This window comes from Hemitrygon akajei, chromosome 17 (genome assembly GCF_048418815.1).
Source record: "Hemitrygon akajei chromosome 17, sHemAka1.3, whole genome shotgun sequence".
Taxonomy (NCBI): Eukaryota; Metazoa; Chordata; class Chondrichthyes; order Myliobatiformes; family Dasyatidae; genus Hemitrygon; species Hemitrygon akajei.
In genome coordinates, this window is record NC_133140.1 from 21,125,810 (window position 1) to 21,269,988 (window position 144,179).

The window sequence follows — 144,179 nt, forward strand, 5'->3', positions numbered from 1 at the left end:
TTAAGAGCTCTATCTAACTCTTTCCTGAAAGCATCCGGAGAATTGGCCTTCACTGCCTTCTGAGGCAGAGCATTCCACAGATCCACAACTCTCTGGGTGAAAAAGTTTTTCCTGATCTCTGTTCTAAATGGCATACACTGTGGCCTCCAGTTCTGGACTCCCCCAACATCGGGAATGTTTCCTGCCTCTAGCGTGTCCAATTCCTTAATAATCTTATATGTTTCAATCAGATCCCCTCTCATCCTTTTAAATTCCAGTGTATACAAGCCCACTCCCGGCATTCCAGGAATCAACATTGTGAACCTACGCTGCACTCCCTCAATAGCAAGAATGTCCTTCCTCAAATTTGGAGACCGAAACTGAACATAATACTCCAGGTGTGGTCTCACCAGGGCCCTGTACAACTGCAGAAGGACCTCTTTGCTCCTATACTCAACTCCCCTTGTTATGAAGGCCAACAAGCCATTAGATTTCTTCTCTGCCTGCTGTACATGCATGCTTACTTTCTGTGTCTGATGAACAAGGACACTAGATCTCGTTGAACTTCCCCTTTTCATAACGACACCATTCAGATAGTAATCTGCCTTCCTGTTCTTGCCACTAAAGTGAATAACCTCACATTTATCACATTAAACTGCATCTGCCATGCACCTGGCCACTCACCCAACCTGTCCAAGTCACCCCGCATCCTCCTAACATCCTCCTCATATTTCACACTGCCACCCAGCTTTGTGTCATCTGCAAATTTGCTGATGTTACTTTTAATCCCTTCGTCTAAATCATTAATGTATATTGTAAATAGCTGCGGTCCCAGCACCGAGCCTTGCGGTACCCCACTAGTCACCGCCTGCCATTCTGAAAGGTACCCATTAATCCCTACTCTTTGTTTTCTGTCTGCCAACCAATTTGCTATTCATGTCAGTACCCTACCCCCAATACCATGTGCTCTAATTTTGCCCACTAATCTCCTGTGTCGGTCCTTATTAAAGGCTTTCTGAAAGTCCAGGTACACTACATCCACTGGCTCTCCCTTGTCCATTTTCATAGTTACATCCTCAAAAAATTCCAGAAGATTAGTCAAGCATGATTTTCCCCTTCGTAAGTCCATGCTGACTCAGACCGATCCTGTTACTGCTATCCAAATGTGCCGTTATTTCATCTTTTATAATTGACTCCAGCATCTTCCCCACCACTGATGTCAGGCTAACTGGTCTATAATTCCCTGTTATCTCTCTCCCTCCTTTCTTAAAAAGTGGGATAACATTAGCTACCCTCCAATCCTCAGGAACTGATCCTGAATCTATAGAACATTGGAAAATGATTACCAATGTGTCCACGATTCCTCCAGTAAACGCTCCACATCATAAGACATGGGGACAGTAGCCCATTCAGCCCATCGAGTCTGTTCAGACTAACAGCATATGTTCAAAGCATTATGTTGTGATACAGTGGTCTGGGAAAGAGCACTGTCAAGTATAAGATATCAATACAAAAACTATTATGAGGTACTAGAGGTGTAGAAAGTGGACAGATCACTTCAAAATCTCTACTACTCCACAGTCCTCCCTGCGTCTTTCCTGACTCTTTATACGGTTTCATCATAAACAAGAGAAAATCTTCAGTTGCTATCTTCTAGGAAGAACCAGTGCTTTTATCAGGTTTGCTGAGGAAAGGTGAATAATATTTGATAATGTCTATGCAAATTCATTTATACTTGTTTATAAATCTAGAATATTGGTAATTTGACATGTTTTACACGTGGATACTTTAGATTTTTGCGAGTAAATTTATCCGCGCTGGAATAACATGGTTGTGCAAAGTTCCTTATCGGCCTATTAGGTCATTTTGCAAAGTTCCTTATCGGCCAGAAAGGGGTTGCATATGCTACGAGCAGTAGACCTAAGTTTCAGCCTAGATTCACAAAGCACGGGCAACCAATATGTTTCAAGTGTCAGGTGGGAAGGTATGTGGCCAGGAATTGCCCAGAGAAGTGATGCAAGGGAAGTAGAGTCCAAATCCTCCAGCCCTCATGCTGTGAGTCGGGCAATTTGGGGGAACCTCATAGTCTCAGATAATGTACAGTCCTCCTGGGTGCAGTTGCTGTGACATGGCGTGTCCTGTCATTGAGTTTAAGATATCAGGTGTCACTGTCCATTGTCTATTAGACACAGGTAGTCAAGTGACTGAGCAGTTCTTTCGACAACACTTGAATGGAGAAGATGATGATATGTTGTCCACTGCTGGCTGGCTTAGGTTAACAGCCTCTAACGGTCTTGATATTCCTTACCTTTGGTATCTAGGGCTAGAGGTTCAAGCGAATGGCATGACGATATCAAACTGTGGCTTTCTAGTAGTCAGAGATCCTGTTGGCACCAAACAACTCGTCCCATGTGTTGTAGGCATTAACGTTATAAGCCAACATATAGAACTTGTCTACGCCGAATTTGACCCGACCTTAGAAGGTAAATTGGATTCTGATTGGAGATGTTTTCCAGAAAGTGCAGATGTGTACTACTGAATAGTGTTATGACCCCAGCCCCCTCCTTTGTGAGATTCGCAAGAGCCCTAGACAAGGGGGGGTCAAATGACCCAAGAGAGAGAGGGAGACGTGCTGAAGACCACGTTCCCCCGGGAAGCAGAATAAAGCGACTCTTTGACTATTGTCTCATGAAGACCACGTGTAAAGCCCTCAGGCAAAGTAGACTGGTCGCTCAACAAGACAAAAACCTCGGACATAGCCATTGTCTTGGGAGACACCTTTGTGAGATAAGGAACTGGCCTACGTGCAAAATCTCAGGGCAATGTGAGATGGGTGATGGGGGAAGGATTGCCTTGTCCCCCACCCTGATGGACATCTACAACCCTGCCAGTCCAGATAAAAGGTGGGCTGCCAAGGCGGGGCGCGAGACACACCAGAAGATACGCGAGAATTCCTGCGACTGCATTTAGAGAGTGACAGCCGGTGGTGGGGTTCGTGTGTGTCCTTCCCTTGCCTGGGATTGGCAACATCACCACGGAAGAACGGCCTAGCTACAGGGGAAGCCACAGATGAGAGTCCATTCCCCAACGAGACTTCCGACTACCTCCTACAGGTTGGAAAACCTGTCGGGTAAATGTTTCATTCTCTCTCTCTCTTTCTAACAAAAGTGCACCAACGCGACATCATGACAACGGCAGCGGGTGGAACTGCAGTGACCGCAAAAAGACTTTTGAACATCCTGTAAACAATATATATCTACATTACCCCTAGACAACTGTAGAGCTTATTTCTGATTGATTATTACTATGCCTGTGCTTTAGATTGAGTTGTGACGACGTATATGATCTGAATGTTTTGTATTAACCATACGTTTGTGCCCCTTTATAAATAAAAACGTTTGAAAATATTAGCATCAGGCTTCGGTGGCTCCATCTATCTTTGCTGGAAAACTACCCGGTTACTGGGGAACGTAACAAGTGGGTTGCTCGTCCCGGATTTGAAACCAAAGGGGAGGGTCAGTGAATCGGGCTGTAAGTCCAAACTTAAATCTGGTTACGCATGTAGCCAGACAGGAAACCAGCAAAGATGGATGTGGGTGAATTTATGAGAAATCCGACTGTAGAGACGCTAGGGACGGCTACCAAATCAGACTTGGTAAATCTGGCAAAGGGGTTAGGCCTCGCAGAGGTGAGGTCATCAATGAAAAAGCAGGAAGTGCGAGGGGTCATAAATCAGTATTACATTGAAAAGGAGGTGTTTGCAGCTGAGGATTTGGAAAATATCCCCGAAAAGAGATTAGCGAGTGGGACAGATCAGGTAGAGTTGGAGAAAATAAGGTTGGACCATAATCTTAAAGTAAAGCAGCTAGAAGCAGCTGCAAAGGAAAAGGAACGGGCTGAGGAACGGGCTGAAAAGGAAAAGGAAAAGGCTGAGGAAAGGGAGCAGGTGTTCAAACTAAAGGAATTAGAGATGAAACGGGGTCATGAGCTCCAGCTAAAGCAGCTAGAAGCAGAAGCAGAAGAGAAAGAGAAACAAAGGAGCCATGAATTGGAGCTGGACAGGCTAAAGCAAGAGCGAAGAGCTCAAGGGCAAGAGAGAGAGGAGGGGTTTGATGTTAGTCGGGCGTTGAGGTTGGTCCCCCCGTTCGAGGAGACGGATGTTGATAGTTATTTCTTGCTTTTTGAAAAGGTGGCAGTGAATCAGAAGTGGCCCAGAGAGCAGTGGGTGGCGTTGTTACAAAGTGTGTTACGAGGGAAAGCACAGCGGGCATATGCCGCGTTGCCCCCAGAAGAGGAAGCCGAAATTTAAATGCGGCCGGAGGAAAAGGTTCGCACTGAAACACATCAGCCTGTATGGTCTTGGAAAGAGGGTTAACTACCTGGGTGGCCTTAAAGACGTGGGTGGAAATTCCCCTGATGGACTAGGTTGGGGACGGGGAGTTAAGAGAATAACCCTTGTGGGAAGGAAAGGCGGGAGAGTACCTCGCCAAATTACTCATGTTCCCCACGGGGGGACTCACCTGGAAAAGGCGATGGGTAATAGAAATGCCATTTTTAAACAGCAACGCCGGTTGTACGGATTCACGCCAAAGCCTGTGAAAAATAAAGGCAACCCCTTTGGAGACCTGCTGGTGAAATACCACGACCAAAACGACTAGTATTTGTATAAACTTTTGTAGATGCACCTAAACTAAGATCACACCTCCTTAGTTATGTTGCTGAAGAAAATAAATAAATAAGGTGGTTATTGAGCTGAAGTTTGATGCTACCAGACTTTAGTACGGCACGTGAGGTTAAGATATTAAAGAAAGGGGCACTGTACTTGTTACCTGTTTAGATACTGACTTGAATGTATAACGGTAGTACTCTGTGAAGAGAGGAGCTTGTGAATTGTGTTAGAAAAAAAAATCCTATAAGACTCTTACCAACTTGTTTTTAACCGCTGGTAAAAAACTTTTAAGAGGGGAGATGTTATGACCCCAGCCCCCTCCTTTGTGAGATTCGCAAGAGCCCTAGTCAAGGGAGGGGTCAAATGACCCAAGAGAGAGAGGGAGACGTGCTGAAGACCACGTTCCCCCGGGAAGCAGAATAAAGTGACTCTTTGACTATTGTCTCATGAAGACCACGTGTAAAGCCCTCGGGCAAAGACAAAACAACAAGACAAAAGCCTCGGACATAGCCATTGTCTTGGGAGACACCTTTGTGAGATAAGGAACTGGCCTATGTGCAAAATCTCAGGGCAATGTGAGATGGGTGATGGGGGAAGGATTGCCTCACCCCCACCCTGATGGACATCTACAACCCTGCTAGTCCAGATAAAAGGTGGGCTGCCGAGGCGGGGCGCGAGACGCACCAGAAGATACGCGAGAATTCCTGCGACTGCATTTAGAGAGCGACAGCCGGTGGTGGGGTTCGTGTGCGTCCTTCCCTTGCCTGGGATTGGCAACATCACCACGGAAGAACGGCCTAGCTACAGGGGAAGCCACAGATGAGAGTCCATTCCCCAACGAGACTTCCGACTACCTCCTACAGGTTGGAAAACCTGTCGGGTAAATGTTTCATTCTCTCTCTCTCTTTCTAACAAAAGTGCACCAACGCGACATCATGACAACGGCAGCGGGTGGAACTGCAGTGACCGCAAAAAGACTTTTGAACATCCTGTAAACAATATATATCTACATTACCCCTAGACAACTGTAGAGCTTATTTCTGATTGATTATTACTATGCCTGTGCTTTAGATTGAGTTGTGACGACGTATATGATCTGAATGTTTTGTATTAACCATACGTTTGTGCCCCTTTATAAATAAAAACGTTTGAAAATATTAGCATCAGGCTTCGGTGGCTCCATCTATCTTTGCTGGAAAACTACCCGGTTACTGGGGAACGTAACAATAGAAAGCTGTAGTCCGAGCATTGAGAAGAGATACCGAGCATATGCCTACTCTATCTGTAGTTGCTATTGTTGCTAGGAAGGCCACTGGAGATGCTGGGACTGACCGTAAGATGTTACTGAGCCACTTAACACCGCTCTACTGGGTGGTCTTGTGGTTATTCCCATGCTTGTTGACTCTCGTTGTCGTACACTGCCAGCACAGGCTTAAAACTCCTCAAGGGGATGTATGGCTCTCACCTAGGACATATACTGTCAAAGGTAGAGTGCGTAGATAGTGATCAGGGATGTGCTGTAAGGTTTCAGCAGATCTCAACTGGCATTGAACAAGTGACTGTTGGTGTAAGGGAGGAGGGTAGTAACCTCAAGTTAAAGTCAATTCTAAACAAACTCAACATTGGGGTAGTGAAGAGCAACAAGCTCAGCCAAGAGCTTTACTGGCTAAGTACTTGGATATCTTTGCAGTCGAAGGTGAAGACCTTGGGTACACTGACAAGGTCAAACATGAAATTCAGCTAATGGATGGTGAGCCCGTTTCACAACCACACTGTCACATTCCGCGCAATCAGTACAGTGAAGTGAAAGAGCACTTCTCAAAGTTGCTGCTGAAGGGCGTGACTCAGGAGAGCAGTAGTGCGTACGCCTCACCGCTGGTGTTGGTCCGGAAGGCTGATGGCAGCATCAGACTCTGTGTGAATTATCGGAGACTGAAAAGGACACGTTCCCACTCCCGCGTATTGTTGAGAGTTGTGATGCTCTGCGGGGAGTGCAGTTTTTCCAATGATAGACCTTGCAAGTGGTTACCACCAAGTGGCATTAGAAGAGTGTGATAGGCACAAGACTGCTTTTTTGACCCCATTTGGTCTATTTGAATATCTTTGTATGTCAGTTGGTGTCTGCAGTGGGCTGGCGACTTTTCAAAGACTTATACAGGCAACCGTGAATGATTTACTCTTCCAAATTATGCTGGTGTACCTGGATGAGATTCTGGTGTGTTCGCAACCAAGGGGATAGGCACAGATCCCAAGAACATCTCGGCTGTTCAGCAGTGGTCAGTACCATCTACAGTCAAAGACTTCAGATCATTTCTTGGCTTTTGTAGTTGTTGTAGACGGTTCATTCAGGGATTCTCAAAGATTGCAGGTCCGCTGCATGGTGTAGTGAATTTGTGTCTTGGTGTGGGGAGTCCTGTAAAACAAATCAGCTGTTAAAACAGTCTTGGATGGGAGACTTTGATATGGTCAAAGAGAAACTGACCAGTTCACCTATCCACAGCTTTGCCGATGCAAGCAGACACGGATTAGGAGCTGTTTTATACCAGCAACAGGGAGAGACAAAGAGGGTTATTGCATATGCAAGCCAATGATTGAGACATAGAACATAGAACATAGAATTGTACAGCACATTACAGGCCCTTCGGCCCACAATGTTGTGCCGACCTTCAAACCCTGCCTCCCATATATCCCCCACCTTAAATTCCTCCATATACCTGTCTAGTAGTTTCTGAAACTTCACCAGTGTATCTGCCTCCACCACTGACTCAGGCAGTGCATTCCACACACCAACCACTCTCTGAGTGAAAAACCTTCCTCTAATATCGCCCTTGAACTTCCCTCCCCTTACCTTAAAGCCATGTCCTCTTGTACTGAGCAGTGGTTCCCTGGGGAAGAGGCACTGGCTGTCCATTCTGTCTATTCCTCTTAATATCTTGTACACCTCTATCATGTCTCCTCTCATCCTTCTCTCCAAAGAGTAAAGCCCTAGCTCCCTTAATTTCTGATCATAATCCATACTTTCTAAACCAGGCAGCATCCTGGTAAATCTCCTCTGTACCCTTTCCAATGCTTCCACATCCTTCCTATAGTGAGGCGACCAGAACTGGACACAGTACTCTAAATGTGGCCTAACTAGAGTTTAATACAGCTGCATCATTACATTGCGACTCTTAAACTCTATCCCTTGACTTATGAAAACTAACTCCCCATAAGCTTTCTTAACTACCCTATCTACCTGTGAGGCAACTTTCAGGGATCTTTGGACATGTACCCCCAGATCCCTCTGCTCCTCCATACTACCAAGTATCCTGCCATTTACTTTGTACTCTGCCTTGGAGTTTGTCCTTCCAAAGTGTACCACCTCACACTTATCTGGGTTGAACTCCATCTGCCACTTCTCAGCCCACTTCTGCATCCTATCAATGTCTCTCTGCAATCTTCGACAATCCTCTACACTATCTACAACACCACCAACCTGCTGAGAACAATGCTGAGAAGAATGATGGGAATTATAGCAGCATGAAATTAGAGCTGCTTGAAGTGTAGAAAAGTTTCGTGGTTACTTTTTGGGTTTGAAATTCACCGTAATTATTGGTGATAATCTGTTGTCCCACTTGAAAACTGCCAGATTGGGAGCAATTGAGCAGAGACGGATCTGACAGCTGTCAGTGTTTGACTGTGGTGTGCAGTATCTCCCAGGTCGGAGTGATACTGTGGCTGATGCTCTCTTTAGGTGAGCCTGAGCCTATGTCAGAGGATGCTGAGTTTGATGGGTCTGTGGCGATCTGTAGTCTGGTCAATCACGGCACTGCTCTTGACCCGGCACTAGTAACAGCTGGTCTTAAAAGCTGTAAGGTTAAACAGATTCAAGCTGTTGAAGCCAGTACTATCAATGTAAGTGGTCTGATGTAAGGAAACACTCCAATTCTCCTGGGACTTGCACGTTTTTCAGCAGCAAGACCCTGTGTTAAGCGTCTTCAGAAACTTATGGGACAGAAAAAGAAAGTCGAAAGGCAGGAACATGGAGCTCTGCCTAAAGCAGTTTTGTCTCTGTTAAAACACTGGGATGGTATCAGAGAGTGCAAGGGGTTTGGTATCGTGTAGTTGTGGATGGGAACCTCGGCCTCAGCTTGAGGGTGAAGTGCCGGCCGGGGTATGTACATGACTCGATGGGCCATCAAGGCGTTGAGCGTACTCTGCTCTTGTTGAGAAACAGATTTTTTTGGGTGGACATGCACGAGGATGTGGCACAGTGGATCAAAAGTAGTCCATATTGTGTGTTAACTGAAAAGCCACACCCTAAGATCTGTCCCCCCCATGAAACGATGTCTTGCTCAAAGTTGTCGCTGTAGATTTCACTGTGCTTGAGCCAGCAGCTGATGCACATGAGGATGTCTTGGTAGTCACAGATGTTTTTACAAAATTCACCCAAGCATTCCCAGCTCGGGATCAAAGGCAGATACCACAGCAAAGGTGCTCTTGAGTGAACGGTTTATGGAGTACGGTGTTCCTGAGAGATTGCATTCTGACCAAGGCCGTAACTTTGAAAGTGAGGTCATAGCTGAGCTTTGCAAGCTGTACGGGGTAAAGAAAAGCCGTACTACACCCCATCACCCTACTGGCAACGTTCAGTGTGAGCGTACGATGCATGATTAGTTGTGTCTGTTCTCTCCGGAAGAGAAACGCAGGAGGCCACACCATCTACTCGAGTTAGTGTACGCGTATGATGTGACACCTCATGCAACCACCGGATATTCCCATTATTACCTGCTGCTTGGCATTGATCCCCACTTGCCAGTGGATGCTGTGCTGGGGCGGGAACAGTCTGTGGACAGGAGATATGACTGGTTAGCCGTACACCAGAAACAACTGAGTGCTGCTCATGCCACAGTGAAAGAATACTCTGAACAGAAGGCTGCAGAACGCATTACCTTACAGGAGGATAAAATTCATTGTCCCCAGATTGATGTCTACCTACAGAACAGACCATTAAGACATAGTAAGATCCAGGATGCTTGGAAATCAGCTGTCTTACAGGGTGGTAGAGGTACTAGACAACACGTACACAGTGGAGCCTTTGGAGGGAGGGGCTATAAAAAGGGTGATCAGGCCCTGTGAGAAAGTTCTCCCCCCAGTTCCTCAGAGGAGAATGCAAACTCCTGTAATTCAGGCTAGCCCTCCCTGGGACATGAATCAGATTTTGAGGGTTCAGAGAATGGTGTGATATTGGGAGAAGATGTGTCAGAGCAGGGCGTACCTAACCTCGACCCTAGCCTTGACAGCAAAACTTCCAGAACATAGACTGTAGTGCCTGTGACAGCTGATACAGGGTCAGAAGCTGGTAGTCTTCCTGTCGCAGCACCCTGCAGGAGTAAAAGAGTAAATGCTGGGCAGCACTCTAACCCACATCACAAACCAAGGTTAGTTTTAGATGTGGCCTTCATACGTCCAGCAGCAGTGTCACAGATAAGTCAGGGAACAGCTGTGGAAATGAACAGTCAGCAGGTCGGGCTGCCTGACCTGCTGAGTTCCTCCAGTGTGTTGTGCGTGTTGCTTTGACGCCTCCATCTGCAGAGTATTTTGTGTTTAGTGTCGCAGATACTGGCCAGTCTAGGTTCAATTCCATTCAGAGAAGCAGTTGAAGAGGTTAAAAGTACTTTTGCAGTGAAAGGGTAATCAAGGACGCTGTACCTGTATGCAGGGGAGAATGTCACCAGGTGACCGCTGAATATCGTATTTATTGTTAAAGTACCCTTGTGTAACGCTAAAAATAGTTGCCTGTGCCTTTAAGAGAAAACGGTGATGTAATTTTGCACGGGTGGAGTGGAATGAAGAGTTGCCATGTTCTAGGGCAGGGCCAACTTGGCATGCCCGCACCCCCAGGGGGTGCGAGATGGAATTTCAGTGGGTGCGACAAATAATGGCTTGTGTCCTTGAGTGACAAGTCACGAGTAGCAGGGGCTCTGACAGAAATAGTTCAAATGTTATCAGAAAAGGGGATGGTGCCAGAGGATTGGTATATTCCTCATGTGGTTCCATTGTTTAAAAAGGGTTCTAAGAGTAAACCTAGCAATTATAGGCCTGTAAGTTTGACGTCAGTGGTGGGTAAATTAATGGAAAGTATTCTTAGAGATGGTATATATAATTATATGGATAGACAGGGTCTGATTAGGAACAGTCAACATGGATTTGTGCGTGGAAGGTCATGTTTCAGAAATTTTACTGAATTTTTTGAAGCCGTTACTAGGAAAGTTGACGAGGGTAAAGCAGTGGATGTTGTCTATATGGACTTCAGTAAGGCCTTTGACAAGGTTCCACACAGAAGGTCAGTTAGGAAGGTTCAATCGTTAGGTATTAATATTGAAGTAGTAAAATGGATTCAACAGTGGCTGGATGGGAGATGCCAGAGAGTAGTAGTGGATAACTGTTTGTCAGGTTGGAGGCCGGTGACTAGTGGTGTGCCTCACGGATCTGTACTGGGTCCAATGTTGTTTGTCATATACATTAATGATCTGGATGATGGGGTGATAAATTGGATTAGTAAGTATACAGATGATACTAAGATAGGTGGCGTTGTGGATAATGAAGTAGGTTTTCAAAGCTTGCAGGGAGATTTAGGCCAGTTAGAAGAGTGGGCTGGGCGATGGCAGATGGAGTTTAATGCTGATAAGTGTGAGGTGCTACATTTTGGTAGGAATAATCCAAATAGGACATACATGGTAAATGGTAGGGCATTGAGGAATGCAGTAGAACAGAGTGATCTAGGAATAATGGTGCATCTTTTCCTGAAGGTGGAATCTCATGTGGATAGGGTGGTGAAGAAAGCTTTTGGTACGCTGGCCTTTATAAATCAAAGCATTGAGTATAGGAGTTGGGATGTAATGTTAAAATTGTACAAGGCATTGGTGAGGCCAAATTTGGAGTATTGTGTACAGTTCTGGTCACCGAATTATAGGAAAAATGTCAACAAAATAGAGAAAGTACAGAGGAGATTTACTAGAATGTTACCTGGGTTTCAGCACCCAAGATACAGGGAAAGGTTGTATAAGTTAGGTCTTTATTCTTTGGAGCGTAGAAGGTTGAGGGGGGACGATAGAGGTATTTAAAATTATGAGGGGGATAGATAGAGTTGACGTGGATATGTTTTTTTCATTGAGAGTAGGGGAGATTCAAACAAGAGGACATGAGAGTTAGGGGGCAAAAGTTTAGGGGTAACATGAGGGGGAATCTCTTTACTCAGAGAGTGGTAGCTGTGTGGAATGAGCTTCCAGTAGAAGTGGTAGAGGCAGGTTCCGTATTGTCATTTAAAGTAAAATTGGATTGGTATATGGACAGGAAAGGAACGGAGGCTTATGGGCTGAGTGCAGGTAGGTGGGACTAGGTGAGAGTAAGCGTTTGGCATGGACTAGAAAGGCTGAGATGGCCTGTTTCCGTGCTGTAATTGTTACATGGTTATACAAAAGGTTAACACCCCAAAGGCTTCTAAATATGTTAAAACTTTGAAATTCATATTTTCCATTTTATTTCAGACTTCCGGCAGCTGCCGATATTTTGCTTTGTGTTTAATGTCTTCACCGTATCAGAGGCATTGTCCTGGTCATTTCTATCTGTACTCACACACTAACAAATTTAAAGCAGTCCATTCTCTGAATATTCCCAGTTTAGGGGAAGCATCATCAACCTGAACTGCTAATGCATAGATTCTGTTTGGCCTCAGCGATTCAGTGTTTGTCTCAGTGTCTCAGCCTCAGTGTTTGTAGTGTTGCATGCTGTTGGAGAAGTGGCGTCCATTGGGCACAGATGGTTTGGAGGGAGAGGCGTGGGATGGTGTGGTTTTGTATTGTAGAAAAGCACCAGCTACTTAGATTTCCAGACAGACGTAAACAAAAACACTAAGTAGTTGTGAAAACCATCATTATCACCAGAAAAAATGTACTAATAAGGCTAAAGAGTGACACATCCCTTGGACTTGATGGCCTGTATCCAATGTCTTAAAGAAGTGATTGCAGAGATGGTGGCAGCAATGACTGTGACTTCCAAAATGTCCTCACTTTGGGGGGGAAAGAACAAATCTATTGCCCTGTCTAAATAAGGGGAAAGTGAAAAATTATAAACCAGGTTAGAATGAGGTGGGTTTTACGGGTGTCTTATTCACTTAGAATATCATTAAAAACAATTGAACTGAATCAGCATGGCTGTAGAAAAGGAAAATAATGTTTGATAAATCTGTTAGTTCTCTTGAGGACTTCACTAACCAGGTGAATAAAAGCAGCTAGTTGATGAAGTATATCTGACTGTAATCAACAGGCAGGAGACTGCGCACCCTGACACCTTCACGTTCATTTTGGGAGATTATAACCAGACCAGCATGAGAAAGTCACTAAATAATTATCATCACCAAATCACTTGCTATCACACCGGACCATTGTTACACCACCTTCAGAAGTGCTTACCGTGCTATCCCACGCCCACATCAGGAGGTCTGATCACCTGGCTTACTTCTACTCCCTGAATACAGGCAGAGACTGAAGACTGGAGCACCAATTGTGATGATCAAGAAGATATGGACAAGAGAAGCACAGGAGCACCTGCAGGATTGCTTTGCATCGGTGGACTGTATTCAGGGATTCATTTTTGAACCTGGATGAGTATGCTGCAGTTGTTACCAACTTCATTAAAACCTGTGTGGATGAGTGTGTGTCTACAACAACTTGCTGCACATTCCCAAACCAAAAGCTGTGAATGAACCAGGGGGTTCGTCGTCAGCTGTTGGCTAGATCTGTGGCATTTAAGACTGGTGACCCAGGTCTGGACCAGAAAACCAGGTATGACTTGTGGAGGGCCTTTTCAAGAATGAAGAGACAATTTCAAATGAAGTTGGAGGCAACATCGGATGTACGACAACCCTGGCAGGGTTTGCAGGTCATTACTTCCTACAAAGCGAAACCCAATAGCATGAATGGCAGCAATGCTTCACTACCAAATAGGTTCAATCCTTATCAGCCCATTTTGAAAGGGAAAATGTAACTACAGCTGTGAAGATCACTGCTGCACCCGGTGACCCTGGGATCTGTCTTGGAGGCTGATGGAGGGAGAGCCCTTGCAAGATGGTAGGCTCTGAAAACTTGTCCCAACCAACTGGCAAGAGTATTCAAGGACATTTTCAAACTTTCATTGCTACGGTTGGAAGTTCCCACCTGCTTAAAAAGGGCAAAAATTATACCACTGGCCAAGAAGAGTAGTGTAAGCTGCCTTTTGACTATTGTCCAGTAGTACTCACATCTACAGTCATGAAATGCTTTGTGAGGTTGGTCATAGATAGAATCAACTCCTGCCTCAGCAAGGACCTTAACCTACTGCAATTTACCCATGACCACAGTAGGTCTATGGTAGATGCAATCTCAATGGCTTTCCTCAGGGCCTTAGATCACCTGGACAATACAAACACCTATGTCAGGATGTTGTTTGTTAACTATAGCTCAGCATTTAACACCATCATTTTCACAGTCCTGATCGATAAGCTATAGAACCTGGGCCTCTGTGCTTCCCTCTGCAATTGGATCCTCAACTTCCTAACCGGAAGGCCACATTCTGTGCAGATTGATGATAATATCTCCTCCTTGCCGATGATCAACATTGGCACACCTCGGGTGTGTGCTTAGCCCACTGCTCTACCCTCTATATACCCATGACTGTGTGGCTAGGCATAGCTCAAATACCATCTATAAACTTGCTGATGATACAACCATTGTTGGTAGAATCTCAGATGGTGATGAGAGGGCATACAGGAGCGAGATATGCCAACTATTGAAGTGGTGTCACAGCAACAACCTTGCACTCAATGTCAGCAAGACCAAAGAACTGGTTGTGGACTTCAAGAAGGGTAAGACAAGGGAGCATAAACTAATCCTCATAGAGGAGTCAGATGTGGAGAGAGTGAGCAATTGCAAGTTTCTGGGTGTCAAGATCTCTGAGAATCTAACCTGCAGCAATAAAAAATGCAAGACAGTGTCTATATTTCATTAGGAGTTTGAGGAGATTTGTTTTGTCACCTAAAACACTCAAACTTCTACAGATGTACCACGGAGAGCATTCTGACAGGCTGCATCACTGTCTGGTATGGGAGGGGCTACTGCACAGGATCAAAAACAGCTACAGAAAGTTGTAAAACTAGTCAGCTCCATCTTGGGCACTAGCCTCCGTAGTATCCAAGATATTTTAAAGGAGTGGTGCCTCAGAAAGGTGGCGTCCATTATTAACTCAACACCCAGGGCATGCCCTTTGTCATTGTTCAGAAGCCTGAAGCTTCTTCCCCCCGCCATCCGATTCCTAAATGGACATTGAACCCATAAACACTAAATCACTTCTTCAATATTATTTCTGTTTTTACACTCTTTTATACGTGTGTATGTTACTGTAATTGATTTGTTTTTTCTATATTATCATGTATTGCATTGTACTGCTGCAGCTAAGTTAACAAATTTCACAGCATATGCCAGTGATATTAAACCTGATTCTGATATAGAAACATAGAAACCCTACAGCACAATGCAGCCCTTAGGCCCACAATGCTGTGCCGAATATGTACTTACTTTAGAAATTATGTAGGGTTACCCATAGCCCTCTATTTTCCTAAGCACCATGTACCTATCCAGGAGTCTCTTAAATGATCCTATAGTATCCAGGTTCACCACCGTCACCAGCAGCCCAATCCACGCATTCACCACTCTCTGCGTTTTAAAAAAAAACTTAACCCTGACATCTCCTCTGTACCCACTTCCAAGCACCTTAAAACTGGGATTCCAGAAAAGATTTGATAAGCTGCCAAACATGAGAGCTGGTGATGTTGGGATTAATATTGGAATGGATAAACGATCAGTTAACTAACAAAACAAGCATGGAGAGTCCAGATAAATGAACTATTATTCAGAGTGTTCACCTAGAATTCATGGGGTGCTACAGGTTTATGGGTTTCAATTAATTACAGTCTGTTGCAATGACATAAGGATCAAGATACTTGGCCAAATTTGCTGTACAAAAATAAGAGGCAGGGAACATATAATGAAGAGAGCGTAACAGGCATGCAAAGAGCTACATGTAAATCAATTGAGTGTGCAAACAAGACCAGAAAATGTGGGAGGAGTAGGCCATTCAGCTCATTGAGCCTGCTCCGCCATTCCATCATGGCTGATTTATTATCCCTGTCAACCCCACCTTCTCCCACCTTCCTTCTTCCCACAAACGCTGACACCCTGACTAATCAAGAACCTGTCAACTTCCGCTTTAAATATACTCAATGGCTTGCCCTCCACAGCCTTTTGTGATTCACTGCCCTCTGGCTAAAGAAATTCCACCTCATCTCTATTCTAAATGGACGTCCTTTTATTCTGAGGTTGTGCCCTCTGGTCCTGGACACTCCCACCATAGCAAACAGCACACAAAATGCTGGAGCAACTTGGTAGGGCAGACAGCATCTATAGAGGAAATGAGCAGTCAATGTTTCAGGGTGAGCCACCGCTATATCCACGCCAGTTGCTTTCCTGTAACGCCATAGGATATTATCTTGTTAAGCAGCCTCGTGTGTGATACCTGATCAAATGCCTTCTGAAAATGTCTTGAAGCTTATTGATAAGTTTTGAGGGGATGTTAGTATTGAATGCCAAACTGTATTCATAGAAACATAAAACTTATAGCACAATACAGGCCCTTCGGCCCACAAAGCTGTGCCGAACATGTCCTTACCTTAGAACTACCTAGGCTTACCCATAACCCTCTATTTTTCTAAGTTCCATGTATCCATCCAGGAGTCTCTTAAAAGACCCTATCATATCCGCCTCCACCACTGTCGCTGGCAGCCCATTCCACGCACTCACCACTCGCTGCGTAAAATAACTCACCCCTGACATCTCCTCTGTACCTACTTCCAAGCACCTTGAAACTGTGCCCTCTCATGCTAGCCACTTCAGCCCTGGGAAAAAGCCTCTGACTATCCACACGATCAATACCTCTCATTATCTTGTACACCTCTATCAGGTCACCTCTCATCCTCCATTGCTCCAAGGAGAAAAGGCCGAGTTCACTCAACCTGTTTTCATAAGGCATGCTCCCCAAACCAGGCAACATCCTTGTAAATCTCTTTTGCACCCTTTCTATGGTTTCCACAATAAAGAACATCCTGATGTATGCATCTTCACTGTCCAGATGTTCCAGAATTGAGTGAAGAGCCAATGAAATGGCATCTGCTGTTGACTTGTTTTGACAGTGGACATATTGGAGGAGATCCAAGTCACTTCTCAGACAGGAGTTGATAGGTTTCATCACCAACTTCTCAAAACACTTCATCACCTTGGATGTAAGTGTTAATAGTCATGAGGCCGGTTGCCACGTTCTTCATAGTCAGTGGTATAATTGAAGCCTGACTGAAGCAGATGAGTACCTCAGACTTCCGACTTGAGAGGTTAAAGATACTGGTGAAGACTTCATCCTGTTGATAAGCACAGATCTTTAGTCCTTGGCCACATTTCCTGTGGGCCAGATGCTTTTCGTGGGTTCACACTCTTGAAGGATGCTCCCACATTGACCTCAGTGACTGAAGTCATAGGATAATTGAGAGCTTTGGGAGTTTGTGAAGGTCCCTCCGTGATTTGGCAGTCAAAGCAAGCATGAAAGGCATTGAGCTCATCTGGGACAGAACCTGTTGTCACCAATATCACTTGGTTTCACTTGGTAGGAGGTGATGGCATTCAAGCTCTGCCACAGCTGTTGAGCATCCTTCAGTGATTCAAGTTTGGTCCAGCATTTACACTTCACATGTGAACTGGCCTTCTGGAGATCAGACCTGGATCTTTTGTATTTTAGTTGGTCACCAGACCTGCATGCCACTGATCTACCCCTCTGCAGATTGTGGTTCTTACAGTTCATCTAGTGCTTCCGGATGGGGAAGACAGATTTTTGTGGGGATACACTAGTCTATGATTGTTTTCATAAGATCTGTGTCAACTGTGGAGAGTTTATTCAGAAAGAACGAATACACGGTTGTAATGGATTTTCAAAAGCAGTGCTGGAGGCCCTCAGTTTCTCAAGAACATCAGCGAGCACAGTCAAGGACCCTTCCTCAGATCTGAAAAAGTGAGGTCAACTCTGTTTTAAGTTGTAGAAATGGGAGGGTGAACAGAACTAATGTTACCAGGATAATTTGTCTTTCTAAAATATTACCTGGTAGAAACCAAAGAGAAAAAATTAAAGTTGCAGTAGAAGGGGGTTGACAGAAATGGTTAAATTTGGCATTAAGCTGAACGGCCCAAATAGAAAATGAGGTGCTGTAGCTTGAGCTTCATTGGAGCTGACGTCCGAGAGGTCAGAGTGGGAGTGGGATGGAGCAGTGATTTGGAACTGGAAGTTCAGGGTCATTCTTGAGTTTCATTGGAGCTGACGTCCGAGAGGTCAGAGTGAGAGTGGGATGGAGCAGTGATTTGGAACTGGAAGTTCAGGGTCATTCTTGAGTTTCATTGGAGCTGACGTCCGAGAGGTCAGAGTGAGAGTGGGATGGAGCAGTGATTTGGAACTGGGTCATTCCTATGGACAGAATGGAGGGGATCAGCAAACTGCTCACATGATCTGTGTTTAGTTTCATAACGCAGAGATGACACAGTCTGCTGGACACTACACTGAACTGTAAAACTGTAAATCACAGCAATAATGTGGTTAGTCGGTGACTCAGGATGCTGCATTCGTGGCTTGAAAGCTGCCTGTGTTTGCTCCCATGCAGGTAATTTGCTGAAGAGTTGTGGATGGAATTGGACATGGTGTGAATATCACCAAACATCTCCATTTCTGGTGGAAGGATGGTCAATGATGAAAGACGGTGCATTGTCCTGCAGTGACATAGAAAGATAGAAAACCTACAGCACAATACAGGCTCTTTTGCCCACAGAGTTGTGCCGAACATGTCCCTACCTTAGAAATTAGTAGGCTTACCCATAGCCCTCTATTTTTCTAAGCTCCATGTACCTATCTAAAAGTCTCTTAACCTCCACCAGCATTGCTGGCAGCCCATTCCACGCACTCAACACTCTCTGCGTTTTTAAAAAAAAAATCATCCCTGACATCTCCTCTGTACCCACTCCCCAGCACCTTAAACCTGTGTGCTCTTGTGGCAGCCATTTCAGCCCTGGGAAAAAGCCTCTGACATCCTGAAGCTGATTTGAGAAGCTGCCACTCTGGATACTAAGGGGCTGGGTCTAATGATGACAGGACTCTAGACTGTTGACTTTCCAGGCAGGTGCTTTGCAATTACTCCAGTGCATCCCTCTCTATGTACCTCCTGCAGCTCAGGATGTGGCAAGATTTCCCTGCGATCAAACCTCACCTCCTGTGTGTTGGGTGGAGTATGCACATTTCCCCACAACCACTGGGGGGGAGGTCCCCAGGTGCTCTAGTTTCTGCCCACATCCCAAAAACATGCTGTTTGGTAAGTCAACCAGGTATGATAGACTGCCCCGAAAAGGTGTCCGAAGAATGGTGCAGGTGGAGTGGGGAGCTCCTGGGATGCATGTGGTGGGGGGAGGGGAAGGGAGGGGAGGATGGAATTAGTATAGAGATGTAGCATGGAAATCATACAGCATAGAAGCAGACCCTTTGGCCCACCAAGCACCCATTTACCCCTGAAATGTAGCAGTTTCAGAGTGTCTGTTGAGTTCAGAGTGGGGCATCATTTTAAGGTTATTAGAAGAAAGTACAGGGGTGATGTCAGAGGCATATTCTTTACACAGGGGCTGGCGAGTGCCTGGAATGCCTGCCAGGGATGGTGGCAGGGGCAGTTACATTAGGGGCATTAAAGAAACTCTCATATAGGGACAAGGATGATAGAAAAATGAAGGGCTACGTAGGACAGAGGGATTGATTGATTTTAGAGTAGGTTATAATGTCAGCACAACGTCGTGGGCCACAAGGCTTGTACTGTGTTGCAAGGTTCTATGTATGCAAGTCCTATTTTATTCATCACATCTACTCCATCCCCCAGATTCTACTGCTCACCTACACCCGAGAGGCAATCTATGGTGTGACATTCACCTACCAATCCATATGGTTTTGGAATGCAGGAATAAACCGGAGCACCCTTGGAAATCGATTTGGTCAAAGGGAGAGCATACAAAGAGCACTAGAAGTCAGGGTTGAACCTGGTTCTCTGGAACTGTGAGGCATTAACTCTTCAAGCTGCACCACTGTGTTTGATATTCTCATGCCAGAAGGCCTTTATCCATGCTCTTTAACTGATTTAATGCCCCATCATCAGTAATGGTGTTATAATCTAGCCTCTCATAATTTCTCCCCATCCCTCCTTCCCTCGTTTCCATTCCTTGTTCTGACTATTCTTTCATCCCTTTTCTCACCTGCCCATCACCTCTCTCTGGCTGCCCTCTCCTCTGTTCCGTGGTCCACTGTCCACTCCTATTAGAATCATCCTATCGCCCTTTACCTCAACCCCTCTCCCCTCGCAGCTTCTTACCTCATCCCCTCTGCCCTCGCATCTTACCTCATCCCCTCTGCCCTCGCATCTTATCTCATCCCCTTTCCCCTCACATCTTATCTCATCCCCTCTCCCCTCGCTTCTTACCTCTTCCACTTCTCCCCTCGCATCTTACCTCGTCCCCTCCCCTCACATCTTCTTACCTCATCCCCTCTGCCCTCGCATCTTACCTCATCCCCTTTCCCCTCACATCTTATCTCATCCCCTCTCCCCTCGCTTCTTGCCTCGTCCCCTCTCCCCTCACATCTTCTGACCTTGTCCCCTCTCCCCTCGCAGCTTCTGACCTCGTCCCCTCTCAAATTCATCCAAATTCCCCCTCACCTGGCCTCGGCTATAACCTGCTTGTATGTACCTCCCCTCCCCCAACCTTTTTATTCTGGCTCTCCCCACCCTCCATTACAGTAAGGATGAAGGGTGTTGGCCTGAAACATTAACTGTTTATTCTCCTCCATAGACATGTTGCTCAAGATTTACAGCATCTGCAGAATCTCTTGTGCATACATGGTATACATCTCTCTGACTTTAAATGTACCTATTGAACCTCTGGATTTGCTGTGTCGGGTGCTGACTTCAGGTTTTGAAACTGTATGTACATTGGACATGAGATTGAGGCTTGGAACAATTCACTGGATTTGCTCGATTTTACTTTGTTTAAATAACAAATCTAATTGATAATTAAGTTCTGGCTGTTTTGATGCTTAGAATTTAAAACAATATTCAAAGCAGCCAGATGAATATTAGAAGCTTGAGGGTGTCAGTTTGAGTGAGTCTAATTTAGTAGGAATGTGGTAATGCTGGCTGACAGTCATTGCATCCGAAGTTCTCTGCTCCCAGCCTATTGTTGAGATTCCACAGTTGGTTGGGTGAAGCTGAAACGCAGCATTTGCATGTAATCCTTTGTGGAACTGTTGTCCTATGAAATCTCTGCCGTGTTGGAGCCATTGTTCGGGCTGGATGACTGTGCAGGAGTGGGGCTGCTGGCTCGCTGGGGTCAGGTGGTGTGCAGTGGGTCAGTGGCGGGTGCCATTGTGTTTGGGAGCAGTGTTATTATCCTAAAGTCAGTGTCAGATGATATACTGTTGCGGTTGGGGCCAGTATCAGATGCTGATGCATTGGGGGAGTTTTAGAGCCAGCTGATAGTCAGTGTGATGAACCCAGCTGTGTCTTTGGAACATGGATGGATACAGCAGCAGTGTGCCTGCCTTCCTCAACAAGCTGTGGACTTTAGTGGAAGACCCCGAGACCAATGACCTGATATGCTGGAGTGTGGTGAGTCGTTGGCATCAGAGAACTTGCCAATTGGGGAAGGAGCTCACAATAGTGTAGGGCGAACATCCGGCTACAGATCAAACTAATGATGGGTCACTTCACTTTGTAAATGGACTACCAACAGATCGATTTTTAAAAAGTTATTATAAATTTCAAACCTTTGTTGTTGAATGAGGCCAAGGACAAGAAGTCTTTTATCTCGCTCTGTCAAATTATTTGCGGATGAAATGAGATATCCTTGTTGGTTTTGGGATCTCTGACTGAGGTTATGATAATGTTAGGTTCAGTGAGGCAGCACAAGTGTGTAATGAATGATACGTGTGGGCACTGCCTTCTGTACGGTATCCTGGCATTGTGGCTGTGCCCACTTCCTTTCCAGGCTCGACCAAGGGTTTTGATCAGCTGTTTATTCCCCTCCATAGATGCCACCTGACCTGATTTCCTCCAGCATTTTGTGTATTGCTAAAGATTTACAGCATCTGCAGAATCTCGTGTGTTTAGTTTGCTAGATTACTTTGCTATAGTCTGCTCTGCTGGGTGCTGACTCCAGGATTTGAAAATGTACTTACATTGGACATGAAACGGAGGCTTGGAACAATTCATTGGATTGCTCAACATTGCTTTTGCTTTGTTTGAATGGTAAATTTAATGTGTAACCCTCGATCAATTGGTTCCAAGAAAAAAGAAGCGATGGATTTCACTATATTATGCCACTGGGGGACAACCAGATCCCAGGAGTTCCTAATCTTGTGCCCAGTGAAAAAGACACTAACAGGGTGGGGGGGGGGGGGGGGAAGAGGGGGATATCTAGTTAATTTAGCCTTGGTAAAACTACCTCATTAATTACATAGTAAAGGCAGAAACATCTTGCCTGTTTCAAAAATTTTTTTAAAAAACCCACAGGCGATGCATTCATCTTAATAATTGATAATTTTTTGGTCCGTCTCATCATATCTAAGTAATTTTGTTCCTGGGTACATCCTCGGCACCAAACCTGGTTTAAACGGCTCTCAAAAATTTTCTACACAATTCCCTTCCTGCCTTTGTTACCAGCGGTTTCCTCGTTATGACGGTCACTACACTTCACTCAGTGACACACACTAAATGCTGGTGGGACTCAGCAGGTCAGGCAGCATCTATGGAGAGGAGTAAATAGTCGATGTTTCAGACCAAGACCCTTCATCAGGGTCACAAAGGTATTCGTTTGACTGTGGAGTATTCTGGGTGATTCAGAGCATGTGAAAGTATGAATGCGTTCTTTTCAAGTTCCTCACTTTCTCCAGCATGACAGAACACCAGCTGCTCTTCTAAGTTTTTGAATGTGGCTTCCGACACTTTGGCTTTAAGATTCCATCGGTGGCAGTGTTGCACCCTCCTCTCCCCACAACATGCTTGACAAGTCGCAGATAATTCCTGACCTTGCTCCCTTCTCTGCAGCACAACTAACATAACAGTGAACTTGGAGACCTGGCGATGATGAGGGCCATTCCTTGGGTGTAGGCTTGAAAGAAAATGATCAGTTACTGAAACACTAGTGTAAACAGAAAAAACCGAGACAGATCCACAACTAAAGCAGTGGGACTAACTTTGTTCTTGCTCTAATACTCTCTGGCACTGAGCTTTATGCGTTTATGAATTAGTTTGTGAGTTGTGGACATTAGTCTATTATTGTCCCCTGTATCTGAAATGTTACTGTGTGGTCAGACGTAAACGTACCTTCACTGATGTTACAACAGAATCTGTCGGGGTGGTGGTAAAATCCAGTGTTAGCGGAACTGAAGAGGCGCGCATTTGTTTTTAAAGCTATGTATCGTACATAATCATGTCTGGTATCAGCCACTGACAATTATTTAAAAGGCTTTTCCTTCCTGTCTTTAGAAGATAGACCATTTGGCCCATATGTTGCCCTGATATGACTCCCTCATTTGCATTCCTCTCTCTACATCGTTGTGGTGCAGGCTCTCTCATTGCCTCTGTTATTTTTGTTTCAATGTTTCTAACAACTTCTCATTATCTTGGCATGCTTGTTTAACATTTCCAGATGCTTTTGCCATTTTTTTAACTTCAGTTTTAAAATTCCCTTTCACAGGGTATGTTCTTAAATATGTGAAGAGCTTGGTTGAATCTCAAACACATTTTAAAATGCTGCAAAAGTGATTTAAAAGAAAGGTGTGATTTCTTGTGCAGTGATGAAGAAGAGCTAGGTTGAGAAAAGTTCTTTATTCCAAATGCCACATGCTGAAGCCCCTCATCTACCTATTCAGATAACAAAGTTAGGATTCCCAGCTTCAGCCAACTTTCTTCTAAACACAAAATGAACAAAGAAGAACAGAAATTGCTGGTACAGGTTTCTCCTGCTATCCGAAAGTAGAGCGTTCCTATGAAACCTTTCGTAAGCCGAAATGGCGTAAAACGAAGAAGCAATTACTGTTAATTTATATGGGAAAATTTTTTGAGCATTCCCAGACCCAAAAAATAACCTACCAAATTGAGGATTATAAAGAATGTAAGAAGAATCTTAAGAAAGAAATTAGAAAAGCTAAAAGAAGATACGAGGTTGTTTTGGCAAGTAAGGTGAAAATAAATCCAAAGGGTTTCTACAGTTATATTAATAGCAAAAGGATAGTGAGGGATAAAATTGGTCCCTTAGAGAATCAGAGTGGACAGCTATGTGTGGAGCTGAAAGAGATGGGGGAGATTTTGAACAATTTCTTTTCTTTGGTATTCACTAAGGAGAAGGATATTGAATTGAGTAAGGTAAGGGAAACAAGTAGGGAAGTTATGGAAACTATGATGATTAAAGAGGAGGAAGTACTGGTGCTTTTAAGGAATATAAAAGTGGATAAATCTCTGGATCCTGACAGGATATTCCCTAGGACCTTGAGGGAAGTTAGTGTGGAAATAGCAGGGGCTCTGACAGAAATATTTCAAATGTCATTAGAAACAGGGATGGTGCCGGAGGATTGGCGTATTGCTCATGTGGTTCCATTGTTTAAAAAGGATTCTAAGAGTAAACCTAGCAATTATAGGCCTGTCAGTTTGATGTCAGTGGTGGGTAAGTTAATGGAACGTATTCTTAGAGATGGTAAATATAATTATCTGGATAGACAGGTTCTGATTAGGAAGTCAACATGGATTTGTGCGTGGAAGTTCAAACAACACACACAAAATGCTGGTGGAACACAGCAGGCCAGGCAGCATAGAAACATAGAAAATAGGTGCAGGAGTAGGCAATTCGGCCCTTCGAGCCTGCACCGCCATTCAGTATGATCATGGCTGATCATCCAACTCAGAACCCTGTACCTGCTTTCTCTCCATACCCCCTGATCCCTTTAGCCACAAGGGCCATATCTAACTTCCTATTAAATATAGCCAATGAACCGGCCTCAACTGTTTCCTATGGCAGAAAATTCCACAGATTCACCACTCTCCGTGTGAAGAAATTTTTCCTCATCTCGGTCCTAAAAGGCTTCCCCATTATCCTTAAACTGTGACCCCTCATTCTGGACTTCTCCAACATCGGAAACAATCTTCCTGCATCTAGCCTGTCCAATCCCTTTAGAAATTTATACGTTTCAATAAGATCCCCCCTCAATCTTCTAGCATCTATAGGAAGAAGCACTGTCGACGTTTCGGACTGAGACCCTTTGTCAGGACTAACTGAAAGGAGAGATACTAATAGATTTGAAAGTAGTGGGGGGAGGGGGAAATGCGCAATGATAGGAGAAGACCGGAGGGGGAGGGGTGTAGCTAAGAGCTGGAAAGGTGATTGGCAAAAGTGATACAGAGATGGAGAAGGGAAAGGATCATCTTATTGAATTTTTTGAAGAGGTTACGAGGAAAGTTGACAAGGGTAAAGCAGTGGGTGTTGTCTATATGGACTTCAGTAAGGCCTTTGACAAGGTTCCGCACGGAAGGTTAGTTAGGAAGGTTCAATCGTTAGGTATTAAAATTGAAGTAGTAAAATGGATTCAACAGTGGCTAGATGGGAGATGCCAGAGAGTAGTGGTGGATAACTGTTTGTCAGGTTGGAGGCCGGTGACTAGTGGTGTGCCTGAGGGATCTGTATTGGGTCCAATGTTGTTTGTCATATACATTAATGATCTGGATGATGCGGTGGTAAATTGGATTAGTAAGTATGCAGATGATACTAAGGTAGGTGGCGTTGTGGATAATGAAGTAGGTTTTCAAAGCTTGCAGAGAGATTTAGGCCAGTTAGAAGAGCTGAACGATGGCAGATGGAGTTTAATGCTGATAAGTGTGAGGTGCTACATTTTGGTAGGACTAATCCAATTAGGACATACATGGTAAATGGTAGGGCATTGAAGAATGCAGTAGAACAGAGTGATCTAGGAATAATGGTGCATAGTTCCCTAAAGATGGAATCTCATGTGAAGAAAGCTTTTGGTATGTTGGCCTTTATAAATCAGAGAATTGAGTATTGGAGTTGGGATGTAATGTTAAAATTGTACAAGGCATTGATAAGGCCAAATTTGGAGTATTGTGTACAGTTCTGGTCACCAAATTATAGGAAAGATGTCAACAAAATAGAGAGAGTACAGAGGAGATTTACTAGAATGTTACCTGGGTTTCAGCACCTAAGATACAGGGGAAGGTTGTACAAGTTAGGTCTTTATTCTTTGGAGCATAGAAGGTTGAGGGGGGACTTGATAGAGGTATTTAAAATTATGAGGGGGATAGACAGAGTTGATGTGGATAGGCTTTTTCCATTGAGAGTAGGGGAGATTCAAACAAGAGGACATGAGCTGAGTGTTAGGGGCAAAAGTTTAAGGGTAACATGAGGGGGAATTTCTTTACTCAGAGTGGTAGCTGTGTGGAATGAGCTTCCAGTAGAAGTGGTAGAGACAGGTTCGGTATTGTCATTTAAAGTAAAATTGGATAGGTATATGGACAGGAAAGGAATGAAGGGTTATGGGCTGAGTGCGGGTCAGTGGGACTTGGTGAGAGTAAGTGTTCGGCACGGACTAAAGGGACCAAGATGGCCTGTTTCCGTGCTGTAATTGTTATATAGTTATTTGGTTATTGGAGTTGGAGGTCATAGTTGTTGTTCTTGGGGAAAGTTTAGCTGTGCACAAACTTCAAGGATATGTTTTGTATCTGAATGTTCCGAGATCCTTGCCAATGTTCCTGCTAGGAGTACAGCACATCTGAGAACAGGAGGAGAAGGGCCAATGATGGAGAGGGTGAAGGGCTGGGAGCAGTCTCCTTCGCTGACCGCCTTCGGAGAGGCACATCGGAGTTGCAATCATTCTGGAGGCATTGGTGATCAAATTTAAGGCAGAACACCAGTGAGGCATCTGCAGTAGATATAGAGATGAAATCAGACTCCTGGGCCACGATTACTGCAGGCCATGGTAACTGACAATGCATCCCTTACCAAGGGGCAGGGTTTCATCTTCTGCTATTAGCACAGAATCAGCACTCAATTACTGCAGCTATCAATAAAGATAGAAAGAGAACAGAATCAAGCAGGCACTGAGAGCGTGAATTTACTAGGTTTGTGGTGCCCCAAAGGTTATGGAATGAGAGAGGGTGTAAGGATCATAACAAGCAGAAGTATCACTGCTTGAATGTACAGGTAACCTGTAACCAACAAACAAAATCATGCTTGATGTGTTCACCCTGAGGCTGTAGCCAGTGAATTTCAGCTACTATGCCGAGCGGATGGATCCTTTCATAGACTCTAAGTTGTGTGGAAGGTTCACATACTGCCTCAGCCGTTGGTCAATAGGGTCTATGTGTGGAGAGTCAGTGGGAGCTGAGGTGATCTTTCACTGTTTGGACGTTTTGAGTTCTCTGTTGTCTGCTGCATCCTCACTGCACAGCGACAGGAAGATGACCCACCCAGCCAACACACTTTTTGCCCCTCTTCCCTCCGGGAGAAGGTTCAGGAGGTTGAAGAATCGTACGGCCAGATTTGGGAACAGCTTCTTTCTAACTGTGATAAGACTACTGAACGGATCCTGACCCAGATCTGGGCTGAACCTTCCAAATATCCGGACCTGACTTGCACTACCTTATTTTCCCTTTTCTATTTTCTAATTATAATTTATAATTTAAATTTTTATTATATTTACTTGGATTTGTACTTCGGAGAGCGCGAAGCGCAGAATCAAATATCGCTGTGATGATTGTATGCTCTAGTATCAATTGTTTGGTGACAATAAAGTAAAGCTCAGGAAGGAAGATGGCGGATGGATCGATTCCTTGTGGACGTGCAGCTACAGTGTGCTCGATAATTTAATGATCAGGTACAAAGAGACACTTTGAGCCTGAATGCAGAAAGACTCTGCCATATTTGGACTGTGGCACTGAAGTCTAAGTCTCAGCAGTCCTTCTTGCTACTCAACAAGATTACCATAAGGCTTCTCTCTAGCAAGGACATCCTGGGCATTCCCAGCAAAATACTAGAACTGGGCACTTACTGCATCTATCTCTAAGATTGACAAAGAACAATGAAAACTTACAGGATGTTATTGAGACTTGAGAACCCGAGTTATAGGGAGAGGTTGAATAGGCTAAGACTTTATATCCTGGAGTGTAGGAGATTGAGGGGAGATTTGATCGAAGTATACAAGATTATGAGGGGCATGGATAGGGTAAGTGCCAGAGGACTTCTTCCTCTGGGTGAGACCAAAGCCAGAGGTCATATGTTAAGGGTGAAAGATGAAGTATTTAAGTGGAACTGGAGGAGGACCTTCTTCACAGAGAAGATGGTGTGAGCATGGATTGAGCTGGCAGTGGAAGTGGATTTAATTGCAATATTTAAAAAGTTCAGATAAATACATGAATGGGAGGGTTATGGAGTGCTATGGTCCAGATGGGATGTGGCAGAATAACAGTTCAATGTAGATTACATGGGCCATCATCCTGACATTAGCCAGTACTGTCTGGTGTGGTGTAGCATGCTCTCGTGATGTACCACCTTCAGTGAATTGTCAGTAATGCTGAAAAGGTCATTGGCTGCAGTCTGCCATCACTCCAAGACTTGTATGTGTCCAAAACAAAGAAGTAGGCAGGAAAATCATTGCAGGCACTACCCATTCTGCAAGGTGCCTTTTCCAAAAAATTCCTCCTGGAAAACGTGATAAGGCTATTAAATCAAAAACATCTTGTCATCTCAAAAGTTTCTTACCCCAGGCAGTTAATCTGATCAACCATTCTAGTTGCCCCCTCCCCCCGTCTATTTATTACACCCTACCCACCACAGCACTCCCCTCATTACACTGCACTGTAGACACTAAGCTACTTGCTACAATGCTGTTTACATTGCAAATACATTCTGGTATTTGTGTGTTTATGCACATATTATTCCATATCTGTATTTTAATCTCTAGTTTTAATGTTTATATAATTGTTTATAATTGTTGGATGCTCTTTTTGTTGCATGTTGTACCAACACACCACAGCAAATCCCTAATTCATGTAAATGTATCTGGTGAATGAAGTTGATCCTTGATTGTCTTTTGAGCTTCAAAGTCTTTGGAGACTGGGATACAGTGTTGCATATAAACCATATAACAATTACAGCATGGAAACAGGCCATCTCAGCCCTTCTAGTCCGTGCCGAACGCTTACTCTCACCTAGTCCCACCGACCCGCACTCAGCCCATAACCCTCCATTCCTTTCCTGTCCATATACCTATCCAATTTTACTTTAAATGACAATACCGAACCTGCCTCTACCACTTGCAGTTGCAGTTCGAGCGGATGAGGCAGCAAGCTGAGCTTTGAATGCAGCACTTGGATGTTGGGAGTCAGCTGCCTCTGGCACAATGGAGGTGCTGATATCTGATAGCAGGCACTGCCCCGTGGTTGGGTTCCTGAGTGTTGATGCCTTCTTGCTGCTGGAAAGGATCGGCCCTAGGTTCTGCCTACTGTGCTCAGACCTCCCACACGTTACCAGGCATGTGTCTGTGGCTTCTCCTCAGCTTTCATTAATAGACTGCCCATTGTCATTCATATCAGAGTACAGACAGTCCCCAGATTATGTAAGGGTTCTGATCGTGAGAACTGCCCTTTGTGAGTTTTCTCTGTAAGTCAGAAACATTCCTTTTCTGTAATAACCCTTATCGTATCACTCCATGTGCACCTGTTATAACTTTACTTTGAATAGTCACCCTCTCACTTGCCAGAACTAACCTAATGGAATATATGCGGTCTCCAGTCATTAACAAATGCCTTGAAATATTTTATTGTTATTAGCTTGAAAAATGTCTTAATACTGATATGGGAGAAAGTGAAATCATCCGTAAGCTTCTGTATGGTGAAGCAGAACTGGTGGGCAACCTTTCCAGCTTACACAAGAGATTCTGCAGATGCTGGAAATCCTGAGTAACACACATCAGTATCAGGTTTATTATCACCGGCATGTGTCATGAAATCTGTTAATTTAGCAGCAGCAGTTCAATGCAATACATAATCTAGAAGAAGAAAAAAATAATAATAATGAATAAACAAGTAAATCGGTAGCTCAGATGTAACACACAGGAAATGTGAGAGGAACAGTGGTGAGGAATAAACAGTCGACTTTCTGATCTGAGACACTTCACCAGGACTGGAAAGGAAGGGGGAAGAAGCCAGGATAAGAGGTTGGGATGTGGGGAGGGGGAAAGGGGAAGGAGTTCAAGCTGGAAGGTGATTGGTGAGGTCAGGTGACATGAACATCAGGTTCTCTAACTTCCTTCCCCTCTCTCGTTTCCATGCCCCATTCAGGCTCCCTTCTTATTCCTTCTCTTCTCCTCACCTCCCTCTGGTGCCCTTCCTCCTTTCCGTTCTTTCATAGTCCACTCTCCTCTCCTCCTGATTCCTCCTCCTTCAGTGCTTTAACTTTTCCACCTCCCAGTTCAACCCCCCCTCACCTGACCTCACCAATCTGTCTAAGTCCTTCTGTAGCCTAAATCCTCAAAACTACCTGCCCCACCACCCATCTTTGTATGGTCAGCAAGCCTTCCAACAAAGCCATCGATTCCATCATCCAAATCATTGACATATAATGTAAAAGGAATCAGTCCCTGGGGAACTTGTAGCCAACCAGAAAAGGCTCCTTTCATTCCCACTCTTTGCACCCACCGCTTCATCCATGCTCATGCCCACTCCATGGGCTCATAGCTTGTTAGGCAGCCTCATGCGTGGCACCTTTTCATAAGCCTTCTGAAAATCCAAGTGCACAGCATCAATCGATTCTCTTTGTCTACCCTGCTTGTTATTTCTTCAAAGAATTCCCACAGGTTCAGTGCTGACTACAAGTTCCCTGATCCTTACTAATTGACTCCAACATCTTCCCAACCAGTGAAGTCAGACTTTCTTCTTCTTCTACCCCTTCTTGAGAAGTGGTGTGACATTTGCCATTTTCCAGTCTTCCGGAAGCATTCCAGATTTCTAGTGATTTTTGAAAGAATGCCTCCATGGTCTCTTCAGCCATCCCATTCGGAATCCTGGGATGTAGACCGTCTGGTCCAGGTGAGTAATTCATCATCAGGCCTTTCGGTTTTCCAAGAGTCTTCTCTCTGGTAACTTCACACACTTCATGACCCCTGACACCTGGAGCTCCCACCAAAATGTGAGTGTCTTCCACAGGGAAGACTGATGCAGAATACTAATTCAGTTCCTGTGCCATTTCCTCGTCCCCCATCACTATCTCTCCAGCATTGTTTCCCAGCAATCCAATATCCACTCTTGCCTTTCTTTTACACTTTATGTATCCGAAGAAACTTTTGGCATCCTCTTTAATATTATTGTCATATTCCATCTTTACCTTAATGACATTTTTAGTTGCCCTTGGTTAGTTTTTAAAAGCTTACCAATCTTCTAACTTCCACTAATTTTTGCTCTAACTCCCTAAGAATCAGAATTTTTTACCTTTGCAGTTCCTTACCTCTACCTTCCAACCCTGTGTCACCTCTTTGACATGATCTGATTTCATTTTTTATCAACAGAGCCACTCCACTCCTTCTGTCTGCTGTGTCCCCTTTCAATACAATGTGTATCTTTGGACGTTAAACTCCAGCTGCAATCTTCTTTCAGCCACAAGGCAGTGCTGCCCACGATGTTATACCTGTAACATCGTAACACTTGTAACTGTGCTACAAGTTCATCTACCTTAATCTGTATACTGCACTCATTCAAACACAGCACCATCAGTCCTGTATTCACCCTTTTCAATTTTGTCCGCCTTTTACGTTGCAACTCTCCTGTGGACTGCAATTTTGCCCCAGCATCAGCCCCTCCTTGCTGGGAGTCTCACTACACGCGGCCTATGTTTGTAAACTAACTACCTCATCCTCAACACTATCACTCCGGTTCCCATCGCTCTGCCAAATTAGTTGAAACCCTCTGGAACAACATGATCAAACCTGCCCGCAGGGACATTTTAACCATTAAGACACCTGATCCAGGAGGAAGGGTGGAGTGTTAGTGCATGAGGGGCTTGCCTCGTGTTCCAGGGATGAGTGCTGCTTGGTAGATGTTAGCAGATCGGATGAGCTTTTGTTCCTTCAGCCTTGACCACAGTTGACCTCACTGGATGGCTTGCAACAGAGGACCATGTCTTCAGATCGGCTTCACTCACTGACACCTCACTTTTGCCCTTGGTGTCATGCTGGATTCTGTGGAGCAGACATTGTCCCTCCCAATGTCCGCCTCTTCCACTAACAGGCTGCCTCTGTGAAGTGGGGTGTGCCAGCCTGGGCATTTCCTGCTTGGGATTGCTCCCAGGCTCAGCAGTGACTGCTTCAGAAGTCACCACCATCTTAAGAACTACAGGTAGTGCTATTCGCAGGGTGCACAGGACTTTTCAAAGGACCCTCAGCTGCCGATGTAATCCTTCTAGGCACTTTCGTTAAAAACTCCACTAAAGAAGTACTTGGGCTCCCGCTTTTAGAGAGGCAAATAGTGAGAGGTTGGCATACTAATGCCCTGCATTTCTCCCATTGCAGGCAAATGGGATTAAGTTAGTTAGATACATTCGGCAGCATGGGCTTGGTGGGTAGAAGGGCCTGCTCCTGTGTATGCAAAAATCATGTGTCAAATACTAAAAGGGCAAACTTATATTATTGTCACATGTACCAAGATACAGTGAAAAGATTGTCTTGCATACTGTTGATACATAAAGCATTACAGAGTGATCTGAGGTGGAACAGGGTAAACAATAACAATGCAGAATAGAGAGTAAAGACTACAGAGAAAGTGCAGGTAAATGATAAATAGCAAGATCATAAGATAGCTTGTGAGGTGAAGGATCCATCTTACTGTTTGAGAGGTACATTCAAATGTCTGACAGCGGGATAGAAGCTGCCCTTCAGCCTGGTGGTATGTGCTTTCAGGCTTATTTATCTTCTGCCGAATGGGAGAGAGATGGATGGGGTCTTTGATCATGCCAACTGCTTTACTGATGCAGTGAGAACCATACAGAGAGTCAATAGAGGGGCGACTTGTTTCCATGATGTGCTGAACAGTGTCCACAACCCTCTGCAGTTTCTTGTGGTCACATGCAGCGCAGTTGCCATACTAAGACGTCATGCATCCAAATAGAAGGCATTCTACGGTGCATTATTAAAAAATGGGAAGGGCCAACAGGAACATGTCAAATTTCATTAGCCTCCTGACAAAGTGGAGACATCGAGTTTTTAGCCGTGACGTCAGCATGGTTGACCAGCACAGGCTACAGGTGATATTCACCCCTAGGAAACTTGAAACTTTCAACCTCAACATCATTGATGTAGATAGGAGCATATGCACCGCCCCCTTTCCTGAAGTCAATGGCCAAACCTATGCTGATTCTAAGGAAAACTATGCCATGTTTCCCACTTGGCACCATGTTCTTAAGGCTGTTGTATTCCTGACTGGCTATGTGGAACAAAATTGAAGACATCTCGATACGCAAAGTAACAGAAGTAAAAAGCATTTGCCTTCGTTTTATATTCCAGCTGCTTCCACAGTGACAGGCCAGTAATACAAGCTATGCAGGATTATTGAACTCACCATGTAACAGTATGACTATCTAGTGGTAATGCTCATTTATGTGAATAGCTGCCAAATAGACAGATGGAAGGGAATTAAGTAAAAATATTTGAGTTTAAGAAGCCAACATTGGCTAAGAGATGGTGCCCTGTCTCAGTCCCAGTACAGTCTGATCCTGCAGTGTTCAAATGTTGTGGAGTCCTCTTTTGATCAGAAAACAATAAATTCTGATGGTGAGGAATAAATTATAATTATTTTCAGATTTGTCATAAATTTGTATTACAGCATTACAACTAAATTTGGCAATTATTAGGGCCTCTTCTTAACACTCTTATAAGGCTACTTTCCTTGTTTATTATGGTGTGAGCTTAATTTTAAGTGTTAGATTTTAAGGAGCAAGACTGAGAATCTCAACAAATCATTGGGTAATATATTTTTAATTCATATCTGCCGTAAAAGGTTTATTTTCAGAATTATAAATGGCTGAAAGTCTTGGGACAGAATTAAGTCATTAAAGGAATTGTAAAGAATTTAAAATGAGCAATTTTTATCTAATGATGAAGCCTGCCTTAACCAGTATGAAAATCTTTTACTGTTGAAGCAGTAAGAAAATATTTTTACTGATTCAGTTTGGTTCCAGCTGTTCTGGGAAACCTGGGATGAAGTAATTGTCTGGCCATTAAGTTTTCTTCCATTTGAACTCAGTTAACCTTCACAGTAACACTTGTAGTGGTTTATAAAGCAGAGACAAATGCACTGTAATCCTGGCAAGGGCTCCAGCAATTCAGTCCAAAAACAAGAATACTTAAGACACCCAATGTAAGAGAAGAATGTTATGTGATTACAGTTGAATCTACTGGATAGAGGCCAAACTCAGATAACAGTTGAGCATGGATAAAACTGGCTACAATTTTGGCCACTTGTGAATATAGTTCTGTTGTTTTGGTGATATTCAACATTACAACTTTAAACCATGCTTTTCTCCTCTCCACCCATCTTGCAGTTTTCCAACTAGACCGCTAATTGCACTGTTGGCAGGTACTCGGAGATTAACAGAGGCACTGGTGCAGTTCAAATTAAAGAGCTGGGACACTGGGCAGAGTGCAGACATACACTGCATTTCACCAATGCTTTAAACTGCACTCATAAAACAACAAAGTGCAGAAACTGACCTTCAGCACATCTAATCTGTCATGATCTCCCTGGTCCTATCAACCTGTAATTGAGTACTCATATTAGCAAGGCCATTTCATTTTGAACCTTATGCAGTGATGGTAATGGGAAAAATCACATAAGCTAGTGAAAATTATTGCACTTTAAAAACAGCCTGGTCTAAAAGCCTTGGACACAAGAATCTGCAGAAGCTGGAATCTGGAACAGCAAACAATCTGCTGGAGATAACTCAGCAGGTCGAGCAGTATCTTTGGAGGGACAAAAGACTGAAGTTGCTGGAATCTGGATCAACAGCCAATCTACTGGAGAGTCCTGATGCAGGGTTTCAACATGAGACGTTGATAATTCTGTCTCCTCACCACACAGATGCTGCTTCAGCAGATTGTTGGCTGATGGGTCAAAAGTTTGTTGCACAGTGGTAAAATAACACCGCATGATGCAGTGGAAACATCACATTAATGCAGGGTGATTCAGGCTTGCCAATATTTCAGACTGTCGTAGTGTCAGTTACAGATACCCTCGTTCCATCATTGGTGTGGTTTTCCTTTACATCAGTCTGATAAATGACAGATGCAGCTCACTCAGGGAAGAGACAGGAGCAACGTTATTTAAAGGGACAGTCCCTGTCAACCTGTTTGCCATACTGCATCCTCCATACAGACAGACAGCTTACCATCCTCCGTGGAGTCCTGGGAAGAGGACGGATGGGACACCATTGGACATCACGTCACAACCTCAGTAGCAACACAAAGGCTCAGCACCCAACCCTTTTCCCACAGAACAACGTCCTTGATTCCATCTCTCTCAGAACGAGTGTTGGTGTCAGCTTCATTTCCACCTGACAGTCTCATTGACCAGTCCACATGACCTCGTGCACCAGCCTGGACATCCCCCATGGTCACACCCACTCGACCTTCGGATCATACTGAGCTGCGGCTGCCAACGGACTCCACGGTTTGCCTCTCACCAGAGAGATCGTGGATTCTCTTTGCCCATGTTCCCCGACCTTGCCTGCTCCTCCTCCAATGCACAGGAGCAGGCATGCGGCCATGGATTTTGTACCCGTTGCCCAGATGTTTACTACCATTGAAGGTGTAACGTATACAGCATTTGTAACAACGGCTGTCAGTCACTTTATGGAGATCATTCTGTGACTAGCTGTTCTCTGTACGTTACAACAATACATCATGTAGAATCTTCCTTTGTGGAGTAAGCACATGGTATAAGCGTTATCTTGTCCAAGTCCTTTGAAGTGTTTTGTTAGCTTTCTGGCTATTCTCTACCATCTCGGAGGGGTTGCAAAGAGCACTAGCTGAGCAGTTGATGAAATTTAGATGCCATGCCTGAACTGGGCACCAAACAGCAGGCATGAGCCTTATCAAATGAGAAGACAAGCAGGCATGAGCCCGCAGGCAGTGTAATCCTGTTGCAGTAAAACGTACTGGAACAAATAAGGAAACTGACCAATGGACTTCAGGCAAGTGGCATCTCTGAAGAATGTGAATATTACGGCTTTGAATGTAAACCAGAGCACCCCGTTGGTCACAAGGTGAAAGTTACTTGCAACATCCGTTAATGTTGCTTTCAGCTCCTATTCTGCCTTTTGGCTCCTCCTTCATGTCATACATTTCCTTCAGTGGGGCATCTGAAAACTCTAAATGAGACTTGGAGAATCTAACTACATTGCAGCCCACTTGACAGTGAAAACTAATTGACCATTACAGGTTCTTTACACGACCTGGAGCAGGGAGAACCCTCTTATACTTCAAAAAGCACCAACATTTTGGGTTGATAATGCCTGTTTTACAGATTTGAAGGATTTAGTCACCAAAGAACAAATTATTTATGAAATCTAGATGACCAGCTTGAGGGAATGGCTACAATGGGAGACCAAGGTACATAAGACATAGAAACAATACTGCATGGGAACAGGCCCTTAAGCCCACAATGTCTGTGCTAACCGTGATACCAAATTCAATCAAACCCAGCTGCCTTCATGTCTGCCTATCTAAATGCCTCAAACACCGCTTTTGTGTCTACTTCCACCACCAACCCTCCACATCAAAAACAAAAATATCCTGCACACCTCTCTCAGTCTAAAGCCACATCCTCTGGTATTAGACATTTCCACAATGGAACGAAGACTCTATCTATGGTTTTCATAAGTTTATAAAACTCTGTTCTCAACCTCTGACACTCCAGGGAAAACATTCCAAGTTTGTCCAACCACTCATATAGCTCATACCCTCTAATCAAGGCAATACCTTAGTGAACCTCTTCTGCACTTTCTCCAAAGTCTCCACGCCCTTCCCACAATGGGAAAACCAGAACTACAAAAGTACATCCAGACGTGTAAAGCTGAGGAACTGTCCTAAGCTAGACCAGAGTTGCTGGATGTCCCACTGAAGGAAATATATGCTGTAAAGGAGGAGTTAAAAGGCAGAATAGGGGCTGCAGCCAACATTAATGGATGCATCAAGTAATGTAGAAGGCAACATGAGTTGCTGAAAACAATTGCCATGCTGTGGGCAGGACTGTGAATGATATGGACTGGAAAACATGTCTACAAAGCATAGAGTGAAGAGGACATCCCATCCCATCGATCAGATGAAGTAGGGACATGATCAAATTCAGGCCTTGAGTTGGAAACAAACAAGGTCAGTTATGCAGAAAGGACATATGCATCGACAATGGACACCCAATGCAATTGAGACCCAGAGCAGCAGGCAACTCCAAAGTGTGTTCTCGTGACTGCTAAGGAGAAACTTGAATCCATATTGGGCAGACTAACTGAGCTGAGGATAATGGCCTGAGTGTTCAGTTTGGTGCGTGCTGAGAAATCAAGTGGCAAGCTGAGAACGTGAAAATGATTGACTATGTTGAAGATATTTCGGTAAAGCAATAACTAAAATTGTTGGAAATACTCCACAGGTCAGTAGCATCAAGGGAAAGAGAAAACATTGAAGTTTTAGATGAAGGGTTATTGACCTATTTCTCTCCCCGTAATGCTATCTAACTTATTGATTTAATTCCAGCATCTTTTATTTAGAAACATCGAAACATAGAATACCTACAGCGCAATACAGGCCCTTCGGCCCACAATGCTGTGCTGAACATGTACTTTAGAAATTGAGTTGCCTATGGACTCGGACCCCAAGATCCCTCTGATCCTCCACACTGCCAAGAGTCTTACCATTAACACTATATTCTGTCATCATATTTGACCTACCAAAATGAACCACATCACACTTGTCTGGGTTGAACTCCATCCGCCACTTCTCAACCTAATTTTGCATCCTATCAATATCCCACAGTAACCTTTGACACCCCTCCACACTATTCACAACTCCACCAACCTTCATATTATCAGCAAATTTACTAACCCATCCCTCCACTTCTTCATACAGGTCATTTATAAAAATCACGAGGAGTAGGGGTCCCAGAACAGATCCCTGAGGCACACCACTGGTCACTGACCTCCATGCAGAATATGACCTGTCTACAACCAATCTTTGCCTTCTGTGGGCAAGCCAATTCTAGATCCACAAAGCAAGGTTCCCTTGGATCCCATGCCTCCTTACTTTCTCAATAAGCCTTGCATGGGGTACCTTATCAAATGCCTCACTGAAATCCATATACACTATATCTACGGCTCTACCTTCATCAATGTGTTCAGTCACATCCTCACAAAATTCTATCAGGCTCTTAAAGCATGACCTGCCTTTGACAAAGCTATACTGACTATTCCTAATCATACTATACCTCTCCAAATGTTCATAAATCCTGCCGCTCAGGATCTTCTCCATCAACTTACCAACCACTGAGGTAAGACTCACTGGTCTATAATTTCCAGGGCTATCTCTACTCCTTTTCTTGAATAAGGGAACAACATCTGTAACTCTCCAATCCATCGTAACCTCTCCCGTCCTCATTGATGATGCAGAGTTCATTGCCAGAGGCTCCTCCCTCGCCTCCCACAGTAACCTGGAGTATATCTCATCCAGTCCCAGTGACTTATCCAACTCGATGCTTTCCAAAAGCTCCAGCGCATCCTTTTTCTTAATGTCTCTATGGTCAAGCTTTTCAGTCCGTTCTAAGTTGCCAAGATCCTTTACCATAGTGAATACTGAAGCAAAGTACTCATTAAGTACCTCCTCTTCTTCCTCCGGTTCCATACACACTTTTCCACCGTCACACTTGATGAGTCCTATTATCTCACGTTTCATCTTCCTGCTCTTCACATACTTGTAGAATGCCTTGGGGTTTTCCTAAATCCTGCTCACCAAGGCTCCCCTTCTGGCTCTCTTAACTTCATTCTTAACTTGCTTCCTGCTAGCCTTATAATTTTCTAGATCTCTATCATTACCTAATTTTCTGAACCTTTCGTAAGCTTTTCTTTTCTTCTTGACTAGATCTTCAACAGTCTTTGTACACCATGGTTCCTGTACCCTACCATCCTTTCCTTGTCTCACTGGAATGTACCTATGCAGAACCCCACAAAAATATCCCCTGAACATTTGCCTCATTTCTTCCGTAAATTTCCCTGAGTACATCTGTTCCCAATTTATGCTTCCAAGTTCTTGCCTGATAGCTTCATATTTCCCCTTACTCCAATTAAATGATTTCCTAACTTGTTTGTATCTATCCCTCTCCAATGCTATGGTAAAGGAGATAGAATTGTGATCACTATCTCCAAAATGCTCTCCCACTGAGAGACCTGACACCTGACCAGGTTCGTTTCCCAATACCAGATCAAGCACAGCCTCTCTTCTTGTAGGCTTATCTACATATTGTGTCAAGAAACCTTCCTGAACACACCTAACAAACTCCACCCCATCTAAAGCCCTCACTCTAGGGAGATGCCAATCAATATTGAGGAAATTAAAATCTCCCACCACAACAGCCCTGTTATTATTACACCTTTGCAGAATCTGCAAGTACTGCTCATCCACTTTGTTCATGATGCTTCTTGCATTAAAATAGACACATCTCAAACCATTGAGCGTATCCCTTCTCTATCACCTGCCTATCCTCCCTCTCATGCTCTCTACAAGCTTTATCTATTTGTGAGCCCCTTCCTCCATCTCATCAGTTCGGTTCCCCCCCACCCCCCCCAGCAATTCTAGTTTAAACTCTCCCCAATATCCTTAGCAAACCTCCCTGCCAGGATATTGGTCCCCCTCAGATTCAAGTGCAACCCATCCTTATTGTCCAGGTTACGCCTGCCCCAAAGGAGGTCCCAATGATCCAGAAATCTGAATCCCTGCCCCCCTGCTCCAAACCCTCAGTCAAGACTCTTATCCTCCACCTCACTCTATTCCTATGCTCACTGCCATGTGGCACAGGCAGTAATCCCGAGATTACTACCCTTGTGGTCCTGCTTCTCAGCTTCCTTCCTAACTCGCTGTATTCTGTTTTCAGGACCTCCTCCTGAATTTAGTTTTGAGTCGCAGATCAGATGCAGGCCCTTCCAGGCAGTCCATGCCAACCACCTCAGAGGATGTTTTTGTAAATTTATTTAGGTTTGCAGCTTGATAGCAGGCCCTCCTGGCCCAATGAGTCTGTGCCACCCAACTAAACACGTAACAAATTAACCTACTAAATCGTACATATTTCAAATGTGGGAGGAAACCCAGGCAGTCACAGGGAGAACATTCAAGTTCCTTACAGACAACGGTGGAATTGAACCTGGGTCACTGACACTGCAGTAGCATTGCGTGATTCTCTACACTACAGTTTTGTTAGATCTGGACATCAAAAGCTTTCATCGAGCAGGATTTGAAGAATGGTTATAGAGCATGATGAGGAGAGCTTATTTCACAGGTTTCAATGCATCATTTGATGGACGCTGTTGGGCAACAATGCCACTCACAACAATCACAGCACCAGAGGAACTGGCTGTACATTTGAAGGTCAGTATTGGGTATAGTGGACAGCATGTGAATGTTAGTTTTTGGTGAAGGAGAAACAATGGGAGAAGTAATCTTAAACCAAGATTGGAAGTTGAGATTCCTGTTAAGAAGATGAGGAAACTCAAAACTGGTTCAGCAAAAATTTGAAGTTTGCAATAAAGAAGCTGCTTGCTTGGGTCACATTTGCCAGAGGAGCCTGAAACCAGATGAGGTGAGGCAGTAATGGAGATCCAAGTCCATCTGATGTCGATAAAGTCCAAGGTCATCTGGAGTTTGTCAACTACCCAAGGAAGTTCCTGTCCCACGTAAATGAGATGTAGAAGTCAGTCCGTGTCCTTATCAACAAGCAGGTGGAACGATGTTGGTTCAACTCTTGAGTATCCAGACGAACGAATGACTTACGGTCAAGTATCTAAAAGAAGATTTCCAGAGAGAACAAATTAAAGTGTCACGGCTGCTCAACATGATCAGAGGACACTAGTAATCTCCTCTAAATCCAGCATAAAACTGCAAGTCCCATCAGTTCACTTGATCAGAATGTAAGCTCGGTTGCTCCATGATTTCATTTGAAATTGGAGTAAATCTGAAATAGTGTAGCCCATTTGATGTATCAGTCTCTTCAACTATAGATCCCCCTTCACAGTCCGAGAGCCACCTTCAGACTTGCATCTCCCTCAAGGCATCTGTAAAGCAAACACAGCACTGCAGTTGTGCAGCGTTGAGCTTGACGCATATCTATTCATCTGTCATTCATCAGTTTTTCATGATCATTACTGAAATGAACAGGTACCTTCTCATCCTTTCTATAATCCACTGACCTTTCCTCACCTACTGCGTTAAAGGTTCTAATCCTGAACCACATCTCTCTGCAGTTTCATAGTAAGTTACTCTCCTGATTCGACAAGTACTCTAGTTAAGTAGGGATTATCCCTTTTCCCGCTGATCAACCGACAACCCTTCAGTCCGCAACTCCTACCCTGCTGAACAAACAGAATTTCTCTGTGTGCAGAGAATAGCTATCGACCCATTGAATCAACCTCATCAAATCATTCTTTCTCAGCTCTCTAGCCTCCTTCACACCCCCTTACCCCACTCCATGTGTACTGCTTTTCCCAAGTTGACAGCTTTCGGTTTATTCCCTCGAACTTCCTGTCTGAACTTTCCTAGCTTTAAAAACTTATCACCAGCAATCTTTCACCCATGTCCCCTAATCTTGCTCTTCCTTGCTTTGCATCTGTTTCCTTTCGCCTCTGGAAAGCACCTTCAGATGGTTCTCTCCACCTAAGTCCCACATTAATAAATGTGTTCTTGAGATTTGCATACTGCACTTTTCCCTTTCAGTAGTTGTTCCAAATGAATTCATAGTCAGCCATGAAATGTGAGTTGAGTCAAACACAACCTAGAGCAGGAAACTGTTGCCAGTTTTCCTTCCTAGCTGGACATCCATAAACCACTTATTTTTACAGGCAACTCAATAAGCTTTCTTTATGCCAGCCCGTAAATAACCAGTTTTGTTGAATTAGAAATGGAGAAAGAATCATACTCAATGGAGGTGCCTTTTGGGAAAGGCTGCTTTTTAATTTGGATATTATTTACACATTATTTCTTTTATAACCATATAACAATTACAGCACGGAAACAGGCCATCTCGGCCCTTCTAGTCCTTGCCAAACGCTTGCTCTCACCTAGTTCCACTGGCCCGCACTCAGCCCATAACCCTCCATTCCTTTCCTGTCCATATACCTATCCAATTTTTTTTTAAATGACAAAATCGAACCTGCCTCTACCACTTCTACTGGAAGCTCATTCCAAACAGCTACCACTCTCTGAGTAAAGAAGTTCCCCCTCGTGTTAACCTTAAACCTTTGACCCCTAACTCTCAACTCATGTCCTCTTGTTTGAATCTACCCTACTCTCAATGGAAAAAGCCTATCCACGTCAACTCTATCGATCCCCCTCATAATTTTAAATACCTCTATCAAGTCCCCCCTCAACGTTCTATGCTCCAAAGAGTAAAGACCTAACTTGTTCAACCTTTCTCTGTAATTTAGGTGCTGAAACCCAGGTAACACTCTAGTAAATCTCCTCTGTACTCTCTCTATTTGGTTGACATTTTTCCTATAATTCGGTGACCAGAACTGTACACAATACTCCAAATTTGGCCTCACCAATGCTTTGTATAATTTTAACATTACATCCAACTCCTATACTCAATGCTCTGATTTAAAGGCCAGCATACCAAAAGCTTTCTTCACCACCCTATCCACATGAGATTCCACCTTCAGGAAACTATGCACTATTATTCCTAGATCACTCTGTTCTACTGCATTCCTCAATGCCCTACCATTTACCATGTATGTCCTATTTGGATTATTCCTACCAAAATGTAGCACCTCACACTTACCAGCATTAAACTCCATCTGCCATCGCCCAGCCCACTCTTCTAACTGGCCTAAATCTCTCTGCAAGCTTTGAAAACCTACTTCATTTTTCACAACACCACCTATTTTAGTATCATCTGCATACTTACTAATCCAATTTGCCACCCCATCATCCAGATCATTAATGTATATGACAAACAACATTGGACCCAGTAGTGATCCGTGAGGCAGACCACTAGTCACCGGCCTCCAACCTGACAAACGGTTATCCACCATTACTCTCTGGCATCTCCCATCCAGCCACTGTTGAATCCATTTTACTACTTCCATATTAATACCTAACGATTGAACCTTCCTAACTAACTTTATGTGTGGAACCTTGTCAAAGGCCTTACTGAAATCCATATAGACAACCTTCACTGCTTTACCCTCGTCAACTTTCCTAGGAACCTCTTCAAAAAATTCAATAAGATTTGTCAAACATGACTTTCCATGCACAAATCCATGTTGACTGTTCCTAATCAGATCCTGTCTATCCAGATAATTATATATATCATCTCTAAGAATACTTTCCATTAATTTACCCACCACTGATGTCAAATTTACAGGCCGATAATTGCTAGGTTTACTCTTAGAACCCCTTTTAAACAATGGAACCACATGAGCAATATGCCAATCCTCCGGCACCATATTTTATGTAATATGTTCTATTTACTGACCTTGTGTATTGGCAATACTGACAATATACTTACGAATGCATCAACAAGGACACAAGTATTATAGCGTGGAACCTTGGAAGGATTCTTCTGCTGAAGTGGAATGCCTGGGAAATGGACTATGTGCCATTAGGTCACAAGGTCTGTTTGCCACAAATTACATTATGACAGACCTGCTCGGTCAAAGCTGGAGGTGCTCGACAATTCAGCCAGCAAAAGGAAGTGTCCTTTTGAATTCCTTTCCACAAGTGTCGGGATGTTCTGGTAGGATTTTACCAAGTGTTTTAATGATACATGGGCAATAACATCAACCTGTACTGCAAATGGACTCTCTTCCGAAAGCAAGGCAGGTTGGGCACATGCTGATAGATTGTTAGAAAACTGGGCAGGGAGCATGATAAAATTCTAATGATCATCCTCAGTGCTTCACTCTTCAACTCACTGCCATAGTAGAGCATTAAAATGTGCCTGTAAATTAGTTAGAGGCTGGTTAATTATCATGCATCATTTGAGAGGGTAACAGTTGATAGATTTTTACTTGGCTTTGTTTATCATTTCTCTTGACCCTGTAAATTAGACTTTCGGTTAAGTGACAAGTGTGTTTTCTCTTTTTAAATGTTGTTTCTAGAATGGGACGAGTTTCCATGTCTTTGATCAGGGCAGGTTTGCTAAGGAAGTGCTGCCTAAATACTTCAAACACAACAACATGGCCAGCTTCGTGAGGCAGCTAAACATGTGTAAGTGATACCACCAGTTGTCCTAGATGGTTGTTTTGGACAGGTTGAGGTGCACTGCAAATACTGTGTATCTGAGTCTAATGTCATTATGCGTTACCACCTACCTTCTTGTATTCCATCTCTCCTTGAAATAAAGGTTAATGCTCCTTATAATTTTTCTAATTAATCAACCTTTTAATTGTTAACTTAATTACCCCTTTTCATGTTTTTTAGATTGATGCTAGTTTGCTGTTCCAAAATCTCTTTGCTAAGAGGCCCAATATTTAGTAAGCAATCACATGAGTAATTCTTACACCCAAAGTGGATGACTTTTTACACCCTGGCATTCAATTCCATCTTCCATTTTTCCCCACTCATTAAATGCATCATTATTCCTTTGCAATTCCAACTTAATGTCCCTTCTAAATTAATGATTGCACTGTTGTACAGCAAAGGAATGCCAGATAATATAGAACATCAACTTTTCACTATCCTCAACATTGCCAGTTAATAGTGTAGTGGTTTGGTTCCTGGAATAGCAGCCTATGTTCTGGACCACTGGCCAAGGGACATGAGTTCAAGTCCCACCATAGCAGCTGGGGAATGTAAATTAATCTCATTAAATAAATCTGGAATTAATAAAAAAACTGAAACAATTGATCCATCATTAAAAAGTCAATTGGTTCATTAATGTCCTTCAGGAAAGAAAACCTGTTGGCCTGGCCTACCAATGAGGTTCTTGATTACTTCCTCACTTCAGGAGAAATTAGAGGTGTACATATTGACACAGTCAGTGAACCACATTCTGTGAATGAATAAAGAAAAATGAGAAATGGAAGCTCTGTGTGTCCCTCTGTAGATTCAGAGAACATAGAAAAGAGTTTGTTAGCCAACCATCACGGATGCTAAACCCAATAAATAGAACATGCTTTAGCCATTTGATGTTTGTGCTCATTGATATTTGTTTTAAATTGTCTGAATCTTTGCCTCTTTCAATGATTGTTTATAAACAGTTGACTAGAAAAATGAATTTTGAAAATAAGAATGGCAACTAAAACCTGATTTAGGTTCCAGAGGAACTGCTGCTACTGTGTTGGGAGTTGCTAACACACAGACCTATTCAATTGTAGCTATCCCAAAATGGAGCAGGAGGGGTGAGAATTAGAACTGAAGAGTGAGCTAGCAGAATCTGAAGTGGGAATGGTGAAATGCAATCTTCTGATTAGGCTTTTGTGGTATCTTTCCTTTCAGTTAGTCCTAACGAAGGGTCTCGGCCCTAAACGTCGACAGCGCTTCTCCCTATAGATGTTGCCTGGCCTGCTGTGTTCCACCAGCATTTTGTGTGTGTTGTTTGAATTTCCAGCATCTTTAGATTTCCTCGTGTTTGCTAGACAAAAGAGAGTCAGTGGATGTTGTTTACTTGGATTTTCAGAAGGCCTTTGACAAGGTGCCACACGAGGTTGCTAAACAAGATAAGAGCCCGTGGTATTACAGGTATGATACAGAAGATTAGCTGACTGGCATAAGGCAAAGAGTGGGAATAAAGGGGGCCTTTACCGTTTGGCTGCTGGGGGCTAGTGGTATTCCACAGATGTTGGTCTATGGTCTGTTACTTTTCACATTATATTTTAATGGTCTAGATGATGAAATTCAGTGTAGGGAAATGTGTGATCATGCACTTTGGTTGAAGGTATAAAGGTGTAGACTATTTCCTAAATGAGGAGCAAATTCAGGCCTTATTTAGAGTGTTGTGAGCAGTTTTGGGCCCCATATGTAAGAAAAGATATGCTGGTAGTGGAGAAGGTTCAGAGATTTACGAGAATGATCCCAGGAATGAAAGGGTTAATTGTTGAGGAGCATTTGATGCTTCTGGGATTGCACTCACTGGAGTTTAGAAGAATGAGGGGGATCGCATTAAAATCTACTGAATATTGAAAAGCATTAATGGAATGGATGTGGAGAGGATATTTCCAATAGTGAGAGTGTAGAACCGGAGGGGACAGTCTCAAAAGAGAAGGACGTTTCTTTCGAATAGAGATGAGAAGGAATTTCTTTAGCCAGAGAGTGGTGATCTGTGGAATTCATTGCCACAATGGAGGCAAAGTCATTAGGTATATTTGGGTGGTTGATAGGTTCTTGATTAGTTAGGGCTTTGGGGGCTATGGGGAAAAAGCAAAAGAATAGGCTTGTGAGGGAAAATAAATCAGCCATGATAGACTGGCAGAGCAGACTCAGTGGGCTGTATAGCTTAATTCTGATTCTGATCCTATGTCCAGTCTTATGGTCTAAGTTTATGAAGTAATGTCTTTGAGAAAAACAAAAGCAAATAAACTCATTGAGTCAGAAGGGGATCGATGAGTAGAGAACTGAAAATGGTATAGTATTATCATGGAATAGTTGACTATTTGCCTTGACCTCACTCACATTCCTATAATTTCTGTTTCCTAATCTTTGTACTTCAAGTTATTGGTCATTGATTATCATTGGGATTAATGTTCTAAACTCACGTGTGTAGGATGGGATCCTTGCTACCCCTCTGCTCAGAAACTGGAAGACATTACATGAATCTTTTATCTACTTCAAGCCAATCCCTAACGTACTGAAACGTCTTGCAGGAACTGAAGCGGCTTCATAGTAAATTAATTTTGCTTTCCGAAAGATAACTTCTGAATTGCATTATGGACATAAATTATCTTTTGAGAAATTTCAAAATGTTCATATCCTATCAAGTCAATCAACTGTTGGGTTAGAGAGAGGAGAAAGTTTGCACCTGATACAGGAGTTGAGCTGGAAGTCCTTCAGCTGTGTTTCTGGTTCTGCTTCACCTGCTCAATCAACCCTATAGGCCAAAAGATTGGAAGGACCCATTCTTCCAACTGACGAATTTTGGTGGCTAAATCTAAGACCGTTTCTTTCTACGAGTTAAAAACATAAGTTCTGTGATACGAGATTCTGAATGGAAAAATGGAAAAGAGGATTGGATACAGCATCACAAATATGTTTCCTGATTTGGATTTGCTGTAAGCATAAACCATATCATTTATTGATCACACCTTCTCATGTCCTGTCTTTCCATTCTTCTGTTTCCAGGTGTAAAGGAAATGGTTTGTTATTAATAACATACAGATAATTCAGTGTATCCTATTTGGTGCTGGCGTTACCTCCAGGTGGATGTTGGCAGAAATCATCAGTTCTGTCCTCAGTCACTTTATGGTAAAACTCTTGGAATCAGTCATCCTGTTGTTTGGAAATTCCAATGGATTGGCATCTGTATCATGAGTGCCAATTCCAACCGAACCATGGTTCCCATGTTCCTTTTGACACACTAAGGCTCTTGCTTCTGCACTCACTTCAAATCCACTGGGTTCAGTTTCCCTTTAAGCTCACCTGGGTCCTATTCCCCACACTTCCTTTAAACTTCCATAATATCAGATGGTCTAGAAAATCTGTCAGACCAGCATCACCAAATTCCCTAGGGCCCTGGTTAAAGGGAGTTTTCTGCAATTGTTAATTCTGCATGAGACCATAAGATGGCCATTGAGCCCATCGAGTCTGTTTTGCTATTCCATCATGGCTGCCTTATTATGCCTTTCAACCCCATTCTTTTGCCTTCTCCCCATAACCATTGGAACTCCTAACCAATCTAGAACTTATCAACCTCTGCTTTAAATACACTCAGTGACTTGGCGCCTACAGCTATCTGTGACAATCAGTTTCACATATTCACTATCTTCTGGCTAATAAAAATTCCTTATCATCTATTTTCTAAATGGACATCTTTCTTTTCTGAAGTTGTGCCCTCTGGTCAGAAACTCATCCAGTATAAGAGACATCTTCTCCATGTCCATTCTATCTAGGCCATTCAATGTTCAAAAGCTTTAATGATAGTCCCCCTCATTCTTCCACACTCCAGTGAGTACAGGTTCGGAGCCATCTAGTGTGCCTCATGCATTAACCCGTTCATTCCCGGAATCCTTCTCATGAACTTCCACGGGGTCCCTCTCCGATGCCAGGATATCTTTTCTTAAATAAGGGGCCCAAAACTGCTCACAATACTCCAAGTGCAGTCTGATCAATGCCTTACAAAACCTCAGCATTATATCCTTGCTCTTATATTCTAGTCCTCTTGAAATGAATACTAACATTGCATTTTCCTTCCTTACCACCGACTCAACCTCCAAAGTAACCTTTAGGGAGCTCCAAAGTCCATTTTGCACCTCTGATTTTTTAAAATTTTCTCCCCATTTAGAAAATAGTCTACACTTTTATTTCCTCCACCAAAGTGCATGACCATGCACTTCCCTACATGGTATTCCATCTGCCACTTCTTTGCCCATTCTCCCAATCTATTTCAGTCCTCCTTCAAACGTCCTGCTTTCTCATCTGTACCTGCCCTCTGCCAGTCTTCATATCATCTGCAACTTGGCCACAAAGCCATCAATTCAGTCCTCCAAATCATTGACATATAACATGAAAAGAAGCAGTTCCAATACCAACGGCTGCGGAATCAGTAGTGGAAAGAGGGAGCAGTTTCAGGTTCCCCGGGGTTAGCATTTCTGAGGATCTATCCTGGGCCCAACGTAACACAAAAGTCACAACAGTGACTTGAAAGTAGGATTTTGAGGTTTTTTTTGATGTTTTCAGTAGGATTCTGAGGTTAGGTATGTCACTTGCAAATTTATACAGAAGTATCAATTATACAGCTTCTATCACCCAAGACAACTCCGCCTTCATGTAGGACTTGGGTCCGGGTGCACCTGTCCCGCTGAAGGAGCTCTGTCTATGACGAGTGTTTGGCGCCAGAAAAATAACCAGACCGGTGGTGGTGTCACCTAAAATCACTGAAGTCTCCGGCAGCAGGGAGATGGATTCCAAGCTTTGGTGGAGGATTGTCTTTGTACAACAACAGCAAAGGCTGGGCAATGTCCAGTTAGGAACACCAGTAGAGGTCAAATGCTCTCATTGGATGAGCACTGTGGCAACAGAAGGCAACGGCAAACCACTGTTGAAATTTCTGCCTAGTCAATCATGGAGAGAAACAAAAGGATGAAACCAGACAACAGCGTGAATGGAGTTGATTCTAATCAACAGAACAACACCTCACTCGGGAGGGGTAATCATGTGCTGCAGGTGACATCAGACCGTCATCCAGATACTGTAAGCAATGGGGAAAGGCTAAGGGTAGCAACATGGAACATCCGTACACTTCACCAGAAGGGAAAGTTGGACAACACATTAAATGAAATGAAAAGGTTGGAAGTTGATATCTTAGGCCTGTCAGAAATTAGATGGACCAACAGTGGCAAATTCACTAAGAATAGTCCTCCGATAATGTATTCTGGAGGTCAACAGCATATGTATGGATTTGGAATTATTTTAAACAAACAAGTATCAAAATGTCTTATGCGATGCTGGATGATATCCGACCGGCTGCTTTTAGTTAAATTAAGGGGTAACCCTTCTAACATTAGCGTAATCCAAGCCTATGCACCAACAAATGATGTGGATGAAGAGGATATCATTAAGTTTTATGAAGATCTCAACAGTGCTTATGAGCAATGTAAATCTCAGGATATAAAACTGGTCACGGGAGATTTTAACTCCAGAATTGGACAGGAAAGGGTTGATAACATCATAGGACCTTTTGGATTAGGGGAGAAGAATGAAAGTGGAGAAAGGTTTACTGTGCCACGTAGATTGTGTACTTGGATTAGCCCTAGAGATAGAACAAGGAATCAAATAGATTTCATTACTATCAATGAATGCTTTAGAAATAATATCACATATTCTAAAGCCTACCCAGGGGTGGACTGTGGTTCAGATCACCATCCAGTAATAGCTACCATCAAAACAAGATTAAAGAAACTGAAACGTGGAAAAAAGAGAAAGAAGTATATGTTGGGAGAACTTAAAAAAGATAGCCTACTTAAGCAAGAATTCAAAACAGCTGTAAAAGAGCACCTCTATGAAAACATAACACCTATTTGGGACAGATTTAAATATGCTATACAGCAATCAGCAGAGGAGATAATCCCAGCACAAGAAATCCAACCAACAAGGGATGGATAACCCAAGAAATTGTAGATCTGATGGAACAAAGAAGGTTGGTGAAGAATTATGAAGAACAATACAGAGAGCTAGACAGACAGACCAGACAATTGTGCAATATTGCAAAGGAAGAATGGCTGAATCAAAAATGAATGAAGTAGAAGGCCATATTAACAACAGCAAAGAAATGCACAAGAAAATTAAGGAAATTACTGGAATTAAGAAAACCTCCTTTACAGGATGCATAAGATCAGCAGATGGATCCATACTAACAGATCCAGATAAAGTATGTAAAAGGTGGATTCAGTATATAGAGCAGCTGTTTGAAGATAATAGAGGGGAACCCCCAGATATTAAGCACCCTAATTCTGGCCCACCTATTACCAAAGAAAAAATAACTAAAGCAACGAAAAGCATGTAACATGGTAAAGCCACTGGACCTGATGAAATTTCAGTGGAAATGATACAAGCCCTAGAAGATCTGGGCATAGATATTCTTTTTGAACTGTTTAATGGCATATATGAGTCTGGTGTATTGCCTGATGATCTCTTGAAATCAGTATTTATAATTCTGCCAAAAATTCCTAGAACTGTTGACTGTGAAAATTATAGAACAATCAGTCTTATGAGTTACATAATAAAGATTTTGTTGAGAATTGTTCTGAGTCAAATTAAAAATAAGGCCAGAAACTTCTAAACTGCAATATGGGTTTACTGAGGATAGAGGAACTAGGAACGCAATTTTCATACTATGAATGCTTTCAGGAAGAGCAATTGAATATCAAAATGATGTCTTTTTATGTTTTATTGCTTTCACTAAAGCATTCGACAAAGTGCAACATGAAAAATTATTTCAAATTCTAGCTAAACTAAACATTGACAGAAGGAACCAACAACTGCTTCAAAATTTATATTGGAACCAAATGGAGGCGGTAAAATTGATGATAATATAAGCAGTTGGACTAAAATTCAAAGAGGAGTTAGACAGGGATGCATTGCCTCTCTGGAATTATTTAATATCTATAGTGAAATGATTCTCAGAGAAATAGAAGACCTAGATGGGATAAAAATTGGAGGTGTCAACATCAACAATATTAGATATGCAGATGATACCACCCTAATAGCAAGTGCTGCAGAAGACCTACAAATCCTCCTAGACAAAGTAGTACAAACAAGTGCAGATTTTGGTCTAACCATCAACTGTAAAAAAAAACCAAATGTATTGTAATATCAAAACAGCAAGATAATCGCAGCTGCCAATTGTACATTGGTAACCAAGAGATTGAACAAAAGACCAGCTTTAATTACCTTGGTAGCTTTATATCACAAGATGCTAGAAGTAAAGTAGAAATAAAAAGAATTGCCTTCGCCAAAACCAAATGAAACCCATTTTTACCAACAGACACATTTCTATGACAACAAGGCTTAGGCTACTAAAATGCTACATCTGGTCAATCTTGCTGTATGCTTCCGAAACGTGGACTATAACACCAGAACTCCAAAGAAACTTAGAAGCAACAGAAATGTGGTTTCTTAGAAGAATGCTGAAAATATCATATAGAGATAGAGACAGTACTCCAACGTGCCCATACAAAAATATCTTTAATGAGAACATTAAATGAGAGGAAACTTAAATTCCTGGGCCATGTCATCAGAAAGGGAGAAATAGAATGCCTTACATTACAAGGCCATATGCCTGGGAAATGCTGAAGAGGAAGGCAAAGAAGAAAATATATGGACACTGAAAGAACTAACAGATCTAAGTATGCGAGATATCATTGATGCCGTGTGGGATTGTTCGATGTGGAAAACCATGATCGCCCAAGCATGTAACGTGCAAGGCACATGAAGAAGTAGTAGTAGTACTGTGGAGAGCATTATAACTGGCTGCATCACCATCTGGGATGGGGGGGGGGGGCGGGTTGCAGCGTGGGCACTGCACAGGATTGAAATAATCAGCAGAAAGTTGTGAACTTAGTAAACTCCATCATGGGAATGAATCTACTCAGCATCTAGGACATCTTCAAGGAGCGATGCCTCGAAAAGGGGGCATCCATCATTAAAGGCCCCCATCACCCTGGACATGTCCTCGTCCAGGCGAATCTTTCATGTCCACAGAATCTCCTGTCTGCTCCACTTATCATTACTGCACTTCTCTTCACTCCACTTCCTTTCTGAGCCACAGTGCCAACGTGGTCACTGTGTCTTCCCACCACCCTCCCCCCCCAGCAGTATCTAAAGCGGTATACTTAACATGTTGTCATTATTGAATGTACTTATTATGTTCTTCTCTGTAGGTACTGAACTCTAGAATTCCCTTACTAAATTCCTCCACCTCTCTAAGCCACTACCTAAAACCTACCTCTGTGATTATGATTTTGGTCATTTGTCCCATATCTCATATGGTTTGTTAAATTTTGTTTGATGTGTGAAATGGCTGGAGAAGTTTTACTTAACTGCCAGAGTTGTGAGTGCATACATTATGGATGGAGCATTAAAACCCCTTTTGAGGTGGTTCTGAAATATTAGCATGAGCTGGGAACCTTGCAATAAATCAAAACAGAAAATGCTAGCGATGGTCAATAGATCATACGCATCTGTGAGTGGGAATCTAAGGTAACTTGTCAAGTTAGTGCCCCTTTGACAGAAATTATGGATATTAGAAAATCTTGAGAATTATGAAAATGAGTGATTCCTAGCTGCTAATATGTTAATTTCTCCAGAATAGGTCATTAGTATTGCGTGCTCCCAAATGCTTTTCGTTATTTGCTCTAAGCATCTTATTAGGTAATCTAACTGCTTTATTGGGCCAATAACCCATAAAGTTAGTACAGTGTGGCAAGTTGAAAATCATTTTCAATATTGCCATCAAGCAATCAGGAACTGGTTGTGTCTATTCCAGAGAGTAAGTAGTTTCAGCAGCACACGATGTGACTGGATCGTAATTGTGGAATAATATTATGTGCCTAATGATGTCTGCTCATTACCTACCTGGAGACCAGACCAAGAAAACCTGATAACCGCTCAGGTATACTGTGCTGGCTTAATCATTCACTGAACTTGTCTTTGGCACGTTTGCCATGGTAAATGCACAGTTACTGTGATGAAGGCAATGTTGCACTGGAAAAAAGTTTGAGCATGAAGCTTTTATTCATTTGTTTTCAAAAGTAGTAAAATAAATAAGAAATGTATTCAAAATTGTATTTTAAAAGAATAAACAATTTATGGGAATAATGATGTTGGGTCGAAAAGTAACAGCATTATAATTGTCACATATCCATATTTCATTCATCTTTATTCTGATACCATCTATGCACAAGTTAATTTGCGTACAGTTTTTTTTGTAATTTATTTTTTTTATTGAAGTTCATCATCAAACAAACATTTCCATAAGATGTATTTCAGACATTGTACATATGTATCATATAATCATATATATCACAAATCTCCACAAAGTATTTATCTGAGGTATACACTTATAGAAAAGAGTGGAGAGAAAAATCAAGCAAAAGGAAAAAAACTATGTACAAGTAGGGAGTGATCTTTTTTTTTACAATAGATTCATTGATTTGTGAGAATAAAATCAGGCCTATGAGACATTATGTAGTTAAACCATTTTTCCCAGTATGAATCAAATTGTTCCAGTTTATGATTAACAGGTGCTGTTATCTTCTCCATTTTGTAAATGTCCATTGTAATTTCCATCCATGCATTTAAAGTTGGGCTCTCCTGTGATAACCATTTCGTAGTAAGAGTCTTTTTACCAGCCACCAACAGTATATTCATTAAATATTTATCTCTTTTCAACCATTCTTGAGGTGTATATCCAAAATATATAGTCTTACTCTCCAAGGGTATTTCACACTTAAAGATGTCTTGTAAGGCATTGTGTATCCCCCTCCAATAGTTTTTGATAACAGGGCAGTCCCAAAAAATATGATAATGATTTGCATTTTGATTTCCACAATTTCTCCAGCAAACAGGGAGGTTACTAACATAATGGGATTTCTGAGAGGGTGTAATAAAATATCTTATTAAGTTTTTCCATCCAAACTCCCTCCATTTCTGTACACTTCCATTGATATCTCCATATTGTTGTCCATTCTTCCTCAGATATAATTATCCCTCCTTCCTTCTCCCATTTTGTTTTAATGTTATATCATTTGTTGCAGTTACATATTTACCACAATGACACCATTCTGCTGCAGAGTTTTGCTGTGCGTGCATGGTTACATTTCGTACTGAATGTGTGTCTCAACTTGAGCTCAAAGCAGAAAGTGACAAAGCAGGAGAAGGCAACTCAATTCACTGAGCAAACACGAGGAAATCTGCAGATGCTGGAAATTCAAACAACACACACAAAATGCTGGTAGAACACAGCAGGCCAGGCAGCATCTATAGGGAGAAGCGCTGTCGACGTTTCGGGCTGAGACCCTTCGTCAGGACTAACCGAAAGGAAAGATAGTAAGAGATTTGAAAGTAGTGGGGGGAGGGGGAAATGCGAAATGATAGGAGAAGACCGGAAGGGGTGGGATGAAGCTAAGAGCTGGAAAGGTGATTGGCAAAAGTGATACAGAGCTGGAGAAGGGAAAGGATCATGGGACGGGAGGCCTCAGGAGAAAGAAAGGAAGGGGGGGAAGGGAGATGGAGAACAGGCAAACAACTAAATATGTCAGGGATGGGGTTACTTCTCTAACTTCCGTTAATGCCCCTCCTCCCCTTCTTACCCCATCCCTGACATATTTAATTGTTTGCCTGTTCTCCATCTCCCTCTGGTGCTTCCCCCCCCCCCTTTCTCCCGAGGCCTCCCGTCCCATGATCCTTTCCCTTCTCCAGCTCTGTATCACTTTCGCCAATCACCTTTCCAGCTCTTAGCTTCATCCCACCCCCTCCAGTCTTCTCCTATCATTTTGCATTTCTCCCTCCCCCCACTACTTTCAAATCTCTTACTATCTTTCCTTTCGGTTAGTCCTGATGAAGGGTCTCGGCCCGAAACGTCGACTGCGCTTCTCCCTATAGATGCTGCCTGGCCTGCTGTGTTCCACCAGCATTTTGTGTGTGTTGTTGTTTAACTCAATTCACTGCTCCTTTGTCAATCCACCTAAGTTCCTGTTCACAGGCTCTGCCTCTGTAACCCTGTATTTTTTCTCTCACTCAGTACTTGTCCATTTCTCTTTTGAAAGTTACCGCTTGCACGGCTTTTTCTGATCACAACTTGCTGTGTAATCTAAAAGTCAAAAAACTGCAGAAGCTGTAAATCCAAAATAAATGCATAAAATGCTGGGAATGCTCAGCAAGTCAGCCTGTGTCTGTGGAAAGAGAATTAAGTTAACACTTCAAGTTGATGCTCTGACGTAGAAGCAGGTAAAATAAGCTTGTAGGGAGGCTAGGGAAGGGGAGGATGTGTCTCCAATAGGGTAAAACTGGGATGACCATGGCGGCAAGCTGTAAGCAAGGTTATCTGGACAATAAGTGAATGGAAACAGATACAGAGCAAGGAAATGGAACATAAACAAAAGAACATTGGTTTCTGGTTTAAGATGGCGCTGGTGAATCTCAGTGACGCTAGTGGCTAATAAAACAAAGAAAACAACTAAATACTTTATTAATCACACCTTTTCTGGTAAATGATCACTGCAAACAATAGCCTGTAACTTCTCTGTCAGAGTTGAGCTTTTGAATCGCCTGTACAGCCTTCCATTTCTGCAGTGTGTACTGAAATCTCAAAGGCAGTAGGGAATGAGCAAATGTTTGGCCATTGCTGGAGCGGATTTGGAGGGAGAACTGAGGTGAGGCACAGTTAAGGCGGAGCCTGGGCCTGAGAGTGAAGAAAGACCTGAGGTTTGATTGATTTAAGCGCTGAGCCAAATTGGAAAGGCTGGGTATGGGCCAAATTGAGGTGGTGGGGATCGAGCCCGAGAGCATATGAAAGCTGCAGGGCCTAGGTCCTGGTCTAAGAGCAAGAAAAGAACCAAACAAGAAAAAATCTGCAGATGCTGGAAAGACCCGAAGTTTGGATGATTTAAGTGCTGGGCCAAATTGAAAAGGTCAGGGTGTCAGGGCTGGGCCAGTTCAGCTTGCTGCTCTGTAAGGTTTACCCATCTCTACACTGAACTGAGGCTGTGGCCTGTAACTATCAGGCTTTTGAATCTGCTGCAGTGATTGCTGACTCACTTTCGTGAATGTTATTTGCTTGCTTTTATTTTTGCACGATTTGTGTTTTTTCTCTGCATATAGGGTGTTCGATGTCTTGTATTCTTATGGCTGCTATTGAGTTTCTTTATTTTGTTGCTGCCTACAGGGAGATGAATCTCAAGGTTACATAAAGTATACACACTTTGATAATAAATGTACTTTGGAATACAAAATATATACAGGAAGATGTGCCCAGGTCTGAGCAAATAACCGTGCATCCCCACAACCAGCTTATCCCCATCTACCAAGCTACCCTCTACCACTTTTCAGCTGCTGTAGATCCTGCTGTCACCTTAAGCAACTTCCTCACTATCCACAACATCACCAATTTTTGTGTCATCTACAAACTTGCTGATCATTCTTCCTAAATGCTCAATCAATTCGTTAATATGTATCACACATAGCAAAGGTCCTAGCAACGATCCCTCGGGTAGACCATCAGTCACAGATGTCCAGTTAGAAAAACATCCTTCCACCACTACCCATGGTCTCTAATCACCAAGCCAATTTTGGATCCAAGTAGGTTTCATGTGTTATTTCCTGTCAGATACTCCTGCACCTAGCATCACTCTATGTACAGTCAGTCTTTGTATATAAGCTAATCTGTATAATGTGTATGTATACAGCCGCACTATACAGTTACTTGTACATTTGTTTTATAGGATCGATTTTATATTTAATGTGTTTTTTTATCCTGCATTGAATTTAGAATAACAATCATTTATTTCTCCTTTGCACTTATGTACTGAAGAATGACAAACAATCATGAATTTGGAATTTGAGATCAGCACACAACATGGGGTCTTATTACATACCTTACCAGTCTATGTAGACAACATTGACTTCCCTGCCTTTATTAGTCTCCTTGGCTACCTCTTCTAAAAACTCAAATTACTGAAACAAGAAATCCAGATTGACTCTCTCTAAGCAATCCATGTCTTTCTGAATTAACATAAATGCTGCACTGAATTTTCACCAGTATTTCATCTACCACTGCTGTAAGGCTAGCTGGCCTGTAATTATTTGTCTCGTCTGCTGCCTTTCTGAAATATGTAAAAAAATATTAGTTATACATAAACATTATTCTTCAAGTTCAAGCTAATGTTCATTAATTGAACTCATTTTTCTGAAAGCCAATCAGTTTTGCCAAGATTGTTACCTCCAGAAGTTTCCCAACCTCTGACCTTGGATCGGCTTGTCTGTGATTGCGAGATTAATTCCTTGTCCCAATTTACTGTATATTGTTTTCAATCCTTTGGTAGTGCTCTCTTATCTGGTGAAAGCAGCTGCAGCTACAGTCTCTGCAATATTCATCCTTCTCTTAGGTAAAAGATTTATCCCATCCGGTTGGTGATCTTTCTATGAGGGGTGCCACGCCTAACACACTTTCTCATCAACCTTGAGATTTCCCTGCTTACAGGCAGCCACAAAGCAAGAAACCAGAAAGAACCCAATTTAAAAAAAAGACCAACACCCAATGCACAGAGAAAGAGGAAAAACCCCCCCACAAATCTTCCAAACAATCAAGCAACAGCATTTCAAACCAAATTGAGTCCGTAGACCCGGAGCCCACAGCAGCCAGGGTAGGCCCATAGCCTCGGTCTCAGTTCATCACACAGCAGGGCAAATCGCTGTGAAGCTCGCGGGTACCAAGTGTATAGCAGCTGGAGTAGTCTCACAGCTTTGGCACCACAGAGAGAGGAGTGAATCTCGCGGAAGAGCGAGCAGAATTGGCTCGACCCTCACCTCCGGTCCCAATCGCTATCTTTTCAGTCTGTCTGAGCCGGCATTTAAATCGTCCAAACACCGGATCGTGCCCTGCTCTAGGACCTGGGCCCCAGGTAGGCTCTGGATAGGCTCTGGACCCGTATCCTGCCACCCAGCCCAAGGCAGTACTCGACCTTTTCAAATCAGCTCGGCCCTTAGGTTGACCTAGCCTTGCTCCTGGATTAAGTGGACAGGCTCCACATTGGCTCCTCTCCGATTCACTTGCTCCAACTCTGTCTCCATATCCTGTCCAATATTAACACTGTGTCCTTTTATAGAGTGATATTTGTAGCATTCTGTTCCTGGGTAGCAATCAGTGTCATCTCTCTCATTTGGAATTTCTGTCCCTTCTTCTCTACAAAACCATACATTTTTTGATTCTTAATCAGCCCTACTCTACCTCCGACATAAACAGGAATGAAATGTTGTTTATGGCAGTATCACTCTGAAATCTTGATTACACCCTGTCATGGTTTAATGTTGAATGTTTAAAAATGGTGAGATTCATGTATTTTCAGTCATTTTGTACGCATGCTAGTTACATTATAATATCAGTGTTTCTGAGAATTAACACACAAATATTAGATTTTAAGTTAGTTGTTCTCGCTGTCAGGTTTCACTTCCATATTATTATCAGGCTCCACTATTCTCTCAGTCTCACCACTGTCATCTGTGGAGTTGATTAGTCCAAAGTGCTGAAGGCTGGTGTCCCACGTTCCATGCCCTGGTGCCTCTTCGTGCCCCTGCACCAAATCTGGCTCGTGCATCAGAACTTCCTTGCTGATCAACCTTAACTCCTGGTTCTTCAGTGCTTCTCATCTTTACAGTTCCATACGTGTGTTAGGTCCTTGTGCCCTCTTCCTTCTCTTTGTGGTTCTCTCCAGGCCTACAAGCTGAGCCTTCCCCTAAAGGCAGATGCCTACCCATTGCAGAGACAGCTGTGTGTAGTAGAGCTCAGTATCCATTAGCAACAGACGCACTGATGTGCAGGAGATGTGTTCTTCTGTTACATAGGCAGCTGCATTGGAGAAATCTATCAATCATTAATAACTCTGCGAGGGCCGGATCACAGCTCTCAGTTGTACCAGACCCGACCTATTCAGCACTTTGTCTGGTGCCTGCAGCTGAGAACAGTTCTGGGCAGGATCAAATTAAATCAGGGTTTAGCAACCTGATATTTGTTAGAGCTTTGATGCTGACTTGCTGCCAATCTCTGCTTAAATTTTATTTGAGGTAAAGTACTTTAAAACAAGTGCAGAGCTGCTCACTGGAGAGGGAGGGAGGACTGCAATAGCCCACGAGGAGGGGGTATAACAGGTGGAGGGTATAAAATGTAAAAATGAATTATACTGTTGAAAAACATTTAACAGATAGCTGGAAAAATTGTACTGTACTAAACAGTTCAAGTATAACCCTTCCCTTGGGTTTACCATTACCAAAGCTGGAATATTCCACCCAATGAGTATGGCACTGAAAGCAAAGCTGGAAATTAGTGATTATGTTTCCACATCAGAAAATATTGACTATATTTATCATCTTTAAACTGCCACTCCAACTCTGTGTATTTCTACAATCAAGCTTTCAATTTACTTTCTGCCAGTTTCAAGTCTTATTGGAGCAGTTGGTCCATCCTCATTACTTCATCCACCTGTTGTACCTCGTCCTCGGGCACTGTTGCAATCCTTTCCACACTTCATCAAGCAGCTTTGGCATCAAGTTTGGGGTGGCACAATAATATAGCAGTGAGTGTTCAATTGCCGCTGCTGTCTATAAGCAGTTTGTGACCTTGTGACTCTATGGTTTCCTCCAGTTTCTTCCCATTCCAAACACGTAGACCTTAGTAGGTTTATTGCTCTCATGGGTGTAATGGGACAGTACAGGCTCATTGGGCTGGAAGGGCCTGGTGTCCTGTTGTTTTTCTAAATCTAAAATCTAAAGTCACTGTCAAAGTTCTGAGAAATCTCAACTTGCTAACCTCCAATTTAATTTGGAGGCACCACGGCGGGTGGATGGGCACCAACCATTCACTGGTCCTTCTCACGACTCAAGTGCCCCATGGGCACTGTTGCCCATTTTATCCATGATGTTAGGGCCTAATGCACATTCCTCAGTTGTTGGTGGAATTGGAAATGGTGAGCAGCCAGCTCCACGCTCTGTCTTCTATTCCATGTTATGACTATGCACTTTTAGATGGCCATTAGCACTGTTCAGACAGGAGCAGCTGGAATGATTTAATACCAAAAAAAAAATCCCTTTTTGTATTGGTTCATGTGTTAACAAATGTTGTGTTTCATTTACTATATTACAGCATTAAATTGCATTTTGTAATGCTTTAATGAAATATTGTTAGGTGAAATAGACTGAGATATTAGGATAGAAGACCAGTGACATTGTCAAAGAAGAATGTTTTAGGCTCCATCTTAGATAAGGGAGAAGCAAGGTTTAAGGAAGGAGTTGGAAGATTTGAGGGCTAGAGTTGAAAGTGGTGGGGAAATTCAATGTGCCGGAGTTGAAGAAACAAGTGTTTGGAGCTTTACAGGACAGATGAGGAAGGGTGATTGTTTCTGTGGATAACACAGTGGTACAGCTAATAGAGCTACTGGTTCACAGTGCCAGAGACAGCAGTTCAATCCCTGTGTGGGGTTTCTACGTTTTTCCCTTTGACTGTGTAGGATTCCCCTGGGTGCCCCAGGTTCATCTCCCATTCCAAAGGGGTGTGTGTGTGTGTGTGTGTGTGTGTGTGTGTGTGTAAGTGAGTGTTGGAATGTGGGGAGACTGAAAGAAAATAAATAAAATTAATGTAGTATTGGTGTTAAATGGGTGAGTAATAGCTGACATGATCTAATGGGCCGAAGGGTCTGTTTCTGTGCTGTATCTCCCCGTGATTCCATGACTCTGGCATTGTTGGTGTGCCCTTCCGACTGTATCTTACTTCAGGCAGCTGCCAGCTGTGCTTCAGACCAGCTATGATATACACCATGGGCAAGTGTCCACTCATCACTCTATATACCCGGTTACCATCCGCTGGTCCCTGGGATATGATAGATGCAAACGCTAAATAAACGTAAATAGCAGTTGGCATTAGTTTATAATATTGAATGACAAATAGTTGATGGATTCATTACCAAGAAGCTAACTGCTTAGCACCACAGTTGACAATTAACAGGTTAACTATGGAGGGTCTCCACACAGCGTTGTGGTTTGAGATTCAGACAGGCTTACATTGAAGCCGAGTGTTTCCTAACTGTTAGTCGGCAAAAAGTTCTGGGAACGTTGCAGTTCACTGGATTAACATGTTTACAAGCCCGCAGAACCTGGAGGAAAGCGGCTGGCAGTGAATGTTGGAAAGAGCAGGCAGCTTCTGTGGAGAGAGAGAGGCAGAGTTATCATTTCAGGTTATTGACTTTGTAACAGAACTGGGAAATGTACAAATTTTCTCTTCTTATTTCAGAAGTTTGCTGCTGGGCTGGTGAAGATTTTCAACCTTACTTCAGCTTTCCACCATCAGACCTTTCCTCTCTCCCTCTTCTCGCTTTCTCTGTAGCTGAAACTTGCTTTATCTCTAATGTTTTGCAGTTCTGGACTGTTATTGATCTGAAACATTCTTTCTCTCTCTCTCTTTCCCCTCTCCTCTCTCTTTCCCTCCTCCTCTCTCTCCTCTCTGCTGTCTCTCCCCACACCCCTCCCCCACCTCCCAAGATGCTGCCTGGCCTGCTGAGCATTCGCTGCACTTTCTGCTTTTATTAGAAACTACTGCTTGCTCACAGAAGCTGTATTTCTCTCTGATATGTTGATTCAGACGGCTTCCGGAAGGTGGTGAATATTGAACAGAGTGGATTGGTGAAACCGGAACGGGACGACACGGAATTCCAGCACGTGTACTTCCTCCATGGCCAGGAGCACTTGTTGGAACACATCAGGAGAAAGGTGAGGACTTCAGCTTGTTCTGTAACGAAACACCAACGCCCTTCACTCCAAGCCAGATTCTCGTCAGCTCCATAAAAGGGCGGCATCGAGCAACACCGCTAGTTGTGCTGTTGCCTCGCGTCTCCAATGACCCGCACTCACTCCTGAGCACGGCTGCAGCCTGTGTGGAGATTTCCCATTCTCTCTGTGACCACACGCGTCTCCCCTATGGGCTCCAGTTTACCTAAAAGCGCTTGAGTCTGTAGTTTTATTGGATGCAGTAAATGGCCCCTGGTATGCAGGGGAGAGTTATTGTGAATGTGGCGAATAGATTACAGGGATAATTATTGAGAATGAATTGTTCTATGAGCTGCTGTTTACTCAATGGCTTCCCGCGTCAGGGAATATCCACTTGCACTGTAACAAGACGGGTATTCATGAAGAGACTTTATAAATAACAGGTGAAACCTGAGCCTGGGTTTGAGATGAAGGCGAAGAGAGGAAATATTTTGAGCATTTTGAATCCAATGTCAGTCCATAAGCGAAGATTCTTGATAATCTAGCATCTGTAGATTACCTTACCCTTGAACCGTGAGTTTAGCAGGCAAAGCAAATGGAAGTCACAGGTACTGCTAATACTCCTGTGTATACATTCATAACGGAAGGAGATGCTAAATTTCAGTTAGAGGTGAGTTAAAATAAAGGTGGAAATTAACTCCTGCTCTAGGGACGAGTGACCTTCAAAGAGTATTTATTGCTATGATGATTCCTAATCCCCAGAACCTGCTACAAATTTCTGCCACCCATTCCTTATCAATGTTCTCTTTCACCAGGATGTCAGATATTTGCACCTCCTGATTATACTGAATATTAGATGTATCAGAGTGTAGAATGAGAAATTCTCCATTGATTTAATACAGGTTGATAATGCATTCATTTTACCGGTTAACATTGACAGCTACTCCCAGTGGCCACTTTCTTACCTTCTACAGTGACCACTGAGTGTTTGTTTGTGGTCTTCTGCTGCTGTAGCCCAACCACTTCAAGATTCAACATCTTGTTTTTATCAGAGGTGTTCTTCTGCACACCGCGGCGTGGTTATTTGAGTTATTGTCGCCTTCCTGTCAGCTTGAACCAGTCTGACCATTCTTCTCTGACATCTCTTATCGACAAAGCGTTTTTGCCAGTAGAACTGCCCCTCACTGGATACATTTTGTTTGGTCTATCATTCTCTGTTGTGTGCAAAAATCCCAGGAGATCAGCAGCTTCTGAGATACTCAAACCACCCCTTCTGGCACCAACAATCATTCCATGGTCAAGTCACTCAGAACACATTTTTTCCCTATTCTGATGTTTGGTCTGAACAACAACTGAACCTCTTGACTACATCTGCATGTTTTAGGCATTGAGTTGCTGCCACATGATTGGCTGATTAGTTATTTGCATAAACAAGTATGCCTAATAAAGTGGCCACTGAATGTGTTATAGCAAATATTTACATTTGTAGCAGAGTATTCCAAGCTTCTAAGGCTTTGTGCTTAGAAAATTTCTTGACCATTGGAAAGCTTACCTTTAACTTCTCAATTGATTCCTCAACACGAGATTCTACTGATGCTGGAAATCCAGATCAGTGCTGGAGGAACTCAGCAGGACAGGCAGCATCTATACAAATGAATATTTCATTTCATTTCAGACCAAGTCCTTTCATCAATTGAGTGCTCGTCCTAGATTGTCCAAACAACAGAAATTGTTTCTTTCAATCTACTATCGGTGCCAACTTGATTGAAAAGTTTGATTAGATAAGCTGTTCACAATCTAAGTTCCTTAGAAAGCAACAAGCTAAGATTGTATTCCCAGGAATTGAGACAAACTATGTAATGTCTTATCGTAATTTAACCCTTGGAGTTCAGGTGTTACAGTGATAACTCAACGCTGCACATCCTCCATGTCCTTCCCCACTGTGCACCAAAGGGTCTTTATATTTATACGTAACATTTCTTCCGCCTTCATTTCAGGAAAAAGATTTAGTACAGCATTTGAATTCTTGATGATTTTCATGACTTATCCAAGGCACTTTAATAATCCTTGTAGAACAGAGGTTCCCAACCTGGGGTCCACGACCCCCTTGCCAATGCATAAAAAAGGTTTGGAACCCCTGCTGTAGAGGATCGCAGTAAGTTTATTTAGACAACCCCTATGGCAAACAATTTTTTCTCTGTTTAGAATGTGTCTTGTTCTATACTTTGTAATTCAGAAGTGGATAATCTCATATTTCTCTGCTTTGAAATCCATTTGCTACTCTTTCAAGGATTAACATCCTCGTGGTTGCCATTCATCTCTGTGTGATGTTTGTGCCTTTTTATCCCATCATCTAGGCAACTTATCAAATGCAATGAATAGTTACTGTTCAGCATTATGTAATTTGTGGAACATCCTGCCAAATTGATGTACCGTACTTACCCACTTCGTTTCCTGCTGCTTAGCCTATTTCATCATTAGATCAATAAGTAGTCTTCAGCTTTCCAAATTTTAACTTCTGCTAGCACTTTGTTATAATGGACATTATTGAGTATATCTGGGTAGCTGTATTAACTATCTATAAACAACCCATTCTCTGTTGCAGAAGGCTTCACTTTAAACATTTTAATCAGGTTCATTAGACAAGATTTGCATTGTGAAATGGCCCTCTGAGCTGCTGCTTAAGATGGTGTTCATTTACTCTGTCCTTCATTACAGACTCCATAATTTCCAAACATATGTCAGGGAATCTTAACTATTATTTTGTCATTTCATCTTCTCAGGTTCCTTAAATTGGCAAATGGGGTATGCAGATATCTAGTCTATAGGACCAGTTGCTGAATTAGGGAAACTTTGGAAAGTTATGGGCAAGATATCTTGTATGTTATACTCTGAATCAGAATCAGGTTTAATAATTCTGCATCTTGCTAAGGTCTGTGTTAGTTTTTAACTTTATCATTAAATATTTTGTTGTTCCTTTACTCTTTACCTTTGTGGATTTTATTTTGCCATGTAGAGTGCTTGTCTTTTTGGGATATAAAGTGGTTTAGTACAACATTAAATTCTTCTCAGAATATTGGACTTCTGTTGGTTTCCACAATATAGTTTTATCATGCAATCTCTATTTCATTGCATGCATGGAATTCAACCCTCTATACTTGGGTTCAGGGAGGAAGTTAGTTGAGAGTAGGTCCCATGGAATTCAAACCCTGCTAGCCTCAGGCTCTGGGAGGAGGTAATTCAGAGTACGTCCCCTGGGAGATGCTGATGGAATGTATAATTTGCTTTCCCCCAAATGGCCTTACTTGCTGTCACAGATGGATGTGAATGATTTCATTACATGGAAATTTTTTGGTGTCCCAAGTAAAGATAAAATTAGCTTTATCTTTCACATTAACATTGAAATATTGTCATTTACATCAAAACGTTGTCACAGAAAAGCATCATCCATCATCAGGGACCCCCTTCCATCCAGGTCATGCTGACTTCTAGCTGCTGCCATCAGGAAGAAGGTAAAGGAGCCTTGGGGCTCATGCTACCAGTTTCAGGAACAACTACTACCCCTCAGCCATCAGGTTCTTGAACCAGAGGCAATAATTTCACACAATTTCACTTGTCTCATCACTATGGATTCACTTTTAAGAATTATTAATCACATGTTCTCAATATTTATTGCTTGTTTATTTATTATTATTCATTTTTTCTTACTTTATATTTGCACAGTTTGTTATCTTTTGTTCATTGGTTGTTTGTCCATCCTGTTTGGTGCTGTCTTTCATTGTGTTTCGTGGATTTATTGAGCATGCCCTCAGGGAAACAAGTCTCAGGGTTGTATATGGTGATATATGTACTTTGATAACAAATTCAGTTTGAACTTTGAAACATTGAAACTTACCGTGAAGTCCATTGTTCCCACCAATTATCAGTGTCAGTCCGAGGAAGTTTTGCCAACTTTTGGTGCCAACATCACATGCCCACAGCTTACTAACCCTAACCCATACATCCTTGGAATGTGAGAGAAAAGTGGAGCAGTCAGAGGGAAACTTTACTGTCACAGGGAGAAAGTGCAAACTTCTTACAGACAGAGGTGGGAATTGGACCTTGATCTTACAGCTGGTGCTGTAAAGCGTTGTGTGAACCATTATGATGCAGTGCTGTCCCACAGCGTATTTCACAACACAGGTTAAATATAACCCACACAAGCAGCGAAACCGGATGAAGTAACCATTCATTCCATTGTTGTGAAGCAGTAGTGGTGTCAAAATTCAGAATTTTATCTGCAAAGCATCTTGTGATCTCCTAAATGCTTGAAGTGTGCCGTGAATAAGCGATTTGTTCCTGGTTTTGATTATATTTCAGGCCAAGTTACCTACCACAGAAGGAGAGAGGAAAAGCACAAAAGTGAAAGAAAAAACTAGACTGAAGAATTTAGATTGAGGATTTTTAATCCTGCCCAAATGAGTAGAGATCAGGAATAGTAAATAGAAGTTATCTTTAGGCCACCAAATAATAACAGAGTGGCAAGATCATAAACCAAGAAATATATGATGCATGTAAGAATGGAATGGGGACTTTAATTTGCACATAGATTGGCTGAATCACATTGATCAAGGCAATCATCAGGAGGACTTCATAGAATGCATCCATGATAGCTTTCTGGAACAGCTTGTTAGTGAATCTACAAGAGGTAATGCTATCTTAGTTCTCATCCTGTGCAATGAGACTTGTAGCTAGGGATCCTTTTGGAAAGAGTGATCACAGTATGGTTGAATTGTTCATATAAATGTGATCTAAAACCAACGTATTACACCTGAACAAGAGAGACTACAATGGAATGAAGGACTAGCTGGTGTAGACTGGGAATGCAGGCTATATGATGGGACAGTCTTTCAAAGAGGTTTTTCACGGTGCTCAACAAAAGTATATTCCAGTTAAAAGCAAGAACAGTAAGGGTGGAGAGAGCCAGCCTTGGATAACTAAGGAAATAAAAGAATGCATCAAATTGAAAGCTGACACATAAGAAGACACCAAGAGAAATGGGAAGTTGGAAGATTGGGAAATCTTTGAAAAGCAACAAAGAACCAATTAAGCAAGTAATAAAGGAAAGGGAAGATAGATTATGAAAGTAAACCAGACAAAATGTGAAAACAGTAGAAGTTTTTATAACAGTATAAAGCAAAAGCAGGTATCTAAAGTGAATATAGGTCCTTTGGAAGGTGAGGAGGGGGAATTAATATTGGGTATTCTGAAAATTTTGAGTCAGTCTTTACGTTGGAGGACATGTCACATACCAAAAAAAGATGATGGTGAGGAGGAACTCGATATAAATCACTGTTACTAAAGAGGTGGTGATGAGCAAACTAGTGGCCCTAAAGCCCCTAGTCCTGATGAAATGCATCCAAGAGTATTGAAAGAAACGGAAGTTATAGTTGGTGTGTGTGTGTGTGTAATAATTTACCAAAATTCTGGACTCTAAGCAAGTCCAGGTGGATTGGATGACACAACGCTGTTTAAACAAGGATGTTGGCAAAACGTTGGCCAGTTAGCTTAGCATCTGTTGTTGGGGAAATGCTTGAAGCTATCATTAAGGAAGAAATTACAAGACATCAGTGAAGAACTATTTTCATCAGGCAGACACAGCATGGATTCATTAAGGGAAGATCCCATTTGACAAACTTACTGGAGGATATAGAAGAGAACAAATGGATTTTGTATACTTGGATTTTCAGAGGCGTATCAATCAGAAAGGATGTATGGAGCTATGAGTAACATATTAGCAATGAATAAAACATTGAGTAGCCAAAAGAAAGCAGAGAGTAGTCAGTGGTGAGGCACAGGATTTGGTGCTGTTCACAATATGCATTAACAATGTATAAGAGGGGTCTGAGTGTAGCATATCTAAGCTTGCTGATGAACTAAACTGAGTGGAAAAGCAAATTGTGCAGAGAACGTGGAGATGCTGCAGAGAGTTATGAATAGGTTAAGTGAGTGGGCAAGGGTCTGGTAGATGGAGTACAATGTTGGCAAATGCATCCACTTTGGAAGGAAAATAAAATATCAGATTATTATTTAAATAGTGGAAGACTGCTGTTGTCCAGAGGGACTTAAGTGGACTTGTGCATGAATCATAAAAGGTTGGTTTGCAGGTGTAACAGGTTATCAAGAAGGCAATTGTTTATTGCTGGAGGGATTGAATTTAAGAGAAGGGAGCTTATGCTGCAATTACACAGAGCACCTGGAGTACTGGTCTCCTTCCTTGAGGTGGAAGGTGGCTTTGGAGGTGGCACACAGGAGGTTCACTAGGTTACCTCCAGATGAGGGGATTGGCCTATAAGGAGGTAAATGCCCTCATCCTTTTGGAAAGAGTAAGGGGAGATTGAGTTGCCTTGGACTATACTCACAGGAATTTAGAAGAATGAGAGGGGATCTTATAAAAACAAACAATTATGAAAGGGAGAGATAAGAAAGAGGCAGGAAAGCTGTTTCCACTGGAAAGTGAGACAAGAACTAGGGGACGGCTTCAAGATTCAGGGGAATAGATTTAGGACAGATAAAGACAAACTGCTTTTCTTAGGAAGTTGTGAATCTGTGGAATTCTCTGCCTACGGAAACAGTAGAGGCTACCTCATTAAATAAATTGAAGTCACAGTGAGATATATTCTTACATAACAGGGGAATTAAGGATTATGGGGAAAAGGCAACTAGCTGGACCTGAGTCCACGGCCAGATCAGCTATGATCTTATTGAGTGGTGGAGCAGGCCCAATGGGCCAGATGGCTAACTCCTGCTCCTGTTTCTTCTGTAAAGTGAAATGAATGTTTAATAATCCTACTCCTTCATTCATTTGATATTACTGCTACTCATTTAAAAAAAAATTGGATAGGTTTATGGACAGGAAAGGAATGGAGGTTTATGGCTGAGTGCAGGTCGGTGGGACTTGGTGAGAGTAAGCGTTCGGCACGGACTAGAAGGGCCAAGATGGCCTGTTTCCGTGCTGTAATTGTTATATGGTTATATACTCAACAAACTTAAATAAAAATATGAAACATGGAATTTTTTTTTAAAGTGACGAAGAATTTCTGGGGAAAATGTGGAAGTATACGTATATTTTTGGAGTTAGACAGGAATTTTTCCAAGTTAAGATGCATAATATTTCATGAGTGCTTATCATCTGGATGGAGGGAGCACTTGTGACCCAATGTCTGCTCCTCCTTAGTTGATTGCAAACCTATAATGAGCCTGAGTTTCTTTTCTTTCCACCCCAGGTGTCAGTTGTGAAGAGTGAAGAGACTAAAATACGTCAGGAGGACGTCAGCAAACTGCTGTATGACATGCAACTAATGCGAGGTCATCAGGAGAGCATGGACTGTCGACTAAAGGATATGAAACAGTTAGTACCTGCACGGTTCATTTCACTGCCCTGCAGAGGTAATGAGATAAGATCTGGTTAAGTCCATATAACGAGAGACTGGATGTCCAAAATGGATCTAAAATCTAGCTCCAAATCCTGTAGTTCAGTTGTAAACATGGACATGAAATTTATTAGGCCAATCCCAGATATGGAGTCACAGAGTACAGAGAGAGGCTTTGCAGTCCCACTTTCCCATGCTGATGTAGATGCCTATCTAAGTTTGTCCCATTTGCCCATATCCTTCTGAGCCTTTGCTACCCATGAACCTGTCCAAAAGTCCCTCAAAAAGTTGTTAATGCAGTCGCCTCAACAGCTTCCTCTGAACTTTCAGCAAGACTGTCTTTATTCAGAGTTTGGGTCGGATTCTCTTTAACACTCTGTTTCTCTTCAGTCAGAATGAAGTTTTGTGGCGAGAAGTTGTGTCTCTTCAACAGAAGCACAGTCAGCAGCAGAAGGTGATCAACAAGGTGGGGGATTCTGTCCAGGGTCAGATCTCTCCTGAAAGAATGTGTCAGTCCTGTTGGTTGCCTTTAGCCTATGCTGTGGGGGGGGGGGCGCACTGGGGTAATTTGTGGGGACCTCCTCCCAGATCCTTGGGAGTTTGGCTCCAGAACCAGCATCAGAAAATGTACAAAAACAGCCTTTCCTTTTGATATTACCCTCCTTCCCAACTGCCTGAACTATCTGTCATTCAGTCCAATTTAAAAAAAGCAAGTTCACCTGAGAAATTTAGTTTATGAAGTCTTTTAATATCCCAGTACAGCAGCCCACTCATTCACAATATGAATGCTGTCCTGATGAAATACTGTGTAGCGTGACGTTTTTTCAATATAGATGCAGATAACTGGTAATTTCACTGTATTATAAGCCTGATGATGGCATCGCTCAATGTAACTGAGACGATAGTGTGCAAAAATCTTAGGCACATATATCTAGCTAGTTTGCCTAGGACTTTTGCATGGTACCATAGTGATTTTATGTATTGCTCTGTAATGCTGCTACAAAACAGAACTGATTTCATGATATATGTGAATGATGATAAATCTGATTCTGATAGGGGTTTCTATTGTGAACTGAGGGGGGAAGGGGACAGGGAGAGGGGAATCATGGTTGGGAAAAGAGGAGAGAGAGCAGGAAGCGCTGGAAAAACATTCTGTAATTATCAATAAACCAGTTGGAATTAAATGGCCTTGCCTGGTGTCTCAGGGCTGGGCATGTCTGCACCTGCACCACCCCTTGCCCCTGGCCGCCTCCTCCGCCACGTCTCACACCCCTCCCACCATTCCCAACATCCTTTGCTCCCGCCAGATTTACCAACTTGTTGTCCACTCGACGTTAACGAGTATGGCACTGTGGAAAAATCTTTGGCACTCTAACTATATCTTGTGTGCCAAAGACTTTTGCACAATATTGTAAATTGTGGTCAAATGTGGCAGATAATGTTCAGCCTATCCAAAATGCAGCTAAGGCTGCCTCTGGAGTGTTGCATCCCATTCTGTTCAATGGCCTTTAGGAAGGATGTGAAAGGTCCTTCTGAGGGGGCAGGGAAAGCTTTCTGGATACACAGGGGGATACAGCAGCAAAGTTAGACTGGGGAAACAGGCATTACTCTAAAAGCAATAAAAACAGAGCAGGCAATTATCAAAATTAATACAATTAATTAAAGCCTTGCAGCTTTTGCCCAAAACTTTGAAACTGATTATGAGTGATTTAGACAATAAGAATAGAAGGAGGAACACATGTAAAATGCTGGAGGAAATCAGCAGGTCAGGTACGGGGAGGAATAAACAGTCACTGTTTCGGGCTGAGACCCTTTATCAGGACGCATGCGTGTTATTCTGGATTTCCAGCATCTGGAGAATCTCTTGTGTTTAAGAATAGAAGGAAACCTATCTGTTCAGGTGAGACAGATTTCAAAAGCTGCAAGGAGAGACTGGGGACTGTCTGTCAGAGTAGTGGAAGCAGGGTCAGTCAAAAGCAAAGCAGAATGCTCTTAAGAGAAAATCCCAAGTGCAGAGATTGAGGGGATTGCTCGGGGAGGCAGCATTGACTCAAAATCCTTCGTGTAAGTTGTTAGAAAATGTGAAAGTAATTATCAGGGCTTTGCTGACATGGCACTAACGTGATTGCTGTGGTAAGGACAGACACAGACTGGATGGGTTAGTTGGTTTCTTTCTGCACTGATTCAAACAATCCTCGATTTACTGCATTTTTCCAGCAAAATTACACTGCTCCGACTGGGAGAAGTTGCTGTTTCTTCTTTCACAAATTCAGTTTTGGCCACTCTTTAAACAGATGGTTTACTGAGTAAATTAACCCTGTTTGCTCTGAGCCCAAACAGATGCTTCATCTCATCTCCAGCTTGTTGGCGGACACAAGTGTTATCAATAACAAACTGAAATTAAAATCAGGAGGATTGTTTGAATCATTTAACTGATACAGTGAAGGAGGAAGTTGACAGGCCAAGTCATGTCTTCCACCAGGGTCTGCATGGAAGAGAAAAGTCAGCCCTTTCTTCCAGAACACTAGTGTTCATCTTCAGGTAGATGCCACCATATCGGCACGCCTGACAGCATATTGACCTGCAAAGTGATTTTATACTGCAGAGGGATAGGAAAGATTGCGGGGTGATGAGGGGTGTGAATGTGTCATAGCAGGGAAAATGTTTGGGGCTTTGTTGAGACACAGTGGTCAAGAAGTGGGTAAACACAGGACTGAGTGAGGGAGCTCAGGCTGGAGGTGAGTGGCCACGGGGAGAATGTGCAGAATCGGCTTTAACCCTGACCTGGAGTGTATGGGACATTGGAAAAAATGTTGAATTTCCCCATGGGGATGAATAAAGTATCTATCTATCTATCTATCTATCACTCTGCTAACACTTGCCTTTGATCTCTGTTAACAGCTGATTCAGTTCCTGGTCAGCCAGCTGCAATCAAACCACAGCAGTATGGGGCTGAAGAGAAAGCTGTAAGTACTGAGAGCACCAGAGTGTGACTGATTCCCATTCACAGGCCAGGCTCAACTCTGAATGGTCAGCTGACCTGTTACCATGAGAACGATGAGTCAGTAGGTTCAGAATGCTGAGTAAGACCTGATGACCCATTCATTCAGGGCTCTCTGCTGCGGTGAGCAGATATTCCACCATGCTATACAATAAACCTTGCCAACTCAGGCTCCATTGTTCTTGGGACTCGGGTCTGGGGCTAAGAGAATATTTGTTTCCTATAATCTGCCAGGAGCACAGAGGAAGATGATGCTGATCACTGATATTCAAAACCTGAAAGCTGACTGTTTTATGTATTTGTTCAGTAGCATGCTCAAAAGCTGATATTGAAGAAACGTGAAAATTTTAAAATGCCGAGTGCCCGGCTGGAATGGAATGTAACTTGTGTTCAGTAAAAGCTAAACTCATTGCCCTCATCATGGAATAAACTTCAGATCCTGGGAATGTCATCGCACATTCCACTGGTAGCAAGCAATCAGAATCCCCAAGAATAGACAGTATCTCCCTCTGGATAGATATCAGGGCATTGCAACATAAAGTCTCAGCCCAAATCATTGATTGTATATTATTCTCCATAGATGCTGCCATAAGACGCAGGAGCAGACATGACCATTTGAACTATTGAGTGTGCTCCCCCACTCCATCAGTGCTGATGTATTTTCCCTCCCAGACCTATGGAGGGGAATCTAAGGCCAGAGGACACAGACTCAAACTTCTTTTGGAATGGAGATGAGGAATTTCTTTAGCTAGAGAGTGGAATCCATTACCACAGCCATTGTCATTGGGTACATTTAAGGTGAAGATTGATAGATTCTTGATTCGTTGGGGCATTAACAGGTACGGGGAGAAGGCAGGAGATTGAGGCCGAAAGGAAAACTGCATCAGTCATGATGAAATGCTAGAGCAGACTTGATGGGCTAAATGGCCTCATTCTGCTCCTATATCTTATGTACATTCTCCTGTCTTCCCTCCATAGCCTTTGATGCCCTTACTAATCAAGAACCTATCAACCTTCAAAGATTCAGTACATTTATTATCGAAGTATGTATAAATTATACAATCCTTGAGATCTGTCTGCTTACTGGCAGCCACAAAACAAGAAGTCTGAAAAAACCCAAATAAACACAAATCATGCAAACAATAGAAGCAGCAAACAGTATTCTGAACCAAATTAAATCCTTAGATTGGGGGGGGGGTGATAATGGTATTGGTGTTCTTTTTTTTGTGGGGGGTGGAGTTTGCTGTTTCTCTTTGAACTGACTTTCATGTTTTTTCTTTGTTTTGTGGCTATCACGAATCTCAGAGTTGTATATTGCATGTACACACATACTTCGATAATAAATGAACCTTTGAATCCCCGGAGCAGCCCAGAAAAGGCCCAAAGCCTGGGTCCCTGTTCATCACATTAGCAGGGAAAACCGCTGCGAAGCTCGCAGGCATGAAGCACAGCAGCCTCGACAGTCTCACAGCCTCAGCACGAAATCGGGCTCCTCACCTCTGGTCCTGACATCCTGCCTTTCCGGTCTGTCTGGGGCTACGTTTTAATTGTCCAGACAGTAGGTTGTGCCTCACATTATGATGGGGAGCTGCCGCAGTGGCCTAGGCCTCGCTGCCCATTCCGAAGCTGTTCTCGACCTCTCCAAATCGACTCAGCACTCAAAGTAATCCAACGTCGTATCAGGGTTAGTTGGATGAGCATCTTGATGACTCCTCTCCAGATAGCTAACTCCAACTCCATCTGTGACCCTGTCTCCAACATTTCAACTTTGCAACACACCTCATCCCTCCAATCAACTTCTCTCACCACTTCATTGTTTGTGGAGATAGTTTACCACAATTTCCTTCAGAAAAGGTGTTATTAATAATGTTTTCAGTCAAATTTCTTGCCTTTTGAGCTACCAGTAAGCTGAAAAAGGATCTATTGCTTGCCTTTGCTAGTGCCATTTTAAACCAGATTTTCACTTTAAATATACCCAATGACCTGGCTTCTGCTATGTTTTGCAACTCCAAAACAAACTAATTGGAAGCAAAACAGGGGAATGCAAGTCCAACGTGGTTTCTGCTTTAAGCAAGGTGCACGCATATAACATGGTAGCATCACAACGTGTGCGATGCACGTATTTTTACATATAGCCCATAATTAATTTTTTTTAATAAAGAAAGAATGATGAATCAAACAATATATTTTTACTGAAACACTCACAGCACTCCTCCCTGCTTAGCTATAAACTCCAACCAATATGGAATGCATCTCAACTTACGTACATATTAGGCACATACAGTGGCATGCAAAAGTTTGGGCACCCTGGTCAAAATTTCTGTTACTGTGAATAGCTAAGCGAGTAAAAGATGATCTAATTTCCAAAAGGCATAAAGTTAAAGATGACACATTTCTTTAATATTTCAAGCAAGATTATGTTTTTATTTCCGTCTTTTACAGTTTCAAAATAACAAAAATGGAAAAGGGCCCGAAGCAAAAGTTTGGGCACCCTGCATGGTCAGTACTTAGTAACACCCCCTTTGACAAGTATCACAGCTTGTAAACGCTTTCTGTAGCCAGCTAAGAGTTTCAATTCTTGTTTGGGGGATTTTCACCCAATCTTCCTTGCTAAAGGCTTCTAGTTCTATGAGATTCTTGGGCTGTCTTGCATGCAGTGCTCTTTTGAGGTCTATCTACAGATTTTCGATGATGTTTAGGTCGGGGGACTGTGAGGGCCACGGCAAAACCTTTAGCTTGCGCCTCTTGAGGTAGTCCATTGTAGATTTTGAGATGTGCTTAGGATCATTATCCTGTTGTAGAAGCCATCCTCTTTTCATCTTCAGCTTTTTTATAGATGGTGTGATGTTTGCTTCCAGAATTTGCTGGTATTTAATTGAATTAATTCTTCCCTCTACCAGTGAAGTGTTCCCCGTGCCACTGGCTGCAACACAAGCCCAGAGCATGTTCGATCCACTCCGTGCTTATCAGTTTGAGGGGTGTTCTTTTCATGAAATTCTGCACCCTTTTTTCTCCGAACTCATTGCGGCCAAAAAGTTCTATTTAACTTCAGTCCACAGGGCTTGTTTCCAAAATGCATCAGACTTGCTTAGATGTTCCTTTGCAAACTTCTGATGCTGAATTTTGTGGTGAGGATGCAGGAAAGGTTTTCTTCTGATGAATCTTCCATGAAAGTCATATTTGTGCAGGTGTTGCTGCATAGTCGAACAGTGCACCACCACTCCAGAGTCTGCTAAATCTTCCTGAAGGTCTTTTGCAGTCAAACGGGGGTTTTGATTTGCCTTTCTAGCAATCCTACGAGCAGTTCTCTCAGAAAGTTTTCTTGGTCTTCCAGACCTCAACTTGACCTCCACCGTTCCTGTTAACTGCCATTTCTTAATAACATTATGAACCAAGGAAACGGCTACCTGAAAACGCTTTGCTATTTTCTTAAAGCCTGCTCCTGCTTTGTGGGCATCATTTCTTTTAATTTTCAGAGTGCTAGGTAGCTGCTTGGAGGAACCCATGGCTGCTGATTGGTGGGACAAGGTTTGAGGAGTCAGGGTATTTATAAAGCTTTGAAATTTGCATCACCTGGCCTTTCCTAACGATGACTGTGAACAAGCCATAGCCCTAACAAGCTAATTAAGGTCTGAGACCTTGGTAAAAGTTATCTGAGAGCTCAAATCTCTTGGGGTGCTCAAACCTTTGCATGGTGCTCCTTTTCTTTTTTCCACTCTAAAATAGTACAAAACAAACATAATACACTAATCTTGCTTAAAGTGTTGAAAAGAATGTTTCAGCTTTAACTTTATGACTTTGGAGATCAGTTCATCTTCTACACATTTAACTACTCACAGTAACAGAAATTTTGACCCGGGGTGCCCAAACTTTTGCATGCCGCTGTATGTAGCTCAGGTGTCTGAGAGTTTTGTACAGTACACAGAGTGCAGGTGCAGATGCTGCTGCAAATCCAAGCCTATTACAGTGTTATACCCTTTGTAAGTGCTTATGGTGAGAAACACTTCGGACTCTTCCATTTCCATCTGTAGGGGTAGGCCTCAGCTAAGTGCACTTTGAACATAGAACCACAAGAACAGGCCATTCGGCCCACAATATTGTGCTGAACCAGCTAAAAAGTAAATCAAAAACACCCAAACACTGATCCCTCCTAACTATACCATGTCCATATCCCTCCGTCTTCCTTTCATCCATGTGCCTATCCAAACACCTCTTAAAATGCATTTGCCTCTACTAACATACCATTGCAGGCATCCATGACTTTTTGAGTAAGAAGTTTTACCCTGACGTCCCCTTTGATCCTTCCCCCTCTCACCTTCAATGCAAATGCCTCTGGTATTAAACATTTCTACCCTGGGAAACAGATACTCTCTGTCCCCTCCATCTATGCCTCTCATAATCTTATCAGATCTCCCTTCAGCTTCAGCCTCCCAACGCTGCAGAGAAAACAGCCCAACCTTATCCAGTCTTTCGGGATAGCACATGCCTCTAAACCAGGCAGCATCCTGGTAAACCTCTTCTGCTCCCTCTCCAAAGCCTCAAAATCTCCACAACTCCACTATTCTCAGTATCATCCGCAAACTTACTAACCCCCCCCCCCCCATCTACATTTCCATCCAGCAGAGGTCCCAAAACAGATCCCTATGGAACTCCACTAATTATAGAGTCCGGCTGGAATAAGTCCCTTCAACCACTATGCTCTGTCTTCTATGTGTAAACCAGTCCTGAATGCAAACAGCCAATTCACCACGGACCCCATGCATCTGAATCTTCTGGATTAGCCTCCCAGGAGGGACTTTGTCAAAATCCTTACTAAAATCCATGTAGACAACATCCACTGCCCGACCCTCATCAACCTCTTTCAAAAAGCCACAGTCAAGTTAGTAAGGCATGTCAGCTCTCCCTAATTAGGCCATGAGTTTCCAAATGCTCATCCCTAAAAATTTTCTCCAGCAATTTCTCTACAATTGACGTAAGACTCGCCAGTCTATAGGTCCCAGGATTTTCCCTTGTTCCCTTCTTAAACAGAGGTAAAACATTCACCATTGCCAGTCTCTGGGACCTTGCCTGTGGCTAGAGAGGAGACAATGATACTGGTCAGGGGCCCAGCAGTCTCATCTCTTGCCTCCTTCAATAACTTGGGTAAATCCCATCAGGCCCTGAGGACATCCACCCATATCCTCATTAGGAGACCCAACACTTCCTCCTCTTTGATGTCTAAATATCCTAACATGTTTATATAGTCAGCACTAATCTCCTGGTCCTCCATATCCTATTCCTTGGTAAATACTGAAGCAAAGTAACAAGAAAATAATAGGGTTGTTACCATGGGTGACTTTAACTTCCCTAATATTGATTGGCACTTGATTAGTTCCAAGGATTTAGATGGGGCAGAGTTTGTTAAGTGTGTCCAGGATGGATTCCTGTCACAGTATGTTGACAGGCCGACTAGGGGGAATGCCATACTAGATTTAGTATTAGGTAACAAACCGGGTCAGGTCACAGATCTCTCAGTGGGTGAGCATCTGGGGGACAGTGATCACCGCTCCCTGGCCTTTAGTATTATTATGGAAAAGGATAGAATCAGAGAGCACAGGAAAATTTTTAATTGGGGAAGGGCAAATTATGAGGCTATAAGGCTAGAACTTGCAGGTGTGAATTGGGATGATGTTTTTGCAGGGAAATGTACTATGGACATGTGCTCAATGTTTAAGGATCTCTTGCAGGATGTTAGGGATAAATTTGTCCCGGTGAGGAAGATAAAGAATGGTAGGGTGAAGGAACCATGGGTGACAAGTGAGGTGGAAAATCTAGTCAGGTGGAAGAAGGCAGCATACATGAGGTTTAGGAAGCAAGGATCAGATGGGTCTATTGAGGAATATAGGGTAGCAGGAAAGAAGCTTAAGAAGGGGCTGAGAAGAGCAAGAATGGGGCATGAGAAGGCCTTGGCGAGTAGGGTAAAGGAAAACCCCAAGGCATTCTTCAATTATGTGAGGAACAAAAGGATGACAGGAGTGAAGGAGGACCGATTAGAGATAAAAGTGGGAAGATGTGCTTGGAGGCTGTGGAAGTGAGCGAGGTCCTCAATGAATACTTCTCTTCGACATTCACCAATGAGAGGGAACTTGATGACGGTGAGGACAATATGAGTGAGGTTGAGTGAGGACAATATGAATGAGGTTCTGGAGCATGTTGATATTAAAGGAGAGGAGGTGTTGGAGTTGTTAAAATACATTGGGACGGACAAGTCCCCGGGGCCTGATGGAATATTGCCCAGGCTGCTCCACGAAGTGAGGGAAGAGATTGCTGAGCTAGGATCTTTATGTCCTCGTTGTCCACGGGAATGGTACCAGAGGATTGGAGGGAGGCGAATGTTGACCCTTGTTCAAAAAAGTTTGTAGGGATAGTCTGGGTAATTATAGACCGATGAGCCTTACATCTGTGGTGGGAAAGCTGTTGGAAAAGATTCTTAGAGAAAGGATCCATGGACATTTAGAGAATCATGGTCTGATCAGGGACAGTCAGCATGGCTTTATGAAGGGCAGATCGTGTCTAACAAGCCTGATTGACTTCTTTGAGGAGGTGACCAGGCATATAGATGAGGGTAGCACAGTGGATGTGATCTACATGGATTTTAATAAGGCATTTGACAAGGTTCCACATGGTAGGCTTATTCAGAAAGTCAGAAGGCATGGGATCCAAGCAAGTTTGGCCAGGTGGATTCAAAATTGGCTTGCCTGCAGAAGGCAGAGGGCCGTGGTGGAGGGAGTACATTCGGATTGGAGGGTTGTGACTAGTGGTGTCCCACAAGGATTGGTTCTGGGACCTCTACTTTTCATAATTTTTATTAACGACCTGGATGTGGGGGTAGAAGGGTAGGTTGGCAAGTTTGCAGATGATACAAAGGTTGGTGGTGTTGTAGATAGTGTAGAGGATTGTTGAAGATTGCAGAGAGACATTGATAGGATGCAGAAGTGGGCTGAGAAGTGGCAGATGGAGTTCAACCCGGAGAAATGTGAGGTGGTACACTTTGGAAGGACAAACTCCAAGGCAGAGTACAAAGTAAATGGCAGGTTACTTGGTAGTATGGAGGAGCAGAGGGATCTGGGGTACATGTCCACAGATCCCTGAAAGTGTCTCACAGGTAGATAGGGTAGTTAAGAAAGCTTATGGGGTGTTAGCTTTCATAAGTCGAGGGATAGAGTTTAAGAGACGCGATGTAATGATGCAGCTCTGTAAAACTCTAGTTAGGCCACACTTGGAGTACTGTGTCCAGTTCTGGTCACCTCACTATAGGAAGGATGTGGAAGCATTGGAAAGGGTACAGAGGAGATTTACCAGGATGCTGCCTGGTTTAGAGAGTATGGATTATGATCAGCGATTAAGGGGGCTAGGGCTTTACTCTTTGGAGAGAAAGAGGATGAGAGGAGACATGATAGAGGTATACAAGATATTAAGAGGCATAGATAGTGTGGACATCCAGTGCCTCTTCCCCAGGGCACCACTGCTCAGTACAAGTGGAATGGCTTTAAGGTAAGGGGAGGGAAGTTCAAGGGGGATATTAGAGGAAGGTTTTTCACTCAGAGAGTGGTTGGTGCGTGGAATGCGCTGCCTGAGTCAGTGGTGGAGGCAGATACACCAGTGAAGTTTAAGAGACTACTAGACAGGTATATGGAGGAATTTAAGGTGTATGGAGGGTTATATGGGCGGCAGAGTTTGAGGGTCAGCATATTGTGGGCCAAAGGGCCTGTAATATGCTGTACTATTCTATGTTCTAAGTACTCATTAAGTACCTCACTCACATTCTCCACATCCAAGCAAATCTTCCTCCCTTTATCCTTGAGTGGTCTCATCTTGTCCCTAGTTAGCCTCTTGCTTTTGATGTATGTATAGGATGCCTTGGGATTCACCTTCATTGTACTTGCCAAGAGCTTTCTGTGGCCCCCTCCTGACTTCCCTAATTCCCTTCTTCATTTCTTTTTTGGCTTCTTTATACTCCTCGTGCTTCATTTGATCCCCATTTCCAAAGCTTTACATTCTTTTCTTTTTTCTTCTTGACTAAATTCATCACCTCTCTGGACATCCAAGGTTCTCTTATCTTTCTGTCCCCATCCTTTCTTCTAACAGGAACATACCTTTCCTGTACTCTGTGCAACTGATCTTTAAACACACTCCACGTGTCTAATGTGGACTTGCCAGAGAAAAGGTCTTCCCAATTAACGCTCCTTAGTTCCTACCTAATGCCCTCATAATTTGACCTTCTCCAGTTTAAAAGACCATACCTATCCTTACTTATAACTGTCCAGAAAGATAAGGATTTGTGGTCACTGTTCCCTAACTTTTCACCCCCTGAAAGGTCAGTCACCTGGCCAGACTCATTACCCAACACCAGGTCCGGTACAGCCCCTCGTCTCATTAGACTGGTCACATATTGATTTAAGAAACCTTCTTGGATACACTTAACAAATTCAGCCCCATGTGAACCACTTGCACTAAAATGATCCCAGTTTATATGGGGGAAGTTGAAATCCCCCATGACAATAACCCTATTATTTTTACACTTTCACTTAATCTGATTACATATCCATTCCACAATGTCCTGAAGACTGCTGGGTGGGGTGGGGGGGGGGGGTTTAGGACAATCCCATCAGTATGATTACACCCTTCCTATCCCTGAGTTCCATTGAAATGGACTCAGTGTCTGACCCCTCCTGAGAGCAGCTGTCCCTGATTAGTAGTACAACTTCACCCCCTCTCGTTTACCTCCTCTGTCTTTTCTAAAACTTTGAAAAACTGGTACATTAATTGCCAGTTGCTGTCCCTCTCTCAACCAGGCTTTAGTAATGTCTACAACATCGTAGTTCCGTGTTCGTCACCCTTACCCATAATACTCCATTGTTGAAGTCTATACACTTCAATCTGTCTGACCCAACTTACAGTACCCATTACTTTGAATTTTGCCTTCCAACACTTCCCCTGACAACTATCTTCCAGTCCAGTCCTTCCCTTACTGACCTGGGGCTCTGGTTCCCACCCCTCTGCAAAAGTATTTCAAACTATTGGTTCCCCTCCAGTTCAGGTGCAACCCATCCCTCTGGTATAGATCACCCCTTCCCCAAAAAGGTTTCAATGATCCAAGAACTTGAAACCCTGTCCCCTGCACCATCTCCTCAGCCACTCATTTATCCGTACTATCACCCCGTTCCTACCTGCACTAGCCGGTGGCATGGAAATCTAGAGATTACAACCTTGGAGGTCCTTCTCTTCAGCTTCTTCCCTAACTCTATATACTCTCTGCGTAGGACCTCTTCCCCTTTTCTGCCCGTGTCATTGGTGCCAATATGCACCTAGACCTCTGGCTGTTACCCCTCCCCCTTAAGTATATCCTGCAGCCACTCCGATACATCATGGACCCAAGCACTCGGGAGACAACAAACCATCCTGGTGTCTCTATTGTGGTCTCAGAATGTCCTTCCTGTCCCTATCGACTCCCTTTTAACTAACACACTGCCTAAATTAACCCTTCCCTGTTGAGCTACAGAGCTGGCCACAGTTGCCCCCAGCCTGGCTGCTGCTGCTGTGATCTGATGGATCATACCCACCCACCCACCCCACAGTAACCAAAGGGGTATACTTGTTCCTAATGGGAATGGCCACAGGGGAACCCTGCACTGACTTACCCTTACCCCTTACCTCTCCTGGTGATCACTCATCTACTGTCTGAAGGCAGTACTCTGGGTGTGACCACCTCTTCAAAAAGTCTTGCCTAGAATAGCTTCAGCTTTCCAAATGATCCTGAGTACATCCAACTGCAGCTCAAACACCTCGACCCCATCAGTCAGGCACTGAAGGTGCACTTCCTGCAGATGCAGTCAGCAGAGAAACCGTCAGGTATCCTGAATTCCCACATCTGACAGGAGGAGCATTTCATCATGACTACTCTATACATTTTTAAAAAAAGGATTATCTCTTCATAACTCTGCCTCCACACGTTCATGCCAAAGCCTGTTAAACCAAAGCCTTCCCATTCTATCACTGGCTCACTCAGACTATGGCCACTCTTCTTGAGCCTGTCTTCCTCTTATTTGCGGCTGAGTTTAGGCCTCTGATGCTGACATTTACTGTGCCTGCACCGTCTAAAAAGGACCAGCCTTGTCAGAACCTGCTCCTTTTATGCTCTCTCTCCCAACTTCCGTAGTGCTCTAACACATCATTCTCACTCCCTGTGCCTCCAGAAAGGTTTGCAAAGGTATCCTCTGACCTGGGCAGAGGGTATTGTTCTACTTTCAGTACCAGATTGATGGTGAACTTAAAATCATGATAGATCCTGATGGAACCATTCTTCTAGACTGCAGAGGTCACTGGCAATTCCCATGGACTCCATTCAACCTTGGAAAGAGTTTCTTCAGCTCCATGCTATCTAGCTCAGTGGCTACTTTATCACAGATGGTATAAGGAAATGAACAGACTTTGTAAAACTTGGCTATGGCATTTAACACTATTTTATCTTTGATATGTTTGAGTTCTCCAATGCCATCCTTGAGCACTGCTTTTCTTAATTTGCTTTCAGTTGACAAGGGCTGTGGCATACAACTGGTGGCTAGATCTCCAATTAAGTTGTGGTTGGCTCAGCCAGTCATGCCCCTACAATGCTGGCCCTCCTGTTTTTACCACGTACAAGCCCAAATTGGCTTGTTGATTGTTTTGTTTCACAGTTGCGAATGTCATTCCCATAGGAGTTATATTTTCTGCAGTATAAGTTCTCGGTTGGATATCTGTAGGCTTTGGTTCAGTATATTTGAAATGCTGTTCAAGCTTACTTTGTGGAATGGCTGAAACAGCCGAGCAGGTGTCCAGTTCCATTTTAATTAATTTGCTGCTCACTTCTGCTGTGAGCCATATTTCTTGCCTGTTGTTAGTTTTCACCTTGTAAATCTCAAGGTTATGCAGACCTGTGTCAATCTCATCATTATCATTAATGTTATGCAGAATAGTGCTGCATTTAAAACTGCCATTTTCAATCTTTTTCTCTTCCTTGTGCAGTTCATTTCATTTATTTTTGTCTGCCCGACGTGCTCTTTATATGTGTCCTACTTTATTGCATTTTCTGCAAGTTTCACCTTTAATCCTGCATTGGTCTGCTGTGTGTGTGAGCCCCTGCCACAACGGTAACGCAATTTGTTCTGCCAGGCCAGTTTCTGTTTAGAAGTTGCAAATTTGTTCACTCGACTTTCATTTCTGGCTGCAACTCATTTCATTTCTGTCTTTGTCTACAGTTTCTTTTGATACAGCTATTTCAACTGCTCTTTTAAATGTAAGTTGTGCTTCGGTTAGCAGCCACTTTTGAATGCTTTCTTGTAAGTTTCCACAAACTAAGTGATCTCTCATTGCATCATTAAGCTCATTATCAACCTGACAATGTTCAATCTCTCTAATTCAGCCACGTACACTGTAATGTGCTCCCCTTCCTTTTGATCCCGTTATGAAACCTAATCCGTTCTGCAGTCAACAATGGCTTCAGTTCTAAATGTTCTTTTATTACTTTCATGATATTGCCAAAGTTCATTTTGGCTGCTTTGGTTGAAGCAGTTAAACTGCAAGCAAACTATGTGCCTTTAAATCCAATGCACTTAGCAAAACTGGCACTCACGTCTTATTAGCTATTTCTTTTGCTTCAAAATACTGCTCAATCTGCTCAATATACAATATCCAGTTATCTCTTGTGCAATCAAATGTGTTATCATTCAGATGTAGCCAGCCATTTTTACCTTCCTTTGTTCATGAATTTATGATTATTATCACCCGGTACTCGCTGTTTATGAACCTGTGAATTTGTCCTTTTTCCCACCTCTTTTTCAACTCGACCATGTCCTTTTCTGCAGAAAACCCATGCTGCACTTTTTGTTAATTTGAATGTCTCACTGTGCTTCAACAGGTAGGTAGTCATCTCAGATTTGTTTAAAACTTGCTCATCACCACTGTTACGTTCTGCAACTCATAACCATAAACAAATTGAAAGCAAAACCAGGGAAGTCCGGAATGTGAGTCCAACTTCATGTTTACTTTAAGTGAGGCACACGTATATCATTTGGCAGTGTTATGATGAATGCAATTCAAGTATTTTTATATATAACCCATAATTATTTAAACAAGTAAAGAATGTTTACTGAAACAATATATTTACAATATTACTGAAATGCTAAATACACAACAGCCTCCAAAACCATCTATGACAATGAATTCCACAGATTCACCACCCTCTGGCTGAAGAAATTCCTCCTCGTCTCTCTTTTAAAGGGACATCCTGTTCTGACGTGGGCTCTCTGGTCCAGGACTCCCTCACTATAGGAAACATCCTCTCCATGTCCACTCTACCTAAGCCTTTCAGTATTTAAGTTTCAGCAAGATCACTTCTCATTCTTCTAAACTCCAGTGAGTACAGGCCCAGAGCTATAAAATGCTCCTCATATGTTAACCCTCTCATTCCCGGGATCATTCTCGTGAACCTCCTCTGGACCCTCTCCAATGTTAGCATATCCTTATCTGAAAGCTTGGGTTGCTTAAGCAAGCCCTCGATGGGCTTTTTGTTGCTCATGAAAGAGGTGAGCAGCTTCTGCATGTTGACAAATGCAGCCTGACCAATGCCTTACAAAGCGGCAGCATTACATACTTTCTGTTCCTCTTGAAATGAATGCATTTACCTTCCTTACTGCCAACTCAACCTGCAAGTTAACCTCAAGGGAATCCTGCACAAGGACTCACATGCCCCTTTGCACCTCTTATTTCTGAATTTTCTTCTGGTTAAAACATAGTTTATGCATTTATTCCTTCTGAGAAAGTGCATGACCATACACAGGCCGGCACAATAGCATAGTTCTTAACACAATGCTTTACTCTACCAGTGACCTGGGTTCAATTCCCACTGCTATCTGTAGGGAGTTTGTATATTCTCCCCATGACTGTGTGTTTCCTCCAGGTACTCCAGTTTTCTTCCATAGTCAAAGGACATACCAGTTGCTAGGTTAATTGGTCATTGTAAACAGTCCCGTGATTGGGCTACAGCAAAATCGGGCGTTGTGAGGCAGTGCCAGAAGGCCAGAAAGGCCTATTCCACATGGTATCTCCAAATAAATAAACAAACAAATAAATAGATACATAAATAAATGGATAGGTAGATAGATAAATACACTTTCCTAAACTATATTCAATCTATTACTACTTTTGCCCATTTACCAAATCTAAGTCTTTCTGCAGATTTCCTGCTTCTTTAATACTACCTACTCCTCCACCTATCTTCATATCATCCACAAACTTGGCCACGCAGCCATCAATTCTGTCATCCATATTATTGACGTATAACATGAAAGGAAGCAACCATTAGTCACTTGCAGCCAACTAGAAGAGGCCCCCCCTTTATTTTCCTCTCTTTGCCTTCTGCAGCCAGCCAACTTTCTATCCATGTTCTCTGAGTTCCTGCAGCATTTTGTGTGTGTTGCTCTAAAAAGCATTGCAAAATCTGAACTATGCACTCCAATGTCTATCAAAAGTACCAGCCTTATTCTTCCTTTGCTGATATAGGGATTATTTCCAAAATCCTAACTCTTAGGTTTCCACTACATGTGTGTATGCATACATGCACACAAGTACACTCAGACAAGCCAACAAACTCAACATGAAATTGTATCACAACTAAGATACCCAACTGCCCCACACCTACCCAGAATGTTTCCCGAGAGAAGATCTTGCTGAGTGAAATCTTGGATGCAGTCAGCAAATATTTGGCGAAGCCATTGGCTCATCCACCACAATCAGGTCATGTGTGTGAGGCTGGAATGGGCCACTAAACTACTGAGAAAATCTTTAACAGATGGCAAAGCCACACTGTTAGCTTTACTGCCATCTGTCAGAGCCCTCATGCCTTTTTTGGTATGCCTGATGCCCAAAACATTCAAAAACCATCAAAAAATTGAATAATATGTTAAAAATTATTAAAAGTGAAAATTAATTAGCAATTTTTTAAGGAAAAAATTAATTTTTCCTAATTAAAAAAATTAGGAAACAATTAGCAAATCATTGCAAGCATCACTGAAAATGAATATAATTGAAATAAGATAAATGTAACTTACCAACTATATAATCACCATTTAGTTGAATGACCTTGCAGGTCCTGGATGGGTCTAACCTGGGATGAGATCTACAAGAAGACTCCTCAGTTTAAGTCAGTTGCTAGACTTCATACGTGGGATATAGCCGGGAGGTTTTCCAGATAGATGCCAATGCTGCCCCTTCCTAGAATAGTTCCAAGGATCAACTTTATCTGCCATATGCATTTACATGTATTAGGAATTTGCTATAGTGTTTTGCTGCAAGTGAGAAAATCAAGAATCCAGCTGCACAAGACGGTATTGAGGCCTAGGTTTTGAGGCTTACATTAGTTTTGAGGGGATGATAGTAATGAATACTGAGCTGTAGTCAACCCAGAGAATCCTGATATATATTTCTTCACTATCCTGATGTTCCAGGGTTGAGTGAAGAGCCAATGAAATAGCATCTGCTGTGTACCTGTTGCTCCGGTAGGCAAATTGATGTGGATCCGAGTCGCTTCTCAGGCATGAGTTGATAAGTTTCATCACCAGCCTCTCAAAGCACTTCAGCACAGTGGATGTAAGTGCTACAAGACAATAGTCATTGAAAAAAGTTGCCACGTTCTTCTTGGGCACCGGTATAATTGAAGCCTGTTTGAAGCAGGTGGGTATAGCAGGCTGTCAAAGTGAGCGGTTAAGAATATCAGAGAACACTCCAGCCAGTTGATCAACATGGGTCTTTGGTGCTTGGCCAGGTAGCTACTCTGGCCAGATAACCTACCCGGTTTCACTCTCATGAAGGATGCTCCCACGTCAGCCTCAGAGACTAAAATCACAGGGTCATCGTGGGCTGTGGGAGTTCATGAAGCTGTTTTGATGGTCAAAGGGGGCATAAAAGGCATTGAACTCATCTGGGAGTGAAGACTGGTGCCACAAAGCCATTTCTGGTGATTGACACTGAAGTACCCTCACCCTAAGTGTATCCTTTGTCCTTGCCACTTTCAGTGTTTCTTCAGAATGGAAGAGTAATGATTTATCTGTACATGTTAATCATGTTTGATATAACGTCATGAGCCTTCATGCAGTTGAGAATTGAGGACTCCCATGGCCAGTTAATCCTTTCTATCTGCACAGGTCTGATCAGTGGATCAACCTTAGCTATGGAACAGGGTGTACTGATGGAGCGGGCAGCAGGAGTGCAGACCTTTGGGTGTATGATAAAATTCTGAACTATTGCTTGACTAGTATCTGGAAGAACTCTCCCGTGCTTGGGACCAACAAACAAATACTCACTTGACTCCAAGGTTGACTGTCTCCAAGTCCACTGCCTTAGTCAGTCTGGTTTCATGCATTTTTGTGGGTTAACATAATTTTCTTGATAGAATTTAATTGCATTCTGGGTAATTTCAGAGTGCTATTAAGAGTCAACCGTCTTGTGTGAGGCTTATAGACCAGAACAGATCTGAACCAACCTTCACAATCACTTGCAAACACAGCCTTACATTCATCTGGTTCTATAAAATATAGTAATTTGAAGCTGTATTTAACCTTTTACCCAATCTGCTTTGGGCACTTTTGGAGATGAAAATCCTGAATTCTACTCAACATCAGCTATGTTGTCTGTTGTACATAACAAAACCTTACACATTTAAATTGCAAGTTTAGGTCTGAGTACTAACACTGCAGCCAAAGCCTTGGCCAGTAACATCTACCAACATCTTTGACCCTGATTTTTATATATCATTGGTAACCAGTCATAAATGATAATTGAGTAACCATTTTGTGTAAAGCCAGAGCAGCCCCTGAAGCGACAACCCTCAGGTTGACTACATGCCCAATGTGATGTTCAGAGGGATTTAATACTGTATAAGCTCAAAGCTTTGGATTGGATCAATCTTGCTCTTCATCTTGCAGATCTCTGATGCTGGATGACAACAGCCCTATGCCTCCTGTCACCAAATATGGTCGACATCTGTCAATAGAACCTCATCAGGATCCCTATTTCATTCACTTGGTATGTAACAAGCTTCCTGGCATTCAAACAATTCTGTTGTAATAAAGTAGTGTGATTGCTCAATTCAGTGCAGCTCAGGTTGGGTTATAAGTACAGATAATCAGTAACTTCCAATACTTCACTCCCCCTCTTCTTGAAATTTGGGCTAATGGCTATTCCTTTGTGGCATTTCGCCAATCTTCTTGCACAAGCCTCTGTATTGAATGTAGGAGGACTATTTCTCCTTGGGTTAACTGAATCTCACTGTTATGTTACTCAATTTTCTTGTATATACTTACCAGCAGGTTTCAGTTTCCCTTCTCTGTAATGAACAGAAATACTTCCAAGTCTGGGCTAATTGTTGTTAATGGTTTTATAAATGTTACTTCTGTTCCATTGGTAATGTTGTTAACTTGGTCGATTTTCCAGCCGTCCACAGAAGCTGCCTTGTGCTCCACGGCCTATACTAACAGCCCAGTTTCTGAAGGGCCAATCATTTCTGACATCACAGATCTCCCTCAGCCCAGTGGTGCTACCAGTCAGCCTGCACGGAAGGAGCAGAGGTGGGTCATTGGCATACGAGGACAATTAGACCACTTTGTATATTGGGATAAGGAAGGAAGTTGCTCTGCTATTAACCTTAATAAGGATTCAACAGCAAAATGCAAAAAGTTACATATGCACAAATCATTCCTAGCTTGCCTGTTTCATGTTGTATTGGTGTTCAAGAATAGCTCATTCTAGTTCCTCTTAATGCAGTTCATTGTAGTACAGGTTCAGAAACAGATATTAACCCTCAACATCAGGCTCCTGAATCAGAGTTGAAAACCTCAGTCACCCCAACACTGAACTGATTCCACAACCTATGGACTCACCTTCAACAACTCTACAGCTCAGATTAATCCAGTATGGCACCGTTAAGTAGTAACTATTTTTGTGCAGCTCCAATGGGAATCATCAAATATTCCCATTTAGATCCACTACAGATGAAATCCACACTCACATCCATGGGTACTTCAGTAAGCAGCATTGTTTTAAGGTGTTTAAAGAAACTATCAATACTCAAAATCACAGAAGCTCGGACCGCAGACTCAGGTTGTCAGTGCAGTTCTCCTGTGAGAAAACGCAAGTGGGGACGCCATGCCCATCTACGAGTACGATCGAAACGCAGAGTCCTCAGACTTCCGCTCCTGACTACCCTGCAGTCTCTGGAAAATAAAACTGAAGACCTCAGAGCATGATTGCTGTACCAGAGGGACATCAGGGACTCAGACCGGCAATTTTGAATGCAGCACTGCAGCCCGATGGATTCGCCATTCTCCACAAAGACAGGACAACTCAGTCTTTTAAAGGCAGAGGAGGTGGAGTATGCTTTATGATTAACTCATTGTGGTGCACAAACGTGGTGGTTCTTTCTTCGTCCTGCTCACCTGATCTGGAACACCTAGGGTTCACTGTCGTCCATTTTATCTGCTGAGGGTATTTTTGCTATCCACCTGGCAGTGGTGTACGTCCCATCTCAGGCTGACGTCAGGCAGGTACAGGAGTAGCTGAACAACGTAATCACGAAATTCTGCACCTGATGCCTTCCCTATCATTGCAGGCCGGCTTGAAAAAAGTTTCTGAACCACTACATATCACCTGTGGAACCAGAGGAGCCAACACATCTGAGCACTGTTACACCACCATCAAGAACGCTTACCATGTCATCCCATGCCAATACTTTAGAAAGTCCAATCACCTGGCTGTATTTCTACTTCCAGCATATAAGCAGAGAAAAAAGGCCACAGCACTAGTGGTGAGGTCCAAGAAGGTATGGTCACTGGAGGTGGAGGAACACTTACAGGACTACTTTGAGTCAGTGGACTGGACAAGAAGCAGGGATTAATCTTCGAGGCAGAATGAATACACAACAGTTGTCACCAACTCAATCAAGACCTGTGTGGATGACTGTGTGCCTTCAAAAGCATACCAGACATACCAAAACCAAAAGCCATGGATGAACCTGGACATTTGTAGTCTTCTGAGGGCTAGGTATGTGGCATTCAAGACCAGTGATACAGGACTTCACAAAAATTCCATTTACAGCCTACTGAAAGCTAAAATGAGGGTGAAGAAACAATTCTGATTGAGATTAGAGATGGAATCAAAGGACATCAGCTCTGGAAGGTTTTGCAGGCCATTACTTTTTACCACGCAAACCTGTCATCATGAATAGCAGTGACCCTTCACTCCCAGATGAGCTCAATACCTTTTATGCTGGCTTTGAAAGGGCTTTTTGCGGATAGTGAGGTCAGCTGAGAAGATCATCGGGGTCTGTCTTCCCACCATTACAGACATTTACAGTACACGATGCATTCACAAAGCAAACAGCATTATGAAGGACCCCACGCACCCCTCATACAAACTTTTCTCCCTCCTGCCGTCTGGGAAAAGGCACCGGAGCATTCGAGCTCTCATAACCAGACTATGTAACAGTTTCTTCCCCCAAGCCATCAGACTCAATACCCAGAGCCTGGACTGACACCAACTTACTGCCCTCTACTGTGCCTATTGTCTTGTTTATTATTTATTGTAATGCCTGCACTGTTTTGTGCACTTTAAGCTGTTCTGGGTAGGTCTGTAGTCTAGTGTAGTTTTTTTTGTGTTGTTTTTACGTAGTTCAGTGTAGTTTTTGTACTGTTCCGTGTAGCACTATGGTCCTGAAAAACGTTGTCTCATTTTTACTGTGTACTGTACCAGCAGTTATGGTCGAAATGACAATAAAAAATTACTTGACTTGAGAATAACACTACATCTATGTGAATCCCTATAGCATCTGGTGACCTGTGATCACTGTCTCAGAGGCTGCCGTCAGAACATTTTCAAGCAAGTGAACCCTTGTAAGACATCGGGTCCTGATGGTGTACCTGATGGGCACTGAAAACCTGTGCCAACCAAGTGGAGGGGATTCAAGGAGGTTCTCACTTCCTTCAAAAGGGCAACAGTCATGCCAGTGACCTAAGAAGGGTGAGCTATTGGCCAGCGGCACTCACATCTAATGAGGTGAAGTGCTTTCAGAGTTTGGTCATGGCTAGAATCAGCTGCCTAAGCAAAGACCTGCACCTTCTGCTATTTGCCTATCACCACAATAGCTCTACAACAATGCAATCTCACTGGCTCTCTATTTGGTCTTGGATCACCTGGACAATAGTTAAGCCAATGTCAGGCTGCAGTTTATTGATTACAGTTCCGTGTTCAACACAATCATACCCTCAGTTTTAATCAAAAAGCTCCAAAACCTGGGCCTCTGTACCTCTCTCTGCAACTGGCTCCTTGACTTCCTCACTGGGAGACCACAGTCAGTGCAGATCAGAAGTAACATCTGCTCCTGGCTGACAGTCGACACTGGCACATGTCAGAGTGAGCGCTGGCAATGACTGAACCTAGGTAGAGATGGAAACAAGAGGTTATCCATAGGAATACCAACCAGCATCAGTGGCATGACTGAGTGACACTGCGGGCAAATCATTCTCAACACAAGGACTCCGCCACAGAGCTAATTATGAGTCTGAATTAAATAATCATAGAAAGTGGGAAAGCTATGCCAGTCACAATTAACTTGATATTAAACAGAAAGTACAAGGGCTTAATGGCTCTAGTTAAGTCAGCAATTAGTAAATAGAGGTGCTCGAGAAACCTCAAAGCCCGATGCTCTTCGGAATGGCACAGAGTCCTGCAGGGCTCATGATAAGTACATTTCAAGGATGGATGCTTAGCTCTCCTCTCAATTGTGTGGCTCGGCACAGCTCAAACTCCGTGTATAAACTTGCTGACAACACAACTATTGTTGGCAGATTTCAGATGAGGAAGCATACAGGAGCAAGATAGAGCAGCTGGTTGAGAGGTGTCACAGCAACAACCTTTCACTCAATGTCACTAAGATGCAGGAATTATTGATTGTCAACTTCAAGAAGGGGAAATCGAGGGAACACACACGTCGAGGGATCAGAAGAGGAAAAGATGAGCAATTTCAAGTTCCTGGGCATCAGACTCTGAGGATCAGTCCTGTGCCCAAGATATTAATGCAAGTACAAAGAAGACATGACAGTGACTATATTTCATTAGGAGTTTGAGGACAGATGATCCAGTGGAGAATAGAGAAGGAGGTACAGAGTTACAGGAGCTGTTGTTAAATGGGACATTTAAAACACCTCCCATTTATCCTCTTGCATAGTAGAGGATCCTGTATTCAAAGAATATACAGAGGTGTTATCTTACTGATCTGATGATAAACTGCAAAATTACCTTATCAAATTGTGTGTGTATGCCTACAACTATCAGGCTCCTGAACCAGTGTGGATAACTTCCCTTACCTCAACTCTGCACTGATTCCACAACCGTCAGATGCACTCTCAAGGACTCTACAAATCACTTTCTCCGTATTATTTATTTATTTATTTCAACAATTTGTCTTATTTTGCACCTTGGTTGTTTGTCGGTCTTTGTTTATGTATGTTTTTCATAAATTCTATTATATTTTATTTTCCTGTAAATACCTGCAAGAAAATTTGAATTTGTCATTTAAAAAAGAAATTGGATAGGTATATGGACAGGAAAGGAGTGGAGGGTTATGGGCTGAGTGCAGGTCGGTGGGACTAGGTGAGAGTAAGCATTCGGCACGGACTAGAAGGGCCGAGATGGCCTGTTTCCGTCCTGTAATTGTTATATGGTTATATGGTGAAAATTAATCTCAAGGTAGTTTACGGTGACATAAGTTCTTTGATTTTGACTTTGTATTCAACATTTCCAAAGTGGGTGTTGAACAAGAAAGGAGTAATGTTAATGTATGTCTTCCATAATTAACAAGAAAAGCTCAAGTTATAAATTTATTGCTGTGAACGCAGGGCATTTTAACAACAATGTTACATTAGTTACCAGATCTATTTCTGACTCCTGTCTGCTCAGTTCACCTGAAAAGAATGTAATGTTCCTATATTAATGAGCTGTTTGCATTTGTGATTGAATACTTCTATCCCAGATGGATAGAAGCTGTGCAGTCCATGTGGAAATGGGACCAAAAGGAATTCATTGGTACTTTGCTTTACCATATAATGTGTTGGTTACGTAAGTAGGCTGAAGCTGCAATCTGTTCATTTAGGTATTGGCCCTCCAAAGTCAAATGCTGGTAAGAAGTTAGAAAGTTACCTGGGAATTTGTTTGCAATTGTGAATCCCCTTCTATGTGAGAAATTCTAATTCCAGCTTCCTGTTGAAATTGGACAGTCTATTGATTCCAGACTCAGGATTCAGAATCAGGTTTATTATCACCAGCGTGTGTCGTGAAATTTGTTAACTTAGCAGCAGCAGTTCAATGCAATACATAATATAGAAGAAAAATTAAAATAATAATAAATAAGTAAATCAAATACAGCATACATATATTGAAAGGATTAAAAATCGTGCAAAAAAACAGAAATAATATATATTTAAAAAGTGAGGTAGTGTCCAAGTGTTCAATGTCCATTTAGGTATCGGATGGCAGAGGGGAAGAAGCTGTTCCTGAATCGCTGAGTGTGCACCTTCAGGCTTCTGTACCTCCTATCTGATGGTAACAGTGAGAAAAGAGCATGCCCTGGGTGCTGGAAGTCCTTAATAATGGATGCTGCCTTTCTGAGATACAGCTCCCTGAAGATGTCCTGGGTACTTTGTAGGCTAGTACCCAAGATGTAGCCGACTAAATTTATGACCTTCTGCAGCCTCTTTTGGTTCTGTGTGATAGACCCCCTCCCCATACTAGACAGTGATGCAGCCTATCGGAATGCTCTCCACAGTACACTGGTGCTCCTCAGGGGTATGTGCTCAGCCCACTGCTCTACTCTCTGTATACACATGACTGTGTGGCTAGGCATAGCTCAAGTTTGCTGATGATACAGCCATTGTTGGTAGAATCTCAGGTGGTGACGAGAGGGTGTACAGGAGTGAGATATGCCAGCTAGTGGAGTGGTGCTGCAGCAACAACCTGACACTCAACATCAGTAAGACAAAAGAGCTGATAATGGACTTCAGCAAGGGTAAGACGAAGGAGCACATACCAATCCTCATCGAGGGATCAGAAGTGGAGAGAGTGAGCAGCTTCAAGTTCCTCTGTGTCAAGATCTCTGAGGATCTAACCTGGTCCCAACATATTGATGTAGTCATAAAGAAGGCAAGACAGCAGCTGTACTTTATTAGGAGATCGAAGAAATTTGGCATGTCAACAAATGCACTCAAAAACTTCTACAGTTGTACTGTGGAGAGCATTCTGACAGGCTGCATCACTGTCTGGTATGGAGGGGCTACTGCACAGGACCGAAAGAAGCTGCAGAAGGTTGTAAATCTAGTCAGCTCCATCTTGGGTACTAGCCTACAAAGTATCCAGGACATCTTTAGGGAGCAGAGTCTCAGAAAGGCAGTGTCCATTATTAAGGACCTCTAGCACCCAGGACATGTACTTTAGTTACCGTTACCATCAGATAGGAGGTACAGAAGCCTGAAGGCACACATTCAGCGATTCAAGAACAGCTTCTTCCCCTCGGCCATCCGATTCCCAAATGGACATGGAACTCATAATCACTTTTTTTAATATACAGTATTTTCTGTTTTTGCACATTTTTAAAAAATCTATTCAATACATGTAATTGATTTACTTGTTTATTATTACGTTTTATTTTATTTATTATTATTATTCTTTCTTCTAGATTATGTATTGCATTGAACTGCTGCTGCTAAATTAACAAATTTCACATCACATGCCGGTGATAATGAACCTGATTCTGATTCTATAGAAGGTTTTGAGTGTATTTGTTGACATACCAAATCTCTTCAAACTCCTAATGGTGTATAGTCACTGACTTGCCTTTTTTATAACTGTATGATCAGCTGATTTAGTTGTATCATCGGCAAATTTATAGATGTTATTTGAGCTATGCCTAGCCACACAGTCATGGGAGTATAGAGAGTAGAGCAGTGGGCTAAGCACACAGCCCTGAGGTGTGCCAGTGTTGATCGTCAGCAAAGAGGAGATGTTATCACCAATCCGCACAGATAATGCTCTTCCAGTTAGGAAGTTGAGGATCCAATTGCAGAGGGAGGTACAGAGGTCCAGGTTCTGTAAATTCTCAATCAGGATTGTGGGAATGATGACCTTAAATGCTGAGCTACAGTCGATGAACAGCATCCTGACAGGTGTCTGTGTTGTCCAGGCGTTCTAAAGTTATGTGAAGAGCCGTTGAGATTTCGTCTGCCATTGACCCGTTGTGACGATGGGCAGATTGCAGTGGGTCCAAGCCCTTGTTGAGGCAGGAGTTCAGTCTAGTCATGACCAACCTGTCAAAGCATTTCAACACTGTAGATGTGAGTGCTAATGAGCGATAGTTATTAAGGCAGCTCAGAAGCTGGTGAAAATGATAAATCATTATAACAGACAAAGTTAAATACGAAAGAGCAAAATTAACATTCTTCTAGTGAAATAGTTGTTGTGATGTGAAGCATAAGTATCCACATTCTAAACTCCAATTACATTGCTTTCCTGTTTGCCTGATATAACAAATTTGATGTACAATCTGGATTCAAAAGAACCTCAACTTTATCTTTCAATTGTCTCAACATAAACAGGGAGAAGTGCATGATGGCTTTTAAAGAGGAGCCGGCTAGCCCAGGGATCGGACTCCAGGTGCAGGCGGACACAATGGTTCCGGGGAATCCATGCTCTGCATGTCTGGAGCCTCCTGTGTTACCGGTGTCAGTGGTTGAGTCTGTTTTGGAGGGAAGACCCAGTTACACCACAGGGCAGCACATGGACAGGAGAGGAAAGGTTGTTAATGTAGACAGGTGAGTCTTCACACAATGGTGAGACTACATGCACAGTGAAATAAAGGTGGTATTGTTTCTGCAGCAAAGACCACACTCAGTATGGCATTTCACAGAGCAACAGTACAATCAATGACAACTGGTTTATTTAAAGAATAGGGATGTATGGATCACAGCTTTGTGTTGGAACAGCACATTCCTTTAGAATGCACAAATCTGGGCCATTACTGCACTGTAGCCCCTTTCCATAGTAAGGGTTCTGATTCTACATATATTTTGTGTCAGATACAGTTTATCATAGGCATCAGTCCATCTGGGCAAATGGGACTCATTAGCCATGGTTGGCAGCTCATCTAGGAGTTGGAAAATTCTGATCTCAAACCTCCACTGCCTTGCAGTTATACACACTCATGGAAAATGCTTCGGAAGTAAACCTTAAGGAAAAATATAGACCTGGAGACCAGAAGACTACATTGAGTTCAACACTGACTCCCACCCCTCTGGTGCTAAACTCCATGGGTCTCTGCCATTCGTTTGGATACACTGGGATATCTTAACCAACAATGTTCCTCAAGGGAAATCGCATTGACTCCAGTTCACTTTTAACAGGCCATGATTTGAAATCTGAGAACGGCAGAACATGGATTGTGTCATAGAACCTAGCCCTTCCCGGTTCACTGAGCTTGTGTAGAGTGATAGAGTTCCCTCGCATGGAAACAGGTCCTTTGGCTCAACTCATCCATGCTGAGCAGGATGTCTATCTGAGCTAGTCCCAGTTTCCTGATTTTTCAGTTGGGATTATAAGAGTCCTGAATGCGGTTTTCCAATAAAGACTGCAACAGTTTCAGAGTTGCAGCAAAAAGGAGCGGAACAGTTGAGTTAGATACCGTAAAAGTCTCAGTGTGAAGCTGGATTAATGTGTGTGTTGAGCTGGCAGGAGGAGTGGAAGAGTATTCTAAAGGATTAGTTGAAGTAGCTGAGAGGAGGGTTATGTGATGTGTAAACAAAATTTTGGGGTGTTAGGCTGTGGGCGCTTTCCAATAATATAAATTCTAGATACTATGTGGCACTTAAGAAGCTCTTAGGTAAGCACATGGGTGATAGAAAAATAGAGGGCTATGTGGGAGGGAAGGGTTAGATTGATTTTAGAGTATGTTAATAGTTTAGCACAACATCATAGTCTGAAGGGCCTGTACTGTGCTGTAGTGTTCTAGGTTGTGTGTCCTGTTTGAGTCACATAATGAGATGGCAGTCATTGGTTGACATTTAATGCCCACAGCTGTCCTTTTGTAAAGAACTTTTTGCATTTCCAGGAACAAGGCATCTGACCACATGCAGAACATTGAAATGAACATGGATGGTTTGCAGTCAGTGCTCCGCAGCCAGGAGTACAGTCTGGAGCATTCCACAATCATGCACGTAAGTCCTGGAGGTCTCTCTCACAGCATTTGGAATAGGGTTTGAAGCAGTGCTGAGGAGGTTATTAACTCTACCAGACCTTCCAACCTTCCGTACACCACATCAGTAGTGTGTGTGTTCAACAGGATGGAGCGCAGCAACCCTGATAAACCCATCAGCTACACAACTCAGAGGGACAAGGGTAGTGAGTGCGCAAGAATGTGAGAGTCCCCAAGGTCTGCATCTTCCAGACTTCGATGCACATCAGCAATCTGTTCTTTTTACTTTTGGCATCAAAATCCCACAATATCCCCTCGTCTATAGGACTCTGTGAGTGACTGCACTGCGGTACCCAGAAAAAATGCACATCAAAGCTTTCGGGTCTGAGCAGTTAACACGGGCATTGCCTGCAATGTTCTGAGTCTGTGCTTGAACCTGCTTAAATACTTAGGCTTTTCATCTTCAGGTAACTTTCACGTGGCCTATTCTGTGGCTGCTTCATTTACCCAACTGTGTCAGTTAGGTATATAAAAAAAGAACATGAAGATTTTCAATTACACGCACAAAATGCCAGCAGGACAGGCAACATCTATGGAGGGGAAGAAGCAGTTGATGTTTCGAGTTAAGACCCTGACTAATTTAAACCTGGGAAAAAAATACTAGAGGACGTGCACTTAAAGTGAAAGTGATGTGTAAGGCAAGTTCTTTACCCAGAGTGGTGGATGCCTGAAGTGGGGTAGAGGCAAAAACAGTAAAGGTGGTTAAAGTCTCCGAGAGGAGGCTGCACCCAGAGCACTGGATACAGTAGATGATCCCGACAGACTTACAGATGAACGGTTGCCTCACCTGGGAGGACTATTGGAGCCCTGATTGGTGGTGAGGGAGGACTGTACCAAGTGCTACTGGCTCCTTTGTGTGGCCTCCTCTACGTCGATGAGAGCCACGGAGACTGGAAGGCTGCTTCATCCAGCACCTTCGCTCTACCACCACAAAGGGTGGGATTTTCTGCCTACAGCTCCTCCCTCACCACCTTCCAGGACCCAGACAGGAAGGGGATTATTCAGAGAAGGAATGACCAACTTGCATGCTGTTGAGTGAGAGGAAGTGTATGTGAGACACACACACACAAAATGCTGGAGGAACTCAGCAGGTCAGGCAGCGTCTATGGAAATCAGTACAGTCAGCGACTCAGGTCAGAGCCCTTTGTCAGAAATGGAAGGATAAGGGGAAGATGCCAGAAAAAGAAGGAGGAGTACAAGCTAGGAGGTGATAGGTGAACCCAGGTGGGTGGGGGAGGGGGGATAAAGTAGGAAGCTGGGAGGTGATAGGTAGAAAAGGTAAAGGCTAGAGAAGAAGGAATCTGATAGGAGAAGAATGGAGATCCTATAATGTAGGTCTCAAAAAGAAAACACTTCTTTCTGTCCTTTTCCTGAATCTTTATTGTTGAAGTCATTGATGATTATTCGGGATCTTTCTCCAACAACAGACATTATGGCATTAGTGTTCTGTTGCATTACTCTCTGGTTTTACTGTTAATGTAGAACAGAGTCAAATATAATGAATTTGTAAAATTAATCCATCATTTTCTAAAGTTAATCCTTTGCCCTGCAGATCTTCAACCCAACTTTCCCTCTGAATGAACTGAACCTGTCTAATATGGAGGCAAATCTTGCAATGGTAAGAGAACAAGAAAGTACACCTGATACAGGACTGATGATGGGATCTGTTCCTAAACAGTGTGTAAATCCTGCCAATACTCCACACAATGGAACACTATTCCTAGATCTGATGCAAGTGTATGGTGACCCCAAGAATTTCTGTTAATTCTTCAGTAATCAAGAAGAAAAGAATGAACTCCCATGACCTGTTATACTCCTAGCATATTGTGCTTTGGTCTCCAAATTGCAGAAGATTAAAGGTGTTCTAGCTCAGTGATCCAGTTAGAAGGAAGTAAAAAGCAAATATGGTTAATGATGAGAGATCAGAGATCCCCTTATGATTTCATTAGCTAGCACACAAGGGAGTGGCATTCAGTCTGTGGGGATGAATTGTTTTAGATTGTTACTGCAAGTTACTGCATTGAAATTGAGAACATTCAGTGTTAAGGAAAAAGAGAAAAGTGAGGCAATTTCAGCTTTTTTTGTCTTTATAATGTTGGCTACAGTCTCGCTGTTGCCAGCAGGAAGAAGATACAGGAGCTTCAGGACTCACACCACCAGGTTCAGGAACACTTATTACCCCTCAACCATCAAACTCTTGAAACAATGAGGAGAACTTCACTTGCCACATTACTAAAGTGTTGTCACAACCTATGGACTCACTTTCAAGGACTCTTCATCTCATGTTTATTTGTTGCTTATTTATTTATTATTATTGGGTTTTTTTTTCTTTTGTATTTGCATGATTTGTTGTGCTTTGCACACTGGTTATTTTTTTTGGCCCTGTGGGCTGTGGTCTTTCATCAGTTCTATTATAGTTCTTGGATTTACTGAGTGCATCGCAAGAAAATGAATCTCAGGGTTGTCTATGGTGACCTGCAGGTACTTTGATAATAAATTTAGTTGGAACTTTGTACGGGATTGCCTGATCAGATGTTTGCATTAATGAGCAGATGTACAGGTGTACCTAATAAAGTGCCCACTGATTGTATTTAAAGAGATCAAGCACAATGAAACTTTGATGCTCTACATTTGAAACAAATGTTTATTTATTTAGTGATATAGCGTGGAGTAAGCCCCTCCAGCCCCTCGAGCCAAGCCACCCTAGCAACCCCCAACAAGCCCTATTAACCCTAACCTAATCGCGGGACAATTTACAATGACCAATTAACCTACCCGGTACATCTTGCGACTGTGGGATGAAACCAGACGACTTGGATAAAACTCATACATTCCACAGGGAGGATGTGAGAGATTCTTCACAGAAAAGCATTGGATTTGAATTCTGAAATCCGGAATGCCCTGAACTGTAATAACATCATGCTAACCGCTACATATACAGTTCAAAGGTTCACTTATTATTGAAGTATACAACTTTGAAATTTTTCTTCTCTGGGCAGCCATGAAACCAAGAAAGCACGATCATCAGCCCACAAATCCCCCCCTCCCTCACAAGAAAATGAACAAAAATGGAACCGGCACATCGACCCCAAACCCCCCCACTACACAAAAAAACAAGAAAAGCCAGGTGAAAAACACAGAAACACAGGAAACCCATAAGACTGAAAAAGTCTGTATTCGAAGTCCACATCCAAAACGCAGAAAACCTGGGCAATGTTCTGCAGGCAATTCCCTCTCTGGGAGTGTAGCAGACCGATCCTCAGCATCCAAAGGCAGGCAGCCCGTGCTCACCTTCCACATTCGCCTTGATGTTTCCATCTCCCTCATCACTTTAATTGGCACACATTGAATGTTATAATCAGCAAAACGGAGTCAAATATCAGCTCATGCCCCATCCCACATCCTGCCTACCATGAGCTTTGCGCATACTGCCCTTGCCTCCTGGAATCTTCGGGAGTCTGTAGAGCGCTGGAGCACCCAAACCATCTCCAAAGAGCAAATCACAGGCTCCAGTGGTTCCAGTTACCATATCCAAGATGATAAACAAACGTAAAAGACATAAAAGAAGTGAAATATATGGTTTCATGATCTATCCAGAAGATGGCGTGTTGTCGTCCATGGCATAAAAAAGGTTGGGAATTCCTGCTTTAAAGCAAGAGTTCCCAAACTTCCTTACGCCATGCACCAATACGGTTAACCGAGGCGTCCCATGGATCCCAGGTTCAGAACCCCTGATTTAAAGGAAATTCACTTCTTCATATTACCATTAAATGTCAATAAGCGCACCTCACATTCAGTAGTACAGGATAAGAGGCATACATTAAGTGAATGGCTGGAAATCCCCCCCCCCCCCCCCCATGGCAGAAATTGCTGATACAAGGGGGCATAATTTTAAGGTGATTGGAGAAAATAAAGTTTTATATACAGGGTGGTGTGTGCGTGGAACGTGCTGGCAGGGGTGGTAGTGGAGACAGATACATTAGGGATATTTACAAAACTCTTAGGTAGGCACATGAATGATAGAAAACGGGGATCTATGGAGGAGGGAAGGGTCAGGTTGATCGTAGAGTAGGTTATATGGTCAGAGCCCTGTACTGTGCTGTTTTGTTCTATGTTCTAACAAGGTAAAGAAAGAGCCATGTGCTGAGTCCTTGAAAACACAGTTTAATTATTCCACCTCACTGCAGGTTCTCCAACCTCCAATAAAGTTTTTTCATTAAAATTATATATAAAAAATTACAAGTGAGATTATGATACATAAATTAATATTATGGATTTTTAATTAAGTATCTATTTTTATGTTAGAGCAATACCCTGAGATATTCAGCCTGTGTAATTCAGTCTAAAAATAGCCAAGTGGGGGATTTCACTGACAAATATCCCTGGCACTTGTTCTCATGTAATAGAGGTGGCTGCATAGTTTGGTTATACAATAAATGGTTAGATCATAAAGTATTGGACCAGTCCTTTGCAATAATCGATAACCAGTCACCAAGTTCTGACTGAAAGATGTGGTTTATGATTTCCCAGATTCAGAAACTAAATATGGATCCAGAGCTGAGGCCAATCGAACCGTCCAACAAAGCCCTGAAATCTGGAGCAAACTCAGGTAAATCAGTTAAGCTGAATATCAGTACATCTGATTTAGATTTATTACACTACATTGAAACATACAGTGAAATTTGTCCTTTGCCTCAACATCACGTGCCTTCTCTTGTATTGTAGACATCTTGAAATGAATGCTAATTTTACACTTGCCTTTCTCACCACCGACTCTGGAGCAAGTTAACCTTTAGAGTTACAACCAATGACCTGCCAGATTCACCACCCTCTGGCTTAAGAAATCCCTCCTCATCTTCGTTATAAAGTGATGCCCCTTTATTCTGAGGCTGTGCCTTTTAGTCCTAGTCTCGCCCACCATACGGAACATTCTCTCCATGTCCACTCTATCTATGAAATTAAACTGCAAGGGTAAAAAGACCCTGATGGGAATTATATACAGGCTTCTGAACAGTAGCCCCGATGTGGGATACAAATACAATGGAAGATAGAAAAGGCATGTAAAAAGGGCAATGTTATCATAGTCTAGAACACACACCAAATGCTGGAGGAACTCAGCAGGTGGAGGGAGGCAAGAGAGAAACACAAGGTGATAGGTGAAACCTGAAGAAGGAGGGAGGAAGTGAAGAGCTGAGAATTTGATTGGTGAAAGTCGCAGGGCTGGAGATGGGGTAAGTCCGATAGAAGAGAGAACACAAGGCCATGGAAAAAAGAAAAGGGGGGAGGAACACCAGAGGGAGGCAAAGGGCGGGCAGGGAGATACGGTGAGAGAGGGAAAAGGGGGGAGGAACACCAGAGGGAGGCAAAGGGTGGGCAGGGAGATACGGTGAGAGAGGGAAAAGGGGGGAGAAACACCAGAGGGAGGCAAAGGGCGGGCAGGGAGATACGGTGAGAGAGGGAAAAGGGGGGAGGAACACCAGAGGGAGGCAAAGGGTGGGCAGGGAGATACGGTGAGAGAGGGAAAAGGGGGGAGAAACACCAGAGGGAGGCAAAGGGTGGGCAGGGAGATACGGTGAGAGAGGGAAAAGGGGATGGGGAATGGTGAAGGGGGCAGCGGGGCATTACCGGAAGTTCGAGAAATCAATGTTCATACCATTGGGTTGGAGGCTACCCAGACTGAATACAAGGTGTTGTTCCTGCAACCCAAGTGTGGCCTCATCACGACAGTGGAGGAGGCCATGGATTGACATTTGGGAATGGGAAGTGGAATTAAAATGAGTGGCCAGTAGGAGATCCCACTTCTTCTGGTGGACAGAGCGTAGATGTTCGACAAAACAGTCTCCCACTATATGTTGGGTCTCACCGATATACAGGAGGCCACACAGGTAGCACTGGAGACAGTAGATGACCCCAGCAGACTCACAGATGAAGTGTTGCCTCACCTGGAAGGCCTGTTTGGGGCACTGAATGGTAGTGAAGGGAGGAGGTCCAGATGTCTCCAGACCCTGCTGCTGACCTCAACGGCTTTAACAATCGAGAGCAGACCCATAATCTGGACTCCACCGCCATCAATGCAGGTTCCACCAACCTTGGATATCTCCAACTTCAGCTCCAGCCTTGACCTCCAGGCCAGGTCTTCAAGCACAGCCGCTAGAACCCCCCATCTTCCCTTTCCCCACTGCCACTCCACAATCCCATCTCTCTTGGGTCCCACTGCCAGCTCTTGGGCTCTCGGAGACTCCATCTATCTCTCACCCCACCATCCTTGAACACCCAAAACCTCCTTTCTCCTCAGACGTTACCAACCCCGTTCCACCCTCCGGTCCCAGCTCTCATCCATGCCAGGTCTTCACCATTCCCTCCAACCTTCCCCTGTCTGAAGCAGAATGCTCTGTCCTCAGGGAGGGCCTCACTTTTGACAACCATTCCCTCTGAACTTCCCCTCTGTGAGTCAGAACGTTTTGTCCTCAGTGAGGGTCTGACCTTCGTCCCCCTGTGGCCACACCTCAGTGAGTTCCACACCTGCCATGACGCAGAGCTCTTCTTCCGCTGCCTCCGTCTCCGAGCCTATTTCTTTGGCAAGGACTCTCCACCCCACACTGATGGCCACTTCTCCCATCTTCAACCCTCCTCTTCCTGGACACCCCGCCCTGGTCTTCTGCCTGCCCTGGACCTTTTCATTGCCAACTGCCAACGGGACACCAATCATCTCGACTTCAACACTCCTCTCTCATATTCAACCTAACTCCCTCCAAACACTCTGCTCTCCACTCCCTCCACACTAATCTTAACCTCACCATCAAACCCACAGATAAAGGGAGTGCTGTAGTAGTCTGGCATACTGACCTCTATCTTGCTGAGGCCCAGCGACAACTCTCAGACACCTCCTCTTACTTATCCCTGGAACAGGAACCCACTAAGGGACACCAGGCCATCATCTCCCACACCATCACTGACCTTATTAGCTCTGGGGATCTCCCATCCACTGCCACCAACCTTGTAGTTCCCACACCCTGCACCTCCCATTTTCTACCTCCTACGCAAGATCCACAAACCAGCTTGTCCAGGTAGACTCATTATTTCAGCTTGTTCCTGCCCCACTGAACTCATATCTGCATACCTCGATTCTGTCTTATCCCACTAGTTTAGTCCCTTCCTGCCTACTACCATGACACTTCACACACTCCGGATCTTTTCAATGATTTCAGGTTCCCTGGTGTCCATCATCTTATTTTCAGTATGGATGTCCAGCCCCCACCAGGAAGGGCTCAAAGCTCCCCATTTCTTTCTGGACACCAGACCTAACCACTTCTCCTCCGCCTAGCGGAACTTGTCCTCACTCTAATTAATTTCTCCTTTGGCTCCTCCTACTTCCTTCAAACAAATGGTGTAGTCATGGGACACTCACATGGGTCCCAGCTATGCCTGCCTGTTTGTCAGCTACGTGGATCAGTCTATGTTCCAAGCCTACACTGATGTCCATCCCACACTTTTCCTTCGCTACATCAATGCCTGCATTGGTGCTGCTTCCTGAACCCATGCTGAACTTGTTGACTTCATCCACTTTGCCTCCAACTTTCACTCTGCCGTCAAATTTACCTGGTCCATTTCCAAAACCTCCTTCCCCTTTATAGATCTCTGTCTCTATCTCTGGAGACAGCTTATCTTCTGATGTTTATTATAAACCCACTGGCTCTCACAGCTACCTGGATTATACCTGTAAAAACGCCATCCCTTTCTCTCAATTCCTCCGTTTCCACTGCATCAGGATGAAGCTTTTCATTCCAGAGCGAAGGAGATGTCCTCCTCCTTCAAAAGTGCCTTGAACCACATCTCTTCCATTTCACACACCCCTGCTCTCACCCCATCCTCCCACCACCCTACCAAGGATGGGGTTCCTTTTCTCCTCACCTGCCAAGCCACCAGACTTCATGTCCAGCACATAATTCTCCAAAACTTCTGCCATCTCCAACAGGATCGCACCACCAAGCACATCTTTCCCTCCCCACCCCCACTTTCTGCTTTCCACAGGGATCACTCCCTACGTGACTCCCTTCTCCATTTGTCCCTCCCCACTGATCTCCCTCCTGGGACTTATACTTGCAAACAGAACAAGTGCTACACCTGCCCCTACACCTCCTCCCTCACTACCATTCAGGGCCACAAACTGTCCTTCCAAGTGAGGTGAAATTTCACCTGTGAGTTTGTTGGGGTCATCCGGTGTTCCCAGTGTGGCCTCTTGTATATTGGTGAGACTTGACGTAGATTGGGAGACCGCTTCGCTGAGCACCTTTTTCTGCCAGAAAAAGCCAGATCTCCCAGTGGCCATTCATTTTAAATCCATTTTCCATTCCCATTTCAATATGGCTATCCATGTCGTGATGAGGTCACACTTAGATTGGAGGAGAAACACCTTGTATTTCCCTTCTGGGTAGCCTCCAATCTGATGGCATGAACATCGACTTCTCGAACTTCCGGTCAAGCCCCTCCTTCATCATTCCTCATCCCTTTTTCTCTCTCTCACCTTGTTTCCTTCCCCACCCATCTCCTCCCTCTGGTGCTCCTCCCCCTTTTTCTTTCTTCCATGGCCTTCTGTCTCTTTCACCAATCAACTTCCCAGCTCTTTACTTCATCCCCCTCCCCTTCAGGTTTCACCTATCACCTTGTGTTTCTCTCTGCCCTTCTCCCACCTTTTTAAATCTACTCCTCAACTTCTGTTCTCCATTGCTGGGTACTGAGTCCCCTCCTTTACTCCCTGTATACTCATGACTATATCGCCACCCAAAGCTCCAATCTGCTAATTAAATTTGCCAACAGCACTACATTGATTGGCCTTATCACAAACAATAATGAGGTGGCCTACAGGGAAGAAGTCATCTCTCTGACACAGTGGTGTCAGGATAACAACCTCTCCCTCAGTGTCGTAAAAACAAAGGAGCTGGCTGTGGATTACAGGAGGAATGGAGATGGGCTAATCCCTGTTGACATAAATGGATCTGGGATTGAGAGGGTAAACTGCTTCCTCGGCATCCACATCTCCGAGGACCTCACATAGTCTGTACACACCAGCTGTATGGTGAAAAAGTCACAACAGTGCCTCTTTCACCTCAGATGGTTGAGGAAGTTTCGTATGGGCCCCCAGATCCTAAGAACTTTCTGCAGGGGCACTATTGAGAGCATCCCGACTGACTGCATTACTGCCTGGTACGGGAACTGTACCTTCCTTAATCACGGTATTCTGCAGAGAGTGATGTGGACAGCCCAACGCATCTGTAGTTGTGAACTTCCCATGATTCAGGACATTTACAAGGACAGGTGTGTAAAAAGGACTCATAGGATCATTGGGGACCCAAGTCACCCCAACCACAATCTATTCCAGCTGCTACCATCTGGGAAACAGTACCGCAGCATAAAAGCCCGGATCAACAGGCTCCGGGACAGCTTCTTCCACTGGGCCATCAGACTGAAGAACTCACACTGATTTGAGTGTACTCTATATTACACTGTTCTATTTATTATAAATTATTGTGATTGCACATGACACATTTAGATGGAGACGTAACGTAAAGATTTTTACTCCTCATGTATGTGAGGGATGTAAGAAATAAAGTCAATTTAATTCAAATTCTGCCAATGGGTCTCAGACCGAAACATCAACTGTACTCTTTTTCCATAGATGCTGCCTGGCCTGCTGAGTTCCTCCAGCATTTTGTGTCTGTGTTGCTCGGATTTCCAGCATCTGCAGATTTTCTCTTGTTTATAGGCTGGGGAATTTCAGTATATAGGTAGATTGGGAAAACCAGATTGGTGCTGGATCCCAAAAGAGATAATTTGTAGAATGCCTACGAGATGGCTTTTCAGAGCAGCTGGGGATTGAGCTCACTCAGGGGAAAGGCAGTTCTTGATTGACTGTTGTGTAATGAACCAGATTTGATTGGGAAGCTTAAAGTAAGAAACCTTTAGGATATAGCGATCATAATATGCTAGAATTCACTCTGCAATTTGAGGGCCAGGTTCAAATGTATCAGTACTACAGTGGAGTTAAGTTACAGAGGCATGAGAGAGGAGCTGGTCAAAGTTGATTGGAAGGGGACACTAGCAGGGATAATGGCAGATCAAGAATGACTGGAGTTTCTGGGTGGAATGTGGAAGGCACAGGATGAAGAAGGATTCTAAAGGGAGGATGGCGTGACCATGAAGGAAGTCAAAGACAGAATAAAAGCAAAAGAGAGGGCAAATAATGTAGCAAAAATGAGTGTGAAGTTTGAGAGTTGGGAAGCTTTTGAAAATCAACATAAGGCAATTAAAACAGCCAAAAGGAGAGAAAAAAATAAATTACGAATGAAAGATAGCCAATAAAAGAGGATACCAAAAGTTTTTTCAATGTTAATAAATGAACTTTGAATCTAATTACATTAGCAGCATACAATACTGAGATTCATCCTCCAGCAGACAGCCACTAAACAAAGAAACAGCATGGAAACATTCGTTCAAAGGAAATATCAAACACCCAACATGTGAAAAAATAAATCAAGCAAATGACAAAAAATAAGCGGATAACACACAAAATGCTAAACATCAAACTGAAATGACCTTGGAACGGCCCAGGAATGTTCGGCTTAGTTCAGCTCAGAGCGAGTTTAGATTGTGCCGTTTGTTGACTGTAGGCCACAGAGCCAGTCTGCCCTGGTCAAAATAATAATTAATAAAAGGAGTAACCAGAAATCAAAAACACACATAACATGAACTGCAGCATCCTCCAGAACTGAGTCCAATCCACAAACCGCACCAATTAAATCTTACCCATGCCTCAAGACAGCTGCACCTTCCTGTGGTGGCAGCGAGAGAGAGGGAAAGGGAGACTGGTCAACCACAGGCGAACAGCTTTGAACACCTGATCACTTTCTGCTCTATGTTGATTCAAATCTAGATCGACGCTTTAATCAACGGCTTGGTGAAGAATTGAAGCCAATCATGAGTCTGTGCACCGCCATTAGGCAGCACACTCTGTTCCCAAACTCGCTCTCAAACTTCTGAATTCCCTCAGACACAGCAAAAGCACCAGATCGGTCAGTCAGCGAAACACATTACCAAAATGTAAATTACAAGATCCAATTGCACAACAGATTAGTAGTAGAAGCACCATCTTGCCTTGTTGATGGCAACTCAGATATATAAAGAGTAAAAGAGAAGTAAGAGTGGATATCAGTCTACTGGAAAATAATGCTGGAGAGATATTAATGTGGGACAAAGAAATGACAGACAATCTTAAGTATTTTACGTCAGTTTCCACTGTGGAAGACAATTAACAGTGTGCCAGAAATTTGAGAGTATCTGGGGCAAAAGTAAGTGAAGTTACTATTACTAAGGAGAAGGTGCTGAAAGGTCTGAAGGCAGACCTGTACCATATGGGCTACAGTCCAAGGTTCTGAAGAAGGTAGCTGAAGAGATTGTGCAGTCACTATTAATGATCTTTCAAGAGTCGCTAGCTTCCGGAGAAATGGAAAATAGCAAATGTCACTCCACTCTTTAAGAAAGGAGGGAGGCAGAAGAAAGGATATTATAGACCAGTTGACTTCACTTCCGTGGTTGGGATGGTGTTGGAGTCCATTTGGGGTACTTGGAGGCACATGATAAAACAAGTTTAGGCAGCTTGGTTTACTGAAGGGAAAACCTGCCTGACAAATCTGTTGGAATTCTTTAAGGATTGACAAAGGAAAGTCAGTGAATGTTGTTTACTCAGACAATACAAAGATAGGCGGAGGAGCAGGCCATGCTGAAGAAGCAGGGAGTCTTCAGAAGAACAGACAGATTGGGCGAATGGATAAAGAAGTGGCGGGTGGAAAATAGTGTAGGGAAGTGTAGGATCATGCACTTAGGTAGAAGGAGTAAAGGGGGAGGCTATTTTCTAAATGAGGAGAAAATTCACAAACTACATGTGCCCAAGGACTTGGCAATCATCATGCAGGATTTTTTGAAAGTTAACTTGCAGGGTGAATCAGTAGTAAGGAAAGCAGATGCCATGTTAGCATTCATTTCAAGAGGACTTGAATACAGTAGCAAGGATGTAATGCTGAGGCTTTATAAGGCATTGATCAGACCGCACTTGAAGTATTGTGAGCAGTTATGAGCCACTTGTTTAAGAAAAGTGGCTCATGGCCACAGAAAACTGGCAATGGAGAGGATCCAGAAGAAGTTTACGGGAGTGATCCCAAGAATGAAAAGTTTAACATATGGAGAGGCTCTGGGCCTGTAATCACTGGAGTTTAGAAGAATGATGGGGGGATTCTCATTGAAATCTATCAAATATTGAAATGCCCCGATAGAGCAGATATGGTGAGGATGTTTCCTATAGGGGGGAGTCTAGGTCCAGAGGGCATAAGTTCAGAATAGAGAGACATCTATTTTGATCAGCAAAAAGGAAGAATTTCTTCAGCCAGAGGTTAGTGAATCTGTGGACCTGATTGCTACTGACGGCTGTGGAGACCACCAAGTCATTGTGTATATTTAAAACAGAGGTTTGATAGGTTCATGATTAGTCAGGGAGTCAAAGGTTACAGGGTGTAGTCAGGAGAATGGAATTGAGAGTGTTAATAAATCAGCCATGATGGAATGTCAGAACAGACTCAATAGGCCAAGTGGCTAAATTCTGATCCTATGTCTTATGACCTCGTCCTTTAGAGACCAAAGCAGGATTAGTCATGGAGAGATCTAATATAGAAACAGTGCTTTTGGGCCACTGAGTCCACAGCAATAATATATCTCTCACTGATGCCACACCACTACATTTTATTTTCTCTACACTCCCATCAATGTCTCTCAGGTCCTACACGCTCAGGGCACTTTACAATTAACCCACCAACACACGTTTTTGAGTTGTGAAAGGAAACACAGGAAAAACCCACCCTGTCACAAGGCGAACATGCAAACCTCATCTATGACACGCTGAAGGTCAGGACTGAAGTGAGGCAGCAGCCCTACCGTCTGTGCAACCCAATCAGGCCTGTTGTTTCCATGTTGAAGTTACTAGTTTTGTAATGGGTTTTGACTAAATAGTCCTTTGTAAACCCCACTTTCAGGAGGTGAAGGAGGTAACATGTTTTAGTTCCAGTTTCAATACATTTCCATCCTCCGTCATTACATTGGTTGTCAGTTTTGTGTGTGGCTCTTCAACACTTGCAAGAGATGCCTGATGATCTCCTGAACTCTTTCTAATTATTTCCAGGAAAGCCACATCTTCAGCAAACTACACAGCATTTCCTTCCAGAGCCCCATCCTCCAATCAGTCAGGAACTCTCCAACCTAGACAGTGACACGGCCCTCTTCGAGCTTACTGAGGAGTCTGCTGCCTATTTCCCAGACCCGGAAGTGGCACAGGAGGAATTCTGAGGCAAACGGCCCAAGTTCCAGCACCTTGCCAGGCAGAGTCTCGCACCTTAGCTGCTACCATGGGACTGTGCCTTCCGTCAGGAAGCAAAATCCTTTCACGGCATCCTGAGATTTGCAGATTCCACCAAGTGGCTGCCCTCTGGTGACACTGGCTCAAGGAAGTCACTTCTTTCAATCTGCACCACCCCTTCCACTGCCTCACTCTGCCAACTCCGTGCACTTTCTCTTCACTGCGATTGGAGGAGACGAATTCCTGCTGGAAATTATAGTTATTACTTGGGGGTGGGGCAAGGTGATAGAATCTACTCTCTGTCTTAAGAGTTGTTTGCAAGGAAGAATGCAAGATAGGAAACGAACCTGTGATGATTCTTTGCAAGAGTGCTGCGATCTTGCCCACCACCACGTTTCGCCTTGATCTATTTAGGTTCTGTTTCAGAATTCTTGTTTGTGTGTTACCCATCTACAGACAAAGAATGGTAATGATTTCTGTGTTTGTACATTACAGCACAACACTAAGCAGATTTTATTTTTTACTCTATATATTTGCATTGGTTAAAAGTGCTAAGCTTGATAGGTTGGGTTTGATATACTGATATTCCATTTGGATTATTTTTGACCGAGGTATTGTGATAAATCTTTACACATTCAATAAAAAAGTTGAAGCAGCACTTATATGAAAAGTGTCCCATCTTTCACAGGGTTGTAGGTAAACGGCAAAAAGATAGTTAAGGATCCCTTCTATATATAAACTTTACTCTGTATACTTACTTCCCATTCTTATTCCTGTGGGTTTGTCTGACGTCTCTGCTGTCCTTGGTTAAGCACACGGGTGTTATGTTTTGTAGTTCCAAAACACAAAAGTAATTGAAATATGGAGCTGGGAACGCACATCTTAGCTTCATTTTTACTTTTAGCAAGGCGCATGCGTATGACGTGGAGTGATGATATATGCCATACACATACTTTTACATATAGCCCTCAATACATTACAGAAATAACAAAGAATGCTTAATCAAGCAATATATTTACAATATTGCTCGAACATTACTGAAGCATTAAATAACACACTTCTCCCTGCTTAGCTGTAGCTACATCTCATACAGAATGCATTTCAAAGTTGAAAGTAAATTTATAATAAAAGTACATACGTCACTGTATACAACCCTGAGATTCATTTCTTGCGATGTACTCGATAAATCCATAACAGATTAACCATAATAGAAACAATGAAAGACTGCTCCAAACGGACATTCAACCAGTGTGCAAAAGACAAAAAAACTGTGCAAATACAACGAGAAAGCAATAATAAATAAATAATGAAAACCTGAGAGTGAGTCCATAGATTGTGGAGACAGTTCAGTTGCTGCATTCAAAGATGCAAAGTATGTATGCAGTATGCAACCCTGAGATTTGTCTTCCCATAGACAGCTGTGAAATAAAGAAACACCATGGAACCCGTTCAAAGAAAATATCGAACACTCAACAAACAAAAAAATGATCAAATCGCACAGATGGCAAAAAAAGAGGAGAAAATACAGAATATGAAACATCAAACCACAGAGTCATTGAAACAGTCCCGGAATGGCCAGGCTAGAGCTGTATCATTCGTTGACTGCAGGCCACACAGCCAGGTCAGCATGATCAAAATCGCACAAAATTGCAATGAAAGAAAGTAACCAGAAATACCTCATAGCATGAACTGCAGGGTCCAACCACAAACTGCATCGATTAAACCTTGCCCAAGACCAAGACTCTGGTACCATTCTCCAGCAGCGTCAAGCAAGAGGGAGAGAGTGACCACCAAACTCAGCAAGATGGTGCTGAACACTCTCGTCCCCGTTGATTTCAATCTTGCACAATGCTTCAACTGGGGAGATCAGTGAGAAATTGAGTTGATCATGGGCTCGTGACCAGTCTCCAGGCTTCTTGGCCTCCAGGTCACACACTCTGCTCGAAAGCTTCACTGAACTGTCGGACACACAAAGTGCTAGATCGCTCAATCAGCCCGAAAACACACATCAAAACGCAAATCACAGGTTCCAAGCTTAGTCATCATATTTAATCTTAATCACACTTGAAAGAAACAGAAGTAAAGAAAGTAGCTTTGTGAACTGTCTGAAGGATATCACCTTTGATGGTGTTGTTTGTTGGCGACATCTTCTTCATCAAGCATAGTAAATTTTAAATTGGCCCATTCAGACCTAAGGATTTGATCACAGTGGAGGTTTTCTTGTGTCTCTCCTGACAAGGTGTGTGTGGGGGGGAAGTCACTCTGCTTGGCAGGAAAGACTTGTGGCTGTGAAATGATCTCGGGTTCTGGGGCCTCCTCTGTGAGGTTGTAGGAATTGACTCTGGGACTGTAGGAATTAGTTCTGACAGCTTTGAACAACTTTCATCTGGAGATACTGGTGGCAAGCTTCACTGGATGACGTGGATCATAATGTGTGAGTATAGTGACAGACATCATCAGTCATTTACTTTGTTGAAAGCCACCTCCTGCTGCTTTGTCCATTGCCATTTCCTGCCAATCTGAGTTCAAGGGATGGTACACAGTAGCCAGATTTAGCAGGAGCCTGTTATAGTGGCTGGCAAATCCTAAAAAGGACCACAACTGTGACACATCCTTTGCCCTTTGGGCATCCACTACTGCTTGAATGTTCTCAGCACACTTGTGTAATCCTTATGTGTCAATGGTGTCACGTAGTAAGCGGTGCTTGGTTTAAAGGATCACACTGTTGTATTGTGCTCTGAGCCCATAATCTTCTAATCTTTTTAACACTGTCTTTGAGATTTTGAAGATGTTCCTTGCCATTCTTAACGGTAACAATGATGTCATCCAGGTAACACTGAGTGCCTGGGCAGCCATGCAGTCCATAGCTTTCAGCCAGAATGCAGGTGCAGTGGCTACTCCAAAATAAGCCTATTATAATGATAAAGCCCTTTGTGAGTATTCATGGCGAGAAACACTTTGAACTCTTCTTCCATCTCCAGCTGTAGGTAGGCCTCAGCTACGTCCATTTTGCTGAAGTGATTCCCTCCAGGAACGTTTGCAAAGATATCCTCTATCGTGGGCGAAGGGTATTGATCTACTTTCAGTACTGGGTTGATGGTGACCTTAAAACCACCACAGGTCCTGTCAGGCTCATTTCTCTTGGCTACTGACACCACTGCCATTGCCCATGAGTTCCACTCTAACTTGGAAAGAATTCCTTTAGCTTCCATGTGATGTGGCTCACTGACTACTTTGTCATGGATTGTATAAGGAACCAGACGGGCTTTGCAAAACTTGGGTGTGGCATTTTCATTTACTCTTGATATGTATGAGTTTTCCAATGCCTTCCTTGAACATTGCTGTGCCATCATCCAGTGCCTTTCATTATTCACTTTCAGTTGAGTCAATTGCAGGCAATGTGGCACGTTAACCGTGGATGGATCTCTAATAAAGTTGTAGTTGTCTCAGCCAATCACAGCCTTACAATGCCAGCCCTTCTGGTTTTGCCGCGCACAATTCCGAAGTGGCTTATTGATTGTTGCATTTCACTAACGAATGTCATTCCCACAGGAATTATATTTTTTAACACAAGTTCTTATTTGGATATCTTCAAGCTTCAGTTTAGTATCTTTGAAATGCCATTCAAGCTCATTTTGTGGAATGACTAAAAACTGCAGAGTTAGTGTACAATTCCATTTTAATTAATTCACCATTGACTTCTGGTGTAAGCCATATTGCTTGTGTTAGTATTCATGTGGTAAATCTCTAAGCTACACAGTCCTGTGTCACTCTCAACATTAGATTTTCCATCAACAGCATGCAGATTAGTGATCTTTGTGAACTGCAACTTGACTTTTTATCTTTTTCTCTCCTGTGTGCCTGCCTGACATGTTCATTGTATATGTTCTACTTTGTTACATTTTCTGCAAGTTTCACATTTAAACCTGCATTGGACTGGTGTGCGTGAGCCCATGCCACAACGGCAGCACAATTTGTTCAGCCAGGCCAGTTTCTGTTTAGATGTTGCAATTCTGTTCGTGCTCATTTTCATTCCTGAGTGCAGCTCAATTTGCATCTCTGTCTGCTGTTTCCATTGTACAGCAATTTCAACCGCTCTTTTAAATATAAGTTGTGCTTCAGTTTGGAGCCGTTTTTGAATGTTTTCTTGTAAGATTCCACAAACTGAGCAATTTCTCAGTGTATCATTAAGCCCATCACTGAACTGAAAATGCTCAGACAACTTCTTCAATTCAGCCACCTATGTTGAAATGGACTCCCTTTCCTTCTGATTCCACTTATGAAACCTAAACTGTTCTGCAATCAACATCAGCTTTGGTTCTAAATGTTCCTGCATTACCTTCACAATATCAGCAAAGTTCATTTCGGCTGACACACACAAAATGCTGGTGGAACACAGCAGGCCAGGCAGCATCTATAGGAGAAGCACTGTCGACATTTCGGGCCGAGACCCTTCATCAGGACATCAGTCCTGATGTAGAGTCCTGACGAAGGGTCTTGGCCTGAAATGTCGACAGTGCTTCTCCTATAGATGCTGCCTGGCCTGCTGTGTTCCACCAGCATTTTGTGTGTGTTGTTGTTTGAATTTCCAGCATCTGTAGATTTCCTCGTGTTTGTTCATTTCGGCTGCTTTGATTGGAGCAGCTTAACTTCGAAGCAAACTGTATGCCATTAAACGCAATGTACTCAGCAAAATTGGCACTCACTCTCAGCGGCTATTTTATTTGCTTCAAAATGCCGGTCAATTTGGTCAATATACAAATGATCTCTTGTGCAGTCAAACATCTCTCCTTCTGATGTAGCCAGCCATTTCTGCTTTTTTTTGTTAAGTTTATGATTATTATCATCAGTACTCATTGTTATCAACCCATGAATTCATCCGATTTCTCCAGCTTCCTTCCAAAGGGACACGAGCTGAGCTGCTTTTTTTAACTCTAATATCTCGCCGTGCTCAACAGGTCTTCTCGGGTTTGTTTTAACACTTCGAAACTTTTGTAACTCCAAAGCATAAAAATAATTGAAAGGAAACACAGAACCAGGAATGTATAACTTAGTTTCATTTTTACTTTTAGTGAGTTGTGCAGATATGACGCGGTGGCATGATAATGTATGTTATCCATGTGCTTTTATATAAAACCGGCAATGCATTATATAAACAACAAATAATGCTTAATCAAACAATATATCTACAATATTCAAATATAAAATGGAAGCTGAAGTGGCCTTGCTGGTGGGGAAAACATTGGAGATATTAAGAGGTCTAAAAGACGATAAGCCCTGGGCCTAAGAGGCTACCTCCCACAATTCTTAAATTGGCACTACACAGGGGAATGGCAAATGGCCTTCAGTATAAGGTAGAGTATGACTGGAGCAGCCATAGCCAAAACACTTAACCAACAGCAGAGCGTATCCTGACAACAAATCTATCTCATCCTGTCCCATTTATCCTTACTTCAATCTCCAAGATTTTAAAAGTGCAGCTTGTATTCCCCACCCTCTATCTCACCACTGCAATACCACCTTGGTGACTTTCGCCTTACAGAGAACTCAGCACTGTAGTCTGGGTGGGGTGAAGGAGAAGATGCTGGGTGTGACTGATCTGCATTGGGGTCTGGGGTATGCTCATCCCCAGAGGGTAAGTGAGGCAAGGGAAGAATAAGGCAAGTGGTCATGCGGAATTAAATGCATTAGCCGGGCTGACTGAACCTCTGGAGGAGTCCTGCCCAGGCCTCGGCACACAACCATGAAGGAAGTACTCATGAGCTTTGTTGGAACACTTGCTGACACAGCATCTGGTGGCCAATCTTTCAGTGTCCATTGGAGTAGACTGGAGTTCTAGTTTCTCACAAGTTCCAAGTGTTGGAACATCATCTTCAAAGGGATGTGCACTGAAGTCCAGAAATCTGATTTCTAGCAGGTTTCAAGGCTGGAGATTGTTACCCTCCGAGGCTTTATAAGAGCGCATGCCTGCCTTGGATGATCCCACAGTGCCGCGGGTAATGCTGAGAAGGTGCAGTGCAGAGATGAAGCTTGCTGGCCCAGAGGTCAGTGCCTGAGGCCAACTGTAGTTGCATTCACTTTCAGCTGCACAGGGGGCTGGAGGCCAGGCACAGGTGCACAGCCAGGCATCGAGGCTCCGATGGTTTAGGAAGAAAGAACAAAAGATCAGCTTTATTTGTCACAAGTACATTAACAACTAGACTTTCTGAAGAGAGCTGGACTATGCACATCTATACACACAATATTCTACAGATGCACAGTAAGAGAGCATCATGCCAAGCTGCTTCACTGCGTGAAATGCAAAGTGCACTGCGGCACAAAGGAAAACTCTACGAAGGGTAGTCAAAACTGCCCAGTGCATCACCGTCACCAGCTGGGAGATGTATACAGAAATGTGCAGGAAAGGGGCCAGCACCATCATAAAGGATCCTACCCACCCTGCTCATGGACGGTTTGTCCCACTCCCATCAGGGAGGAGGCTACATAGCATCCACGCTAGGACTTCCAGACTCAAAAACAGGTACTTTCCCCAAGCAATAAGGCTGATTAACACACACACACATATATATAATTTTTATTGTTACTATTGTGTTCCTTATCTTTCTGTGATTTTTTTGTGCTGTATAGGATCTTCTCCTTAACATTTGTGTACTAGAAATGACATCAAATCAAATCAGTGAGAATGGTGCTGGGAGCAGTCTGCAAGTGTCACCACGCTTCTGTTGTCAATATATCATGCCCACAGCTTTCTAACCCTAACCAGGTCATCTTTGGAAATGTAGTTATGGGGAGGACATACAAACTACTGACAGACAGCAGCAGGATTCGAACCTCAATCTTACAGCTGGCACTGTAAAGTGTGGCACGAACTGCTGTGCTACCATGCTGCAGTACTCTACTGTACAGCTCAGCCACTGCCTTGTGAATGCATCTTGGTTTATTTTGTGCTGGCCTTCACTTCAGCACTCCAGCCAAATGGAGGCTGTGATATTCAGCAAGGTTGGGGGTGCGGGGGAGGTAAGATGTGTAAGTTTTGCTGTGGGAAAGTGCAGTCGGGTTTATTGGCATTGGCTGAGGCAGCCTGGCTAAAAGACTGCTTCCTTCTTTCCTGATCCTCCCCTTCCTCCTCCTCCTCCTGCCACTTCTTGTTTTGCTTTGTAGCGGCTCACTGTGCAGCTTCTGGAGAGAGCTGAGACCTCACAATGCTCAGGTAGCAAGCAATGTAGTATGTGGTCTGACAGCTCTGTTTAGTGACTGCTGTTAAGTCGGTGGGAATGCTTGGGCATGCTAGAGATCTACTGAACTCCTTTCACATGGCTTTGCATTTCCACAGGGTAGATAGATTACAAACTGTCAACAGGGGAAAGTCCTTGTTTCCGTATAGCCTTTGCTTGGTTTGCTGTGGTCAGTCAGCATCCAACCCACAAGTAGTTGCTGATGCTTTTCTATTATGCTGATATTGCTGAATGCCAGTTCAGTTGCGCAAAACCAAAAGAGGATGTTTGCTGCAGCATTGAGCCCCACTGGCATCAAATCAGCATTGCAGGCTGAGTAATAAAGTCATAGAACACTACAGAACAGAAACTGGCCCTTTGGCCTATCTAACCCAAGCCAAGCTATTAATCTGTCTAGTCCCATTGATTTGCACCCTAACAACAGCCCTCCATACCCCCCCAAATTTCTCTTCAATGTTGAAATCAAACCCAAATCCACCACTTCCACTGGCATCTCATTTTACACTCTCACCACCCTCTGAGTGAAAAAGTTCCCCCTCATGTTCCCCTTGAGCATTTCACCCTTCACCCTTAACCCGTGACCTCCAGTTGTAGTCCCAACCGACCTCAGTGGAAAAAGCCTGCTTGTATTTACCCTATCTATACCCCTCATAATTTTATATTCCTCTTAACAAATCTCCCCTCATTTGTCTATGCTCTAGGGAATAACATAACATAATAAATAGAAAGTCCTAACCTATTCAGTCCTTTCTTATAACTCAGGTCCGCAAGTCCTGGCAATATTCTTGTTAATTTTCTTTATTTTCTCTGTACTCTTTCAATCTTATTGGTCTCTTTCCTGTAGGGAGGTGTCAGGAACTGCACACAATATTCCAAATTAGGCCTCACCTATGTCTAATACAACTTTTAACATAACATCACAACTCTTGCCAAAAACACTTCCACCTTATCTACTTTTGCCACAAACTTACAAGGAATTTTGAATCTGTATTCCCAGATCCTTATGCTTTACTGCACCCTCTGTGCCCTACCACTCACCATGTAAGTCCTACCCTGGTTGGTCCTCCCAAAGTGTAACACCTCATACTTGTCTGCATTAAATTTCATCGGCCATTTTCCAGCCCATTTTCCCAGCTGGTCCAATTCCCACTGCAAGCTTTGATAGCCTTCTTTGCTGTCCACTATACCCCAAACTTGTGTCATCCTCAAATTTGCTGATCCAGTTTACTACATTCTTATCCCGATCATTGATGTAAATAACAAACAACAACTGACCCAGCACTGATCCCTGCACCACACCAGTTGTCACGGGCCAACAGTCAGAGAGCAGGCAACCATCTACTACCACTCTCTGATTTCTCCCTCAAAGCCAATGACTAATCCAATTTACTAGCTCATCCTGAGTGCCAGGCTACTGAATCATCTTGACCAACTTGTCAAAAACCCTGATACAGTCTATGTAGACAGCTTTCACTGCCTTGCCTTCATCAACTTGCCCAATAACTTCTTTGTAAAGCTCTGTAAGATTGGTTAGACATGACCTACCATGCATAAAGCCATGTTGACTCTTCCTATTCAGTCCCTGTCTAACCAAATACTTATATATCCTGTTCCTTAGAAGACATTTCAATAACTTACCCACTACAGATGTCAGGCTCACCAGTCTATAATTTCTTGGCTTATATTTAGAGCCTTTCTTAAGCAACATAACAACATTAGCTATTCTTGAATCCTCCGGCTCCTCACCCATTGCTAAGGATGGTTTAAAGATCTTTGCTATGGCCCCTACAATTTCTGTACTTGCCTCCCAGAAGGTTGGGGAATACCTTGTCAGGACCTGTAGTTTTATGCACTCTAATTTGTCTCAAGACAGCTAACACCTCCTCCTCTGTAATCTGTATACCTCACTACTGTTTTGCCTCACTTTTATAGACTCTGTGTCCTGAGGAAATACAGATGCAAAAAATCCATAAAAGAACTTCATCTCTTTTGGCTACATGTGTATAGTACATGACCACTCTGGTCTTCCAAAGGACCAGTTTTGCCCTTTGCTATCCTTTTGCTCTTAATATTGTAGAAGCCTTTGAGTTTCTTCTTCACCTTGTCTACTATAGCAACATCAAGCCTTCATTTGCCCTTATTTCTTTCTTAAGTGTCTCTTGCACTGCTTCTACTCGTCAAGTCACTCAATTGTCTCTGCCATGCACCTCCTGCTTTTACTTTACCAGTGCTTCAATATCTCTTGAAAACAGGGTTCCCTAAACCTGTTATCCTTGCCTTTTTGTCTGACAGAAACATACGAACTCTGTACTTTCAAAATTAGACTTTTGAAGGCCTTACACTTACCAAGCACACCTTTGTCTGAAAACAACCTGTCGCAAACCACAACTGCAAGATCCTTTCCAATACCATCAAATTTAGAATCTCAACACGAGGAACAGACCTATCCTTCTCTATAATTATATTGAAACTAATGGCATTATGGTGTGGCACATAGCCAAGTGGTTAAGGCGTTGGACTAGTGTTCTGAAGGTCGTGAGTTCGAGCCCCAGCCGAGGCAGCGTGTTATGTCCTTGAGCAAGACACTTAACCACACATTGCTCCAGTCCACCCAGCTGAAAATGGGTACCAGCAAAATGCTGGGGGTTAACTTCGCGATAGACTGGCGTCCTATCCGGGGGTTGGAGGGGGTCGCGCACTCTCAGTCGCTTCACACCACGGAAACCGGCATAAGCACCAGCCTGATGAGCCTGTAAGGCTTGGGACAGACTTTTTTTTTAAATGGCATTATGATTATTAGATGCAAAGCATTCCACTACACAAACTTCAGTCATCTGCCCTGCCTATTCCCAAATAGGAGATCCAGTATCTCACTCCCTCTAGCCGGGACCTCTATATATTAATTAAAGAAACTTTTCTGAACATATTTGACAAACACTTTCCAATCCAGCTCTATCCTATCCATAATGGACAGGAATCTCAGTCAATATGTGGAAAGTTATAATCTCCTACTATCACTATGTTTCTTGCACCAGTCTGGAATTTCACTCTGAATTTTCTCCTCTAAATCCCTCTGGCTGTTGGGGATATATTGCCCATCCCTGCCAATACAAAGCTCTACATCATTGTGAAGGTGAGATTTGAAATTTGAATCACCACTGATTATCAAAATCAAACTCAGATTTTGGTCCCGTGCTGGGAAATCTGTACGATGTTCACAAGATCAAGAATTTGGATTAAATTGTCCAAAAATAAATCCTTGAAATTGGGCAACTCTGAACAATCATAAAAAGGCATCCTGGAACTAGGGATACCTTTTCCTCATTGCTATTTCTTTCTACAGATGCAAATGTTTCTGCTTGGAGGATCTAACTTTCTTAATAAACTTGTAATTTGTTTGAACTTGTCTTTTGAACCTTGCAAAAAAAGTTGAAATTAAGGTAATGGTCTTGGTGAAGTCAGCTGTGAAACTGCTGTAGGAATTAGGCCACATTAGTAGTGAATATTTTATTGATATTCTAGCTTTGTCAGCCAGTCAGGACAGGCTTGTGCTGGTGTATTATTTCCTGAACAATGAAAATAGCCAGGCAGTGCCTAAAGCTATGTACACCTTTTGTATAGTGTAGCTCTTGAAACACTTCTTATTGGAGGAATATGTACAAGAATCTAAGCTACAAAACAAGATAACTGGCTTTGCCCCAGACTGTCACCCCCTTCAGAAATCCTGACCTATCTGGAACAGTCCCTCTGGCCTCTTCCCCTCCATTCATCACTAACTGCTTTCAATGTGTTAAACATACCAGTTCTTCTCTGCTCTTATTCCCTATGAACTAACAACCTTCATGTCACTTACGACCAATTTCAAGGTCTTCTACAAGCCTGTTGACAAGGTTAGCGCTGCAGTTTGGTGAGTTGATCTCTACTTCATAGAGGCCGAGCACCCCCTTGTACTACCCTCTGGATCACAAGCAGAAACATCATTCTTTGTCCCACAAAATTTATTTCTTCCTACCTTGATTCTATTCCTTGTCTCTCAGCCCAATTTCCCGTCACTTACACCTGCTGTACTTCTGACATCTCCCACTGCTTTGAGTATCCTGGTCCCAACTGCATCACAGACACTCAGTCCCTCTTCTTTTCCATCCTAAACCAAGCCCTTCCATGTCTTTCTTGAACAGAGGCACAATCACTCCCATCCACTGCCATTCTAAACCTGACTAAACTTTGGTCACATTGTACAACATCTCCTTTCATTGTACTCTCCTTCCTCCAGGTCAATGGTGTCACTATGGGAAGCTGTATATGTTCCAACTATGCTTGTCACTTTGTGACATACTGGAGCCAGGCCATATCTCAGTCCCACTCAGACCCCTGCCTCCTCTTTCTCCTGATGACTGCATTGAGGCTGCTTCTGCTTTTATAGGGAAGTCCATATAACATATAACCATATAACAATCACAGCACGGAAACAGGCCATTCCGGCCCTCCTAGTCCGTGCCGAACTCTTAATCTCACCTAGTCCCACCTACCCGCACTCAGCCCATAACCCTCCACTCCTTTCCTATCCATATACCTATCCAATTTTACCTTAAATGACACAACTGAACTGGCCTCTACTACTTCTACAGGAAGCTCATTCCACACAGCTATCACTCTCTGAGTAAAGAAATACCCCCTCGTGTTTCCCTTAAACTTTTGCCCCCTAACTCTCAAATCATGTCCTCTCGTTTGAATCTCCCCTACTCTCAATGGAAACAGCCTATTCACGTCAACTCTATCTATCCCTCTCAACATTTTAAATACCTCGATCAAATCCCCCCTCAACCTTCTACGCTCCAATGAATAGAGACCTAACTTGTTCAACCTTTCTCTGTAACTTAAGTGCTGAAACCCAGGTAACATCCTAGTAAATCGTCTCTGCACTCTCTCTAATTTATTGATATCTTTCCTATAATTCGGTGACCAGAACTGTACACAATATTCCAAATTTGGCCTTACCAATGCCTTGTACAATTTTAACATTACATCCCAACTTCTGTACTCAATGCTCTGATTTATAAAGGCCAGCGTTCCAAAAGCCTTCTTCACCACCCTATCTACATGAGACTCCACCTTCAGGGAACTATGCACTGTTATTCCTAGATCTCTCTGTTCCACTGCATTCCTCAATGCCCTACCATTTACCCTGTATGTTCTATTTGGATTATTCCTGCCAAAATGTAGAACCTCACACTTCTCAGCATTAAACTCCATCTGCCAACGTTCAGCCCATTCTTCTAACCGGCATAAATCTCCCTGCAAGCTTTGAAAACCCACCTCATTATCCACAACACCTCCTACCTTAGTATCATCAGCATACTTACTAATCCAATTTACCACCCCATCATCCAGATCATTTATGTATATTACAAACAACATTGGGCCCAAAACAGATCCCTGAGGCACCCCGCTAGTCACCGGCCTCCATCCCGATAAACAATTATCCACCACTACTCTCTGGCATCTCCCATCTAGCCACTGTTGAATCCATTTTATTACTCCAGCATTAATACCTAACGACTGAACCTTCTTAACTAACCTTCCATGTGGAACTTTGTCAAAGGCCTCATGAGACTTATTACACATGCTGAGCCCCGATGAAGGGTCTAGGCCTGAAACATTGACTGTTTTTCGCCTCCATAGATGCTGCACGATCTGCTGAGTTCCTCCAGAATTTTGCGTGTGTCGCTCTGGTTTTCCAGCATCTGCAGAATCTCTTGTGTTTATTATAGCTGCTTCCAGTTTCCACCCTGCTCACACTTTCAAATAATTCAACCCTAACTCTTCTTCCCATCTCTCAATTTCTTTATTTCCACCTCTGGCGATGGCTTAGCAGTCATTCTGTCATCAGCTCACTGACTCCCACAGCCCTGCCAGAATTCTATCCCATTCTTCTCGTATTCCCTTTTCCATTGTTTCTACTCTGATAAGCTTGACATGGCAATGCTTTTAAGAAACTTTCCTTATTCCCTGACCCTGGCTTCCCCATTGCCACAGTTGGTGGGCTATCAGATGTATCTCTTCTGTGTCCTCACACTACTGCTCTCACTCTTTCTTCTCCCAGGAAGAACACATATTATTCCTTGTCTTCACCTTCCAATGCACGTGCATGCTTAACTTCATGCACATAATTTTGACTCTCTTCTTTGGGAATCCAGCTCCAGACACATTAGAACATTAGAAAAGTTTAGACAAGAATAGGCCATTCAGCTCAACAAACCTTGCCAAATTTCTACTCACATAGTTTGTTGAAATAACCATCACGTTTAGATTTTAAAGTCTCTAAGGTACTACTCTCAACTACACAACTAGGTAGTTTGTTCCATGTGTCCATAACTCACTGTGTAAAGAAATACATTTCTGATGTTAGTCTAAAATCTCCCCTTAATCAGTCTCCACCTTTGGGCCCATGTCCTTGATGATGGATTAATTTTGAAATAGCAGCTGGCATCCACTTTACTTCTACCCTTAATGATTTTGAACACTCTATCATGTCTCCTCTCATTCTACATCTATTTAGGCTAGAAAGATTTAATTCTTTCAATCTTTCTTCATACCTCACACCCTGCAGACCTGGAATGAGTCTAGTCACCCTTCTCTGAACTCTCTCCAGTGCCTTCACATCCCTCACACAATGTGGAGACCAAAATTGTACACAGTATTCGAGGTGTGGCCTCACAAGCATATTATACAGCTTAAGGAGAATGTCTCTAGACTTGAACTTCACTGAATGGACATTCTATTAGCCTCCAGAATCACTTCTGTGCATTGTCTAAATATTGATAGTGATGCTCATAACATCAGGATGCTCAAGCTTTCTCATATGGTGCACTTTCTAACTCAAGCCCCGCCCACATTGTTCATTTATATCTAATATTTCTACTTGTTATATGTAATACTTCTCATTTACTTACATTAAATTTCATTTGCCATTATCTGCCCACATCTGGATTTTGTTTAGATCTAACTGTATTGATTCTGCTGCCTGAATGTTATCAGCCCGTCCCACTAATTTTGTGTCATGGCAAACTTTACTAGTTTATTTGTTATGTGCTTATCCAAATCATTAATGTAAATTAAGTGGAGAATCTCACTTTTAATATCTTCTAGGTATGAAAATAATCCTCTCACCATAGCTCATTGTTTTCTGCTTTTGAGCCAATTCTGCACCCATTTGCATGTCTTATCCTAAATCCCTGCCTCCTTGTTAATTTGATTATTAACAAGGATACCTTGTCAAAAGCCGTCTGAAAGTCCAAGTAAATGATATCAACCACTCTATTGTTATCAAAAATTTTGGTTCCCTCTTCATAGAAATCCAACATATTATTAAAACATGATTTTCCTTTTCTGAACCCATTCAGGCTTTCTGTTAACATGCTTGTACTTATTGTCTGCTTTTCCATCTTATTCTTTATTATTGTTTCCATTATCTTGCTTGTTGAGCGTACTGGTCTATAGTTACCAACGTCAGTGTAGTCACCTTTCTTATATATTGGGACAATGTTAGCCTATTTCTAGTCCTTACAGATTCCACCACTCTTCAATGACTTTTGAAAAATACATGTTAGGGGTTTGCATATTTAATCACAGACCTCTTTAAGTACCCTTGGATATACAGCCCCTATAAAAAAATTTCATGTTTTATAGTTTTACAACATTGAATCACAGTGGATTAAACTTGGCTTTTTTGACACTGATCAACAGGAAATGACTTTTGTATCAAAGTGATGACAGATCTCTACAAAGTGATCTAAATTAATTACACATATAAAACACAAAATAATTGTGTGCTTAAGTATTCACCCCTTTCAAGTCAGTATCTAGTAGATGCACCTTTGATAGCACCTACAGCCTTGAGTCTATCTAAATAGGTCTCCTTCAGGTTTGCACATCTGGACACTGCAATTTTAGTGATTCCTCTTTACAAAACTGCTCAAACTGTCAGCTTGCACAGAGATTGTGAGTGAATAGCCAGTTTCAAGTCCAGTCACAAATTCTCAATTGGGTTGAGGTCTGGACTCTGACTTGGCCACTCCAGGACATTAACTTTGTTGTTTTGAAGCTATTCCTGTGTACCTTTGGTTTTATGCTTGGAGTCATTGTCTTGCTGGAAAACAAATCTTCTCCCAAGTTGCAGACTGCATCAGGTTTTCCTTTAGGATTTCCCTGTATTTTGCTGCATTCATTTAACCCTCTACCTTCACAGGCCTTCCCGAGCCTGCTGCAGTGAAGCATTCCCACAGCATGATGCAGCCACCACCATGCTTCACGGTAGGGATGGTGTGTTTTTGATGATGAGCAGTGTTTGGTTCCGCCAAATATAGTGTTTAGTCTGAATACACAAAAGCTCAATTTTGTTTGCATCAGACCATAGAACCTTTTTTCCAGCTGACTTCGGTCTCCCACATGCCTTCTGGCAAACTCTAGCCAAGGTTTCATAGAAACATAGAAAACCTACAGCACAATACAGGCCCTTCGGCCCACAAAGTTGTGCTGAACATGTCCCTACCTTAGAAATTACTAGGCTTACCTATAGCCCTCTATTTTACTAAGCTCCATGTACCCATCTAAAAGTCTCTTAAAAGACCCTTTTGTATCCGCCTCCAACACCGTGCAGCCCATTCCATGCACTCAGCACTCTCTGAGTAAAAAACTTATCCCTGACATCTCCTCTGTACCTACTCCCCAGCACCTTAAACCTGCGTCCTCTTGTGGCAACCATTTCAGCCCTGGGAAAAAGCCTCTGACTATCCACATGATCAATGCCTCTCATCATCTTATACACCTCTATCAGGTCACCTCTCATCCTCCGTCACTCCAAGGAGAAAAGGCCGAGTTCACTCAACCTATTCTCATAAGGCATACTCCCCCAATCCAAACAACATCCTTGTAAATCTCTGCATCCTTTCTATGGCTTCCACATCTTTCCTGTAGTGAAGCAACCAGAACTGAGCACAGTACTCCAAGTGGGGACTGACCAGGGTCCTACATAGCTGCAACATTACCTCTCGGCTCCTATTTTCAATTCCACAATTGATGAAGGCCAATACACTGTATGCCTTCTTAACCACAGAGTCAACCTGCACAGCTGCTTTTAGCATCCTATGGACTTGGACCCCAAGATCCCTCTGATCCTCCACACTGCCAAGAGTCTTACCATTAATACTATATTCTGCCATCATATTTGACCTACCAAAATGAACCACTTCACACTTATTTGGGTTGAACTCCATCTGCCACTTCTCAGCCCAGTTTTGCATTCTATCAATGTCCCATTGACAGCCCTCCATACTGTCCACAACACCTCCAACCTTTATGTCATCAGCAAACTTACTAACCCATCCCTCCACTTCCTCATCCAGGTCATTTATAAAAATCATGGAAAGTAAAGGTTCCAGAACAGATCCCTGAGTCATCCCACTGGTGACCGTCTTTCATGCAGAATATGACCTGTCTACAACCACTCTTTGCCTTCTGTGGGCAAGCCAGTTCTGGATCCACAAAGCAATGTCCCCATGGATCCCATGCCTCCTTACTTTCTCAGGAGGTACCTTATCCAATGCCTTGCTGAAATCCATATACACTACATCTACTGGCTCTTCCTTCATCAATGTGTTTAGTCACATCCTCAAAAAATTCAATCAGGCTCGTAAGGCACAACCTGTCCTTGACAAAGCCATGCTGACTATTCCTAATCATATTATACTTCTCCAAATGTTCATAAATCCTGCCTCTCAGGATCTTCTCCATCAACTTACCAACCACTGAGGTAAGACTCACTGGTCTATAATTTCCTGGTCTATCTCTACTCCCTTTCTTGAATACATGAACAGCATCCACAACCCTGCAATCCCCCAGAACCTCTCCCGTCCCCTTTGTTGTTGCAAAAATTATCACCAGAGGCTCAGCAATCTCCTCCCTTGCCTCCCACAGTAGCTTCGGGTACATCTCATCCAGTCCCAGCAATTTACCCAACTTGATGCTTTTCAAAAGCTCCAGCACATCCTCTTTCTTAATATCTACATGCTCAAGCTTTTCAATCTGCTGCAAGCTATCACTACAATCACCAAGATCCTTTTCCACAGTGAATACTGAAGAAAAGTATTCATTACGTACCTCTGCTATTTCGTCCGGTTCCATACACACTTTCCCACTGTCACACCTGATAGGTCATATTCTTTCACGTCTTATCCTCCTGCTCTTCACATACTTGTAGAATGCTTTGGGGCTTTCCTTAATCCTGCCCACCAAGGCCTTCTCATGGCCCCTTCTGGCTCTCCTAATTTCCTCCTTGAGCCCCTTCCTATTAGCCTTATAATCTTCTAGATCTCTAACATTACCTAGCTCTCTGAACTTTTTGTAAGCTTTCTTTTCTTCTTGACTAGATTTATTACAGCCTTTGTACACCACAGTTCCTGTACCCTGCCATAACTTCCCTGTCTCATTGGAACGTACCTATACAGAACTCCACAGAAATATCCCCTGAACATTTGCCACATTTCTTCTGTACTTTTCCCTGAGAACATCTTTTTCCAATTTAAGCCTCCAATTTCCTGCCTGATAGCCTCATAATTCCCCTTACTCCAATTAAACACTTTTCTAACTTGTCTGTAATATATCTCTCTTTAATGCTATTGTAAAGGAGACAGAATTATGATCACTATCTCCTAAATGCTCTCCCACTGAGAGATCTGACACCTGAGCAGATTCATTTCCCAATATCAAATCAAATAAAAATGTATGAGTTTCATGTGAGTTTTTTTCAACAGTGGCTTTTTCTTTGCCACTCTTCCATAAAACTGCGACTAGTGAAGCACCCAGGCAACAGTTGTATGAGCAGTCTCTCCTATCTCAGCTACTGAAGCTTGTAACTCCTGCGGTGTTGTCATAGGGCTATTGGTAGCCTTCCTCACTAGTCCCCTTCTTGCACAGCCACTCAGTTTTTGAGGATGGCCTGCTCTAGGCAGATTTACAAATGTGCCATAATCTTTCCATTTTTTGATGATTGACTTAACTGTACTCCAAAGGATATTCAGTGACTTAGAAATGTCCGTGTATCCATCTCCTCACTTGTGCGTTTCAATAATCTTTCCGGGGAGTTGTGTGGGGTGTTCTTTTGTACTCATGGTGTAGTTTTTGCCAGGATACTGACTCACTGGCAGATGGACTTTCCAGATACAAGTGTATTTTTACAACAATCAATTGGAACACCTTAAGTACACACAGGTGATCTCCATTTAACTAATTATGTGACTTCCAAAACCAATTGGCTGCACCAGTGATGATTTAGTGTGTCATATTAAAGGGGTGAATACTTATGCAATCAATTATTTTGTGTTATATATTTGTAATTAATTTAGGTCACTTTGTAGAGATCTGTTATCACTTTGACATGAATGAGTCTTTTTCTTTTGATGAGTGTCAAAAAAGCCAAATTAAATCCACTGTGATTCAATGTTGTAAAACAATAAAACATGAAAACTTTCAAGGGAGGGGCGGGATACTTTATACAGGCATAGTATGTTGTCTAGACATGGATATTATTAATTTTCAGCCTTCTCAGCTGCCACAGGACCTCACTTTCTAATATCTCTAAGTCACTTAAAACAACCTTATTTTTCTCTACACTCACTGACATATTGCTAATATCTTCACAGTTGAATACTTTGGCAAAACATGAGTCAAGAGTATCCGCTATGTCCTTCTCTGCATTATTTAATACCTCACTTATTCCTTATACACTTAACTTCCTCCTTGATGGTTCTTTTATAAAGTATTGGGGAAAAAACTCTTAAGGTCAATCTTAGCATTATCAGCAATATACTTCTTACCTGCCTTTTTGGCAATTAAATTTCCCTCTTGACTATAGCTCTCATATTTTCATATGCCCAACAGTTAACATCATTACTATTTTTTCTGTAGTCCTTAATTAGCTGTATTCCATCTGCCCTTCTTTTCCTATTGGACTAATCTGTCTAAGTCCTTTTGCAGCCTCGGGAGGGGTTCCTCAACAGTATCTGCCCCTCTACCTATCTTCGTATTGTCCGTAAACTTGGCCACAAAGCCATCAATTACATCATCCAGATCGTTGACATACAACATTAAAAGAATCGGTCCCAACACAGACCCCTGCAGAACACCACTAGTCACTAGCATTTAATCCAAAAAGGATCCTTTTATTCATGTTCTTTGACTCTTGCCAGCAGCCAAAGCTCTTTTACCACTCATCTTCCTGCCATCCAGGAAGACAGACAGGTGAAGCAGTGACTCACCTGACCTTGTTCCAACTTACTATGCTGTGTTCAGTGCACACAGTGTATTCTCCCGTATGCTGGAGATATCATCTATGCATTGGTTGTGCAATTTGCAGTATGCCTCCATTCAGTCCACAAGAATAAATCTAGCTTCCAGTTGCCATCGCTTTCATTCCCCATCACACTCTTGCTGTGCTGCAAACAGGCAATAAATAATCAGAATCAGGTTCAATATCACTGGCATATATCATAAAGTTTGTTGTTCTGTGACAGCAGTAAATTGCAATACATCATAATAAAAACTATAAATTACAATAAGAAAAATAAATTAAATAAGTAGTGCAAAAAGAGGAAAAAATAGTGAGGTAGCACTCATGGTTCATTGTCCATTCAGAAATCAGATAGCGGAGGGAAAGGAGCTGTTCCTGAAATGTTCAGTTTGTGTCTTCAGGCTCCTGTACTTCCTCTTTGATGGATGCAGTGAGAAGAAGACTTGTCCTGGGTAATGGGGACCCTTAATGATGGATGACACCTTTTTGAGGTTAGTGCCCATGATGGACCTGTCTGAGTTTGCAACTTTCTGCAGTATGAAACTAGTTTTGTTACATATTGTTTTCAAAAGGTCCTGTTTATCATCCTTAGATTTAATTCAATTAACTTATAGAAACTACCTCAAAGCAATCAGGATCATTGTCCATGAAACACATTCCACTACACTTTTTATAAAACAGTATACAAGCCCATGGATTCAGCATTATTGACACTCTGTAAATAAATTATGAACCTAAGTATTTTATGCACTGATAGAATTAAGTTTGGCTGATAAGGTGAAGAGAGGATACATCTTGCATATTGATGGGGATGATTTACAGAGACACGTTCCAGTTTTGCAAGCTATACAGAACAGGTGAATGAACAGTACAATCACAACCTTACCTTCAAACCCGCTGACAAAGAGGGTATTGTTTTCATGTGGTGGGCTGACATCTACCTTGCTGAGGCCAGATGGTAACTCTCAGACACCACATCTTACTTGCCCCTTGAAGAGGACCCACTCCGGGCCGTTTGAAAAATGTCTCCCACACCATCACTGACCTGATAATCTCTGGAGAACTCCCATCCGTAGCCATCAAACTCATTGTTCCCTTACCCTGCAGTGCTTGCTTCTACCTCCTACCCAAGATCCACAAACCTGTCTCTTTGGGTAGGCCCAATGTCTCTGTCTGCTGCTGCCCCACTGAACTCGTGTCTTCAGACTTCAACTTGATTCTGTGTCCCTAGGTTCAGTCCCTTCCCACCTACATCTGTGATGTTCCTCAAGCTCTCAATCTCCTCACCAACATTCAATTCCTTCGTCCTGATGGCTTCATTTCTGGCATGCATGTCCACTCCCTACACACTTCTATACCCCATCAATAAGATCTTAAAGCTCTACACTTCTTTCTCAACAAAAAACTCAACCAGTTCCCCTCCACCACCACCTTCCTCCGTCTGGCAGAACTGGTTCTCACCCTCAACAATTTCTCCTTTTTTCTCCAGACTCGAGGGGTAGCCTTTTTGTTGGCTATGTGGAACAGACCATGTTCTAAGCCTTCCTGGTAATGCTCCCCATTTCTTCCTGCGCTACACTGACAACTGCATTGATGCTGCTTCATGCACCCACGCTGAGCTTGTCAATTTCATCAATTTCACCTCCAACTTTCACCCTGTCCTTAAATTCACCTGGACAATTTCTTCCTCCCCTTTCTCAATCTCTCTGTCTCCATTTCTGGAAGTAAACTGTTAACTGTCTTGCATAAACCTACCAATTCCCATGGCTAGCTTGACTATATCTCTTTCCACTGTTTACTGAGAAAATGCAATTCCCTTCTGCCACATCTATTACCGGGATGAGACTTTCTTTTTCAGGACATCACAGATGTCCTCCTCCTTCAAAGAATGGGCTTTTCCTTCCCCCACCATTGATGCTGCCCTCACCTGCATTGCTTCCATTTCCCAGACATTCATGCTTACCTCATCTTCCTACTGCCTTAACAGTGGAGTTCCTCTTGTACTTACCTACAACTCCATGAGCTTCAACATCCAACATATAATTCTCCAAAGAGATTGTACCACCCAACACATCTTTACAACCCACGCTCTCCCACTCTCCACTTTCTCAGGGATCACTCTCCCCATGCTTCTTTTGTCCATTTGACCTTTCCCACTAAGCTGCTTCCCAACACTTAGCCCTGCATGGCCAAAGTGCTGCACCTGTCCATTCACCTCCTCCCTCACCTCCATTCTGAGCCCCAAACAGTCCTTCCAGGTGAGGCAACACTTCACATGTGAATCTGCTGGGGCCATCTATTGTGTCTCCCATGGTCTATTTTAGCTAGAGGGTGGTGAATTTGTGGTATTTGTTACCACAGGCAGCTGTGGAGGTCAGGTCATTGGGTGTATTTAAGGCAGAAGTTGATAGGTTCTTGATTGGCCTCAGCATCAAAAGTTATGGGGAGAATGTTGGGGAGTAGGGCTGAGGAGGGGGAATAAAGATCAGCCATGATTAAATGGTAGAGCAGACTCAATGGACCAAATGGTCTAATTCTGCTCCTATGTTTTATGGTCTTAAGGTGTCCAGTGCTCCTGATGCAGCATCATCTGTTGTAAATTGGGGGACAGCTGCTTTGAGCACCTCCTCTCCTCCCGCCAATAGTGGAATTTCTCTTAAAAGACCCTGTTGTATCCGCCTCTACCACCTTCGCTGACTGCATTCCATACACCCACCACTCTGTGTGTGTGACATCCCCTTTGTACCTACTTCCAAGCACTTTAAACTATGTCCCCTCATTTTAGCCATTTCAGCCTTGAGAACAAGCCTCTGGCTATCCGAACGATCAATGCCTCTCATCATATACACATCTATCAGGTCACCTCTCATCCTCCATCGCTCCACGAAGAAAAGGCCAAGTTCACTCAACCTATTCTCATAAAGCTTGCTCTCTAACCCAGGCAACATCCTTGTAAATCTCCTCTGCACTCTCTCTATAGTATCCACATCATTCCTGTAGTGAGGTGAGCAGAAATGAACACAGTACTCCAAGTGGGGTCTAACCAAGGTGTAACATTACCTCACGGCTCTTGAACTCAATCCCATGGCTGATGAAGGCCAACACACCATACGCCTTCTTAACAACACTGTCAACCTGCGCAGCAGCTTTGAGTGTCCTATGGACATGGACCCCAAGATCTCGCTGATCCTCCACACTGCCTTACCATTAAAATTACTGTATATTCTGTCATCAAATTGGACCTACTGAAATGAACCACTTCACACTTATCCAGGTTGAACTGAATCTACCACTTCTCAGCCCAGTTCTGTATCCTGTTGATTTTGTGCTGTAACCTCTGACAACCCTCCAGACTATCCCAACTTTTGAGTTATCTGCAAACTTGCTAACCCACCCTTCAACATCCTTATCCAGGTCATTTATATATTTAAAAAAATCACAAAGAAGAGTGGTCCCAGAACAGATCCCTGTGGAACACCACTTGTCACCGTTCTCCATGCAGAATACAAACCATCTACAACCACCTTTTGCCTTCTGTGGGCAAGCCAATTCTGGATCCACATGGATCTCTTTGGATCCCATGCCTCATTTCTTTCTGAATGAGCCTTGCATGGGGAACCTTGTTAAATGCCTTACTGAAATCCATATAAACTACATCCACTGTTGCTGTACCTTCATTAATGTGTTACTACATCCTCAAAGAATTCAATCAAGTTCATAAGGCATGACCTGCCCTTGACAAAGCTATGCTGACTATCCCTAATCAGATTATGTTTTCCCAAATGCTCATAAATCCTTGCCTCTTAGGATCTTCTCCAACAACTTGTCCACCACTGAAGTAAGTCTCACTGGTCTATAATTTAATAGGTTATCTCTACTCCCTTTGTTGAACAAGGGAACAATGTTTGCAACCCTCCAATCCTCTGATACTTCACCCGCCCCTATTGATGATGCAAAGATCATTGCAAGAGGCTCAGCGATCTCCTCCCTCACTTCCCATGGTGGGGTATATCTCATCCAGGGACTTATCTAAATTAATAGCTTTCAAAAGCTTCAAAAGTACAGAGTGTAATGTCTGTACACTCAAGCGTTTCAGTTGACTGCAAGTCATCCCTGCAATTGCCAAAGGTCTTTTTTCCCTGGTGAATACTGAAGCAAATTATTCATTAAGTACCTCCGCTACCTCCTACAGCTCTATGCACGTATTTCCACTATCTCACTTGATTGGTTCTATTCTCACACGGCTCATCCTCTTGGCTTTCACATACTTGTAGAATGCCTTGGGGCTTTCCTTAATCCTGCTCACTAAGGCCTTCTCATGGCCCCTTCTAGCTCTCCTAATTTCATTCTTGAGCTCTTGAGCTCCTGAGCTCCTTCCTGGCACCCTTGTAATTTTCTAGAGCTCTAACAGTATCTAGTTTCTTGAACCTTTCATAAGCCTTTCTTTCCTTCTTAACTAAATTTTCTACATCCTTTGTACACCATGGTTCTTTAACCCTACCATCCTTTTCCTGCCTCAATGGAACATACCTATACAGAACTCCATGCAAATGTTCCCTGAACATTTGCCACATTTCTGCTGTGCATTTCCCCCTACCCCAATTAAAGTTTTACCAAATTGTCTGCTCCTATCCCTCTCCAGCACTATGGTAAAGCAGACAGAGTTGTGATCACTACCTCCAAAATGCTCTCCCACCGAGAGATCTAACACCTGACCAGGTTGATTTTCCAATACCAGATCAAGTACAGCCTCTCCTCTAGTTGGCTTATCTACATATTGCATCAGGAAACCTTCCTGAACACACCTAGTAAACTCCACCCCATCTAAACCATTTGCATCAAAGCAAATGCCAGTCAATATTAGGAAAGTTAAAATCACTCATCACAACAACCCTATTATTATTGCACCTCTCCAGAATCTGTCTCCCTATCTGCTCCTCGATGTCTCTATTACTATTGAGGGACATAAAAAACATACAATATTTATTGTCCCTTCCCTGTTTCTAACTTACACCCACAATGACTCTGTAGACAATTCCTCCATGACTTCTTCCTTTTCCCTGATTAGCAGTACCACTTCTCCACCTCTTTTGTCTCCCTCTCTGTCCTTTTTGAAACATATAAAGCCCAGCACACTCAGCAGCCGTTTCTGCCCCTTTGACATCCAAGTCTCTGTAATGGCCACAACATCATAGTTCCATGTACTGATCCATGCTCTAATTTCCTCTGTTTTACTTATTATACTCCTTGCATTAAAATAGACACATCTCAAACCATCTGGCTGAATGTTTCTTTGTTCTAACATCTGCCTATCCTTCCTCACAAACTCCCTACAAGCTGTCATATTTATGTGCCAACCGTTCCAATCTCTGCCTCTTCATTTTTGTTCCCACCCTTCTCCAAATCTAGTTTAAACCCTCCCCAATAGAATTAGCAAACCTCCCAACCAGGATATTGGTTCTCCTCGAGGTCATCCCCCTCATCAGTATCCAAAGGGGTATACCTGTTGCCGAAGGAAATGCCCACTGCACTGTCTTCCTTCTCCCTTTACCTCTCTTGGTGTTCACCCATCTACTCCCCAAATTCTCCACTCTAGGTGTAACCACCTGCTCAAAAGTCATATCTTTCAACTGCTCTGCCTCCTGGATGATCCTAAGTTCATCCAACTCCAGCACCAGCTCCTTAAAACAGTCTTTCATGAGCTGGAGTGGCTGCACTTCCCGCAAGTGTATTCATCAGGCAGACTAACAGGTTCCATGAATTCCCACATCCTACAGAAGGAGCATTCCACTGCCGTATCTGCCATCCTGCCTGCACTGTATAATGGGCAACCAAGAGCAAATCTTCTAACCTGTGGCTTTGGCCTCAGCCTCTTCTTGTCAAAGCCTCTTGAGACAAAGCCTGATGCTTCTACTCTCACTGCTAGCCTGCTCCCAACAATAGCCACCCCGCTTGCCCTGTCTGTACTTTTATTAATTTGCAAGTATATGGCTGAGTTGTTAAAGACTGTCCCATTGTCAACAACCACTGGAGCTAATTGTGAGGCATGAAATTGGTTGGGTTTTCTTTCATCATGCAAACCATCCACATCTTCAGGACTTATGCCATCCATCAAGATCTCCACCACAGTAACTCCTGTCCAAGGGAGCATTTCAGCCAAACAGGGATTAAAGGTAGGTCAAGAGAACATGTACCCTTTCCTAAGTATCTGACACATATAGTTTGAATGTAATCATTCTGTAGCATCCGGATCTACCTTCAAGGCAATTTTATTTGTTTGTGATTACACACAAATAGCACTTTCATTGTGCATTCTTCCAACCCAGACATCATAAGCAAAGTTATACTTTTGACCATTTCCCGAGGAAGCAGTGATATGCCGCCTTCTTGAGTTGTTGCAATTCCCTTGTAGATGACCCTCTCACCATTTAATTACTGGGGTTATGAATGGCGTTGCACAACACACAACAACCAACAAGCAGTCTATTCTTCACCATATTGAAATAAAGTACAGTAATTGATAGAGTAACTGAAGATGATTAGACTGATGATATTCCTTTAGGAATATTTGAAGTGATATTCTAGAATTGGTCATAAATGGCCCTGGCCAAATGCAATAAGGCATAACCATACACTGAAAGTTTTACCATGGCTACACAGGAAACTTGGAAATGGATAGTTTTCATTTTACCTGAGGAATCTATTGGCCAATTGTTCAATGTTGATCATCTGTTGATGGGAGGAAACTAATCTGTTAAAACAGCTGTCAGCAAGGGCACTCACCAAGCCTAAGCATGTTAAATCACTAATCATAACCTACAGAAGATGCAGTTCACAGTAGCTGATTTTAACCTCATGTACCATGCATCTATTATTTAGCTTGCAAAAAAATTACGTTCTGATATGTTTATCCATGAGAGAAAATTAAGAAGTCATGCGTACAACCTAGTAGCCGATGGACTGCTCATCCTGACACCAAGAATCCCACAAGACTATGGAGACCAGGAGAGCTGGATTGATCGTAAAGTAGGTGGCGACACAGACACGTTGGTCTCATTGCCTTATTCTCTGGTACACAATTCCATTAAAATGTAGAACTGGATAATAAACTAATTGATAATTTAACTTATTGAAAGCTGCTTTTGTTTCTGTTGCCTTTTTAGTGCTGTGCAAGTAGTTACTTGTACCTTTCTTCTGTATGACAACTTATTTGCTAATTTAGTCTTGACTTCTGGTCAAGATGGTGCTTGCGTACAACACTCCTTTGGTCAACGTCTTCTGGATAGATCATGAAATCATAAATTTCAGTTCTTTTATGTCTTGTACATTTGTTTTTCACTTTCAATGTGATTCTGGAACTGCTGGGGTCAGCCGTTTGCAGTTTGGAGATGGTTTGGGTGTTTCAGCACTCTGCAGTCTCCAAGGGGATTCCGGGAGGTAGAGGCAACATGTGGGAACCTCGTGGTGAGAAGGCTGCAAGCCAATGTTTGACTCCATTTCAACAATTAAAGCTTCTGTTGTTCATTGATTAAAGCGATGAGGGAGATTGAAATGCTAGCTGCCTGCTGGGGGAAATCACACTGCTACCGTAAAGGGGGGGGGGGCTGCCTTTTCAATCACGGGTGAGATCGCTCTATGGAGAGGGAGAATGTTACTCAGGTGTCTGAGTTTTGGATGTGGACTTGGACTGTAGACTTCCCCCCCCCCCCCCCAATCTTATGTTTCTTTAGTATTCTGTGTTTTTTGCCCGATCTTTCTTGATTTTTTTGTGCAAGTAGGAGGGATTTGGGGGATTAATCATCATGCTGCCATTCTTTACTTTCTTGGTTTTGTGGCTATCTATGGAAGAGCTTCAAAGTTTTATACTTTGTAACCTTTGAACCTGATTGTTTGATAGTGTGGTATTAACCACTATCTGAATGATTAAAAATACTTTGAGACCTCCCCTAATAAAACTTTGAGTGCATCTTGTTGAAGGTCATGGATAACACAAGATGTTCAAACTCACAATACGGGCATTTGCAATAACTTGGACAGTACAGTAGCTTAGTGGCTGGCATAACACTTTACAGTACAGGCAACACAGGTTCAATTCTCATCGCTGCCTGTAAGGAGTTTGTATGTTCTCCCCATGACCACATGGAGTTTCCTCTTGCTGCTCCAGTTTTCTCCCACAGTTCAAAGACGTGCCAGTTGGTAGGTTAACTGGTCATTGTAAATTGTCTCATGATTAGGCTAGGATTGAATCCGGGAGGTGGGGGGGGGGGTGTGGAGTATCCAGGCAGTGTAGCATGAAGTACAAGTAGGCTACTCAGCCCATCAAGGCTGATCCCGGATCCCAATCAACCTCCTACACCTGCCTTCTCACCATATCAGGCAATACGGAAGGATAGGCAGGAAGTTAAGGGTGGTGGGGTAGCGCTCTTAATTAAGGATGAGATCAGGGCGATAGTGAGGGATAATATAAGATCTAAGGAGCGGAATGTTGAATCCACCTGGGTAGAGATTAGGAATAGTAAAGGGGAAAAATAATCTCTGGTGATAATTGTCTATTGGCCACCAAATAATAACATTACAGTGTCACAGGCAATAAACCGAGAAATATCTGAGGCATGAAAGAATGGAATATCGTGGGGGACTTTAACTTGCACATTGATTGGGTGAATCAAGTTGGTCACAGAAGTCTTGAGGAGGACTTCAGGGAATGCATATGTGATAGTTTTATTGAACAACATGTTACTGAACCTACAAAGAAACGTGCTATCTTGGATCTGGTACTGTGCAATGAAGCAGGTAAAATAAGCAATCTTGTAGTTAGGGATCCTCTTGAAAAGAGTGGTCACAGCATGACTGAGTTTCTCACACAAATGGAGGGTGCATTACTTTGATCTAAACCCAGTGTATATTGCCTAAACAAGGGAGATAACAACTGGATGAGGGAGGAGTTGGATTGGATAGACTAGGAACACAGGCTATATGGTGGGATGGTTGAGGAACAGTGGAAGACTTTCAAAGAGATTTTTCATGGCGCTCAACAAAAGTATATTCTAGGTAAAAGCAAGGACAGTAAAAGTGGGGTGAGCCAGCCATGGATAACTAAGGAAGTAAAGGAAGGTATCAAACTGAAAGCTCGTGCGTACAAAGTCACCAAGAGCCATGAGAAACTGGAACAATTGGAAAACTATAGAAAAGCAACAAAGAACCACTAAGCAAGTAGTAAAGGGAGTATAGATTATGAAAATAAACTAGTACAAAATATAAAAGCAGATTGTAGAAGTTTTTATAATTATATAAAGTGGAAAAGGATGACTAAAGTGAATGTAGGTCCCTTGGAGGATGAGAGGGGGAATTGATTTTGGGTAATGAGGAAATAGTTGAGGCGTTGAATGACTATTTTGTGTTAGTTTTCATGGTGGAGGACACATCTAACATCCCTAAGAGAGAAGATATGCATGCAATGGGAGGTGAGGGCCTCGATACAACAGATATCACGAAAGAGGTAGTGCTGTGCAAACTTGTGGGCAAAAAGACAGACAAGTCTGCTGGTCCTGATGGAATGTATCCCAGGGTACTGAAAGAAATGGCAGAGGTTAGAGTTGAGGCTCTGATGATAATTTACCAGAATTCTCTGGACTCTGGGCAGGTCCTAGCGATTGGAAGAAGGTGAATGTCACATCACCGTTTAAAAAAAAAAGATGTAGGCAAAAGGCTGGTAACTATAGGCCAGTTAGTTTAACATCTGTTGTTGGGAAAATGCTTGAAGCTATCATTAAAGAAGAAATAGTGAGGCGTCTGGAAAGAAATGGATCCACCAGGCAGATGCAGCATGGATTCAGCAAAGGCAGGTCCTGTTTGCACACTTACTAAAGTTCTTTGAGGATATAACAAGCACAGTAGGAACAGATGGACATCATTTATTTGGATTTTCAGAAGGCATTCGATAAGGTGCCACATAAAAGATTTATCTGTAAGATACAGATGCATAGTTGGGGTTATATATTAGCGTGGTTAACCAATAGAAAGCAGAGATTTGGAATGCATGAGTGATTCTCTTGTTGGCAATCAGTGTGCCGCAGGGGTCAGTGCTGGGCCTGCAACTGTTCATGATATACATTAACAATGTGGAAGAGGGGATAGAGTGAAATGTATCTAAGTTTGCTGAAGACACTAAATGTTGTGGAAAAGCAAATTATCTAGAGGATACGGAGAGATATGGATAGGTTAAATGAATGGGCAAGGGTCTGGCAGATGGAGTACTATATTGGTAAATGTAAGTTCATCCACTTTGGAAGGAAAAATGAAAAAGTGTATTATTACTTTAAAGGTAAAAATTTGCAGCATGCTGTTGTGCAGAGGGACTCGGGAGTGCTTGTGCGTGAATCACAGAAGGTTGGTTTGCAGGTACGGCAGGCTATCAAGAAGGCAAATGGAATGTTGGCCTTCATTGCTAGAGGGATTGAATTGAAGAGGAGGTAGGTTATGCTGCAACTGTACAGGGTACTGGTGAGGCCGCATCTGGAGCACTGCATGCAGTTCTGGTCTCCTTACTTGGAAGGATATACTGGCTTTGGGGGCGGTGCAGAGGAGGTTCACCAGATTGTTTCCAGAGATGAGGGGCTTAGAATATGAGGAGCGATTGAGTCGCCTGGGACTGTACTCAATAGAATTCAGAAAAATGAGAGAAGATCTAATAGAAACAGATAAAATTATGAAAGGAATAGATAAGGTAGAGGCAGAAAAGTTGTTTCCACTGGTAGGTGAGATTAGAACTGACGGATATAGCCTCAAGAATTGGGGGAGTAAATTTAGGATAGAGATGAGGAGGAATTACTTTTCCCAAAGAGTTGTGAATCTGTGGAATTCTCTGCCCAATAAAGCAGTGGATACTACTTCAATAATATATATTTATGACAAGGTTAGATACATTTTTGCATAGTAGGAAAATTAAAGGTTATGGGGAAAAGGCAGGTAGGTGAAGATGAGTCCATGGTCAGATCAGCCATCATCTTACTGAATAGTGGAGCAGGCTTGACGGGCCAGATGGCCTACTCCTGCTCCTATTACTCATGATCTTATGACCTTTGATGCACTAACCAATCAGGAAACTGTCAGTTTTCACTTTAAATTCACCCACAGTCTTGACCTCCACAGCTGTCTGTGTTAGAACATTCCACAGATTTACTACTCTAAAAAAAAATTCCTCCTTACCTCTGTTCTAAAGGGTCGCCCTCAGTTTTTGAGGCTGTGCTCTCTAGTTCTGGACACCCCACAATAGGAAACATTCTCTCCACATTCACCTCATCTAGTCATCTCAAAATTCAGTAGGTTTCAATGAGATCCCCATACAATCTTCTAAATTCCAGTGAGTACAGACCCAAAGCTGACAAATGCTCCTCACATGTTAATCTCTTCATTCCCAGAATCATCCTCATGGACTTGCTCTGGACTCTCTCCAACGACAACACATTCTTTCTGAAATATGGGGCCGAAGACTGTTGACAGTACTCCAAGTGCAGCCTGACCAATGTCTTACAAAGCCTCAGCATTATCTTGTTTTTATATTCTATTCCCCTTGAAATAAATGCCAACATTGCATTTGCCTTCTTTGCCACAGACTCAACCTGTAAATTAACCTTCTGGTAGTCTTGCACGAAGACTCCCAAGTCCCTTTGCATCTCTGACATTTGAATTTTCTCCCCGTTTAGATAAAAGTCTACACTTTTGTTCCTTTTACCAAAATGCATAATCATATATTTCGCAACACTGTATTCTATCTACCACGTTTCTTACCCATTCTTCCAATTTCTCCAAGTCCTTCTGCAATTGCATTGCTTCTTCAGCACTACCTACCCCTCCACCTATTTTTGTATCATCTGTAAACTTTGCCACAAAGCCATCAATTCTATTATCTACTAAGTGTAAATAACTGACAAACAATATGAAAAGTAGCAGTCCCAATACTGACTCCTGAGGAACACCACTAGTCACTGGCAGCCAACCAGAAAAGGCCCCTGTATTCCCACTCGATACCGCCTGTCTGTCAGCCATTCCTCTACTCATGGCAGTATCTTTCCTGTAATGGCATGGAACCTTATCTTTTTTAAGCAGTTTCATGTGTGGCATCTTATCAAATGTTTCTGAAAATCCAAGTAAATGACATCCACTGCTTCCCCTTTGTCCACCCCGCTTCTTATTGCCTTGAAGTACCCTAAAAGATTTGTCAGGCAAGATTTCCCTTTATAGAAACCATGATTATGTGACTTATTTTGTCATCAGTCTCCAAGTACCCCAATCCTCATCCTTAATAATGGACTGCAACACTTTCCTAACCACTGAGGTTAGACTAACTGGCCTATAATTTCCTTCCTTTTACCTTACTCCCTTCCTAAAGATTGGAGTGACATTTGCAATTTTCAGTCCTCCAGAACCATGCTAGAATCAAATAATTCTTGAAAGATCTTAACCCATACATCTGAGATCACTTGAGCAACCTCTTTCAGAACTCTGGGATGTAATCCAACTGGTTTAGGTGAACTATCCACCTTAAGATCTTTCAGTTTCCCTAACACTTTTTTCTTTTGTAATAGCAATGGCACTCACTCCTGCTCCCTGATACAGACCTTGGGCACACTGGTAGTGTCTTCTATAGTGAAGACTGATGCAAAGTACTTATATTCATCCGCCATTTCTTTGCCCCCCTTTACCACTTCGCCAACATCATTTTCCAGAGGTCCAATATCAACTCTCACTTCCTTTTTTACTCTTAGATTTCTGAAGAAACTTCAGTATCCTGCTTTATATTATTGGCTAGTCTGCCCTCATATTTCATCTTTTTCCATATGTTGGCTTTTTTAGTTGCCATTTGTTAGAAACATAGAAAACCTACAGCACAATGCAGGCCCTTCAGCCCACAGGTTGTCCCAAACATGTCCCTACCCTAGAAACTACTAGACTTACCAATAGCCTTCTATTTTTCTAAGTTCCATGGACATATCCAAAAGTCTCTTAAAAGACCCTATCGCATCCGCCTCAACCACCTTTGCTGGCAGACCATTCCACACACTCACCACTCCCTGAGTAAAAAACGTACCCAATATCTCCTCTGTTCCTACTCCCCAGCACCTTAAACCTGTATCCTCTTGTGGAAATCCACTTCAGCCTTG

General features: G+C 42.9%; 1 protein-coding gene across 3 annotated transcripts; it reads left to right on the top strand.

The window, feature by feature from the left end:
- Positions 1 to 21,166: 21,166 nt before the first annotated feature.
- Positions 21,167 to 112,158, top strand: hsf4 (heat shock transcription factor 4). 3 transcript variants are annotated; one of them, XM_073070587.1, is made up of 13 exons: positions 21,167 to 21,446; positions 44,239 to 44,347; positions 62,136 to 62,263; positions 69,526 to 69,650; positions 70,063 to 70,138; positions 72,574 to 72,638; positions 88,672 to 88,771; positions 89,180 to 89,313; positions 96,385 to 96,600; positions 97,893 to 97,998; positions 99,589 to 99,654; positions 102,567 to 102,645; positions 111,262 to 112,158. In XM_073070587.1, the coding sequence occupies exons 1-13, from the start codon at positions 21,351 to 21,353 to the stop codon at positions 111,423 to 111,425; spliced, it is 1,464 nt and encodes a 487-aa protein (XP_072926688.1). In that variant the 5' UTR covers positions 21,167 to 21,350; the 3' UTR covers positions 111,426 to 112,158. The 3 variants fall into 3 exon arrangements, with proteins under 3 accessions (XP_072926688.1, XP_072926690.1, XP_072926689.1); XM_073070589.1 differs by lacking the exon at positions 96,385 to 96,600; XM_073070588.1 differs by lacking the exon at positions 44,239 to 44,347.
- Positions 112,159 to 144,179: the final 32,021 nt, after the last annotated feature.

Excerpts from the sequence above, each read along its gene's own strand:
- hsf4 (XM_073070587.1), top strand. The coding sequence starts at position 21,351 with ATGGATGGATACAGCAGCAGTGTGCCTGCCTTCCTCAACAAGCTGTGG. Across the intron at positions 62,264-69,525 it reads TGGAACACATCAGGAGAAAG|GTGTCAGTTGTGAAGAGTGA; the intron begins GTGAGGACTTCA and ends TTTCCACCCCAG. Across the intron at positions 96,601-97,892 it reads AAGGTTGTTAATGTAGACAG|GAACAAGGCATCTGACCACA; the intron begins GTGAGTCTTCAC and ends TTGCATTTCCAG.